The 137,169-nt window shown below is 51.6% G+C and overlaps 4 protein-coding genes across 13 annotated transcripts; 1 reads left to right on the top strand and 3 right to left on the bottom strand.

Moving 5' to 3' along the window:
- The first annotated feature begins 29,922 nt into the window (after positions 1 to 29,922).
- On the top strand, positions 29,923 to 56,594 carry Fmnl1 (formin like 1). 7 transcript variants are annotated; one of them, XM_021631912.2, is made up of 28 exons: positions 29,923 to 30,055; positions 37,917 to 38,000; positions 39,399 to 39,512; positions 40,255 to 40,328; positions 40,623 to 40,706; positions 41,181 to 41,309; positions 41,575 to 41,592; positions 43,931 to 44,039; positions 44,744 to 44,820; positions 44,978 to 45,071; positions 47,983 to 48,057; positions 48,348 to 48,458; positions 49,993 to 50,142; positions 50,683 to 50,784; positions 50,957 to 51,212; positions 51,476 to 51,775; positions 51,865 to 51,989; positions 52,525 to 52,727; positions 53,101 to 53,335; positions 53,490 to 53,558; positions 54,047 to 54,127; positions 54,208 to 54,337; positions 54,481 to 54,644; positions 54,865 to 54,966; positions 55,094 to 55,174; positions 55,447 to 55,567; positions 55,870 to 55,968; positions 56,185 to 56,594. In XM_021631912.2, exons 1-27 carry the CDS (start codon positions 29,927 to 29,929, stop codon positions 55,959 to 55,961), a joined length of 3,309 nt encoding a protein of 1,102 aa, XP_021487587.1. In that variant the 5' UTR covers positions 29,923 to 29,926; the 3' UTR covers positions 55,962 to 55,968; positions 56,185 to 56,594. The 7 variants fall into 7 exon arrangements, with proteins under 7 accessions (XP_021487587.1, XP_021487590.1, XP_021487589.1 ...); XM_021631915.2 differs by lacking the exon at positions 55,870 to 55,968 and having other exon boundaries at positions 39,399 to 39,482; XM_021631914.2 differs by lacking the exon at positions 41,575 to 41,592.
- Positions 56,595 to 56,636: 42 nt separating this feature from the next.
- On the bottom strand, positions 56,637 to 60,090 carry LOC110545632 (spermatogenesis-associated protein 21-like; the record flags this gene model as incomplete). The annotated part of the gene is made up of 8 exons (XM_060388314.1): positions 56,637 to 56,812; positions 57,016 to 57,174; positions 57,467 to 57,534; positions 57,788 to 57,908; positions 58,026 to 58,097; positions 58,477 to 58,620; positions 59,683 to 59,729; positions 59,852 to 60,090. Coding segments are annotated over 8 exons (1,008 nt in total), but the record flags the coding sequence as incomplete, so codon positions are not given.
- Positions 60,091 to 63,624: 3,534 nt separating this feature from the next.
- On the bottom strand, positions 63,625 to 73,047 carry Spata32 (spermatogenesis associated 32). 2 transcript variants are annotated; one of them, XM_060386594.1, is made up of 5 exons: positions 71,757 to 73,047; positions 66,496 to 66,550; positions 65,392 to 65,440; positions 64,261 to 65,114; positions 63,625 to 63,747 (listed from the first exon to the last, which is right to left on the bottom strand). In XM_060386594.1, exons 1-5 carry the CDS (start codon positions 71,767 to 71,769, stop codon positions 63,660 to 63,662), a joined length of 1,059 nt encoding a protein of 352 aa, XP_060242577.1. In that variant the 5' UTR covers positions 71,770 to 73,047; the 3' UTR covers positions 63,625 to 63,659. The 2 variants fall into 2 exon arrangements, with proteins under 2 accessions (XP_060242577.1, XP_060242578.1); XM_060386595.1 differs by lacking the exon at positions 66,496 to 66,550 and having other exon boundaries at positions 71,757 to 73,041.
- Positions 73,048 to 73,105: 58 nt separating this feature from the next.
- On the bottom strand, positions 73,106 to 120,961 carry Map3k14 (mitogen-activated protein kinase kinase kinase 14). Of its 3 annotated transcripts, none has more exons than XM_021631935.2 (16): positions 120,885 to 120,961; positions 97,575 to 97,850; positions 96,556 to 96,625; positions 95,002 to 95,212; positions 94,302 to 94,922; positions 92,572 to 92,709; positions 85,624 to 85,753; positions 85,275 to 85,406; positions 84,650 to 84,754; positions 80,421 to 80,584; positions 79,876 to 80,026; positions 78,063 to 78,395; positions 77,720 to 77,826; positions 77,231 to 77,375; positions 74,799 to 74,899; positions 73,106 to 74,474 (listed from the first exon to the last, which is right to left on the bottom strand). In XM_021631935.2, the coding sequence occupies exons 2-16, from the start codon at positions 97,828 to 97,830 to the stop codon at positions 74,310 to 74,312; spliced, it is 2,829 nt and encodes a 942-aa protein (XP_021487610.1). In that variant the 5' UTR covers positions 97,831 to 97,850; positions 120,885 to 120,961; the 3' UTR covers positions 73,106 to 74,309. The 3 variants fall into 3 exon arrangements, with proteins under 3 accessions (XP_021487610.1, XP_021487611.1, XP_060242576.1); XM_021631936.2 differs by having other exon boundaries at positions 120,853 to 120,946; XM_060386593.1 differs by lacking the exon at positions 120,885 to 120,961 and adding an exon at positions 109,301 to 109,482.
- Between the last annotated feature and the right edge of the window lie 16,208 nt (positions 120,962 to 137,169).

Here is a 137,169-nt window from a genome sequence, read left to right as displayed (position 1 = left end):
TCTGTACTGCCACACCCAGCCCTGGCCAGCACCTTCTACAACAGACTGACGACAGACTGGAGGGAGGGATTAGTTTCAAGGGAAAGCAAAGCCCCAGGCTGAGGGATCTGTCCCCAGAGCCCTGGCCGAAGGTTTTGCCTTCTTTTGTTCCTAGACTGTTGTCAAGAACCCCAGCAGGAATGACTGTCCCCGCTTTGCAGATGGGAAGCCCAAGGTTCAGCGGGGAAGTGACTGTCCAGATTCCAGGATAGCTTGTCAGGGGCCTGTTGTGTATTAACTAGCCTGGGACCCAAGGGCTGCAGCCTCCCAGCTGCCGCATTCCTCAGAACACAGCTAGGAGGGAGCTGAGGGAGGTCCAGGACAGAGTTGTTTACCCAGAGGCAAGGCTCTGCTCCTGAATGTGTAAGAGTGTGTGTGTGTGTGTGTGTCAAGGAGGGAAAGAGAAGATTCCAAAGGGCTGCTGGTGTGTGTGTGTTTATGTGGGAGGTGTGTAGAGGAGGGTGTGGGGGTCCATGTGGAGCATGATTGCAAATTGCTGGGCAAAGGGCAGGCAGGTGAGGAGGCTGGCCCCTCTTGGTTTGAGAGCTGAGGACTGTGAGAAGGAAGGAAAGCACACAAAATGGCTGAAGGGCTCTTGGCCAGGACAGCACAGAGGTGAATGAATTTCCCCAGGGCTGGGGATGTGGGGGAATGACAAACGGACAGGGTGGAGCAAGGAGAAAACAAAGCAAAGGGTGATCTGGGGAAGGGTCAGGCCGGATGGAAGGGAAGGGGCCAGTGAAGAAAGTCATGTAGGCTCTGGCCTCCAGCTGGTCCCCCAATCTCAGGGTCAGCAGTGTCAAGAGAGGAAGTCATCTTGAGAGCTCAGTGCCAGGGAGAGATGAGGGCAGGTGTGAGTCCCTTTCACGGGCCCTCCCACTTTCCTTCTGCTGGTCTCCCTTTGGCAGCCAGGTTCTGAGGTCTGGACTCTTGTGTTCCATCCAGTGTGCGAGAGATGCTGCTTCCTCACAGTCACAGCTGAAGACACTGGCTTTCATAGCAGAGCTGGGTGGCTTACTTTCCTTGGATCTCGAGGCCCAGAAGGCAATTCCTTTGTGGGACTGATGGTGGAAGCTTCCATGCCTGCTTGCCTGCCTGGCCGGATCTCTTTTTTTCCCTCTATCAGGGACTCTCTGATCCCAGGTGGCAATTCTAGTACCCATAAGTAGATAACTTCCTGCAAGTAGGATCAGGTATGAAAAGATGGTGAAATGGGCAGAGGTAATGAGGTCGGCCTAGAGGGAAGCATTGCAGATCCAAGAAAGTAACTCAGTATGGGAAAGAAAGTGCCTGGTTCTGTTGTCCCTCTTGAGAACAGTAAGGTTGGCACTGGCCCTTTAAGTGGGGGTGCCAGCCAGTGCCCTCCCCCAGCCAACCCAATTCATGGGCACACTGAGCATGTGCAAGGTCTGTGCAAGTGAGGGGAGGAGGTTGGGGGTATAGATTCCGGAGGGAGCTTCCCACCCCCTACTTCCTGTAGCTGCCCCCACTCTCCTTCCTGGGTCTGACAAAGGAGCCCATGATGCTCCTTCAGTCCTTCCCCCGCCCACCACCCCAAACTAGAGGGCGCTGCCCTTTGGGTCTGCTGAGCTACCAAGGGTTCTGGGCAGGCCCTCTGTTCTGGAGAAGTGTCCCCAGTGCCTGGAGATGGCGAGTGCCAGCCTGACTTCTCAGGAGCGGGTGGTGGCCAGTCTTCTGGTGTCTAACATGTTGGATTTCATTCCATCAGTGCCAGGGTTTTGAAGAGAACCCTGTGATGTTGCTCTGGAAATGAAACAGAGCAAAGGGTGAGGTCCCTGCCCCCACCCACCAGGAGTTTCCAGTCAGGGCGGGGAAGCAGACACCTGGGGCTCTGCTTAGAGCCTCTTAGCCTGGTTTAGGGGAAGGAACTGGGCTTCCTCTACCTGCAGCATCCAGCTGATCTTCCCCTGCCATGAGGGAAATCTACCCCCAGCCCCCAACCTGTTTGTGGAGCATCCTCTGCTCCTCCTCTGCAGTTGCTATCCCTACCCCTTTCTCTAGTCTTTAGGTACTTTAGGTACCATTATCTTTTTGTCGGATACAAGGGCCATGCTGTGGCTGTGGCTCAGTTGGTAGAATGCTAACTTAGTGTGCACAAAGCCCTGGGTTAGGCCCTCAGCAGCACATAAAACCTGGGATAGTAGCTGATTCTTGCAAGGATTAGAAGGTCAAGGTCATCCATCTCAATGAAACCCTGTCCCCAAAAAGCAAAGATACAGGGATGGAGAGATGATGGCTCAGTGCTTAAGAGGGCTTGCTGCCCTTCTAGACGACAGAGTTCAGATCCTAGCACCCATGTCGAGTGGGTCACAGCTGTTTGTACGTCAGCTCCAGGAGGTAGATCTGACACCCTCTTCTGAGCCCTGTGTTCTCTCTCTCTCTCTCTCTCTCTCTCGCTCTCGCTCTCGCTCTCGCTGTCACACACATACACAGAGCAGAGATACATGGCAAACTTATATAACATGAAATGTGCCCTTCAAATGAGCAATTCAGTGGCATTTCCATTCATAATTTGCATCCCAGCACCCCAGTGCTTTCTAATTCCACAGAAATGAAATGCTGAAGCTATTAAACAGTTATTCTCAGCCCCATCCCCTTCCCTCAGTCAGCCCTGAAAGCCACACACCTACTTTCTGTGCTTCTGGGTACCCTGAGCCTGGACAGATTCGCAAATGGGTCTACAGCCGTAGCCCCCTGATGCCAGTCTCTTCCCCTGTCTGTCTAGGCCAGATACCCATAACCCCTTCCCCAAAGTATAGTCTCCCTGTGGGTGCTATTGAGGGAGGAGCACCCGGCCAGGAGTCCTCAGATCCCCGATTGCTTCCAGTTCTGTTGGCAGGGACTACTTTCCTTATTTGTGAGGTGCAGGTGGGAGTTGCAAGCCAGGTTGCCCTCTAGGCAAGGCTCTGCTTCCTGACTAGAAAAATATATCCCCCATCTTTTATCCTTCTGGGCCCTCACTGCAAGTTCTGGCAGTGCCTATGGCCTCAGGGACCATGTGATTCATACTGTAAGGTCTGGGGTCAGTTCCTTGACATGAGGTGAGGGAGCCTTAGCACAGAGAGGTTGAAAAAGGGGCCCAAGGCCACACCCCCTGGTACAGGGGTAGCTGGGATTGTGGGCAGTTCTTTCTGGTTCTGGTTTGAGCACTTGATCCCCTAGTGTTCCTCCTTCTTTAGGGAGAAAGCGCACGTTGAGGTCTTTAGCCGACTGCCGGCTGTGTGGGTAGTGGTTTAGTGGGAGAGCCCATACATTTTACTACTCTCTGGGCATTGCGTAATCTCGAAGCGCTCCATTCCAAAGTGGTTCTTGGGAGCTCTCTCACTCCCTCAGTCCCTTATCTATTCTAGGTTTCCCCTCTGCCCTCAATGCTAGCCTCTGGAGGAACTGAGAGGCAGGCGCTGCCTGAACTAGAAAGGCCAGGCCTCCCTGCAGGTCAGGGTGGGAAGCACAGGAGATACGTTGTCCTCCCTCCTAATTCCCTGTAGCCCAAAGTCCATCCCCTTACCCCAAACAGAGAGTTCTTTGTCAACCTTGTGGATCTGCTCGGGCTTGCCTGGCAGGGGACAGTCTGAGCAGCTGGTCCGCAGTTGGCAACTGAATCCCAGCTGCCTGTGGTCATATTCCTGAGACCACTGGCCTCTGAGACCCCACCCAGCATGGACACCCCTCATCAGCCCTCAGGGCACTCCCCTCCCCCGTGGGCAAGGAGGATGGGCCCATCTACTGCTCCCTTTTAGCCGCAGGGGCTCCAGGGAGGAAGTTCCTAAAGCGTTTGAGGGGAGGACACAGACCTAAGAGGCCTGCCTCTGCCCCAGCCCCAGCTTTCACAGAAGGAAGGAAAGGAGGCTCTGAACAAATGGCTCCTACTCTTTCCAGGCTCCCTCCCCTGTGTGTGTGTCTCTCTCTGTCTCTGTGACTCCTTTGCCTCAGAGAGAGGAACCAGACAGGTTTCCTCAGGTTGTGTCTGGAGCCCAGCCCTGGAGTTCTGTGGTTGGGCTGGCCAGCTCCGTCACTGGTTGAGGATCATGAAGGCCCCAGACCCTACAAGCAGAGGCCTCCCAAGCTAGGGGAAGCTATTGCTCCCTCTGTGGATTCAGTCCTCTGCTTCTCCACCTCTGAGAAAGAGTCTGTCTTCCCCCGGGTCCCTGGCCCAATGATCCTGACTTGACACTCACACTGACTGGGTCTATAGCCCACGGCCTCACTCAACACACCTCACACAGCCTCCCCTAGAACAACCTAAGCTACCTTGTCCTCCTGGGCAGCGTTCCAGTTCACTGGGTTCCAGATTCTAGAAGACATTTATACAAATACTTTTATTCTTGTTTTCCCAACTGCTTATACATTTGGGGCCCTAACACTGTTGGGGAAAAAAAAAAAGTCTTTTCCTTATTTCCCATTGTTAGTATTTATTTTAAAATGATGCCATGAATACAACGGATATTATATGAAACAAATTTATTGTTGAAGAGATACAGAGGAAAAGGAAAGAGAGAGACATGGTGGCCATCCCCAGGAAAGAAAGCGAGACAGAGAGAAAGAGAAGAGAGTAAGAGAGAAGCAAAGTGTTGGGTTGGTCCTTTTATAGCTTATACATGCACAGCTAAACTGAATCTGCCACACACCTGGTGGGAGACACATGATGACATCATAGGTTACTACGTAACCCGGAAGCAGGCTGCCTATCTACCAACACCTATTATATATGTATTTAAAACTTTTTGTTTGTTTTTGTTTTTCAAGACAGGGTTTCTCTGTGTAGCCTTGGCTGTCCTGGACTCATTTTGTAGACCAGGCTGGCTTCAAACTCACAGAAATCCACCTGCCTCTGCCTCCTGGAGTGCTGGGATTACAGGCATGCGCCACCGTGCCCCATTTTTTTTTTTTTTTTTTATCATTTTACTTTTCCCCCTGAGACAGGGCTTTTTATTATATAGTCCTGGCTATCCTAGAACTCACTGGCTGGCCTTGAACATCAGAGACCTGCCTGCCTCTGCCTCCCGAATTCGGAGATTAAAGACGGGTGCCACTATGCCCAGCTGACGGTGACTTCTGCTTCTTGTGGTCGGTGGCTTCTGGACTGGGCATTCCCCCAGGCCTTCTGCAAGTGGCATCCAGGAAGTAAGTGCTGTGCATGAGCCCACTGGAACTTGCAGAATCAATGCCATCCTTGCTTCCTCTGATAGTATCTTCCATATTCTCCTTGACTCCCACGGGCCAGAGTATGGATGTCTCTTTGGAACCAAGTAGACTTCTCCAGGGATCTAAAATGTAGAGGGTAAGAACACATTGCACTGAACATCACCAAATATTGCGTCATCTGCCCCGTGTTGCCCGTATGTACCCCAGAAGCGAAAGGGCACGTTCTCATGTCCCTGCCTAGACACAAAGCCTGCCATTGAGAAGATGCCCTGTGTCACCAGGAATATAAGCAGCGCCACGTATTTATCCAAAAGGAACACACTGGGTGTGTTTGTGTCCCAAGGTGGCTGCAACAGAGGGCCAGCAACTGGCCAGAACAACAGGAGAGAATCAGTTAATTGTCTCCAAAGCCCGGCCAGAGGTCTGAAATGCTTCCCGTGAAACCTCTACAAAAAGGACAGTGTGTTGGCAACTTGTGGTCTTTCTTAAATTGTAGATGGCTTCCCCCGACCCCACCCCACCCCACACACAATGCCAAGAATGAAACCCAGGGCTTCATGCACACTAGGCAAGCAAAGTATTCCCACTCTGCAGCTGAGCGACATTCCCAGGCCTACCGCTTCCTGTCTTCAGGGGGGCCTCTTCCCTCTGTGTGCATCTGTCTCTGTGTCCAAATCCTCTCTTTTTAGAAGGACACCGGTCCTATTTCATTAGCGCCCTCCCTAATAGCCTTATTTTAACTTGATTACCCCAGCAAAGACCCAATTTCCAAATGAGGCTATATTCCGAGGCACTGGTGGGTGGGTAATGACTTAATCCTTAACAGTGGTGGCTGCTCAATGCCAGGCATGGGGCAGTCTGTTACAGTGAGCTCTGTGGACACACTCACACCCTCACGGAGTTTATAGTGCTAGATTTCGGTTTGGTTTTCATTTGTTTGTTCTTGACAGGGTCTCGTGTAGCCCAGGCTGGCTCTGAACTCTGTGTAGCTGAGGGTGACCCTGAGCTCATCTTTCTCCCCCCCCCCCGTCCCAAGGGCTAGGCATAGACCATCACATCTGGGTTTCTGTCCCTTGTTCCTCCCTTCCCCCTTCCCTTCCTGTCTTAGTCTCTTTCGCTGTGAGGAAACACCAAAAGCAACTCGGGGAGGAAAGTGTTTATTTTGCTTACTTCTCCATATCAGAGCGCATTATCCACGGGAGTCAGGGCAGGACCTGGAGGCAGGAGCTGATCCATAAGGCATGGAGGAGTTGATGCTTACTGGTTTGCTCAGCCTGCTTTCTTGTAGAGCCCAGGACCACATGCCCAGAGCAGTACCACCCACAATGGGCTGTACCCTCCCCCATCAATCATTAATTAAGAAAATGGCTATTGGCTTTGCCTGCCTACTGCCTGATCCTACGCTGGAGTTTGTTTTCAATTGAAGTTCCCTTTTCTCAGGTGACCCTAGCTTGTGTCAAATTGACACAAAATGATCTAAGACACTCGCTCCATCTCTCTCTCTCTCTCTCTCTCTGTGTGTGTGTGTGTGTGTGTGTGTGTGTGTGTGTGTGTGTGGTGTATGTGTTGGGGTGACGGATGTTCACATATATGCACGTGGAGGCTAGAGGTCAATGGGAGTGTCTTCAGTTGCTGTCTTGGTTAGGTTTTTGTTTTTTGTTTTGTTTGTTTTGGTCTATTTGATACAAGCTCGAGTCATCTGGGAGATCTGGGAGGCTGGAACCTCAGCTGGAGAACTGTCTCCATCAGCTTCCTGTGGGCATGTATGTCTGTAGAGTTTTCTTGATTGATAACCACTTAGGACCCAGCCCACTTAGGAGGTTCAACCCCTAGGCACCAGGTGGTCCTGAGTTGTAGAAGAAGCCAAGCTGAGCTGGGCATGGTGGTGCACCTGTAATCCCAGCACTCAGGGAGGCCGAGGCAGAGGCAGGTGGATCGCTGTGAGTTTGAGGCCGGCCTGGCCTACAAAACAAGTCCAGGACAGCTAAGGCTACACAGGGAAACCCTGTCTCGAAAAGCCAAAAATAAATAAATAAATAAATAAAAATAAATAAAAAATAAAAGAAGAAGAAGAAGCCAAGTTGAGCCACCATTGAGTTCTAGGACAGCTAGGACTACACAGAGAAACCCTGCCATGAAAAACCAAAGAAGGAAGAGGAAGAGCAGAAGGAAGAGGAGGAGGACGAGAAGAGCCAAGCTGAACAAACCATGAAGAGCAAGACAGTAAGCAGCATTCCCCTGTGGCTCCTGCCTTTGCTTCTGCTTGAGTTCCAGCTCCTGATGTCCCTCAGAATAAACTCCTTCCTCCCCAAGCTGCTTTTGCTCATGGTGTCTATCATAGCAAGAAAAGCAAGTAGGATATCCATTTTTTTGAGATTGGGTCTTAACACTAAACTTGGACCTCACTAGTTGGCTGGCCAGAGAGTTCCAGAGATCTTCGTGTCTGTGTCAGTCAGTTCTGGGATTATGGGCTTCAGCCACTGTTAGTCTTTTTACATGAGTGCCAGGGACCGGAACTCAGGTCCTTATACTTTTGCAGCAAGAACTTCATTAAGTTGTGCTTCCAGCTACTTCAATAGTCATTTTTTATTGTAGCCTTTTACAGGATTTAAATTTTTATCTTGTGCATATGGGTATTTTGCCTGTGTGTATGTCTGTGCGCCATGGTTATGTATGGTGTACATACATACATACATGTGCACATACATGGTTATCTATGGTGCCTGTGGAGGCCAAAAGAGGGTGTCAGATCTCCTGGAACTGGAGTTAAGAGATGGTTGTGGGCTCGAAATCAAACCCAGGTCCTCTGGAGGAGCAGCCAGTGCCCTTAACCACTAAACCATCTCTTCAGCCTCACTTGTAACCTTTTAAATACCACCTGTCATGATGGGTGGTGTTGGCACACAGAGGCAGGAGGATCTCTGGGTTTGAGGCCAGCCTGTTCTACAGAGTGAGCTCCAGGACAGCCAGGGCCGCACAGAGAGACCTTGCCTTGAAAAACAAAACAAAATAAAAAATTAAAAATAAATACCACCCTTCATGATGGGTGGTGGTGATGCATGACTTTAATCCCAGCCCTCAGGAGGCAGAGGCAGTCAGGTCTCTGAGTTCGAGGCCAGCCTGGTGAGTTCTAGAACTGACAAGGCTACACAGAGAAACTCCTGTCCCAAAACAAAACAAACAACAAACAAGAAAAAAACTAACACCCTTCATTCATGGAGCATTTCAGAAAGTTCATGGTCTTTTTATTCATCTGTGCTTTTTTTTTTTTTTGAGCCTGATCACCAGGTCCCCACGTCACAGATGGGGAGACTGGGTTTCAGAGAACTGGATGGGCTCCAGTAGGGACCCCTGTGAGGAATAAGTTGTAACACAAGCAACGGTATTTAGGCCTTGCTGGGTGCCAGCCAGCACAAGCTGTCTCCCCTTCTTGCCATTTGATCCCCACAGACAGTCCGAGAGGGAAGAGGCTGACGCCACCGTAGCGGCCCTGCCTGTCACCTCAGCACTTTGGAGGTAGACACAGGAAGATAAAGAAGTTAAGGTCAGCCGGGAGCAGCGGTGCACGCCTGTAACCCTAGAACTGGGAGGTAGGTGGGTCTCTGTGAGTTCGAGGCCAGCCTGGGCTACACGACTAAAAGTGGAGGAAGACGCTGAAGCATGAGTAGCCCAAGGCCAAGTGGCTAGGAAGAGACTGCAGCACCACTAGAACCCAGGCAGCCTGGCTCAGCTTCTAGCCCTTCACTGTACGTCTCGGTACAGTGACTCATACCTGATGTGTCTTTCTGGTCCCTTTGTTCATGACCCCAGCAGGGGGTCATGTGTGCCCTGGTTTGGTACCATGGGGCCTTGTGTGGCACCAAGCCCTCATCCCTGTGCAAGAGCAGCGTGAGTTCCTATGCACTCCTACCCACGGAGCCACCTCCGCAGCCCAGCCTGGAGCTTTTGATCCCCCTGCTCCATCTTTCGGGGATGACAGACTCCAGCCGGGCCTAAGTATGTCCTGGACACTCGGTCCACAGTGTGGCAGTGTTGGGAGGTGGGGCCCGGCGACTGAGGATTAGATCTCGGGGCTCAGAGTGAAGGGACCCATCCGAATGGGGCTGCTGAGGGAGCGGGGCCGACCTAAAAACAACCCCCCGTTTCCAGGTGCTGGCTTCTCAGCTGTGAGCCACCTCGCCTGGCCACGTTTGTTTGGGTTTTGTAGGTTACTAAGCCTGTGGTGTTTTATCCTCGGACCATGCTATGCGGGTAAACGAACATCAGCCTACCCGCCTGGTGCCTGGTCAGTATTTCCCTTTGTTATGGCCTGGATCCTGATGGTCTGGGTCCTGACTGAGATGCTGAGGGTGAGAACCGTGGCGTAGTGTGCGGGATTACAGGCGCTTAGCTTACCTTCTGTAATGTATTTATTGTGTTTGCAGGGTGGCACACACATGTCACGGCATGCACACGAGGTCAGACAGAGGACACGACTGGTGATGGTTCTCTTTCTCTACCCTGTAGGGGCTGAGGATCGAGTTCAGCCAGTCTTGGCAGCAAGTGCCTTGACCCTCTGAACCGTCTCCCTGCCCCCCCCCATAGACTTTTGAGAAGAGTTCCCAGGTATCCCAGGCTGGTCTCGAACTTGTAGCAGAGGATGACCTTGAACTCCTGATCCTCCTGCCTCCACCTTGTGAGTACTGGGATGACAGGCATGTACTACCATAGGTGGCTACAAGTTGCCTTATTTTTAATATCAGATTGATGAATGGGTGAATGAGGAACTAATCAATGAACGAAGGAGGAAGCGGTTCACTGATTTCAGCCAGTCTGGTAGGGAGGTTGCCGACGTCTGAAGGAGAAGATGCAGAAGGTCAGCTTGGTGCTCCGGAAGCTCATTGTAGTCACCTACCTTTACACCTCTGCCTTCCTCAGGCTACCCAGTGGGGACTTCATCTTTGCGCCCGTCAGTGAGGGCGAAAGTAGGCTTCCCACAGCCCCTGGCAGTGAGTGGCCTTGTCCCAGCCCTCCAACTACTCACAGTGGTTGAGGTTCAGCAAATCATCAGTTGCCACAGAAGTAAGATTTGTTTCTCCTCTTCTGAGGCCACCCTCGAAGCCTGTGGAACCTTCAGCTTGCCTAGCAGGTGGCTCTCCCTCTCAGCTGTCACTTGCATTCCTCACAGCCCCTCTCAAAGCTAGGCTTGCTTTGGTGGGTTTTGGGTGGTGAGGAGTGCCTTTCTCAGAGGCTGTCTCCCACTTGGCCCAATAGCAGACAAAATGTGCTTATAAACCAGTGGTGTCTCCACTCACAAAGATGCCGCGCTGAAGTCCCTCACTGAGTCTCTGACAGCGTGCAAATCTACACTAAATCCCATTTGTGCCCCCCGAGAGCCTTCATTTCTGTCCCATGAAGAGATTAAAGAGACATATACCTATAGACCCAGCTGTCAGGAGGCTGAAGAGGATCAGAAGTTCAAGGCCATCCTCGGCTACACAGATTGTTCCAGGCCAGCCTGAGACTCATAAGGTAGGCTCTCAAACAAACAAACAAATAAACAAACAAAGCACGGGAGTGGGGCCTGGGAGGACAGCTTGGTCAACAGAGTGTCTACAGTGAAAAAGTTGTCCTTTGTGTGCACATGTGTCCCATACATACTGCTACTATTAAAATATATAGGGAGGAGGTGGCCAGCACTCGGGAGGCAGAGGCAGGCATGGCTCTGTGATTTCAAGGCCAGCCTGGTCTACAGAGTGAGTTCCAGGATGGCCAAGGCTATGCAGAGAAACCCTGTCTCGAAATAAAAATAAAACAGAAACAACAAACCAGGCATGGTAGTTTGTGCTTGTAATCCCAGCACTGGGGAGGCAGAGAAAGGTGAATCCCTGGAGCGTCCTAGTCAGCCAGTCTAACCTTCTGGGGGACTTCCAAGCCAGTGAGAGACCCTGCTTTAAAAAAAACAAGGTGGACAGCACCCTGAGAAGGACACTGCAATTGACCTCTGGCCTCCGAATGGATTGTTTACACAGCACACACAAAGAACAAACTTATGTGCAACATACAGGATTGTTTTTTGAGGGGGAGGGGAGTTTTGATGATTTCTTTTTTTTTTTTTTTTTTTTTTTTTTTTAAAGTGGAACTCCTTGTATAGAGCAGGTTGGCCTCAAACTCACAGGGATTGCCTCTGCCTCTCCACTGTTAGTATTAAACATGTATGCTGCTACACCTAGCAATTTTTGTTGTTTTGAGACAGGATCCCATTATGTGGCCCCAGGCTCTCCTTGAACTCATGAATCCCCTGTGTTGGGCTGGTATTATAGGCACAGAATCTAGCTTTATCAGCTTTATCCCTTTTTCCTTTTTTTTTTTTTAAGATTTATTTATTTATTTATTGTTTATACAGTATTCTGCCTGCATGTACACCTACATGGCAGAAGAGGGCACCAGATCTCATTATAGATGGTTGCTGGGAATTGAACTCAGGACCTCTGGAAAAACAGACAGCGCTCTTAACCACTGAGCCATCTCTCCAGTCCTATCCCTTTTTCTAAATGGTCCTTGCCATTGCATTCATTTTTTTTTTTCTGAATACTTGATATTTGTCTGATCAATATATTTTGTAATTAAAGGAATTTAGCTAGGCATGGTGTTGCAGTCCTGTAACCGAAGCTATTTAGGAGACTGAGGCAGAAGTCCCTCAAGCTCTAGGCTTCTAACAAAAAGAGGGTGTATGCGTGTGTGTGTGTGTCTTGGGAGATGGCTCAGTGGGTCAAGCATTTCCCATGTAAGTATGAAGACTGTAGTCCAGGATTCCCAGAATCCACATAAAACAGCTTTGTGGGTGTGGTAATCTACCTGTAATCCTGGCTAGAGGACTGTAATTCAGCTAGAGCAAGCCTAGCTGAACCAGCGAGCTCCACGCTCAGGGAGAGACCCTGCCTCAATATAGACGGGGGAGTAGAAAATTCATAAATCACCTGAAGAGCTTAATGACTCTTCCAAATATGTACACTTGTGTCACCCACCACACCCAACGAAGAAATAGCGTCAGCATCCAGAACATTCCAAGCCTGCCCTTCATCCCTGGGTCCCAAAGATAACCTGCATTCTGACCCCTGACATGGAATAGTTGACTGTCTTGGAATTTTCTATGAGAGTCAACAAGATATTTCCATCCTCTGTGCTTTTTCTTTCCTTCAGCATTGTTTGTGACATTTCTTCACATCATGAACAACAGCAGTCTATTTATTCATTTTCGTTGCCACATAGCACTCTGTTACGTGAATATGCTAAAATGCATTTGCTTGAGCATGCTAAAGGGCTGAGGGGGTAAAGGCCTGCCAAGCCTGAGTCTGACAGTGACCTGAGTTTGGACCCTGAGAACTACATGGAGGAAGGAGAGAACCAAATGCCACAAGTTGTCCTCTGACCTTCCATACATGTGCTATAGTACACATACACACACATACACATACATACACACACATACACATACATACACACACATACACATACATATACATACATACACACACATACACATACATACACACACTCACACACACACACTGAATACATTAAGAAGGTAAAAAAAAAAACAAAAAAAACAAAAGTCGGTCCTGGTGTTGCACACCTTTAATCCCAGCACTTGGGGATACAGAAACAGTCGGATCTCTGTGAGTTCAAGGTCAGCCTGGTCTACAAAGTGAGCCCAGGACAGCCAGGGCTCAGTTACACAGAGAAAAACAAACAAACAAAACATATGGGCCTGTAGTGGCAGCTCACATCTTTAATCCTAGCTCTTGGGAAGCGGAGGCAGGTAAGTTTCTGTGAGTTCTGTCTGGTATACATAGTGAGTTCCAGACCAGTAAGGCTACATAGAGAGACACTGTCTAAAAAAAAAAAAAAAAAAGCCAAAGGCAGGGACTGGACATGTGAGTTCTTGCTGGTTGGGGTTGTTAGGATGTGCAGCTGTGAAAACTCCTCTTCTCCTGGTTCTCAGGTCTACTCTTCCCTCTTAGGCTTGTACCTAGTATTTTGGGTCACCTTGTCTCTGCATACATATATTCAGCTCTAACAGAAACTACACCACAGTGTCCACCCTCACCAGCTGAGTTTGCTGCTCATCCTATCCAGAACGTGTGCTGTCTGCTGCCTTCCTTCCTTTTTTCCTTTCCTTTTTTTCTTTCTCTTTTTTCTCTTTCTCCTTCCTTCCTTCCTTCCTTCCTTCCTTCCTTCCTTCCTTCCTTCCTTTTCTTTCTAAAAAAAAGATTTAGGCCAGGCAATGGTGGTGCATGCCTTTAATCCCAGCACTTAGGAGGAAGAGACAGGTGGATCTGTATGAGGCTAGCCTGGTCTACAAATCAAGTTCCAGGACAACCAGAGCTGTTACACAGAGAAACTCTGTCTAAAACAAAACAAAAAGTCAATGTTTTTATTTATGTGTACCGTGTATGGAGCCCTCAGAGGCCAGCGAGTGTTAGATCCCCTGGAATTAAAGGCAGTTTTGAGCTGCCTGATATGGGTGCTGGGAACCCAGTGCAGGTCCTCTGGAAGAGCAGGTAAGTGCTCCTAACTGCCGGGCCATCTCTCCGTGTCCACCCAGCCCACAGCAACTTCTGAACGTGGCAACCTTAGCTGGTCTGAGACTCAGATGTCACCTAGACTCTGCCTCTCGAGGGCTGGCACTTCAAGTGTGGACTAAGACACCTGGCCTGGCGACATTTAAATAGTTAATTAATAGGACAGAATCTCTTGTATCTTGGGCTGGCCTGGAACTTGCTATGTAGCTAAGGAAGACTTTAAATTTTTGATCTTCCTCCTCCCACTTTTAACACGCTGGGATTACAAGCATGTAACCCACCATAACGTCGTACCATGTGCTACTATGCTCTGTTTATACAATGCTGTTGACCAAACCCAGGGCTTTACGAACGCTAGGTGAACACTGGACCACTGACTTACACCCCAGCTCTGTGGTAAATACACAAGGAAAACCACCTGAAGGGAAGAATTATTTCTTGTGGCTCACAGTTTCAGAGAGCTCAGTCCATTACTCTTGGCTCTGTCATACTGGGCCGGTGTGAAGCTAAACATTGAGGTGGTGGTTTGTGGTGCTTGGTGTAGGAGGATGCCATTTACTCAAGGTGGGCAGGAAGCCGAAAGCCAAAAGCCAGACAGAAACAGCATTCAGGGGTAACATTCAAAACACACCTCCTGAAGCTGCTACCGATTCCAAAAGCGCCCATCAGGAGGAACCAAGCCTTCCCCTTGGCTGTGTGGACATTTCACCTGCCAGCTACAGCAACGGGAACAGGGAGACGGTGCTTCTTTCCAGCTTGACAACTTGAGTAGATGAAGAGAAGGGAGTCCGTGAAGTTGCCCTCTGGCTTCTGTACCCGGGCATGGCGCCATGCACCCATGTTCACATACATGCCATACACACAGTAAAAATAAGCAAACAAATAATAAAAATCCGGGCACAGCTTTGCACATTTTTTTTATTTCCAGCACTTGGGAAGCTGAGGCAGGGAGATCTCGTTGAGTTCCAGGCCAGCCTGGTCTACGTGGCAGTTCCAGGCCAGCTAGGGCTAGAGTGAGATCCTGTCTCAAAATAAACAACAAACTCAAAACAACAAAAATCCACAATACTTCATTTTCCTATGTAGTCCAGGCTGGCCCTGAACTCTTATCTTCTTGCCTGAGTGTTGAGATTACAGGCACAGGCTGCCACTCCTGGCCTCGTTTCTTGTTTTCCTTTTCTTTCTAAAGTTAAATTTGTTGAAACGTACGTAACGCTGTACACCCATTATCCCAGCACTTCTTAGAGTGGAGGCAGGAGGATCAGGCATGAAGGCCAGCCCCAGCTACATAGTGGCTTGAAGATAGCTTAGACTGGATAAGACCGTGTCTCAAGGAAACCAAACCAAAATCCAACCAACCAAGCAAAAATCCCAAAGTCAAACAAGCAAAAACCAAGTTAAGTGTATTGGCTAAAGCCGGTGTGATGGCTATAATCCTGGCACTCCGGGAGGCAGAGGCAGGTGGGTCTCTGTGAGTTTGAAGCCAGCCTGGTCTACAGAGGCAACTTCAGGACAGCCAGGGCTACACAGAGAAACCCTGTCTGGAAAAACAAGCATTGGCTAAGTGCTTGAGGTCCGTCTTTTATTTTAGTCTGACATCAGCTGCATCAGGAAGGGGTTGCTGATAACCCAGGCTTTTCTTGTTTTGTCAGGGTCTCACTCTGTAGCCCTTGGCTGGCCTGGAATTCACTGCCTAGAGACTAGATCTGACTGTCTGCCTCCTGGGTACTGGGCTTAGAGGCAATGCACGACCGCCAGGACCCACTACGTTTGTGTTAACTGTGTTTCATACACGAGAAATTGACTCTGAAGAAGCCAAAATAAGTCCAACAAAAATAATCTCTCCCTCCCTCCCCCATTCCCCCTTATTCCACCTCCCTTCCTCCCCATCTTCCTCCTCTGCCCAGAAGCCTCTTAAATGACAAGGACAGACACTGCCACCTAAAGAATTTCTTTAAACGCAGGGCGGCGGTGCCACATGCTTTTAATCCCAGCACTGGGGAGGCAGTGGCAAGTGGATCTGTGAGCTCGAGGCCAGCCTGGTCTATAGAGTGGGTTCCAGGACAGTCAGGGCTACACTGAGAAACTCCTGTCTCAAAAAAAACCCAAAGAGAGAGGGAGAGAGAGAGATTATTTCAGGGTTGAAGTGTGGTACCAGGAAGACAAACACGAGCTGGCGAGAGACAAATTCAGTAAGGGAATTTTGTCCCCGGTGTGCTGCTGATCCCCCTCTGTTGGGAAGCGTCACTGAAAAACACGGGGTGGAACTGGATCGAATGGTAACGGCACCTTTGACGGTCCCAGCCAAGATCTGTCGGCCTTGCGTGCACCGGGTCAGCCTCCAGAGGGGAGCTCAGAGGAGGGTGTGGAAGGCGCAGCGCCGGGAGTCCTTCCTGGGAGCAAGGGGCGGATGGGCGCAGCCCCCTCTACCCTGACCGTGGCTGTGCCCCCTGAACGCTGGAGACTGCAGCTGAGGGTACTGCCCGCCCCTCCTCCACCCCAGCACCTAGACCTGCCGGTCAGCCCTTTCCCAAATCTACCCTGCCCCCTGGATCCCTCAGAAGGAACTGGAGGCCAGGATTTACAAATGGGCCCCAGCAGGGCCAGCGTGGGACGGGCCGAAAACATGTTTGTTTTGAAGAGCTAGATAGAGCTGCCCAGGAGGAGGAGAGGGAGGGGGAAGGAGGGAGGAGGGAAGATAGGCGGAGGGAAAGGGAAGATTAATTGGCTACTTAGACTCTAGAGCCAGGAATTGAATGAAGCCTGCCCACGCTACCTCCTGTCCTCCTCCACTTGGCATCTTGAGAAGGGTTGGTGGCCTTGTAAGGACACAGGAAAGCTGAAGGCCCGAGAGCCGGTGGCCAGGTTCGGGCGAGGATGAACGAGGTTACCCACACAGATCCCGGGCCCTGGGTTCTGGGAGGGGGAAAAAAAATCCAGAGGTTGACTGGTTTCCAGGTCCTGGTCAGGCAGGTTCTGCCAATGCTGACTCACAGCGCCACCTGCCGGCCGGGGCCCCCACGGCAGAGCAGGCCTCCCTGTAGGCGAGTCCCTCCTGGCCTGGGTCCCTGGCCACTCCAGCGGTCAGATCAGAAAATGTCGCGGTGGCAGCCAAGGAAGGAATGTTCTGAAGCAGTGGGGACTCTGCCTTTCCGGCCACCTGTGCCCCTCATTCCACCCCGTGCTCTCGGGACACTGCCGGTTCTAGGCTAATTCTGGAGGCGAAAAAACAACAAAATGTTTCCCTGGAAGATTCCTGGTTTGGATGGTAGTTTTGTCTGTTTGTCTGCAGAGCTTGGGGCTGGAGTGGATCGAACTCGGGACCTCGTGCTTGCTAGCCCGTGCCCTACCGCTGAGAACATCCTCAGTCTCCTTAGTCTGGCTGTCCAGGAGCTCACATTGTAGACCAGGCTGGCCTCAAACTCACTGTCTCTGCTTCCTGAGTGCTGAGACCTGTGTCACCATGCCAGGCTGTATTTTCACTTTTGAGATAGGGTCTCCCAAGTTGCTAGGTTGAACTTGATTTGTTTGTTTTGGTTTTGTTGTTGTTTTTTGAGACAGGGTTTCTCTGTGTAGCCTTGGCTGTCCTGGACTCACTTTGTAGATCAGGCTGGCCTCAAACTCACAGAGATCCTCCTGCCTCTGCCTCCCCGGACTGCGGTACCACCTTGTCTGCTGCTAGATTGGACTTGACTTTGTTCCATAGTCCAAGTAAACCTGAGACTTGGAGCAGCCCTGCTCAGCATGTGAGCTAGGTGGGTCTCAGACTTTTGCCGTTTGGGTAGTTTTTGTTGTTGAATTTGTGTGTGTGTGTGTGTGTGTGTGTGTGTGCGTGTGTGTGAAGCAGATTAGTGTGCATGTGTGCAGAAGTCAGAGGACAACTTTTAGGAGTCTCTTTTCTCCTACCATGGGCTCCTGGAACTGGATTCAGGTGATCAAGCTTGTGTCCTAAACACTTTTACTTGCTGAGCCACCTTCCTGTTTTTTTTTGTTTGTTTGTTTGTTTGTTTTTTTGGTTTTTGTGTTTTTTTTTTGAGACAGGGTTTCTTTGTGCAGTCCTGGTTGTGCTGGAACTGGCTCTGTAAACCAGGCAGGCCTTGAACTCAAGAGATCCACTCTGCCTCCTGATTGCTGAGATTAAAGTCAGGTACCACCACTGCAGCCACCACCACCACCACTACTTGGCTACCTTAATCTCTAATTAATTAATTCATTCATTCATCTATTTATTTATTTGGTTTTTTTCAAGACAGGGTTTCACTATGTAGACCAGACTGGCTTCAGACCCAGAGATCTGCCTGCCTCTGCCTCCCAAGTGCTGGGATTAAAGGTGTGTCCTCCATTTCGGGGGCTAATACTGGGCGTTTTTATGTAGTGGGTGTTGGGGTCTGAACTCAGGTCCTTATACTTGGGTGGAAAGTACTTACCTGAGAGTATGCTGACTCTTTTTATGAATCTTTTATTAGGATACACACACATACACACACACACACACACATACATGTATGTATTTTAAGTTTATGGAAGAGTTTTTAAGAAATGATACCCGGATTTTGTTAAAAGTTTGCCCTATTTGTTCTCTTTCATCTGTATTTTATATGTATCAAATTATTTTTGAGAAGGGCCAGAGGGTCCATCAGTAGCACAGTCTGTGCTTAGCATGCGCTAGAGGACTTGAATGTTTAATTCCCAGCAGGGCCTTGAGCACATGACCCTCGACCCGCAAATACTTGAGTGGGCATTTATTTCCTAAGAGCTTTGTCTTGCATCAGCACGGCTGACTTTTCACCCCCAGGAACTGAACACAGTTGGCTTCACCCTTTCATCTAATCCCCTCTCCATATCCAGTGGGACGCTCATTTTTCTCAGATTCTTCTCCCGTCTGTCATCTAGACTGGTTTCACACGTCTACGTAATTGTCACGTTTATCTTCCTCTCTCTATTTGTTATTTTGAGACAGGGACTCAGTGTTACCCTGGGCTGGCCCATAACTCGCTGTCTAGACCAGGCTGGCCTTAAGCACTCAACGATCCACCTGCCTCTGCCTCCGGAGTGCTGGAATTAAAGGCACTCACGTGCGCGCTTCCATTCCTGGCTTTTCCTTATTTTGGGTGTGTGACTGTGAGTGCGTGCGTGTGTGTGTGTGTGTGTGTGTGTGTGTGTGTGTGTGCCTGTGCGTGTGTGTGTGTTTGCATGCATGTCCAGATCAGAGGTCAGCCTTGGGAGTCGTCCCTCAGGAAGCCTGGTTCCTTCACTGGGACTGGGGCCCGCTGATAAGGCTGGCTGGTCAGCGAGCCCAAAGCGGTTTCTGCCTCTCCAGTGCTGGGATTATAAACATGGGTTTAGAACCCTGCCTTCTCCTGGTTGCTCACGTGGGTACTGGGGGTTGTACTGGGGTCCTCATGTTTCAACCGAGTGATTTATTGCCCCCAGCCCGCCTGCTTTCTTTTCTTCATTTTTAATTAATTAATTAGTTAATTGGTTAATAAATTAATTAAACTGCCGGGGATTGAGCCCAGGGCCTCGTTCATGCTACCTCTGACGTGTGCTCAGATTATGTTTCTTTCCTAGAGCAATTTCTTACCCTTCGTCTTCCCCTTTCTCTGTGCTCGTGTGTGTGTGTGTGTGTGTGTGTGTGTGTGTGTGTGTGCTTTTACAACAGCTGGGAGCATGTCCGATACACTAGGTCCCAGACACCCAGAGGTAGACAGCTGTGTATGGCTCAGGAGGGAGGCTGCCTGTCTGGAATCTTCTGCAGGCCCTAGGCTCTCGAATGCAGTGCTCACCCCTTCCTGGGGACCCTCCCGCACCCCAGCTCCTGGCCTTGGATGGGCCTCTGGCTAGTTTGCCGTAACGCCTCCAAGTCAGCACTCAGCCCTCTGTTGTTCCTGAGCCCTGACTCCACCTCCTGCATAGACTCCCTCAGCAGAACCTGTTCAGAACATGTGACTCCGGAAGGGAGGCATCTGTTCCCATCAGTCAGTTCTCCCCTTTCCTCCTTGTCCCTGTGGCTACCCTGCCGGCTCTCCAGTACCTCTCTGGTAACTAGGACTGATTCCCACCTTTCCATAAACAAAAACAAAAACAAACAAATCCATGTGTTCCCTCTCCCAGCCTTGTGCCTCAGCTGTTTCTGACTTGTTTTTTAAAAAGATTCTTCAGGTGCTGGCTGGGGATGTTGGTAGAGTGCTTACTCGTTCCCGGCACTGCATAAACTGGGGGCATGGGGCTGGAGGGATGGCTCAGTGGTTAAGAGCACGGGCTGTGCTTCCAGAAGACCTGGGTTCAATTCCCAGCACACACATGGTAGCTCACAACTGTCTGTAACTGCAATTCCAGGGGATTTCAGTTCCGACACCCTTATGTAGACGTATGTGCAGGCAAAGCACCAGTGCACATGGAATGAAAAGTAATTTATTAAAAAACAAAACAAAACTGGGTGTGTGTTGACAAGCCTGGGTCATACAACTCTGTCTCAAAAAACAAAACAAAGGCTGGAAAGATGGCTCGGAGTAAAGAGCATATATTGCTTTTCTAGAGGACCCAGATTTGTTTCCTAGCCCCTAAGTGCTCGTTCTTTTCTTTCTTTCTTCCTTTCTTCCTTCCTTTCTTCCTTCCTTCCTTCCTTTCTTTCTTTCTTTCTCTCTCTCTCTTTTCTTTCTTTCTTTTGACAGGATTTTTCTGTGTAGCCTTGGCTGTCCTGGACTCACTTGTAGATCAGGCTGGTCGGAAACTCACAGAGATCTGCCTGCCTCAGCCTCCCTGAGTGCCGAGATCACAGGCGTGGTCACCTTGCCTGGTTCTATGCTTGGTTTCTTACATCCTCCGGTAACTTCAGCTCCAGGGGATGCTACACCGTCTTCCGTCCTCTGTTGGCACACTCATGTGGCACACACACATGTATAAATACAAAAAATAATTCTTTTAAAGATTTATTTATTTATTTTTATGTGGATGAGTGCTCTATCTGCATGTACACCTGCATGCTAGAAGAGGGCATCAGATCAAATTATATGTGGTCGCTGGGAATTGAACTCAAGACTCTGGAAAAGCAGAAAGTGCTCTTAACCACTGAACCATCTCTCCAGGCCCCAGAATTCTTTATTTTTTTAAAAATGATTTATTTTCATTTTACATGTATAGCGTTTTGCAGTTGCCTTGCAGACCAGAAGAAGGAATCAGATCCCCTGAAACTGGAGTTACAGACAGTTATGAACCACTGTGTGGGAGAGCTCAAAAGCAAACCTAGAACTTCTGCAAGAATGGCAATTTTTTTTTTTTTTTTAATGTATAATGTGTGAGTGCTCTATCTGCATGTGTGCCTCCATGCCAGAAGAGGGCATCAGATTCCAGTATGGATGGTTGTGAGCCACCATGTGGTTGCTGGGAATTGAACTCAGGATCCCTGGAAGAGCAGCCAGTGTTTTTAACCTCTGAGCCATCTCTCCAGCCCCACCTCAACTGAATAAAGTAATAAATTAACTAATTAAACAAAAACAAATGAAAACAATTTCCACCTGATCTTCAGTATTTCTAGTAGCTCCAGCTCCAGGGGACCTGACATCCTCTTCTGGCTTCCGGGCATGTCCAGAAGTAGCACACACTCATGCACACACACATACATGTAAATAAAACTAATAATTAAAAATATTTCAACGCCCCTCCCCTGTTTTTGTTTTTTGTTTTGTTTTGTTTTTGTTTTTGTTTTGAAGCAGGCTCTCACTATGTAGTTCTGACTGGCCCAGGGTTCTCTAGGTAAGCCAGGCTGGCCTTGAACTCAGAGATCCTCCTGCCTCTGCCTCCCCAGGACCTGTTTCCGAAGCACTGAGACTAAAGGCGTAACCACGGACGGTCCAACTGCTTTGTGAAAAACTGCATCCATCCAGCCAGTAGGGAGGTTCAGCAAGCAAAAGCACTTGCCACCAAATCTGCCAGCCGGCGTGTGACAGCTGAGGTTCTGAGTGAGGAAAGACGATCGCACACTCACGCCCCGCTGGCTGTCCTCGGAATTCCCTACCTGTACTGTGGCACATGTGCCTGGGTGCGCGCGTGGGGGTGGGGCACGTGCCACAGAGTACATGTGGAGGTCAGAGGTCACCTGTAGGGGCGAGTTCTCACCTCTCACGGTGTGGGTCATGAGGACTGTCCTCGGGTCGTCAGACTTGGTGATAACTGCCTGCCTGCTGAGCTCCTTCCTTGCAGTTCTCGCCCTTGCTCCTAACGTGGTGTGCCGACCTGGCTGATCGTGTCCTTCCTGCCACTTCTGGCCCATCAGTCGCCAGGGCTATTCTGTAGCTCTGGTGAGTCGCCTTAGGCCTTCAGGATCAAAGGATCAGGCCTGTGGTTCCATCCAGGCTCAGATTCCCACTCTCCCTCTTCAGCTGTTTGCCTGCCCCTCCCTCTGTTCATAGCAAACGAGGTGCTTCTCCCAGCAGGTCATTGCTGCTGTGTTTTCTCTCTGTGTGTAGCCCTGGCTGTCCTGGAACTCACTATGTAGACCTGGCTGGCCTTGAACTCACAGAGATATTTTGCTTCCTGGGTGCTGCTATTAAAGCCATGCGCCACCATGCCTGGCCCTGGCTCTATTTCTTCCCTCTCTCCTCACTCCCATCTCCGATCGGCCATTTTCCTGACCTTAGGCAAGTTACCCAGTCTCCCTGGGCCCCAGTTTTTCCATCTGAACCTAACAGGGCTGCCTTACTTGTTTCAGCCTACGATAACAGAAACCCCGAGGCTGTGTCCTTTACAAGGAAATGAAGGTTCTATCTTATGGATCTGGGGATTGGTGCTCCAGTAGTGAGGGGATGGCCCCTGGTGACACCGTCTCCCTGTGCTACAACTGTGTGGGGGAAGCCACCGCATGCACAAGGGGGCTGAGCCCACCCTTTTATCAGGGACCCCCTGCTGTGCACTGACTACAGCTTACAGTCCCACCTCCCGAAGCTGTGCCGCTCACACAAAGTTGTGGGGGGCTCAGAGGGTGAGCGTTAGGGTCACCGGCCTTTGTCTATCACCACGAGGGCTGTGTTAATGAGCTGCCTCCGAGGAGAGCCTCATGTCGGTGCTGCAGGCCTTCCCCAGAGGTTTGTCCAGCGCTCATCAAACCTTGACCATTACCAAGCAACCACAAGAGACCCTCAGCCTGCCTTCCCCCCTCGCCTTCCCCCCTCAGCCTGGCAGCAGAGCATCTTCACGTCATCTGCATTTGGGAGGCCACAGCCTCTCTGTCCCACTTTGTGTGGAATTCTAGGTGCTGAAAGGATTAGCCCCATTTTCCTATTCTGACTTCCTTGGCAGAACCGGTTAAGACATCTGGGCAGACGGGTGGTGGCGGCACAAGCCTTTGACCCCAGCACTTGGGAGGCAGAGGCAGGAGGATCTCCGTGAGTTCGAGGCCAGCCTGGTCTACAGAGTGAGTTCCAGGACATCCAGGGCTACACAGGGAAACCCTGTCTTGTGGGGAACTTGTACACTCTGCACTGAGGCAGGAGGATGGCAGGCGTGAGACCTGTCACTGAGAAAGAGGTGACACATGCCTCTGTGGGCTAAGACATTTAATACAGGCTTAGGCTTTGGTGTTAAATGGTGTGCGTTGGCAGCACGCACAAACAATCCGCTTGGAAGGCTGAGGCTGGAGGAGAAAAGCTTGAGAACGGTCTGGGCTAGGCAGCAAGTGAGACCCTGCTTAAAAAAGGAAGGAAGGGAGGGAGAAGGGTGGGAGGGAGAGAGGAAGGGAGTGGATGAGTGGGTGATAGCTCAGTGGTTAGGAGCAATGTCTGCTCTTGCAGATTTGATTCCCAGCACATACATGGTGGCTCACAATCACTCTTAACCCCAGGGGCTCCAACACTTTATGATCTGTGTAGGCACCAGGCTTGTTTGTGATTCTCTCTCTCTCTCTCTCTCACACGCACGCACGCATGCACGCACGCACGCACGCACACACGGAGGCAAAGCACTCACACAAAAAGTTAAAAAGCGGGGGGCCTCAGTGCTAAAGAGCACTGTCTGCTTTTCCAGAGGTCCTGAGTTCAATTCCCAGCAACCACATGGTGGCTCACAACCATCTATGGTGGGGTCTGATGCCCTCTTCTGGCGTGTAGGCGTACATGCAGATAGACTACTCATACACTGAATAAATAAATTTTGCAAGTGCAGTACAATTGGGCATCACCTTTTTTCCCCCAGGGGAAGACTAAAGGCATTCACTATAATAATTCACTATAATACTCGGCTCTCTCCCCTTCCTTCTTGATACAGTCTGAGGCAGGCAAGCTGGGCATCTCCGTCCCAACATCACATCGTTTATCATTATTATTTATTAGCTGCTCCAATTAGCGCTGGCCTAAGCACATAGGTGTAGAGCCGTTCGCTAGGGGTCAGGGGCAACTTACAAGAGGTCACATGCACCCCAAAAGTGACTCCCCCTCTCCCAGCAGCCACCAACTGATAAATAGCTTCTCAGCTAGGGGAGGGCCATGGGGGACACCCCTGCCCCAGGCCTTGAACTTTGCCATTCTCTTGAATAGCTGCGATTATAGTCTGGCTTCGTGTGTGTGTGTGTGTGTGTGTGTGTGTGTGTCCCTTGAGACAGACTCTTGCTTTGTAGCCCTGACTGGGCTTAAGCTTCCCATGTAACCCAGGCTGACCTCACAGTCCTATGTCAGCCACCCAAGTTTTGAGATTACGGACATGTGATACAATGCCTGGGGCCATTTGCTTTGTGTGTGTATGCCTGTATGTGGATGTTTCCCTCTGTGTCCACACGGGTAAGCCAGAGGAGGTCGGGTGTCTGGCTCTATCATTTTCTGTCTTAGTCTTTTGAGACAAGGTCTCTCCGAACCTGGAGCGGAGAGACTGGCTGGCTGGCAAGCCGCTGGACCTTTCCTGTCTGTTCCAGGGCTGAGGCTTGGGTTCCCATGGCCAGCTTTTATTATTATTATTATTATTATTATTATTATTATCATTATTTCACGTTGTGGAGTTGCAAACCCAAGTGCAGCAAGAGCTCTTAGCCACCGAGCCAGCTCCCCAGCGTAGAGCTTGCTTGTACTTTTTGAAAGATTTGTTTTAAAAATCTTAGGTGTGTGGGGGTCTTGCCTGCACGTGTGTATGTGAACCATGTGCTTGTCTTGCTCTCAGAGGCCAGAAGATGGCGCTGGCTGCATGCCCTGGCTTTGGAGTTACCCAAAGCTGTCAGCCAACGTGTGGGTGCTGAGAACTGAGCCTCGGTCTTCTGCAGGAGCTGCAGGTGCTCATAACTGCTGAACCATCTCTTCAGTCGCTACAGATTGCTTTTAATTTAGCTTCTGAATAGGTAAGAAACACAGAGCCGTCAACAATCAAAATTATATAGAAAGAAATTCATTGGGAAGCTTTACTCTCGCCCTGACTTACCCCTTGGTTTTCTCAGCACTCACAGGCCACCACTGTCCCTATTTTCCCTATGCAAATTCAAAGAAATGTAAATCAAAACCAAACAAAAACAAACAAACAAAAAATCAAACAGAAACTTAACACACAGGGAAGATACAAACCCTGCTTTGTAGGGATTGGAGAAATTTACAGTCCAAAGAAAGAGGTAGATCCTGTGACTTCCAGAGTCGTCTCCCCTGGGATCAGAATGCTGGTTAGGAGACTGTGTTTGTGAGGATGCATTCTCGTTGTATTGGTTACTTTTCTCTCACCGCGATAAAACACCATGACCAAGGCAACTTACAGAAGGAAGGGTTTCTTTGGGGCACACAGCTCCAGAGGGACAGAGTCCATCGGTATTGTGGCGGTGGCAGAGGAATAGCCAGGCAGGCATGACGCTGTAGGAGCAGCTGACCTCACACCTGGAGCCACAGACAGGAAGCAGAGGGCAGTCTGGGGGATGGCTGGAGCTCTTGGAGCCCCACAGCCCACCCCACATCTCACATCTACTCCAACAGAGTCAGACCTCTTAATCTTCCCCAGGCAGTTCCAGCAACTGGGGACCAAGGACTCAAACACATGAGCCCATGGAGCCATTTTCATTCCAATCTCCATACTCATCCATTGTTGTGGCTGCAAGCTGGTCAACTGTTTGGGGGAGACAGTTCAGTGAACATTTGTAAAACGTTTCAAAACTGAGGCAGGCAGCTGGGGAAAGGAGAGTCCAAGGACAGTCATGGAAGAAGAGGAGGAGAAAGGGAAGAGGGTGGTGAAGGGAGAGAAAAAAAGAGAAGAAGGAGAGAGCTCAGTATTTATAATAATAACAAAATGAATACCGAGTATTCATCGGGGTGGGGGAGTAGAGGAATGAGTTGCAGGAGCAGGTATGAAAGGTAGGAGTAAGGTGTTGGATACTGTAGAATGTCAGACACACACATCACACACTCTACGTTCTTTCTCTGCCTTTTAAGTTAGGGTATCACCAAGATGGCCTCCAACTCATCCTGCAGTTGATGTAGATCTGAATGAACGGTCTTCAGTGCCTCGACCTCCCTACGGCCACATTATAGGCTTGTGCTGATACACGAGGTGTGTGTGTGTGTGTGTGTGTGTGTGTGTGTGTTTGCATGTGCACAGGTATGCATCCTCATGTGTACACATGGAGGCCAGAGGTCAATGTCCCATGTCCTCCTCTATCACACTCCTTATTTTTAAACTTGTTTTTATTCATCATTATTACTATGTGTATGTGAAGAATCTCCTGTATCAGTGTTGTGTAAACATTGCTTCCCAATCATCTCTGATCGGTTAATAAAACGGCTGAGAGCTGGGCACGGTGGTGCATGCCTGTGATCCCAGCACACATGGAGGCAGAGGCAGGAGGATCTCTGTGAGTTCGAGGACAGCCCGGTCTACAAAGGGAGTCCAGGACAGCCAGGGCTACACAGAGAAACCCTGTCTTGAAAAAAAAATCTTGTTGAGTAAACTAGAGAGGGTAATTAGGAAAAAAACAAACCCAAATTATACCATAATTTTACAGCAGTCCCTCCCTCTTTTTATACAAAATTTACCCTTTGTTTTATGTATGTATGTATGTATGTATGTATGTGTGTGTGTGTATGTATGTGTGTGTGTATGTATGTATGTGTGTATGTATGTATGAATTTTTACAACAGTGTTTCTCACTAAACCTAGAGCTCACTGATTGGCTAGACTGGCTGGAGGGCAGGCCTCCGAGGATCCTCCCATCTTCCTGCCTGGGATTACAGGCACTCAGCGCTATGCCTGGCTTTCTCTTTGTGTGCTAAGGGTCTACACAGCAAAAACTTTATCAGCCGAGCCCTCCATGCAGCCCCTCCCCCTTTTTCATTTATGGGAACAGGGGTTTGCTAGATAGCCCAGGTTTTCTTAATTGAACTTGCTATTCTCTTGCCTCAGCATCCAGAATGCAGAGATCACAGGCACGCCTCCTCACATTTGTTTACCGGGCTCACCTTCTCCTTTCTTTCTTCTCTTGTAGTAGTGAGCCTTGAACCCAGGGCTCGGTGTGTGCTGCCACTTTGCAATCTCCCATGGAGCCAAGGCCATAGCCCACCTTTTTCTTTAAGGAGACATCTAGTGCCTATTGTCACCGGAGTTCTCCGTGTCCCCAGTGGCTGCCCATTCCTTCCATTAGAGGTGACAAAGAGACAGTGGTCTGGAAATGTCACCCTGGCTGTGACAGCATCCATCACCACAGCCTCACTCTGTCTTGGCTGTCATACCACGTGCTCACAGAAGGGGGCGACACAGACTTACCGAAACACTGTTCCCAAACTCGACAACCAAGCTTTTCTGGTAGAATTTTCTCCTTTGTGGTCCATGATTTAGGAAGATGCTTCCTACCAAGCCAAACACAGTTAAATAGGTAATCATTGATTACGTCCCTTTGGTAACTCATGTTCCTTGTCAGCAGAAGAGATGATGTAGGCTCGCCGATATGGTAATTTTCCACACAATAGGCCATTTTTAGTTTAGTTTTAATCCCACCAGGTTTTGGGTGGGAGGTGGTTGGCAATGAGGACACAGGCTGGCAATTACTGCATTAGAGGCCCAGGCTTTGGTCTCTCAGTGTCCCCTGAAGTAGCAGAGGAAGAGAAAGCACGGGCACTGGTCCTACAAGCTCGTCTATGTAGGCGCACTCCCAGGTGTACTAAATCTGTCCTTGCTAGGCTAGGAACAGTCCAAGGTTAGGGACTCCTTAACCATCCCAGAAACCCCAGCGCTAAGCAGACAGCTGGGCACACAGCTGGGCTAAGGAAACATTTGCTGATGAATGGAAAGAGACAGCTACAGAAGAATCAGGAAGCAAAGTCTTTAATAAATAAACAAAAAAAGATCTCCCAGCCACTTATTCCAGGCAAGGCCCAAGGGCGACGCTAAGGAAGAAGGGAGAGATACCTTCCCAGCAGGCTCAGGGGGACCCTGTTTCCACCCACCCTGGAAGTCCCTGCTCAGGACATGAAATAGGGACAGCAGGCCTCACAAAGCAGGACTGCTGGTGACCTTGGCAGGAGGGCTTAAATCAGGTGGAGCCTGGGGAAGGGCCGGTTCCTGTCTGTTTTTCCTCACGATTGGATAATTAATTTCCAGTTCCTGCCAAACCCCTTGTCAATGGCTCTGTGTATAAGGAGGGGAGCTGGGAATGATCTGGAGTGCCCACTTAGGGCCCCTGGGCCGGTGGAGAGGAAATCAGACAGCCCTGGGGGCTCCCCCAGTGTGGGGCATCCCGCCTCGTGACCTGGCAGTGCAGGGAGGGGCCAACTTGAGAGCCTTAGAGATTAAGTGGGACACTAGAGCTGCTCATTCAGGCTGGAGTTTGAGCCTGAGCGCCCTGAAGTTGAACCCCTTCTCCACTAGCTAGATAAGAGGAATGAGACCAAGGCTGTGTAGAATTTGGACATGAGCAATAGAGGCCCGTTTCTCCCCGTTTCTTCCCTTATTAGCTGTGTGGCCTTGGACAAGTCCTTGGACGACACTGCTCCGTGTTTCCTCATCCCTGAAATGAGGACATCCCTGTCTACCTTTGCTGATCACTGTCACAGAAATCTTTCTATAACCATCAGATCCCCAAGACTGTTATTCTTCAGGGAGAGAGGCCAGCCTGGATCCCTGATGGTGACAGCGGCAAGATTTTCCTCCCCTCTGCCGTGCCAGTTCCTCCCCCAGTCTAGCAGCTGGCTTCAATCGTCCTTAATGCCCCACTTCTCCTTGGCACCACCGCAGTGGTCCCCAGGTTCTCCAACCTTGCTTCCCCAGGGGTGCCCCCAGTCTAAAGCTACTGAGGATCCTGGCATAGTCAGAGCTGGTCAAGTCTTCATTGACCCAGGTCCCTCTCCTCCAACCTGTTCGCAGATGGTTCCCTCTGAGTCCTCAGCTCAGGAGAGACAGAGGTGGGGGCCCTGGAAGGGGGTTTCCACCTTTTCAGCTGGGGATCCCAGAGGGGACGCCCCCCCCCCCCCACGCCGGCAGCACTCACACCGCAGCGCCGCCTTAGGTCTCCAAGGCGCTCACGCATTGGTTGGACAATCTTCCCCTCCCCCACCCCGGGACGCCGGGTGTCTGTGTGGGGGTCTGCATCCTCTAGGCCTAGAGACCCCCACGGTCGGGCTCAGGGAGGCCGAGGGCTGCGGTTCTAGGACCCGGAGGCGCCTGGAGAGCGCGACGCCGTGTTCTCGGCCTCGCCTGGGTAGGCTCGGGTCCGGCAGGTGCATCGGCGGCCGCCCCCTCCGCCGCAGGTGCAGAGCCAGGCAGCCCCCGGCCGGCGCGCCATGGCTGCGGAGGACCCCCGGCCCGCGCCCGCCCCCTCCCTGCAGCCCGCCCCCCTGGGGCCGGGTGCGCGGCGGAGAACTGCGGTTTGCGCGCACCGGGAGCGGCAGCAGAAGTTCGAAAATCGCCGAGGGGGGAGCCCGCGCCGCAGCTTCCTGCCCCCGGCCCAGCCCTCTGGCCCCGGCCGCCTGCAGCCCGACTTCCTCCCCGAGCCTCGCTCGCCGCCCGCTCCCTCGGACGGGGCCGCCGCGATGGGACGCCGCGCCCCAGCTCCTGCGCGCCGCTGAGCCGAGAGCCGCCTAGCCCAGCCGCGCCACCCACCGCTGCCCTTCGCTTCCCCCCTCACCCCCGGCTCCCGGAGCCTAGTCCGCGACCCCCTGGGAAAACTGGATTTCCGAGGCTGGAGGCGCCTGGCCGGCTGGGTGGGGACCACCATGGGCAACGCGGCCGGCAGCGCCGAGCAGCCCGCGGGCCCCACCGCGTCGCCCCCGAAGCAGCCGGCCGTCCCCAAGCAACCGATGCCGGCGGCCGGGGAGCTGGAGGAGAGGTTCACGCGGGTCTTGGTGAGTGTGACCCGGTGCGCACCAGAAGCCTGGGGTGACGGGGGCTCCGCACGCGTCCCCGCCTCTTGGGGCTCAGGTGCCGCTTGGAGATCCCTGGTCCACCTGCTGCCCCTCCGGGGGGTGGGAGTGACGGTGTCCTCTTTCGGAGTGACTTAGCACTCCCTCTTCGCCCCCCACAAACTTTCTTCAGCCATCTCCAGTGAGCCTTCTTAAGAGACCCCCCGCCCCCACCCCCCACTCCCACCCCATGCTCCGCTGCCTAAAGGTGTCAGAAATGTCTCTGGTGAGGTTGGGTGGGAGGGGGCATCACTGCACGCAGGCCCAGCTGCTGGGTTCAGGTCTGGAGCGCCCGCCCGCCCGCCCTTCTGTGTCTCAGGGTCAAAGATGGAAGGGGTTATAATTTAACCTCCTGGAAGCCGTAGTGGGATCTTTAGTCCTGGTTTGTTCTGGTGTCTGGCCCAGGAGTTGGACTCTCAGACCCTCAGCTCGTGTTTTTTATCATCCCCTCCCCTTCCCCTACCCGGAATGGTTGCTTTCAGCTTCTCATCATGGACACCCCCTCCTAACCACTGAAGGGAGTAAGCTTCGCAAGGGCGGGGTCAGGGAGGGTTGGTCACTCTGGCTTAGGGTGGAACAAAAGTCGGGAAGGCTCCCCTCCCCCTTGGCTGTCACCTGCTTTGGGAAATTGGGGCAGGGGAGGGTGGGATGGAGGAAAAACTGGAGCCTAGGCCTCTGGGGAGGAGGGAACCATCAACTCAGGTCGAGCCTGGAGCAGTTAAAGTGTTTCTGATAGGGTGGGCGCTCCAGCGCAGTCAGGGGTCCTTAAGAAGTGGGGAGACAGAAGCAGGGAAGGGAAAGGCCACTCTTTTTCACTTCCCCCTCTTTACCCCAGCACTCTTTCCTGCCCTCTTGTAGGTGGTTGCCTTCAGTGGTCTGTCTACTGTTAGCCAGCCCTTGCTGGACACTGGGTGACAGGGGTGAGACTGGGCTGTTTCCTAGAGGCATTTCCCAGTCTCTGCTGCAGGTCTGAGGGTGGGGAGCCCAGGGGAGGCAGCAGTGATGGCCTTCTGTCCCCAGCACCTCCTCCTAGACAGCATTTCCCATCTCTGGCTAGCCACTCATTAGGCCTGACTTGCTAGGTCCTCTCTTCGGTCCCAGTGGGGCAACAGTTCCTGAGAATCCTGGCTCCCGTCCCCTCCAGAAGGACACAGGAGGAGCCTGAAGGCAAAAGTGCTTAATTGGGGAAGGCACAGGGACTCTGAGAGGCATTTCACACCAGGCTAGCCTTGGACTTCTCTCTCTCTCTCTCTCCACCTGCCCCTAACTCCCTTCTCCCCAAATCCTGACCTTGGCCAAGCTGAGCAAGTGGGGGAGGGGGTCACCCGAGGATTCTGATTTAGTGGTGGGTTCATCTTTCACCTCATGTCTATGTCTTGGGATGGGGGTAGTCCTGGGCCCCCATCTGTTTGGTCATGCCCACTAATGGGGAGGAGCCTTGAGGATAATTCAGACCAGTGGGCATTCCAGAAGTCAGGTGGAGATGTTCTGACACAAGTGCGGGCCTTGATCGCCCTGGGTGGACATACAAAGCAGCGGGGAGCCCCAGAGCGAGCAGCAAGGCATGGAGAGAGGCCAGGAGATGGATCTTCCAGAGCATCTTAGTGGCTTAGTGGAAGTCTAGGGGAGCAAAACCCACTGAGTACCTTACAGGACCCCCTCCCCCCCAACCCAGTGTGTCCCTTGTTGTCCTCTGTGAGTGAACCCATCCTCAGGTCACATGGTTAAGAACTGGCTTTTCTCGTTCCCTCATCCTTAGGGTCATGAGCCCCGCCTAGGTGAACAGCCTTGACCTCTGCCTGAGGCTATCCAAGGCTAAAGAATTGGTGGACCCAGGAGTCTCATAGTGGGTGTGGCTTCATGTGACCCCACTTCTGGGGCCAGTCTTTAGGTGACATCTAAATGAACAGAAGTTGAAGGCATGGATTCCTCAGTGCTGTTGGGGGAACAGAGTTCCCCAGTCACATGGCCCCAGGGAACCTCTAGGTTCAGCTTAGCCCCTTTATCTCCCGGCAGGGAGTAGGATTCCCAACTCCCCCGAACTCTTCTCTTTGCTATGACAGTCTTCTTATGGTTTGGGGTACTTCCACCAGCCAGGCAAGGGAAGCAAAGAGATGTTTTCCCACAAAGGGTAGGTGATGGGGTACTACTTTCCCAAGAAGGCTGTGAAGGAGGGGGAACCCTGCCTATGGTGGGGGTGGGGAGAAAGAGCAGGTTGAGCCAGGGTTTTGGCTGCTGCCTTAGCAACCGCGGAGGAGCGATGGCTGCCCCACCACATAGGCCTGCTGTGGTGGTGGGAACACACCAGCCAGCCAGGCTCCGAGCTCTCTCGCCTCTCCTACGCCCAGGCCCAAGGCTGGGTGTCTTCCAGCAACCCCCTGTCTTCTCTGAGAGGCATGCAGAGTGAGAGTTCGGGGTGGCAAGCCACCCTGTCCAGGACTGCTGCTAGCAGGGCTATGGATGCAGCTGGCCACAGGACCCCTGCATCTGCCTACGGCCCTCCGGTAAAGGAATGCCGGAAAGAGCCCGGGGACGGCTGTGTGAAGTGATACTGTACTGAGGCAGGGCTGTGCCATAGGGAGAGGAGTTTGCTGGGTAAGGGTCTAGCTCGCTGAGGGGTCCCTACTCTTATCAAAGACACTTTATCAAGCAGTCAGGACAGTGCCAAGCAGAGTATAGGCCCTTGGAGTTCTCCCTCCCACTGATGGTGATGGTGAACAGAACAGCAGGTTGGGCATGCCATGTCTTTGCTGCTCAGTGCTCCGGGGTGTCACTCTGTGTCTCCCACCTCTGGATTGTCTCCACCATGGGGGAGCTCGTCGGGGCGTGGCCTTGTGGTTAGGTGTTGGGTTGGGCAGAGGCCATGGCTGACATTCCCAGCAGGCTCAGCTAGCACATGCTGACCTCACATGCAGGGATGGGGTGGGCATGATTCACGGTGGCATCTGGGCTCAGATGGCAAAGGGCTGGATGAGACGAGCAGGAGCAGGTGCGTGCCCTTGGGGCCACCTCTGCATTTCTCTTGGGAACACAAGGTTCGCCAAGGTTTGCTTGGTTCTCCCTGCCTTTGAAGGGGCGGGAGTTGAGGGACCGTGCAGTTTGGCGGATGAGTTTCATCCCGGTCGCTTATTTCATGGGTGACCTTGGGCAAGTCCACAACTCCCAGCTCCAGTTTTTCTTACGTGTAAAAAGACGACAATAGGCATATGGCGGCCTCCTAGGGTTGCTGAGGTACAGGGTTCAGTACAGAGCCTGACAAGCGGCGAGTGTCAGTAAATACTCCCTACAGTGAGCAAGGGAGGCTGTCCTGGGCCGCTCCACCCTGAGGCCCCCCGCCCCTCCCCCACCAGGAACATCCCAGGTCGCATTACTGAGTCACCCTTAGCTCTTCAGCGGCCTCCTTGCCATTGCACAGGTTAGAGGCAATGAGGCCTAGACTTGAGAACTGCCTGGTGGCCGGAAACCACCAGAGGGAGGGCCCAGCTCTCCTGCTGGGTGGAGTAGCGGGGTGCTAACGGTGGCGGCAGCAGCGGTGTGCACACGAGGAGGGGGTGGGAGGCCTCCACTTCCCTACACCGATAGTGTGCTGGGGGGGGGTTCCCCCAGTGAGTAACAACCCAGCGTGGGCAACAACAGGAAGTGTAGGGTGCTGGGTGGCAGGAAACTACTCAGGCTGTTCCTGGTTTCGCAGATGGGGGATTGGGGCTAGGGCCGCCTGCAGCCAGGACCCCAGGACCCCCTTACCAGACCCCGAGTTTTTTAAACCACGTTGTCAGCTGGACAAGTGACTTAGTATCTCTCTTTGCCTCAGTTTCCCATCTGGGAGATGGGGTTATGACAGTTTGCTTGTTGATGTTTACATGAACTGATAACAGGTCTGCAATACTTAGAAGGGAAGTGAGGCCAGAGAAGTGGTAGCGGAGAGTTGTTAATGTTGCTGTTATTCTCTCGCTAGCCTGGATTATGTGGGCAGCAAGGTCTGGCGTCCTGGCTCCCACTCTCTTTGACCTTTGTCCCTCCTCTGGGGACTCTGGAAGTTAGATAAGAGAAACTGGTAACTTTGGGAGTTCTCAGCCCCTGATGCAGGGTGGGTGATGGCATAGCCTCCTCCAAGCCTGGGACTGCTTGTAAGAGCCCCTGCAAATCTGTTTCCGGGATTTTAAGTGACGGACACCACTGATTGTTTCTGCATATGTGCAGACAGCTTGAACGCCAAGGTTGAGGCATCACAGAGGCGGGGGGGGGGGGGAGGACAGACGGGCCTGGAGGTAGCCTTGGCATTTAGACTTGTCACGCTGAGCTCTGGGGTTACCTGACCCTGGAATTGGGGGTTCACATTCAGGAGCCTCCTGGACCTCAAGGGGCAGGGCTGTGGGGAAAGCGTGGGGCGGTGGGATGGGGTCTAGATTCTGTGCGAATTGAAAGTGAAACTGTAGGGTGTGGCGGTGTCCAGATGCGGCCAGAGCCTGGTCTCCTGGGACAGTGTCTCAGAAGTCAACAAAGCAGGCAGGGCCAGGAGTGCAGACTCAGAGCATGTGTCTGCAAGAGGCTGGATAAACCGCAGCTGGGGTCTGTCTCTGGAGTCTCGGGAGGTCAGAGAAGGGAGAGAGGGTTGTCCCCACACAGTCTGGTAGGAATATGAATGAAATCAGTTCCATTTAATTATTTGTGTATTTATTTTGGGGGGTTTTCGAGACAGGGTTTTTCTGTACAGCCCTGGCTTTCTTGGAACTCTGTAGACCAGGCTGGCCTGGAACTCAGAATGATCTACCTGCCTCTGCCTCCCAAATGCTGGAATTAAAGGCATGTACCACCATCCTGCTCTTGTTTGTATACATTGTCTCCCTGTGTAGTCCAGTCTGGCCTTAAGCTTGGGGCTATCTTCCTGTCTCTGCCTCCAGACTCCAGAGTGTCGGGATTATAATCGGCCTGTGCCTAATGTCCAGTGTCAGCTCCTTTGGGTGGACACTCCCCATCCAATCAGTTCCATCTGCTTTCTCACCTGAAGCGACAGGACAGTAGTAGGGAAAGGGCCTGTCTGGCCAAACTTTGGAGCCAGCTTTGGGCAATCAAGTTGTTTTCATAACATCTTCTGCCCACTTACCATCCCCCCCCACACCTTGAAGTCTTCTGGGGTCCCTTCCTGTCTCCTGTGCCCAACATTCATGAGATGCTTCTTCCTGGTCATGGGTCAGCAGAGGATATTACACCAAAACATAGCTTCTCAATATTCCCAGGCACTCTGGGAGTACGAGGCACTCCAGCCTGTGCCCATTTTATGGAGGAGGAAGCCGAGGCTGATAGGCCAAGAAGCCGTCAGACTAGGTGGGCACAAAGCCCGGGTCTTTGAACTTAGCTTCTGCATCCCAGCTGCCCTCCTCCATCCTCTCGGGAGGCAGATGTACCACTCACGCTTGTGGGCTGCCTAGCCCTTCCTGTCCTAGCTCCTAGGCGTCATCCGTTCTTTTGTTTACCCTGGCCCCTGCTCACTGTCCTACCTCCTTCCTAAAGACCCCGGCGAGGGCCTTGACTCCCATTTTGAGGGTGGCCCTGCCTCTCACCCTGAGTGAGTGGCATTTGCTGGCCTGTCTCCCGCTCCCTGGATACCCGGCTCCTTGGTGGGCCACAGCCACAGCTGCTAATGAGTGTTCAGCGCTGTCAGAGCTATTTCTGATTTCTGAGCCTAAATTTAGCTCAGCTGGCAGGCTGGCACGTGGGCCCGGGGCCTGAAAAGTCCCAGGTAGGGAAGGGCGAGGGGCACCCTGCCTTCTGCCGTTGCTGAGACAGGAACACGAGGCTGCTCCATGCAGAGGTTGTCAGTGCCTAGCACTAACTCTGGAGTGGCCCCAAGGGGTATGGACCAGGGCTGTGGCTCAAAGCCAGTCAAAGCCCTCTCTTTCTGGCTTCATAAGGTAACCTTGAGCATCTGTTACCTGCATCTGTGAGATGGGCATAATGACAGTGCTAACGATGGTGGTGGTCAGGACAAGAGGTCAGTCTGTGTGCACGAAATGCATGGAGGTGAGGGCGCTTGCTTATTGAAATTAGAAGGGCTTCTGGGCCATTCCAGAGCCAAGCAGGTCTCCAAGGTTAATGAGGACTCAGACATCCCATGACAGACAGGATGCCCCTCTGAGGCTCGGACTTCCAAACTCAGCGTCCTCCTCATCTCCATCTCTAAGCTGGGCCCAGCTCCATCATTCTGGCAGGCTTGGCCTCCTACTTCCTCTTTCCAGGGGCTTTGCTGTACCTAAGCCCCCATCCCCCTCCTAGCTCTGTCTCTGTTGGATGGGGACAGATCAGACAGACAGACAGACAAGAGAGGAAAAGTAGCTGCCTAAGCCCCCTGAAGCAGAGTAGGCCTTATCCCACAGTCTTCAGACCCCTTTTGGAAAGACTGTGATGCTGCAGGAGCCATCCTGGCATAGTGTCCTCAGTCCAGACTTGCTTTCGAAATGGGGACAGAGATGACGTACCTCAGCCCCCAGCTGGCCCTGGAGTATGGTGGGTGGGCAGTTTTCACCTCACAAGTAGGGCCCCAGCCGGAAAGCTTAGGCAATGGGGGCTGATAATACCAACTTCCTGTTTCCGAGGATGAGTCAAGGCAGTGATTTTGGGGTAAGGTCTGGCCAGAGCCCCAGACCTAACCCTGCCCCCCAAGAGAGGAAGCTAGCTGAGGAGTCTTGAGTGGGTGTGGTACCCTGTCTGCTCCAGCTATGGTCTCTTCTTAGAGCCAGGGGTCAGGGAGTGGATAGCCTGAACTACCAGAGTGGGTGTCAGATGACTCCCAAGCTTTGGGTTGGGCTCCGTGGGGACTCCCATATCCACAGCAGAGACCCAGGCTAAACCGGAAACTCTCTGAGGGCAAGAACTGGCTTTGGGGGACTGACATATACTTAGGTCCCCTCATACTTGAAACCTCATACTTGAGGTTTCCTAGATTGGGGTGAACTGGCCTTGTTTTCTGGGTCTGTTAGGCAGGCTTGATAGGCCTTGGGAACACAGAGACCCCTGCTTCCGGCAGCACCTGCTTGAATCCTCAAGCAGGACCCAAGGAGGGTACTGCTGATTTCTCTTAGGTCCTGGGGTGCATGGGAGAGTCCCAGCCTGAGCTACCAGCACCACAGGCCCAGCGTTGTGCCCATTCCGCGGTGGAATTACTTCTGCTGTTCAAATCCTCCCACCTCTGCAGCCATGACACGCCTGCCCAGAACTCCCTGCTGGCTGACACGCTGCCCTAAGTCCCTTCAACCCGCTGGTGACCTGGGCCTAGTGTGTGCACGTGAGGTGTTTGGCGACATGTGGAAATAAGGCCCTAGTGGCAGCTGTCGGCCAGGCTTGTCTGCAGATGGCTTCCCCGTTGGCTCCTCTCTTGGGTAGGGGGTAGCGATCATGTCTTCCTTAGCTCCAGCCAGTAAACTAGAGCCTAGAGGTGTGGGAGGTCCCTGAGGAATGCCACACACTTGCCTCGTGCCGGATGTGCCAGGAGATGATGTGGATGGTGGCAGGGTTCAGTCAGACTTGGATTCAGACCCTGGGACCCTTCTGAGCTCCAGGACCCTGGGACCTTGGGGAAGGCAGCCTACCTTTCTGGGCCTCGGGTTTCTCAGTGGACAGCATTGCTTATCTACCAGGGTGAGAGAACAGCGCATCTTTGAGGGAGCACTGCGGAGTCCCTGAAGATGCCCATTCTGTCCTTGGTTGTGCTGGAGCCCTGGGTTCAGAGGTTTGAAGATGCCCAATCTCTCCTTCTTGGTTGTTCTGGAGGCCTGGGCTCAGGTGTCTCTGTCTTCTGCCTCCCCAGAACTGTATGAACTTGCCTCCAGACAAGGTCCAGCTGCTGAGCCAGTATGACAATGAGAAGAAGTGGGAGCTCATCTGTGACCAGGTGGGTGCCTGAAGGCTCAGCTGCCCTTGCCTTCGGCTCTTGGTGCACCCTGCTCTGAAGGAGCAGGCAGGAGAGGGGCCTGCCTGCTGCGGAGGTGGCTGGGGGCCCCCGTACCTGGCTCTATCCTCCCTGGCAAGACCCGATCAGAAACTTGAGGGGTCATCGGCAGGGCGTGTCCCAGAGAAGTGGAGGTGGCTGCCCTCGCTGGCTGCTCTGGGCTGCTGAGGACTGAACCTGGGGCCTCATACGTGTGAAGCAAGCGGTCGGCCTACCGCTGAGCTGTGTCCATAAAGCTCGGGTTTTTGTTTCTGAAACTGAGTCTTTCTGTACAGCTCAGGCTGCCTTCAAGCTCACGTTCCTTCTGCCTTAGTCTCCGGACCACTGGGATAACATACAGGCGTGGGTCTCCGTGCCCAGTGGCTTGACTCTTTTACCCTGGGCTGAGGAAAAGAGGAACTATCCCTGCATTTAGCCAAGTAGAGGGGGAAAAAGGAGTAGGGTCCCTGCCTTTTTTCTTCTGAGGTCAGGAGACACAGCCAAGCAACTGTCTCCACGAGCAGTCAGAATGCTGTGTCAGAGCTCAGGCCAGGCCCTGGGTTCACTGGGCAGCTCATTCCTCTAGCTGCTGAGGCCAGTGCATGGGTGGAGTAGGATGGAGACTGCCTACTCCAGGACCATCAAGAAGAGGCAGGTGCTGCTTTCAAGCCAAGGCCTGGAAGCTGAAGGTGTAAGGAGTTGGAGAGAGGAGAACTCCTTCCCCCAACCCGCAGACCTAGCAAAGCCTTCTACTAATGGACTGGGTTGGGACATACCTAGCTGGGCATCCATTTTGGTAAGGCCGGGCCAGGGCAGGGCTGGGTGTGCTCTAAAGGTTCTGCAGTCGGCGTCCCTGTTGAAGGGTTCTGCCTGGATTGTCAGAGGGGCTCAGAGACTGGAGAGGAGAAGGTGGGAGAGGGTGTCTGGGCACACCTGAGTGTTTAGGGCTGGGCACATAGGAGCCTTGGGGTGGGGCATGCCTCTTCTGTGGTCCCTGCTTCTGGGTGAGGGACTCGGGTAGTGAAATATAAGGAAAGCACACAGGGACCTATCTAAACAGAGAGACAGCCGTCCTGGAGATGGGGTGTTTACCTGCCAGGGAGCTGCCTGCTGCCTGAACTTTCCACTCTAGCCCAGGGGCAGGACTGGCCAATATCCCACTGGCCCCAGGAAAGGCACAAACCAGGCCTGGGCCTAAGGTCTTCCACCTGTCCGAAGTTTGTGCCTTTGGTACCCCAGAAGCCGTTTAAGACAGCCCGAAACCTCAAGCCAGAGCTGAGAAGAGGGCTGGGGGGGGGGAACTACCCGGTGGTCTTTGGGCAGCTGTGACTGGCTCTCTGTGCATCCCTCTCACCTCCCCAGGAGCGGTTTCAAGTCAAGAATCCCCCTGCAGCCTACATCCAGAAGCTGAAGAGCTACCTGGATACTGGCGGAGTCAGCCGAAAGGTAGCAGCCGATTGGATGCCCAATCTGGGGGTATTTATCTTCCTTTCTATTCTGTCCCTCCCTATTCTGCGAGTGCAAACAGCTGTGTGCAAACAGCTGGAGCCGCTGTGTGTGTCTTTCCTGTCGTCTCGTGTGAGTTCACGTGTAAGCGCTCATGCATAAATTGGTTAGAGGGGGCTGAGCACCCCAGGCAGGCCCTCCCATACACTCATGTGTATACCTTACATTTTGCTTACATGGGCCTTCCTGTGTGTGTTTGTATCGGGTGTGTACATATGTGCGCTCTGTATGTTCAGGCATAGATTTGTGGTATATGGCAGGCGTGTGTGTGTACTTTGGGGTTTGTAGGTATATTTGTTCTCCCATGTATCCCCAAGACCATACATAGGAGAAAGAGAGAGGGGGAGAAAAATGAATGACTATGCGTGTGCCCCATACATAAACAAATGGGTGCATAGGTGGCACCCATGTGTACATATGCGGGGTCTCCTGGGTGGATGTTTGTGTTTGATGTGTATGTGCATACTGTATCTCTGCGTGAAGGTACGTCTGTGCACCCTGTGTCTTCAAACGTGTGGCTATATCGTCCCTGTTGCGGGGGTGGGGGATGCAGCCCAGAGTGTTCATCCCGCTGCGCAGGTGTGTGGAGGTGGTGGGGGAGACCAAACGTGAAAGGCCTTGAATGCGTGGTGGGGGCGGATGCTTCTGGCTGCTGCCCCAGGACTGTGGGAGCCTGGGCCCCGCCCACAGTCTCCTTGTTTCCGGCCCCCAGTTTAAGAGGCGAGTTCAGGAGTCTACACAGGTGCTGCGGGAGCTGGAGACGTCCCTGAGGACAAACCACATTGGGTGAGCTTCGCAAGACTCTACCTCCCGGCAGCCTCTGGGGCTCTCCAGCCCCTCCACCGCAGGCCAGTCCTGTGGACCATTTCCATCTTCTCCTGCTGCTTGTGCTGGGCCTTGCACACAGCGGGCTGTGGGTCCTGCTCTGGCCCACAGCATCCCCTGGTATCGCTGGGTTTCCTGAGGGTGGGGGATGGTGTTATGTTCTAGGGCAAGGGCACTCAAGGGCTTTTGCTTTGCCTACTCATTGCTCGCTTGGGCAGAAGCCTTTCTGCAACTCGGGAACCCCGTGCCTTGCAGGTGGGTGCAGGAGTTCCTCAATGAAGAGAACCGAGGCCTGGATGTCCTGCTCGAGTACCTGGCCTTCGCCCAGTGCTCTGTTGCGTAAGCTCCTGACCCCAGCCCTCATGCTGCCTCTCAGAGTCCTGATCTCAGGTGTTCCTGAGCCTCAGATACTCCTCTGAACAGGAACTGACCTCTTCCCCTGTCCCAGGAAAGTTGGATTTGGCTCTGGGCAGTGGTTCTTTTGGAGACCTGTCTGTGCCCAGGAGGGACGTTCCTTCTCCCTTCACTGTGCCCAGCATAGAGCCATAGATGAGCTGAGGCATGGTGGTACAGATCTCTAATCCCAGCACTTGGGAGGCAGAGACAGGCAGATCTCTGTGAGTCCTGGCCAGTGTGGCCTACAGAGTGAGAACCTGTCTCAAGAAGCAAAAACTGAGAGCCACAAATGAACACAGCCTCTCCCTCCTGAACTAGTCTCTCCTGTAAGCCTCTCTTGCCTTGTATGTCCCTCTGTCCCCTCTCTAAAGTGTCCCCGGTGGTAGAAGCCTCCAAGCTCCTTGCATCAATCTCCAGGTATGACATGGAAAGTACAGAGAGTGTGGCCTCTAGTACAGAGAAGAGCACCAAGCCCCTGGAACAGTCCATGGAAGACCTCAGCAAGGCGCCACCCTCATCTGTGCCCAAAAGTCGCCTGACCATCAAGTACGAGGGGCCCCGGATGGGATGACAGGAGAATGTAGAACAGACCTCCACACACTGCCACATCTAACCGGGACCTCGAGGGTTGGTGGGAGCTGTTGGTCAGCGTGGGGGACCAGAGACTTTCTTGGCTTCTGGACACAAATGTGTTAAATCTTCAGGTGGAGGCTAGCACCTGAGGGGGACTGGAATAAAGAGGGGGCTTTGAGGTTGGCAGGGTCCCTTTTGTAGCCATCTAACACCTTGTTTCTTCACATGCGGCCTCCAGGTGCCCCCCTTCTCCCCGGTACGTAGTCACCTGGGGGCAGGTGCATGCTGGGCTGACTGTGTGGGGTGGCGGGTTGGAAGAGCAGTGAGCTGACGCCCCGGAGTTCAGCTGCTGGGGACTGGTCTCCTCATCCCGACACAGGACATCCTGCCATCTTGTTGGGATACAGGGAAAGGGAAGGAGATGACCCTGGCGCGTCAGCTCCCTGGGTTGAGTCTGAGGGACCAAATTATGCCTATTTGTTTGTGTGTGTATGGGCATGTATGTGTGAGCTTGGAGCCGACCCAGCGAAGCATGGCTTTTACATGGGTGCTGAGGATTTGAACTTGGGTCTTCATGCTTTCACAGCAAGAGACTTACCAACTAGCCATTTCCACAACCCTAAAAAATCTTTATATGTAAATATACGTGTATATATATATTTGTGTGTATCTCATAATATGTTTTTTCCTTATTTATTAATTCACTTAGCAAACATTTTTTAAAGAGATTTAAAAAAAATGGGATTTCTCTGTTTGTAACTCTGGCTATCCTGGAACTCTCTTTGTAGACCAGGCTAGCCTTAAACTCACAGAGCTCCACCTGCCTCTGCCTCCCAAGAGTGCCGGGATCAAAGGCGTGTGTCACCACACCTAGCTAGCAAACATTTTTTTAGACAGTAAATACCTTAGTAGATAGCACATCTTCGTAATAAGTGCCCACAAGACAGATAATTCTATGACAGATAATCACAGAGATGTGATCTGGATCTCTGAAGAGGGAGTCGCCCACTGCTTGGGGGCACTAGGAAGACATCCCAGAAGAGGTGACACTGGGCAGTGACATATGTCCAACTGTGACAGATGGATAGGTGATGGGAACAAGGAGGGGGCCGCAGGAACAAAGACTGAGACATATTTGAGCCATGATAGGAAAGGATGGTGTGGCAAGCATCGGGGAGGACTCAGGTGAAGGGGTGGGGCTGGCTGGTGGGGCTGGAAAAGCTACAGAGCCATCAAGAGGACTGATGTGTGGATATGGTTAGCAGCTCCACAAAAATGAAAACCTCAAATATTTGTGTGTGTGTGTGTGTGTGTGTGTGTGTGTGGCAAGAGTAGTATAGAGCGGGCTCAGTATACTCCTCACTGGTGCCGGGCTGGAGCTTATTACGTAATCCCATCCAGCCTGGGAAGAAGGTGCTGCTGAGGCGGAGGAAATGGCTCAGTCAGCAGAATGCTTGCCTGGCAAGCACGAAGACCTGAGTTCAGTCCTTAGCACCCTCGTAAAACGTTGGGTACAGAGGTGTGTGCTTGCAATCCCAGCACTGGAGAGGCAAAGACGAGAAGAGCCCTGGGGGCTCGGTGGCCGGACCCCGCTGGCCTGATTGTTGAGCACCGGGTCCCAGTGAGAGACCTCGCCTCAGGAGAACAAGGCGGGGGCTGGGGAGACTCCCTGGTGGGTAGTGTTTCTGCGTAATCGCGTACATAAGAAGCACAGGGAGATTAAATATTTCCCTTCTAGGTAAGCTGGCATGTTCTTGACTCTAGGCACTTTGGGTTTAGTCTGTCTGTCTCTCAAGATGGAAGGCCAAATGGTTGTGAGTGCCACCTTGTGGAGACATTACTGGGGTCGAGCTGCTTCCAGGCTTCGTCCATCTTTATCCTTTTTTTTTTTTTTAATTTATTTAACTTTATTCTATGTGCATTAGTGTGAAGGTGTCAGATCCTTTGGAATGGGCATTACAGACAGTTGTGAACTGCCATGTGGGTGCTGGGAATTGAACCCAGGTCTTTTGGAAGAGCAGACAGTGCTCTTAACCACTGAGCCATCTTTCCAGCCCCCATCTTTATCCTTGGTGGGCTTTCCACTCACAGAAAAGCTCTCTTCTCTCCCTCCCGGCTTCCCTCCCTCCTTCCCTCCCTTCCTCTCTCCCTCCCGGCTTTCCCCCCCTCCTTCCCTTCTTCCCTCTCTCCCTTCTTTCTTTTTTGAGACAGGCTCTCATGTAACCTAGGCCTCACAATCTCTATGATATAGCCAAGGCTGGTCTTGAGCTCCAATCCTCTTGCCCTAACGTCCCAGAGGCTGGAATTACAGGCACGTACCACCATGCCTGGCTCACAGTAGCCCCTTGAAAAACCAAGTCTTTGTAAGGGCCCTTGCTTCTTTGACCCTCCCTCATTACCTCCCCCAAAGCATGGCAGACCCTGAGGAGGGCTGTCTTCAGCTTGCCAGTTGGGTCGGGTAGATAGGAAACAGTAGTGGTCTAGATATGTTTTCAGATATGTCCCCCTCGCTCCAAAGGGCACCTTACTAGTGTGGAGAGCAGGAAGCTGGGGACTGGGGGCTCTGACCCTCCTGCCTCTTCCACATCTGCCAGGCTGACCCCCGCCCACAGTAGGAAGACCCTGAGGAATTCCCGAATCGTCAGCCGGAAGGACGATGTCCATGTGTGCATCATGTGCCTGAGAGCCATCATGAACTACCAGGTCAGCTGGTGGCACGGGATGGGGCCTCGGGAGCTGGCTCGTCCCCGTGGGGGCCTGTGCCAGCTGCTGATGTTCTAAGACTGTGTGCCACTCTGCCCTGGAACCTTCCTGGGGAAGCCTGGGGTCTGGGCTTTGGTGGGGGTCCTGAGGCCGGTAAGCTTTGAGGGGAAGCCCTCATGTCAGTTCTGCTGAAACGGCCTTGGCTGTGGCTGGGGAAAAGCATGGGCCTCAGGTGGGGATCAAGGAGGGTTGGATAGTGGGGAATGGGCTTGGCTATGGCATCAGGAGGGCCAGCTGCTCTAGCTCCACTTCTTCGTCAGCCTCTTTGTAAACTTCTTAAAACGTTACGGGATTTTGATGTGTGTGTGCTTTTTTTTTTTTTTTTTTTTAAGTAGCTATTTCATGGTTGTCTGGTGTCTTAGATGACAAGTTTGAATTTGTCCTATATCAAAAGGTTGGGCATGCCTGCATGGCCTCGTCATGTCCAGGGTGTTTGGCACTGGCTTTTGAAAAAGACAAATGAATTTTAAAAGGGGGCTAGGGCCTGGCTTCTTAAAAAGAGGTAATGGCTGGTTCTGAGGAACTTCCTAAGCTTCGGGAAGCTTTGGGCACTGGAGGCCGGAACAGCACAGCGCAGACCACGACGGCCACGTTGGCAGTCTTGGGGACCTGCCTGGAGGTGCCAGCCTCTCTTCTCTCCCCAGTCTGGCTTCAGCCTCGTTATGAACCACCCGGCCTGTGTCAACGAGATTGCTCTGAGCCTTAACAACAAGAACCCCAGGTGAGGGCTCTACCCTAACCGGGTTCCCGCTTCCATCCCTGCAAACTCCATCCCGTCTTGTCAGGTCTTCTGCCCAGGCTCACCACACCCCAGCTCCCCTGTCCTCCAGCCCATGCCCACCGCGCTGTGGGGACTAACCTCCCCCTTCTCTTCCCAGAACCAAGGCTCTGGTGCTGGAGCTGCTGGCCGCCGTGTGCCTCGTGCGGGGCGGACACGACATCATTCTTGCAGCCTTTGATAACTTCAAGGAGGTATCCCCCTCCCAAACTTACTTGCCCTTCTGGTACTGCTTGGAGTGTGGCTGCCAGAAATTGTGACCTCTTAGCGTCTGCAGGCACAGGGTGGGCATTTGGGGAAATACAGAGGAAACTCAGAATAGAAGGTATAGTCAGGCAGGAGTGGTTCTCAACCTTCCGACTGCTGCAGCCCTTTAATATAGCTCCTCGTGTTGTTTCATGGCTATTTCATAACTGTAATCTCGATACTATTATTAATCGTAAATATCTGCTATACAAGCTCTGTGTGGGGGTCTCGACCCACAGGTTGAGAACCAACGATCTAGAGTGCCATGGACAACTGAGGGATCTACTGAGTTTCAGCCTCTCAGCCTTGCCCATCCTGACACCCTAGGGTTGACGGCTCCGGTCCACAAATTTATAGGAAGTTTATGGTAGATAAAACTGGCTACGACAGGCCTGGAAATAGGGCTAGGCAGTTAAGCAGGACTGTGAGGATCTGAGTTCGGATGTGAGCAACCTATGTAATGAGCCGAGTGTCCTGTGCGTGCCTGTAAGCCAAGTCTTAAGGGAGAGGACCCAGGATGCATGCTGATGTTTGCCTGTCTTCAGCCTTGCTGAGGAAATACGAACCCCGGGTGCAAGCAGAGACCTTGTAGAAGGAGGCAGAGTGATAGAGGAGGACCCCCAGCGCCGCCTTCTGGCCTCTGCATGTGCCCACAGGCACATTCAACTTCCTCCCCTGCCACCATGCACACACTCGCAGGCACATACACAGATTCGTCTTAAAACAAAAACAAAAACAAAAACGGCTCTCACTTTGCAGCAAATGGCTAGCCTGGAACTTGCTGTGTAGACCAGGCTGGCCTCGAATGCACAGAGATCCTCCAGTCTCTGCCTCCTGAGTGCTGGGATGAAAGGTGTGTGTGCTTCCCTGCCTTCAGAAAATCAACCAATCTTTAAGATTGGATATGAACTAAGCAGGTTCATACAGGCTGTAATGCCAGCATTTTCAAGGTAGAGCCAGGAGGATTGGGACGTCAAGGTCATCCATGGCTACACAGTGAATTCAAGACCAGCCTAAGCTAGAAAACAAAAAACAAGAGAAGCCAAAACCAAAGCCAATCCCCCAAACAAACAAAAAAACACCACCAAAACAAAGACAAATTTATGCCAAAACAAAATCCAGCCCAGCATAGACTCTGTCTCAGAAAAAAAGGGGAAGGGTCGGTGTCTGGATATGTTCATTCATTCTTTCATGAAAGTTCACTGAGGGCCGACTGTGTCCCAGGCACAGAAGCAGGCTCTTAGGACACATAAATGAGCAAAAGCAATGAAAAGGCGTGGAGGGCTGGATTAATAGTCCTCATCCAATAAAGCACTCGATATACAAGCACTAGGACCTGACTCTCTGAGCCCATATAAAAAAAGCCAGGTTTGCCAGGCACTGTATCATATACCTTCAATCCCAGCACTCAAGGCAGAGGCAGAGGCAGGAGGGCCTTTATGAATATCATGTAGCCATGGCTACATAGTGAGACCACGTTGCAAGACCAACAAAAACAAAAGCAAAAACGATCCAAGGGGCTGTAGAGATGGCTCAGTGGTTAAAGGTACTCATTCTTGCAAAGGACCCTGGATTGATTCCAGTACTCACGTGGCAACTCCATAACTCCAGTTCCAGCGGGATCTGATAGCTTTTTCTGACCTCTGCAGGTACCCGGCCTCTTGCATATGCATGCAAGCAAACACTCGTGTACCTAAAATAAAATAAAGAAATCTTAAATAGAGGCAGATTTGGTGGCATGTGCCTTTAACTCCAGCACTGGGGAGGCAATGGTAGGCAGTTCTCTCTGGAGTGGCAGCCAGCAGAGTCTCTACTCTGTGTGCTCCAGGCCACAGAGACGCTGCAAACCAGGCTGGAGGCGGGGCTCGGTGGCCCAGCACCTACATCAGGAGGCTCAGAGCCACCTAGAACATCAGTTCCAGGGTGGCCATTGTCCTCTGGGCCTCTGCACCCACATGCACATTTTTATCTTTACTTTTCCGGGACAGGGTTTCTCTGTGTAGCCCTGGCTGTCCTAGAACTCGCTGTATAGACCAGGCTAGCCTCGAACTCACAGAGCCCCTGCTGCCGCTGCCTCCCAAGTGCTAGGATTAAAGGTGTGCGCCACCATCACCTGACTCCACAGGTACAATTTACACATTTATTCCTGCAGGCACACACATATGACGAGTAAATATTTAAAAGGCAACAATAACAGAAAAGATGCATTTGCTCCTGAGGAACACCTGAGGTCGATTTTTGGCTTCCACACACATACATGCACACACATGCATACACACATACACATACCTATCATGAAAAGGCAGGAAACAGGTAACAAACGAGCAACTTATGTAGTATTAGGAAATGCTAAATGGCCAGACAGTGGTGGAACACACCACTAGTCCCAGCACTCGGGAAGCAGAAGCAGGAGGATCCCTGTGAGTTCGAGGCCAGCCTGGTCTACAGAGTGAGTTCCAGGACAGCCAGGGCTACGCAGAGAAACCCTGCCTTAAAAAACAAAAACCAAACCAACCAACCAACCAAAGTTAAATGTTTTTTGGGGAAAGGGTTGCCTCAGGGTTGTAGGGAAGGCCTCTTTGAGAAGATGAAACTTGACCGGGCAAAGCTATGAAGAAGCTGGGGAGCTGGGTGTGGTGGTTCTCTTGGCTAGCATACTGGGGGGTTAGCACAGTGCACCCAAAGGCCAGCAGCAGGGTGCGTGAGACCGAGAGGGGGTGGTATTTGAGGCAGAAGACTGACATGGCCAGATTTGGATGAAATTGGAGAGTAGCCTTCAAGGGCACAAGGACAGCAGCCAAAAGATGGCACAGGAGGCATGTGACCCGTTATTTTGTGTCCGCCATTCTCCGTCTCCAGGTGTGCGGGGAGCAGCACAGATTTGAAAAGCTGATGGAATACTTCCGGAATGAAGATGGCAACATTGACTTCATGGTGAGCTTGGAGCTAGCCCTGGGGGCTGAAGGTTGGCTGGGCCCGGTCGCAAGCTTAGGAGCAGCTGAGGACCTGCGTGTCCTGCAGCAAAGCGACCATTGACTGTCAGTGGGGAAGGGTGGATGTCAGAGGAGTGGGGACTAGACCAAGGGGACCCGGATGTTGCAAGACTGGGTTAGTGGAATGCAAACTGTACAGAGGGAGGGAGGCTTGGGGACCAGTGGGAAGCGGCAGATGTCAGCATCCCTGACCTGGAAGTCCTTAGATTTGCTGGTGTTCCCGGCCCCCAGGTGGCTTGCATGCAGTTCATCAACATTGTGGTACACTCGGTGGAAAACATGAACTTCCGGGTCTTTTTGCAATATGAATTCACTCACCTGGGTCTGGACCTGTACTTGGAGGTGAGCCCAGCACACCACCCCTAACCTCCCGACTGAAGTACCTCTACTTTGGGGTATGTAGTTATCAGGTCTTGAGTTCAAATCCTGGCTCTGGGAGCTGGCCTTGGTGACACATACCAGCAATCATATCACATGCGAGGCTAAGGCAGGCGGACCTCTAGTTCAAGTCCAGTCTGAGCATCACTGTCCCTCCCCCCACCCCATGATAAACAACCCCAAAAATAAACAGAATCCTACCTCTGCCACTTGCTAGCTGTGTGACCTGCACACATCTGTTCGTCCCACTGAGCCCGTTTTCCTGTCTGTCACAGAGGTGATAAAGACTCTGAATATGTGGTTCTCAGTGGGTTCCCAGTATACATCTGCCATCGAGGTCTTGACACAGGCTCAGGTGGCTCTGGGCCTGACCCAGGAGCATCAGCTCTGTCAGGTGCTCTGGCTCCAGCTGATGGGAAGGAGCCCAGAGATACTGGGCAGAAGGGAGCTGGCTCCGTCTGGAGGTCTGGGGCTCGGGAAGAGGGAAGAGAGGAGTTTGTGAGCAGAGAAGTCACAGCTTCTCGCCTGGGTCCTCTGGGAGGCTTTCTGCGGGAGTGAGGCCTTTGGGATTGGATTTCCTAAGCCTGGGAAAGCCACTCGGTAGAATATGATGGTTTTGGTACAAGGATGTATAGTCTGACACCAGCTTCAGCATCGCTGAGCCTTGAAAGAAGAGAGGAGCCAGATGCAAGAGTCTGAAGTAAGGGCCAGAAAGATGATGCCATGATTAAGGGCACTTACCGCCTCTGCAGAGGACCCGGGACCCTCGGCAGTTCCCAGCACCCATGTCTGGTGGCTCACAGCCTTCTGTAACTCCAGTTCCAGGGGATCAGATGTCCTCTTCTGGTCTCTGAGGACACCTTAATTCATATAGTGTCCGTAACTCACAGAGGAACACACACACAATACATACACATCAAAATACCCTGATTGTATGACTTTTGAAAATAAGAAATGTTGCCGGGCGATGGTGGCATAAACTTTTAATCCCAGCACTCGGGAGGCAGGGGGCAGGTGGATCTCTGTGAGTTTGAGGCCAGCCTGGTCTACAGAGCTAGTTCTAGGACAGCCAGAGGTACATAGCGAGACCCTGTCTGGAAACAAACAAACAAAACAAAACTAGAAAGCAAATAGAAGAAGAAAAAGGGAGGGAGGGAGGGAGGGAAGGAAGGAAGGAAGGAAGGAAGGAAGGAAGGAAGGAAGGAAGGAGAGAGAGATCCAGAATGACTAAGTCCATAGAAACAGGAAGTAGACTCATGGCTACCATGAGCCGCAGAGGAGATCATGGGAAAGAAACCCTAACTTAGTATCCGGTTTCCCGGCTTCTAGGAAAGAGGTAACACACCTTAAAACGGTGAATTGTGCGGCATGTGAATTATGCCAGTAAAAACAAAAAGCAAACTAGAGCCCAGGTACCTTCCTCTGGGTATTGGCGGTGGTGGTGGTGGTGGTTGTCCCCCACCTCAGACCTCACCGTACCCCTGCTGTCTGGGGACAGAGGCTGCGGCTCACGGAGAGTGACAAGCTGCAGGTGCAGATCCAAGCGTACCTGGACAACGTTTTTGATGTGGGAACACTGTTGGAGGACACTGAGACCAAGAACGCAGTGCTGGAGCACATGGAGGAGCTGCAGGAGCAGGTGACACTGGTGAGGACACAGTCCAGCACCCAGTAGGCCCACAGGAAGGCTGTCCCGGGGCGGGCTCCTCTCATGAAGCAAGCGCTGAATGGAAGACAGGAGTTCTGAGTGTGGACTGGAGGCGGCAGTCTGCCTGGGCTCCGCGTTTGCCCTCAATCCAAATCCGGAGTCCTTTTGGTGTCTTTCTCAATGAGTCTCCAGGGAGCGCCCACGCCGAGTGGGACTTGTGCGCAAGGCAGGCACCTTCTCTCTCTCCCCCCCCCTTCCCCTCCCCGAGCAGATCCTGAACCCTGACTCCAGTGAACTGGGTCCTGTGGTGCCTCTCGGCCCAATCTCCTCCCCAACCACCTTTCTAGCCACTGGTGCCTTGGTTTCCCCTCCAGTTCATTTGGGTTCAGGTGCCGGGCCTGGCCCACCCTTGGCAGGCTGGGCCAGGCGGATGTGGGAGCCTCCCCCGGCCCTCCAGGCAGGCTTGCCTGATGCCGCCCCCTCACCGGCGGTGCCAGTGCCTGGCCGCGAGTGGTGGCTCAGCATGTACTTCTGCCACAGCTGACGGATCGGCTTCGGGACGCGGAGAACGACTCCATGGCCAAGATCGCCGAACTGGAGAAGCAGCTGAGCCAGGCCCGCAAGGAGCTGGAGACCCTGAGGGTGAGCGGGCCGGGCTTGGGGTGTGGGCCGAACCAGGTTCCCCAGGGAGGGAGTCCTCCCCGCTGGACATCTCAGTCCAGCTCAGAGGCGGATGGGGCGGGGTTGCTCTAGGCCAGAGAGCTCGCGGGTGGGCGCTGATCTTCCCCTCCGCACCCCCCCCCCGGGCTCGTAGGAGCGCTACAGCGAGTCGACCCCCATGGGCACTTCTAGACGAGCCCCGGAGCCTGAGAAAGTGCCCGCCCCTACCATGGGGCGGCGACCCTCAGCCCTAGAGCTGAAAGTGGAGGAGCTTGAGGAAAAGGGGTTAATCCGTATCCTGCGGGGGCCGGGGGATGCCGTGTCCATCGAGATCCTCCCCGGCGCCGCGGCGACACCAAGCAGTGACGACGCGCCAGTTCCGACGGTGCCCACTGACTCCTCTAGCCCAGGTACGCGGGAGCTTGAAGCGGGGGTGGGGGGGGTGGGGGGGTGGGGGGGAAACCAGGGCAGGGAAGGGGATCCCGGGGACATACCTGGCTGTGAAATTGGAGGAGGTGTGGATTGTGGGCGTGGCACAGGTACAAGCCGGTGGGCCGAAATGGGTTCTGGATGAATGCGTAGGGCAGGGAGGAGGCGGCACCCCCCAACCATCACGTGCGTCCTCAGCCGAGGGGTTGACGAGCCCCTCCCACGCCCTCTCCTCCACCTGCAGCAGAGTCAGTACCCGGAACAGCATCACCACCGCCGCCGCCGCCGCCGCCGCCGCCGCCCCCACCCCCACTACCCAACCTCCAGTCCGAGCAAGAAGCCCTTCCCTCGGCACCCCCGCCGGCCCCGCCCCTCCCAGGCTGCGCCGAGCCCCCACCTGCACCACCGTTGCCTGGAGACGGGCCGCCCCCACCCCCACCGCCCCCACTTGGTACTGATGGACCAGTGCCGCCGCCACCACCTCCACCACCTCCGGGAGGGCCCCCTGATATCCTGGGAACTCAAGGTCCAGAGATAGGCCCAGGTAAGTGGAGCAGGGGCCCCTTCGTTGTCCTCTGGGGCCCCTCTACCTAGGAGTCCCCTTCTGCCTCTTGCCTGTCTTCTTGCTCCCAGGGGTGAAAACCAAGAAACCCATCCAGACCAAGTTCCGGATGCCCTTGCTGAACTGGGTGGCACTGAAGCCCAGCCAGATCACAGGCACGGTCTTCACCCAGCTCAATGACGAGAAGGTCCTGCAGGTGAGTGCAGAGGGCGCCAGGGTCGGGCTGGCAGAGGGCTGGGTGGTCGTCTCCTTCACCTGGCTTACAGATGAGACTGGGAGAGCCTCGGGCTTGAAGGCACTGGATTGGTGCATCCAGAAGGCAGTCTCTTGACCCCTGCAGGCTGTCCTCTGCCCCAAGTGTGGCCTCTCCTTTCTGCTCAGTTCCCATAACTCAGGCCTGGGGCCTTCTGATAACAGTTTTCCTTTGGAATGGGTTCCCTGTCGTCTGGGCCGTTGCTCACGCTGTTTTCTCTGCCTAGAACGGCCTTTCTCATGCTGCTGGCTGCTCGCTCGGCCCTTCCTTCAGCTTCGGTGGCTGAGAGTCTGGTTCCCATGTGTTACGTTCACTGTCCTACCTTGCTTGTGTCTCCCTGTATCTCCCGTCAAGGCTTGTGGTGGAGCTAGCTCGCTGGTTTTTCTGTCCGGTGGTACTGTCGGGCTACACTGCCAGCCCGGGAGCTTGGGCAGATCTCGGCTTCACCCAGTCTGGCTTTCTCTCCCCGGGCCCTTAGGAGCTAGACATGAGTGACTTTGAGGAGCAGTTCAAGACCAAATCTCAAGGCCCCAGCCTGGACCTCAGCGCTCTGAAGGGGAAGGCAGCCCACAAAGCCCCTAGCAAGGCGACACTCATCGAGGCCAACCGGGCCAAGAATCTGGCCATCACCCTCCGCAAGGGCAACCTAGGGGCCGACAGAATCTGCCAGGCCATCGAGACGTGAGTACCCGTATGACCCTGTCCCCTTGCTAGGCTAGGATCATCAGGCAGGGCATAGGTAAGAACCCCAGCAGCGGGACAGAACCCAGCAAACCTTCACACCAGTTCTGGTCAGGTAACATTGCCCTCAGTTTGAGAGCAAGAAAACTGAGACTGTTTTTGAGTCCATGCCCAGACTGAGACCTCCCGACTCTCTTCCCGTTTCCGCCTGGCATGGCCACCCAGGCCAAAGGATTTATGGCTCTGCACCTGCCAGTTCCCCTTGACTCCTCTTGTTCTCTGTGGCTGTCTGCAGACACTGAAGGTCACCTGTTAAGCCGTGCTCTCTGTAAGGGTGGACTGACGCCTGTCTTCCCTCTGTGTCCTTACGCAGGTATGACCTGCAGACTCTCAGCCTGGACTTCTTGGAGCTGTTGACCCGCTTCCTGCCCACGGAGTACGAGCGCAGCCTCATAGCCCAGTTCGAGAAGGGACAGCGGCCCATGGAGGAGCTGTCGGAGGAAGACCGCTTCATGCTGCACTTCAGCCGCATCCCGAGACTGCCAGAGCGCATGAACACGCTCACCTTCCTGGGCAACTTTCCAGACACAGCCCAGCTGCTCATGCCGGTGTGGGCAGGACGGGCAGGGCGGTGTGGTGGAGCCTGGGCTGGTGGGTAGGGAGGAGGCGGTTCTGAGCCCGGCTTCCAGGAGGGCGGTCGGGAGGACGGGAGCCTCCTGGCAGGGGAGGGTCTAACTTACCTCACCTTCATCCCACCCTCAGCAACTGAACGCCATCATTGCAGCCTCAATGTCCATCAAGTCCTCTGACAAGCTCCGTCAGATCCTGGAGGTGAGGGGCCCGGAAGCAGGGCCTACCCTTGCCCAGGCTTAAGTGGCATAAAAGGGAGGCTCAGGCCCTACCCATCTGGGATATAGCAAAGACGATGTTCGCGTCTCTCACATGCGTGCTCTGATAGACAGGGTGGGAGGCGGGGGTGGGCAACAGTAACAGCAGCCTAGCCCCCAGGGCTCAGTCCCCCCGGGGATTTACTTTGGGAGAGGTACGATAACCTCACCTGCCCGGCAGAGGGACCGAGGAAGGGGTGCGGCAGGCCAATTTGGAGGTGCACTAGTGGATACAATTCGGGTGTACTTGTGGCGTTAGCAGCGTTCATGTATACAGGTTACCATGTGTCATGGAACCGAAGGGCCCGTTCAGGAGGGGCTGAGTGTGAGGGCTGGCTGCTTGCCACCCTTCTTCCTGTCTGAGAAGTGTACGTTCTTCAAGGGTTTTCCCCGCAGCCTGGATCCCACTGAGTCTGTCTCTGCCTCTCGCAGATTGTCCTGGCTTTTGGCAACTACATGAACAGTAGTAAGCGTGGGGCAGCCTATGGTTTCCGACTTCAGAGCCTGGATGCGGTGAGGAGGGGATCCTGGCCTGGGGTCTGGGGTCAGGGGTCTGGTGGGTGGCCCGTGGCTTATAAGAGATCCTTGTCCAGTTGTTGGAGATGAAGTCGACCGACCGAAAACAGACTTTGCTGCACTACTTGGTAAAGGTCATCGCAGAGAAGTACCCGCAGCTCACTGGCTTTCACAGCGACCTGCACTTCTTGGACAAGGCAGGCTCAGGTATGGGGTGCTGGGGTCTTGGGTGTGAGCAGGGACCTCGGTTCTTGGGCCACTGACATGTGGTCAGGAAGAAGCAAGAGGCACTATAGGATGTAACTGTGTGCCTGCTGCCCTATCCCCTGACTCCGTGCTGTCCACTCCAGTGTCCCTGGACAGTGTCCTGGGGGATGTGCGCTCCTTGCAGCGAGGTCTGGAGTTGACACAGCGAGAGTTTGTGCGGCAGGATGACTGCCTGGTGCTCAAGGAGTTCCTGAAGACCAACTCTCCCATCATGGACAAGCTGCTGGCAGACAGCAAGACAGCTCAGGTGTGTGTGTGTGTGTGTGTGTGTGTGTGTGTACAAAGGAGCACCAGCCACTGAAGCCTTGGGGTGGGGGGGAGGTTGTGAAGCAAAGGCCTGGAGGGGTGTGGCCACAGGCAGCACCCTGGGAGGATGGAGGAAGAGCAAGGGACCATCCTGTATGGAAGAATGTGCATGGAGCATCCAGGGATGCTCCAGGGAGCCCAAGTTTGGGTTGTGCTTGCAGGAGGCCTACGAGTCTGTGGTGGAGTACTTTGGAGAAAATCCCAAGACCACGTCCCCCTCCATGTTTTTTTCCCTCTTCAGCCGCTTCACCAAGGCCTACAAGGTACAAGTGTGTGATGGGTGGGGTGCAGGCCCCAGAGCTTCTGGGTAGGAGGAATGGGGGCGCTGTCCCAGGTAGGACAGGGGAGGAGGAAGGGCTGTTCTCCCCAACACCTGCCTTGTGTCCTCAGAAAGCAGAACAAGAGGTGGAACAGTGGAAGAAGGAAGCAGCCGCAGACACCTCAGGCAGGGAAGAGCCTGCAGCGCCCAAGGTAGGCAGCCGTCCCCAAGCCTGGTCCCAGGGTACGGGAATTGGCAGCATCCCTTTCGTCCTCTCCATCTCGCCCCTACACCTTCAGTGTTGAGACAGAGCCTACCTAAGGACGAGGACAATGACAAGGACGGTGGTCCAGAAGCCAGGGGGGGAAGCAGGTTCAGGTTCCTTCTGCCTGAGCTGGCTGTCCTTGCTCTGAGGGACTACACAGATGTTCCAGAGTGGGTGGACTGAGAAGGATCCTAAAGTTAGAGTTGTTCCTCTCCTCAGTCTCCACCCAAGGCCAGGCGACAACAGATGGACCTCATCTCTGAGCTGAAACGGAAGCAGCAGAAAGAGCCACTTATCTATGAGAGCGACCGAGACGGGGCCATTGAAGACATCATCACAGGTGAGGGCTTAGCGTGAGGTCTCCGTCCTTCTTCACACTACCACATCACACTCTTCCGGAATCCCCGCCTCACCCCGAGGGCTCTGCTGCCTCCCCTACCTGCAGTCTCACTGTGCGGCCCTGGCTATCCTGGAACTCGCTGTGTGGACCAGGCTGTCCTCAAATTCTCCCTGCCTCTTCAGTGCCGGGATTAAAGGCGTGGGCCACCGTGCCTGTCTGCCTGTCCTCCAGACCTCTTGCTACCTTTTCTGTTTTTCTCTTCTCTCTCTCTTTCTCTGTACCTTCTGTCCCTAAAACCTCAGTGCTCAAGACAGTGCCCTTCACTGCCCGCACCGGCAAGCGGACATCCAGGCTCCTCTGTGAGGCCAGCCTGGGAGAGGAGATGACCCTCTAGCTCCCAGGTACCTAGCTAACCTGGTCTGTGGTTCCAGGGCTTGGCGGGCCAGGCATGCCTCCCCAACCTTGGCCACTGCATGGCTGAGCTCTTTTAGAGGGTGGTGTTTTCTGGTCGAGGGCCATCAGTGTCCCCCCCCCCTCCCATGCACACAAAATCAAGCCCTTAGAGAGAGGAGCCTGTGCCCTGGAGCCCGGGCCAATGTGTCTCCTTTGGCTGCCAGATCTTCGGAACCAGCCCTACATCCGTGCAGACACAGGACGCCGAAGTGGGCGCCGACGGCCTCCGGGACCCCCCCTGCAGGTCACCGCTGACCTCTCGCTGTAGCCACAGTTTCCGTCGGTGGATTCTCTAGGGCTTTTGGCAGGCTGGAGCCCAAGGAAGGTGGTCCTTAGCTCGGCTGGGTCGGGCATCCGCTCCTGCTGACTACAAGCCTTGAAGCCCCGCCCCGCCCCCCTCCCCCCCAAAAAAAAGCTGCTCGCAGCATCCTCTCCCTCCAATAGCCATACTTAGCCTGAGCGGGAGCCTGGACTGTAACTTATAAAGTGCACCTCGCCGCCGCCCTAGCCCGAAGGACTCTATCCTTGGACCTTATTTTTATACAAGATTAATAATAAAGATATTTGCAAAAGACGCGCGTCGGCTCGCTGCGTGACCCCAACCAGGCGCAGGCAGTTTCGCTCAGCAAGCGCTTTATTTGTACAAGCTCTTCATAGCAGATCTCTGGAAATAGGCTGGCGAAGGGGAGTTGGGGTGCCTCTGCACTAGAGTTGTCGGGGAAGGAGACAGCTTCTGGGGGCGCATTTGCTCCACCGGCTGGCTCACTAGTCCAGCGGGAGGGCGGAGGGGACCTGGGGAAGATGGAGGGGGCAACCGTTAGGGACGCGGGGCGCCATCGGCAACACCCGGGCGCTATCCTGCAGCCCCTGTGGTCCCCACTTCTTCCGGCTCAGTCCTCGCTGTACCCTAGCTCCCGCTGCCGGCCAATCACACCCCATCTGCCGTGCCGCCTCCGCCCCATCTGCCTCGTCCTTAAGAGCCTGCCGATTCTCACCTTTGCCGAGTGGCCACAGGCTGGGAGGGAGTTTCGGGCGGCCTGGCTTTTCGGGCTTGGGGAGGCGGACGTCGGAGCCTAGGGCTCGGTTCGAAATCCTGTGTTCTGGCCTCGGGCGCCCGGTCAGGCTGGGAATCTGAGCGTAGGGGCTGCGCCCACCTGGGGCGGGATCCCAGAGGAGAGAGAGGCGGGGACAGTACTGGGAGGGGCCCCGCGGGAGCAGGCGGCGGCGGCGGCGGCGGCGGGGCTGGGCAGCGGACGACCCCGAGCATCCCCCCCTCCTGCGGGGTCCCGCCCCGCCCCTCGGCCCCCGTCTCCCGCGGGCCGGCTGGGGGCGCACCCGCTCGGTACAGTGTGTGCAGGGAGAGCGCCAGTTGCGAGCTGGAGAGGCCGCCGAGGCGCGCCGCCTGGCAGAAGAAGGTGAGGCCCGTGTGCGCGCGCGCAGGCCTACCCTGGCCGCGAGCCCGGCGATTACCGCACATGCTCAGCCGCAGAGCCCGCTGCTTCTTGAAATAGTAGCTTGGTGGGGGGAGGGAGAAAAGTGGGACAGTGGGCTCAGACGCCGCCGTTCGCTCTCCTCCATCTTACCGGTGGGGAAGAGCCGTGCGGGACCGGAGGCGACTTGTCTTTGGCTAAGGGATAACCTGGGGCCCAGTAAATGGACTCGGAAGTCAGGGCGTTCACTAGGGATGGGGACGTCACGGGACTCCCTCAAGCCTTGAGTTCTGACCTCCGAATCTCGTGCCTGGGAGTTGGGGGTGGTTGTGCCCACCTGATCATCTCTTGCCTTGATCTGAACGGCACAAAGCCCTGACTCAGCAGCTTGAACAGCACCTCGAGGAACAGGGTCTGCAGGCCCTGGGGCTCATAGCTCCGACTGTTCTTCATGTGGACTGAGTACGGCAAACATAGGCAAGAGTGAGGAGCAGCGTCGTCATTCCAGATCCCCTCCCCTCCCCCGATCCCCTTCCCCGCCCCCCCCTTCCCCCACCAACTTAACCGCTGCTCACCCATGCACTGAGCCAGGCGGTGGTTGTCAGTGAGGACACCTAGGAAGTCTTTGAAGCTTACGATTCCATCACCTGGGAAGACAGGAGGCAGTGGGTAGTTGCCCTATTTGGAAGGTTTGTCCTGTAGCTAATACTTTAGGGTTTTAAATACACACGAGAATTATTTGGGATTTCCTCCATCCTCGTAACCTTCCCCTAAACCATTTATCCTATTTAAAAATAGGTTACCCCATAAATTACTGAGATCGCTTAACAACCAAAGGATGCCAGTGTGGAGAGAAACAGCTCTTGCCCTGGGGGTGAGGATTGATAGAGGTGCTAACTTAAGCTAGCTTCCTGGAAGAGGGAACTTAAACAAACAAACAAACAAACAAACAAACAAACTGGAACCAGGCCAAGGGTTTTGTAGATTGAGGTAGCACTCCTGAGGAGAAGACAAGAAGGCACCCACCATCTAAGTCCGCCAGCCGAAGGGCCTCACACATCTCCTGTGGGCCCAGCTGCATCCCCACGTGGCGAAGGGCCATTTTCATGCTGTGCATGTCCACGGTGCCTGTGGGGCTGCAGCTGAACAGTTTGAAGACATCCTGGAAGGCTGAGGGTGGAGAGGGGCCCATCAGCAAGTTGAGAACTGCCCCGTGGCAGCCTTGGGACTTTCCTCCTCCCCGCTGCAGCTGCAGTGGACTGGTGGTTTGGACTAACTCGTTATAACTTCCAAAATAACGGGCAGCAGCGACACAGTGGCTGCGCTTTGGACATTTTTGCACAAAGAAACATTCACAGTCCATGTCTGGAGGCCAGAGAGATGGCCTCCACGGGGAAGTGCTTGCTGCCAAACCTGAAGACCGGAGTTTGATCCACAGGACCCATGTGATCAAGACACCTGATTCCCAGGAGCTGTTCTCTGCCCTTCACGTGAGTGCCAGGATTCATGGTTACATGTGTGCTTGCACAATACACACACACACACACACACACACACACACACACACACGAACACTTAGTCTTTTCGAAGAGAGCTGGAGTGACATGTCCAGTGGCTTACAGTAACTCCAGCTCCAGGGGGATCTGAGGCCCTTGGCTCCTGTGGGCACTGTACTCTCCCCACCCCCCAATTAAAATTAGAAATATTAAAAACCAACCAACCAATCAACCAACCAAACAAACAAAAAAAAACCACATCCAAGATCAAATGTGAGCCTGGCTCTGTGGTGCTTGGGAGCACTCAGAGTTTTGATGTAGAAAAGGTTCTTCTTTGCTGAGTCCCTGTCAACATCAGGGTTCTGGGACAATGAGTCTTCCCACCCCTCAGGCCAGACCCTGAAAAAATTTTTTTCTAATTACCTCTTTTTTCTTTTTATCCCCTCCTATCCATTCAAATACCTCCGTCTAACTATCCATCAATACATTTAGTTTTTTATTCTTATTTCCTTCACAGACAGACACCCACACCCACCCACACACACACAAATACCCATGCCCCCACCCCCATTTTTGGGGGGCACATCAGTGAGCCCTTGAGCTATAGAGAAGATTAGCCTGGCGTGGAGGGGAGATTGCCAGGGTCATACATAAGTTAACCTCAGGGCAGGTAATTGTAATTCTGTCCCAAGCATCCCCTGATTTCCCTCTTTACTCCTGGACCTCAGGTGCTTACCTGCCAGCTGCCGGGATGTCAGGGGTAGCAGGCTGTCATCGGTCACACTGGACCAGTGGAAGAAGTTGGATGTATATAGTACCTGTTGCAAAGATTCCAGGGCCAGGCAGGCCTTGCCCCCAAACCAGTCCCCCTCCCCCCAGACCTGACCACCCTTTTCTACCCTCACCTCTGAGGCCTGGCATCTGGGCCTGACCAGTGTGGATTGGTGGCTCCATCGCCCTTGAATTCTTTTCCCTTCAGTGTGGTCCGGTCCTCCTTTGTGGGCGTGGCTGTTGGGGGCTCTGGCTGGCGCAGCGCCCTCCCTTTGTGCCCCCTGCCAGCCTGCTCCTCATATGAATGTCTTGTGAGGAGATTCCCAGGCTTCTGTGGAGGCCTTGGAGGCAGGGGGAAGGGAGGACAGCCCAGTCAACTGGAGAGCAGAGACTCCAGGAGGCCTTAGGGGACCGGGACTGTGAGGGAGCAGGTCCACCTCCTCCTCCCAGGATCCTCAAGCCAGGCTGAATCCATAGCCCTATAAGAAAGGGCTTCTGTAGTGGGCACAGGGTTTGAACCCGCACTCAAGTGACAAAAAAGGACCCTCCTTCAGTCTAGTGGCCTGTACCTTCTCTGTGTAGATGGGGGTCTCTTGGTCTTCTGGCCTCTGCTGCCTGAAAGGCAGAGTCACAGGCTCTGAGGCTGCCCCCAGGCTGGCCCTGTGGTGGTGTGGTGGTTTTTGGCACAATAGGGGCAAGCCCTCTCTGAAAGGCTGACTGCTTCCTGCTGAGGCACCTGCTGCTTTCTTCTTCCCAAGTCTCTATCTCTCCCTTTAGGCATTTATTGCACTCTGGATGCTGAGTTAGGATGGCAGAGGTCTACAAAGAGGAGCCACAGAATCCCAAAGCCAGGGCTGGGAGGGTGCGGTTGGGGTGGGTGGTCCTGTCCAATATAAACCCACTAACTTCACTTTAAGACATTCTATGAAACCATAATATTAACAAAAAACAAAACAAAAACAAAAACAAACAGTGTCTACTCTCAGGTCACCAATGAGCGAAAGGAGAAACCAGTAATAGATAAGCAGAAGGATCTTTAAATTCTTAGAGATGAAATAATACACCTTTGCCAGGCACAGTGGCACACGCCTGTAGGGCAGGCGGGTCTCTGTGAGTTCGAGGCCAGCCTGGTCTACAGAGTGAGTCCAGGACACAAGGCTATACAGAGAAACCTTGTCTCCAAAACCAAAACCAGACAAAAAACACAAAGAAAGAAAGGATAGACTTTTAAACAACAGGGAGGCAGGTATAGTGATCTATACTCATAATTCCAGACCTCTGGAGACTGGGGCAGGAGGAGTCTGAGTTCAGGGCTATCTGGAGCTACATAATAAGGCCTTGTCAGGAGGAAGAGAAGAGGAAGCACATCATTAAAACAACAAGGTAATGCCAGGCGTGGTGGTGCATGTCAGTAATCCCGGCACTTGGGAAGCAAAAGCAGAAAGGCTCGAGAGAGTTGAAGGTCATCCTCAGCTCTAGAGTGAGTGTGAAACCCGCCTGGGCTGTATGAGAACCGGTCTCGAAACAAAGCATGGATCAAAGAAGCAACCTCAATCTAAACAAAAATGAAAATCAACTAATTCAAAATTGTGGGATAAAAAAGCTGCTTACAGAGACATTTGTAGCATCAGATGCATGTTTTAGAAAAGGAAATATTTAAAACCAATAGACTTTCTACTCCAAGAAACTAGAGAAAGAAGCCCAAATTACATCTCAAGTAAGTAGAACTAAGATAACAAAAATGGGCTCTGAGAACCAGCTCAGTAGCTTAAGGGCATTGACTGCTGGGTTCAAATTCCAGCAGCTGACACCTCCTGAGTGTTGGGGTGATGGCTGTGTGCTAGCACCTCTGGTTAAAAAAACAGAATTTACTTTAAAAAAAAATCCCATCAAAACAGTAAACTCCTAAAAGAGGAATCCTAGGAACTGAATGACCCTTCCAGACAGCCATTTCTGCATCTTCTCTTTGTCCCCGTTCCAGATTCCCGTTCCTTCGCCTTCCGGCCTGCTTCCCTGCTTCCTCATCCCACATCTCTGTCCCTAGCCGCTCCCCTTGTCAGCTTCTTACTAGGGTCTTGATGGGCCTTTTTCTTGGCAGGGAGCCTGAGATCCTGTTCAAGAGGCTGGGTGTGGTGGCATGCATCTCTTACAACCACAGCACTCTGCAGACCAAGGCAGGACCCTTGAGAGTTCAAGGCCAGCCTGAGCTACACAGCTGTGTCCAGTATCAAAAAGAAAAAAGAAGCCAAAGCCAGGTTCGAGGTGGCACATGCCTGTAATCCCAGTAGAGGCAGGAGATCTCTGTGAATTCAAAGCCAGCCTGGTCTACTGAGGGGGTCCAGGGCACTCAAAGCTACACAAAGAAACCCTGTCTCCAGAATACAAAGAGAAAAAGAAAAAAAGAAGCCATGCCATGACGCATGCCTTTAATCCTGGCACTCATTAGGCAAAGGCAAGAGGTAGTCAGGAGACCCTGTCTCAACCGATGACAACAGCAGAAGCTGATGGGGCAGTGTAAGCCTCCACCTGTAATCCCAGCACTCAGGAGGCTGAGGCAAGAGCATCACTGAGTCTGAGGCAGTCTAGCCAGGGCAACATAAAGAAAATCCTACAAAAACAAAAACAAAGAATGCCAGTGTCTGTAACACCAGCGCTTGGGAGGCCAGGGTAGAGAGGTGGCCACAAGCCTGGAAGCTAGCATGGGCTCAGAGCAAGATGTCCCCACCCCCACCTCTCCATGTCACACACACAGTTGGCTGTGGACCAGGCGGGCCCCTCCTCTTTCTTTAGACACAAATTCCCTCCTTCACAGCCTCCTGGCCTTTGCCAAAAGCAGAGCACTCATTTCTCTCTTCTGGGCCTCTGAAGCCTGACCCCAGACAAAGTGGAGGTGTGCCTCTGGGTGACTGTTTTACCCCTGTCATTGGTCCTGAGGTGTGTGTGTGCCCTGCACTTGTGGACTGTGTTTCCTGTCTATGGGCATGGTGTTATGCCAGTGCCAGGCTGGTGTGGGTACAAGGCAGGGTCTCCCTACCTTTGGAGTTACTTCTTGCTGGAGGCTGTGGCCTCCTGAAAGATCAGTCTATCCACCTCAGCTTTTCTTTCCTTCAAGCCTTCAAACAACATTCTTCCCAGGTCTCCCCACTGGCTATAGGAAGGCTTCCCTTTGGGTTTACCTTCTCATCTGCTCAGCCCCACCTCCAGGGAAGCCACATCCTCACAGGATGCCTGTATGTCCCTTTAAGCCTAAGAAACTGAAGATTGGGATGGGGCTTTCACTCATATGGAGTGTTTCAATGTGGCCTAGTGGTCTGGTAGGTGGGAGTAAAGTGGAACCACTCAGAGGGCTGGGAATGATGCTGGAACTTCTGGGGCACAGAAGCTAAAAAAAAAAAATGGAGGTGTCACCCCTAAAAAATTGCTTCCAGGGGGCTCAGAGGTTAAGAGCACTGGTTGCTCTCCCTGAGGTCCTGAGTTCAATTTCCAGCAACCACATGGTAGCTCACAACCATCTATAATGAGATCTGGTGCCCTCTTCTGGCGTGCAGGTGTACATGCAGACAAAGCATTGTATTAATAATAATAATAATAATAATAATAATAATAGTAATAATAAAATCTTAAAAAAATTTGAGAGCAGCCAGGTGTGCTCAGTGGCTAGGAGGCAGTGGTCCCCCCAGGCCTGAGCCAGAGCCCAAGCAGGGTGGTGCGTACTTGTAACGTCAGCACTCAGAAGCCTGAGGTAGGCAGACCAAGGGTTTGAGGCCAGTCTGGGCTAAATGAGACACTATCTCAAAAACCCAAGGGCTGAAGATAGCTCAGTTGTAAAACACTAGCCTAAATATGCCCAGGGCCCTGGCCTTGATCTCAGCACCTAAAACAAAACAAAACAAAACAAAAACTCTACACCGGGGCCAGCACTGGAGGCTTTAATGTTTTTGTCTAGTTATTTCTCTGAGGGTGGGGGGATGACAGCTTAAAATGGATTTTCAGCAATAATGGATTCCCTTTCTTGGTTCTTGGCATCGAGCTGCAACACAAAAGAGACAGTGTCACTAGGGCGTTAGGGTACAGGGACTCTCCCACTGCACCTGCGGGGGCAGCTGGCATTCTGTTCTGTGTCTACATATCACCAGAGGCCAAGGGCTCGCTCATGCTCACGCTCCTTCACGGAGGTGTCTTGTGCCCTAGGAATGTGACCGCCACTCTCTCAGGGGGCAGACGGCGGTGAAGCATGTCTGCCCCCCGAGGCCCTGCCCCTTTTGAACCCAGGTTTCCGTCCTCGCCCTGGGGAGCTCACCCTCCATGATCCCCAGACCTCCTCCGGCCCTGGCTTTGCTGGTGTAGCTCAGGACACCGGAATCTTGTTTGTAGCAGCCTTTGTGAGGTCACTGAGGTTGGGCCCTCAACTAAGCTTGCCTGGGTCCCCTGCCCAGCCCCTCCCCCATCCATGCCACTGTTTGACACCCCACCTGGCTATGTGAGTCCACCCCACATGCTAGTGCAGGCCCCTGTGCAAGGGCAGCAGGGGAACATCACTTACTCTTCTTTGGCTCCCTGAAACGGAGGGGATGTGCTTGATGCCTGGACAAACTTCACTTCCCCTTGGATGGTAGCCTTCTTGAGCCCATTCTTGCTAATATCTAGGTAAGAGACATTCCTGGTCTCCTGAGTCCAAGAGTTGTGACTTGTGTCTTTGGGTGATTTATTTGGTTTCTCCGAGGATATCTGGCTGATCTGGGTAGCCTGGGCAAACTCGATGGCCTGGACAGGCTGGCAAAGCTCTAGAGAGGTATTCTGAGACTTCTCAGAGGTAACTTTGATCATATTCTCTAGGTTGGGTGTCTCCACGTTGCTGGAGGAGGCCACAGCCAGGGAAGACGCAAAATTGATCAGATCTGCCAGGCCCATGGCTGTGGGCAGGCTGGTATAAGACATGTGGGGGCTTGCTGGCCGGGGGGCGCTGTCTGTGAGGGCCTGGGATATGGTCACAGACTTCTTTTCCCGGGAGCTTTTGTGTTTTTCTAAGGCGCGCTGTAGGCTGTGCTCTGAGGCCTGGATGAGCTTGTTTGACCAGAAAAGGTGCTTGGAGGTCTGCACACGGATGGAACGAAACTCGTCCGACACCTGCCCTTCCTCCCTTTTGCTTGAGTTTGTACTAAGGGTCCAGGTCCTGTTTGTGGGTGACCACTCTTTCCGATCTTTCTCATAGGACTTGAGGGGTTCGAGCCTGTAGTTCTGCTGCTCTGGGCTTTCAGTGACGCAGTCCCCTTTGGCCTTAGACGTAGGTGCAGAGGATACCGCTGGCTCCATCTCCTCCAGCTGTGGTACCGGGCCTAGGTCTGGGTCTGGGTGCGCTTTGGGTAGGGGGTCCTGCTTTGGCAATTCTGCTTCCAGCTAAAAGGTTTCAGGTGAAAGTGAGACAACACGAGCTGGACACCCCTCCCTCCCCCAGGCCTCCCCCGACCCTAGGCCTCTGTCCTGCTCCTGTGTGGCACCCTACCCATTCCTTGTCTCCTCACGCTTCTTCTTGGAGACCTGGCCGGGACAGGCAAGGCCATGCAGGCAGGCGTTGAAGGTGCGTATGTGCTCTGGTACTACAGTCCCAGAATGGCCAAACAGAAAGACCCTGCCCTCTTGCCTGCTACCTCTGCAGGAGGTGTGACGCTCTCACCTCTGGTTCTTCCTCCTCTGCTTTTCCATGGGTGTGGTAGTAGTCATTCCTGAGGCAGAAGGAATCCAAATGGGTGACAGATTCATGGGAAGGATTGTCGGGAAGGATCTCTAGGGCCCTCGAAGCTTTGGCCTTGTACGGGGGACTGGCAAGAAGATCTGTAGTCCCCCGTGCCTGTTCTATTAGGAACTCTGGAGTGTGTATTTGTGTGTGTGTGCGCGCACGCACACACACACACACACACACACACACACACACACCAGAGGTTGACCTTAGGTGTCTGCCTTAGTTATTTTCCACCTCACGTTTTAAAGACAGGATCTGTCTCTGAGTGTGGAGTTCACCGATCTGCTAGAGTGCCTGGCCAGTGAGCCCCGGGGGTCTTCCTGCTTCCATCTCCCAGCTCTAGGGTTACAGTGTTAGCACAGTCAGGGTTTCACGTGGGTGCTGGACATCTGATCTCAGGCTCTCGAGCTGTGCCCTAGGAACTGTGCTCCTGAGCTGGTGGCATTCTTAAGATTCCCCGAGTTTCCGGAGGGCTTGTCAACCCGATCTTCAACTCCATTTGGTTGGAGGAGGGACCTGGGAATCTTCATTCTTATTAAGGGCATCATGCCCAGAAAATGGCTCCCTGCCCCGGGAAGGTCCAGATTAAGCCCATTGCTCATCTACCCACTGCCAGATACGAGACACCACGGGAGAAATGCAGGGCCCCTTCACTCCTCATCCCCTACTCTAGTTGCTCCTGTCCCCTCTTCAGGCTCCCGTCATTCCCCACCTCAGACAGCTCTATCTGCCCCCAGCAAGGCCTCCTTGCCTCCATGTGCTCTCCCGTGGCCCTCCGCTAGGGTTGGCCGCTGAAGGCAGGCGGGGGGGGGGCATGTGTGTGTTCGGGGGTGGGTGTATGTGTGTGGGGTGTAGGCATCCCCAGCCGTTTGTCTGGACACTGGCCCTGAGGAGATTTCTGAAAAGGAGCTAAAGAGGAGGAGATCCCAGTTGGGTGGTAGTGCACGGTGTTTGAGGGAGGGGCTGAGAGCCTAGGGCTTTTCGGGGTGGGGGAGGGGGGAGGGGAGAGGCCCTGTGCTGGCGGGAGCCAGTCCTCACGTTCTTTCCACAATGTCCACTGAACTCTTGCCACAGCAGGGGAATGCACTGACATCTGGCGGGGAGAAAAAAAGGAAAGGACAGGGAGCGTTGGGGTGGGAGTAGTCCCTGGGCTGCTGCCACTTTCTTCTGCCCCTCTTCCCCTCCCCTCCAGCCCACCCTCCATCGTCCCTCCCCTTACCCCTCCCCTCTTCATCCCCTTGCCAGGGCCACCAGTCCTGTCTACTACCCTTTGCTTGCCATCTTGGCCTCATTCCCATCTCTTGGACCTATTGCCTCTTCCACAAGCGTGAATGCCCCCAGGACTGCGGACCTCATTGGCAGCACATGCAGTGCTAGAGGCTTTCCACAGCTGGTGGTTGCTAAGTCAAGGACTTGAATTCAGGCTTCAGAATTCCCTTCACCTTCAGCGCTGCCATCCTCCACAGGACCCATCCCACCCCTGAACAACTTCCCCACTCCAACTTCTTCACCCCTGCTGCTTCCTGAGCCCTTTCTGGTCGCCTGCCACGGACCCAGGCCAAGGCCTGTGCTCAGGGCCTCACTTCTGCGTGGTGACCTTGAATCACTCCTTGAAGTCCTAGGAGGTGGAGTTTCTGGGGACATCCTGGAGCAAGGAGAATGCCAGGAGGCTTTCTGTCCTCTCCTACAGAAACTGCCCTTTACCCACTAGAGGTGGGGCACCAGGTTGTCTCAGTCTCTGCTCCCCAGGGAGCGACAAGCATTGATGGTGAGGGATCTTGGCTTTCATGCAGTGTGCAAAGTGGGTTCCCATGAGCCCAGGGCAGAGCAGGAAGTGTTCCTCGATTCTCGGCTGAGAATTGCTCCCCGGATTGTATCAAGCATGAGAGCGTACTGTGGCTTCTCCCTGGGGATGGTAGGGGTGATCCCTGTATGCCTGGTCCTAGGCTAAGGGTTCAGGCACATTTCTACTTTAGCCTGGACTGAGGATCTTAGGTTAGCTGTGCAGTGAGGCTCCGAGAGACATTCCACCGACAGGAAGGCCTGCTCTGCTTCCTAGACCCACAGGCCGTCCCGGCTTTCTTCATCCATCTTCCTTCTCCAGCTTCAGCTCCATTCAATCTGCGCCGGAACCCCCCCCCGCTCCCCGCCCACCCGCTGCCCCCTCTACCTAACCATAGAGCCTTCCTTGGTCACTTGGCAGTTTTCCTGGACATCATCACAACTTCAACCCTTCCCTAAGCTGCAACTGGGTACGGATAGAGTGTGAGTTACGATTTGGTAAGCACAGTGGGGGCTGGAAGGTGACGTCCGACGTTTTTGACTCAGCCTGGGACTTGTGGCTTGACTTGGTGGAAAGTCCAGCAGCCGTCTGTGACGCGTGAGGTGTTTTCAGCGTCCAGTTGCTGTTAAGAGTCTGGTAATGGTAATGGATACCATTTCACCTCCTGCAGCTGTGCTGAAAAACCCATCAGTTGTGACAGCCTTTGCTCGGAGAACCCACTGGATTCACACATAGAAAAGAACGAGTGCGGATCAAGACGAGTTTGCTTCTTCCTTCCATGCCCAGCGTCTTTTGTTTCTTCCCTTTTTTGCCCTGGGAATAATCACCATACTTGTGGATCAAGGGTGGACAGCCTTGCTTCATTACACACACCCACCCACCCCCGTGTTCTTGGAAAATTCACATTCCATCTTTATGATGCTGGAGGTAGTTTATCAGGTTGAAGTTTCCTTTTCTACTTTGCTCAGTTGATTTTTAAAAAATATTATTATTATTCTCATCATTTTAGGACAGGGTCTCACTATTGTAGACCAGGCTGGCCTCAAATTCAGTACAATTTTCTTCCCTTTGCCTGCTGAATGTTGGGATTAAAGGCATTCATCACTATACTTAGCTTCCAATTATTATCGTCGTCATCATCATATTTTTGTATTTTTATATTTAAAGTGTATTTTAAAAGATGTATTTATTATTTATATCACATTCTGCCTGAATGTGTTGCCTGCCTGCGCACCAGATCTCATTATAGATAGTTGTGAGCCACCATGTGGTTGCTGGGAATTGAACCCAGGACCTTTGGAAGAAAAGCCAATGTTCTTAACCTCTGAGCCATCTCTCCAGTCCCTTAAAAGTGTATGGGCAGCATATAGTCTCACCTTTTCAATCTCCCCATCCTGGAGATTGAAGCTAGAGCCTTGCATGTCAGGCAAGCACTCCATCAACCCAGCTCTGTCCCTTGCCCAAGCACCATTTTTCTGTATACTCATATAATCTCTGCTGTTTGGAAGTGACTGGGGTTGGGGGCAGGGAGTGCTGGAGACAGAGCCAGAGCAAGGCTCTTCCCCATGCTAAGCACTTGTTTTAGAAGGGAGCTACGTGACATCTGCCTTTGGTGTTTAAATGGATTGTTCTGTCATTTGCTTACATGTGTCATTTCGATTTTTTTCAAGCCCCCTTTAGGTTATGTATTTGTATGTGTCCGCTAGATTTTCACAGCTGGCTTGCTATTTTCAGTTTCTTTAAGGCAGTGGTTCTCAACCTGTGGATCATGACCCCTTTTGGGGGTCGAATGACCTTTTCACAGGGGTCACCAAAGACCATTGGAAAACACAGGGATTTATATTACACTCACAACAGTAGCAAAATTACAGTTATGAAGTAACGAAAATAATTTTATGGTTGGGGTCACTGCAACATGAGGAGCTGTATTAAAGGGTTGCAGCATTAGGAAGGTTGAGAACCACTGCTTTGAGGCTTTGACCATGCAACTTTAACTTATCATTGTTTAGCTTCAAATGTAATAGGATAACATACCAATCTGCTGATAGTGAGGGAACCCTTAACAGTATGTTGTCATTTCCTCCTTATGACCAGTTATTCAAAATGGAGCTTAGATATAAGACAGGGCTGAGATATTGCTCACTGGTACAGAATCTGCCAAACATTTGGAAGTCTCCCCTGTTTAATCCACAGAGAATGAGAGAGAGAGAGAGAGAGAGAGAGAGAGAGAGAGAGGGGGATATATGAATATTAATTCGTAATGACTAACTAAGCAAGGAGAACAGCACACCGGAGAGCTCTTTTTGCTTCCAGAATGTGGAAGGCACAAGACTGGAGGAATAGTTATCTGATGGAATGGAGGCAGACGCCACGGAGAAAGATCAAAGGCCGCACATGATGCCGAGCCCATCTGTCCAGGCGAGTTCCGTGGGCAGCTCAGCATTGCAAGGTATAAAGGGAGGGCTCAGGGGTTGAGGGTGCTCTTCCCATCCTGGGTAAGGCATCCGAAGAGGCCGACGTTCCCATGGTGCCCCTGGCTCCTATCTTACCACCCTTCAGTGACACTGGCTAGGCAGCGAGACCTAGAGTTGAAGGGATCCCAACGAGCTTCTGAAATGATTTCAGGGGCATCTGAGGGCCACCCGAGATTTGACAAAACTGTCAATATGCAGATGAGAATCGATTCCGGTACACCAAGGGTAACTTGAGAAACAGAAGAATACTACCTAAAAGAGAAGCCAGTCATTTTCAGTGATTCAAGGGCGATACTAAAAATGTATCCTATCGAAAAACCCAAGATGCTATGAAAAAGAGTTATAGAAGGAAGCTTTTGGGCAAATAGCACTGGAAAACAAGAAAGATTGGACCCCGAATACCAAGCCATAGTGAGAGAAGACTCCATAAGGAATCCTCTCTTCTTTCACACACGTGCACGGGTGTGCATGGGGCTAGAGGTCAGCCTTGCGTGTCCTTGCTCAGGGGTCTCCCGCTTGTCTTTTGAGGCAGGGTCTCTCACTGTCTCATCAGGCCAGCTGGGGGTCTCAGGGACCCTCCTGCCTGCCTTCTTGGCATTGAGAGTTTAAGGCCCTACTGCCGTGCCTGTCTTTTTACATGGGTTCTGGGGGCTGAGCTCTTGTTTCTCCTGCTTGCAATGTCCTAACAGCTCTCTCCTCCACCCAGGACATCTACAGAATCTAGAAGGGGAAGTCTAGAAAGAACAAAAGCGGGAGAAGAAACAAGTAAGAATTTCCCTTAGATGGACGGGTGTCACCGGCTCGGAGAGGCTCACCGAATGCTGGCAGATCCCGCTGCTGCGGTCATTGATTCACAAACTCGTTTTATTCTCACTTTTATGCACCCGTCTGCATATGCATGTTTGCACGTGTATGGGTGTCTGTATATGGAGAAGCTGGAGGCTGATGGGAGGAATCCCGGTAACTTATTACGAGGAAGAAATAGTTTGCAAACCCAGTAACTTACAAGAGCAAGAAACTCGTTCTGGCAGCAGTCACTAATGATGGTTGTCTTTAAAATTCCGATTCCTTTTTAACCTAGAACTTTTTTTTTCCTTTTAGTTTTTCCAGACAGGGTTTCTCTGTGTAGCCTTGGCTGTTCTGGAACTCGAGCTGTATAGACCAGGCTGGCCTTGAACCTCAGAGAGATCCGCCTGCTTCCGGAGTGCTCCAGATTAAAGGCATGCACTATTAACTGCTTGGCACTTTTTTCTTTTTTCTTTTTTTTTTTAAAGAAAAGTTAAATTGATAGGTCTGTGGCTGCTCTGAGACATCCTGGTGGGGAGCATTGATTTTTTTTTTTTTTTTTTCATCAGCAAATAAACTCTTCAGTACCCTTGAGTTAGGGGTATTTTTTTTTGCTCTGATAAAGCTGAGAGGGAAATGCTCTCAGTCACTGTATTCAGGGGCTGAGGAGAGAGGGGGACAAGACTCATCCCTGCACCATGACCGCACGTTTTTCCTGGAAGGGACCTTAAATCTCACTATCTTTAAAACCACGCACTGCGCCCTCTTGGCTTCCCACTGTGATGACACCAGGCCTGAACAATCAAGCGAGGCCTTCTAGACCTCACTGCTCTTCCGGAAGCCCCCGACTCACACACCTGAGCACGTGGTCTCCCGCTGACACCACCCTAGACCCTCTGCGGGACGCTTTGGGCCTCTGATCTTCAGAATAACTCACAAGGTGGACTGGGCGACCGCCTTCGCCTTCGCCTTCGCCAAGACATTAAATTCCTAACCTCGCTCTGCCAGGCGTGCGCTCGCGCAGCCTCGAGGGGAGGCCCGTTGCGCTCAGTTCATTAAGACCCCGGACCGATCCAGGCCCAGTTTTTGCCGAGCGCGGGCCTGCAGCAGTAACCAAACGCACCCCGAGGGGGTTCACTGGGGTCAGCGTTCCTTTCCACTCGCCAGGCCAACTCTGGGTCACCGTTCTTTTTCCCTTTCTCGGCCTCCACCTCGCCACCTCTGGCTCCGCCCACCGCTCGCCCGCCGGCTCCTACCTGTCACCCCCATGCTGACGGAGGCTCTGTCCCGGAGGCGGGGAGCGGGCTGGTGGCTGCTGCCCCTCCGCCTCCAGTGCGCTCTTTGGCTAGCCGGGTGGAGGCACGCTGCAGGTGATGGGGGCGCTGGCGCCTGTGATGCTGCGGCTTCTGTGACGTTCCGGCCAGGGATCTGGCAGACAGGAAACTTGAAGGTTCACGCTAAGGATGTGGGTGGGAGCAGCCGAGGCTTGGAGGTCCAGCAGCCAGAGTCCCCCGGATCAAGACCGGGGTGTGTTGGGGGGGGGAGCTGGCTACTCCGAAGCAGGCCAGGTATATGGACAGCAGCCCTCGGTAAGGACAGGCCCTGGCCACAAAGCCGCTGCATCGTGTGTGTGTGTGTGCGCGCCCGCGTCCAATATTCCTTCAAGGATGGTTGAATCGTAATCCAAGCTGTACAAATGTCAGCACGCACAGGCGTGCATAGCTTCCCAGGGTGACCTTACAATTGTTTACAATTACATTTATTATCTGTGTGTGGACATTTGCCTATCATGCCCAGTGTGTGGACGTCACAGGGAAGTGGTCATCGCCTTCCACCGTGTGACTCCTGGGAGGGAATTAAGGTGGTCAGGTCTAGTGTTAGGCCCCTCTACCCAGAATTATTTCAGCTGGCTTCATCCCCCACCCCTTCCCCCTCAGCTGGACATGGTAAATAAACCCTGGACATGGTAAATAAATTCCAGCAATGGGGAGGCAAAACAGGAGGATTTCTGTGAGTTTGAGGCCAGCCTTGTCCACATACTGAGTTTCACGACAGTCAGAGCTACATAGTTGAGACCCTGTCTCAAGGCCCCACCCCCCAATTATTTTTTTCTTTTGAGATGAAGTCCCATGTAGCCAAGGCTGGCCTCACATTCTTCATGTAGCTCAAGGCTGGATTACAAGTGTGCAGCAGTATTCAGCTCTTTTTAGGGCCTGGAGCCGTATCAGACAGTGCACCTCTGTCCTCTGTTCCATGATCAAGGAAGTCATGCTGGGGAAGTCATCACCAACTCATGCCGGTGTTCAAACTGGCACCAGGTAGGTCCTCTGGCTGCCAGGCCTCAGGACAGGCGAGGGTGGATGGCAGCTCTGCGTCATGCAAGCTGCTCCTGTTCTGATGCTGCTGGGCTCCTTTGCGTCTTGGCCTCCTCCTCTCAGCCCAAGACTTTGGCTAGGGATGCCCCAGCTGCTATAGGAGATGGGCAGCCTGCAGAGTGGAAGGTCTGAGTCCTTGAGGCCTTGCCCCCAACAATGGGGAGACTTGAAGGACCCCCCCAACAGTGGAGTACAGCAAGCAGTCAGGTAAAAGAGGAGACACCACAGCCTGCACACACCCGGCATCGTTCCAAACTTTATTGCTTGCAGTGCTCAGCACACCCCAAATGCAGCACCGTGGCCGCAGTTCTTCACAAGGGCCAGGAGCAGCCTAACCCCTTGCCAATAGCTGGGCAGAAGCTATCCTGGCTGGCTGGGGTGGGGGTGGGGGGTGAGTTTCTCCAGAGGAGGGGCTCTCTGTGCCCCTCCCCACAATGATTCACAGTTAACTTAATGCTATATGAGTCCTAAGCAGCTGTTCCCAAGTCCCACCGGGAGAAGCTCTGGCTAGGACAGTGCGGGTAGGGGTGCTCATCTTAACTCCGAAAGAAGCTTGGGGTGGGTCAAGATGGGTCAAGACAGTCCCTTCCCCATCCCCTGGCCTGCTTGTGTCCCCGAAGAGCCAGTGCTCTGCTGGAAGGGAGCCAGGAAAGTGCTTTTGAGGTCGTCAGAGTGCAAAGTGCTGCTGGCAGTATCTTGCCACCACGAAGCTGGCAAGCTGGATTTTGACCGATTGCCCTGGAGGGTAAGTGGCTTTCTTTACCATCTGTGGCTTTCTTTAGCATCTATCGTTCACGGACCGTTCCCATCAGGTGGGTCTCGGGTCATCCTTCATTTTCACAGATGAGGGATTAGAGTGCCAGCTAGCCGGAGGGTAGGCCTCAGTGAGGCCTCACTCTCTGAGGAGGAGCCGTATCCAGCAGCCACAAACTTGAGGTCTGAGAATCACTTCTCAGCTCAACTCGGGAATAACCTGCAAGTGTGGTGCATTCCACCAAGGAGCTAGTGTCCTTCCTGCTCTCTCCATCTCACACTAGTCAATGGCCAGGGAGGCTAGACAACGGGGGGAGGGGGGCCTGCTGCCTTGCCCTTGTCTGAACTGGGCGGGAACCCTTAGACACTCTCCTGCCTTCCTAGGGCTACCTGCTCTTTGTGACTAGAAGCTGCTCCCCAACTGCTGGCAAGTGCTGACTGATCCTGTGGCTCTGGCTCCCTTGCTTGGAGCATCACCACCAGCGCTGGTGCTTTTCCCGGGGGATGAGACCCCTGTCTTCCTCCCGCCAGGGGCCAGCAGCACTCGTGAGGCAAGCCCTGGGCTTGGTGCTGAACCAGGGACTCCCTGAGCGGACTCAGCTGGCATCAGGGCAGCTCCGCATACTGAGATTCAAAGGCAGCCTGCTGTGGCCAGAGAGGAGGTGGTGACGGTGGACGGGGCTAGGGCCGGTTCTCCAGCTGGCCATGCTTGACCCTCCAGCTCCAGGCAAAGCTGCCATCGGGGGCCAGGGTGCACTGCAGGTCGATGCCCGAGTCTGGCACCTCCATGTCATAGCGAACAGGCAGTCCGTCTTTGGTCACCAAGCTGAAGGCGGGGGCTGGGATCTGTGAGTACAGCAAACCAGTGGTGGCATGGGGTAAGAACCCAGCTAGGGTGTCAAGCTGATGGTCCCCAAACATGCTAGGAGACATCTTCTGTCAAACAGGCAGCAGGCAGGGAGCACTGCCTGTCCATTCTAGAGGACCTGGCGAGTCCTTCCTAGCCCAAGTGTGGGTCCAGAGATCCTCAGCACCCGCTCCCTGTCCTGCCCCGAGAGCTGGAGGATGGCTAAGTCTTGGGCCACTCTTCCCCAGGATGCCAGTTCTACTACTAATTTAAAAGTCTTCCTACTGAAGAACTCTGTCCCTAAGGGCCACCTGCTTCCTTACCTGGCCGCTGATGCCAGTTGCAATGTCTCCCACCTTGACCCGATGGAATTCCCGGATGTGCAAGTGCTCGCCATTGAGAGACTGTATTTGGACCCTGACACCTACAAGGCAAAGGCTGACAATGAGGGCGGGGCGGTGGCTGGTTACCCAGAAAGCAGGGACCTGGCAAGGGTGACCTCTGTGATGTCACTCTGCCCTCACAGAGGGGAGTAAAGCAGCAGAGAGGAAATTTAGGTTAAGGAACCCTCGTATGACACAGCTCCCTCTGGCCAGCCACACCTGGAACTTGGCCTGGATGGTGCTAATTTGGCTCCCAGGGCAAAGTAATATTCCACTCTGGATGTATAGCAAAAAATGCACTGAAGACAAAAGACCCCCCGCCACACACACACACACACACACACACACACACACACACACACACACTGAGTTAACTGGTTTATCACCTGTCTGTCCTGTCTTACATTTTACTCTTCATAATCCCTCATCTGCCTTGGTTCCCTCCTCTCCCCTTTTTGAGACAGGGTTTCTCTGTGTAGCCTTGGCTGTCCTAGACTAGCTTTGTAGACCAGGCTGGCCCTGAACTCACAGAGATCCACCTGCTACTCCCTACCGGAGTACAGGTGTCCACAACCACACCTGGCTTTTTTTTATTTTTTTTTTGAGACAGGGTTTCTTTGTGTAACCCTGGCTGTTCTGAGATCTTCCTGCTTCTGCCTCCCAAGAGATGGCATTAAAGGCATGTGCCACGCACTACTGCCTGACTATATCCTCCTCCTCCTCCTCCTCCTTTTTTTTTTTTTTTTTTCAGTCAACTGAGGCAAGTGTGATAACATGTAGCCATCTTAAAGTCTAACTTTATAGACTAACTTCCTCTTTTGGTACAGCACTGTCAGGGCTCAGTGGTGGACCACTGGGCCAGCATGTACAGAGGCTGTGGGTTCAATCCTTAGCACCACAACAAAAAGAGACGATGCATTAATATTAATTTTCCTTAATTGAACCCCTCTGTAAAGCTCTCGATTTTATGAGGGGTAGCAAGTGCTTCTGTCATTTCAAAGTTTATTTTGGAGTTCGGTTAATGCCCGGACTACTCCACGTTTTTGTGTTAAAATGTGTAAACGGTATGATGAATTGTGTGTAATTTTAGTTTCCCAGAATCCACTTTAAAACATCTAAGAAGAGGGATACAGGTATATCATCTATTCATAGAGACAAAAGACTTCCTTTCATTTTTGTTTGTTTGTTTGAGGGTTTCTCTGTGTAGCCCTGGCTGGCCTGGAACTCACTCTGTAGACCAGGCTGTCCTCGGACTTCAAGATCCGTCCTCTGCCTCTCCACTGTTGGGATTAAAGGCATGTGCCACCCCTGCCTGGAATAAAAGAGTTCCAGCCCCCGCTTCTTCTCTGGCAGAGTGTCAAGGATGTCAGCCAGCCACCCTACCACTAAGAACCCTCTAAGCCCTGTGAGTCCCTCATGACAATATTAGGTCCAATCAAATATTTTTAAAATAACAAGCCAATTCCAGAAAATTCAAGATCTAACAGAGACTACTGTTTTTTTAAGTGAGAGAGAAAACTCTAAAGATGTAACAGGCAAGTTAGGCTCCCCATCTTGACTCAGTAAACATTTTACTTAAATAATGCCACCCCAACCCTATACGATGTCATTTCTGATGCATTTTGAGCACTTGTTCCTTTGAGTCATAACATCCCAATTTTAGTCCAGACAGGAAGCAAGCTCATCAGGCTTCCACTCTCTTCAACATTCTTAAATTAGACTGCAGGCAACTTAAGAGTGTCTCTGAGCTCAAGTGGCCACTGGCAAGGCCTTGGGGCCTGACAGTGAGTCACACTGGGCTGAGGGGGGCTGGTACCTAGTAAAATCATAACATAACTACAGCTGAGCTTAAAAACAGGCATTTAGATGCCTCCTCATCTTCCCACTTCAGATCCCAGGGGATGCCAAAAACCTTGTTGCTGAATTTTTTTTTAGATTTATTATGTACAGTGTTCTGCCTGCATGTACACCTGCATGCCAGAAGAGGGCACCAGATCTCATTATAGAAGGTTGTGAGCCACCATGTGGTTGTTGGGAATTGAACTCTGGACCTCTGGAAGAGCAGCCAGTGCTCTTAACTATTAACTTCTGAGCCATCTCTCCAGCCCCCGTTGCTGATTTCGAGTGGCCATTTTCCTCCCCACATTGCTTGCCTTCTGTGACTCTACCGGTAGCCAATGGTTCAGCACTCTTCACCTGGAAAGCCTTGTGGGTGGGTCAGGCTTTCACTCTAAACCCAACTTTTCAGGCAAGGCTGTGAGGTTCTGAGTGGCGGGCACGTTCCTCCCTCAGCCCTCTGTGATGGGGATTCTCTCCACTGCTCCCTGGTCCTGGGCAGGGGTGGGCTGGAGGAGGGACTAAGAAGATCTTACCGTTGAAGTAGCTTGGGGTATCCGTGGGCCGCCCCCGGGCCAGCACCATGCTGCAACTGGAGCTTCTGGCCTCTGCCTGGCTGCTCCACGAGTGCACGCCGGAACTCAGGGTGTCACGTGAGCTCTGAGAGGCCTTGGACGGGTTCTGAACACAAGAATAGGCACAGGCTCAGGCCTGTGCTCAGGAAACCCTCTGGGCTTGGTTCCCTTTGGGACAAAAGGACCTGGGCCTCTCCTAGGGTCAGGACCTGCCTGTCCTAGGCAAAACGGGGAAGGTGCTTTTCTATGGGGACCAAAGCTAACTCCCCCCTTCCTCCCCACTCTTTCTACTACCTACCTGGAGCTTTTCCTGACTCCTAGGAGTATTGAAGGCATACTGTCTCTGTCTGGGGAGAAAGGACTCCTCCAAGAAGGGAGGGGTGACCCCGTTGCCATTCCTCTATCTAAATGCTCACACAGGGCCCATGGCCAGGCAGTTCAGCAGCTCACCTTTTCACTGTCATCTGACAGTGAGAGGCTGTCAATGCTGAGGCATGAGAGAATCTGTTCCTGTTCCTCCAGAGAAAACGGCTGGGACAGGCTGTTGAGAAACAGTTCTGCAGGGGCAGGGGGAGAGAGGAGGACAGTGTGAAGGGCTAGAGGAGTTGCCAGGTTCCCAGGGTTCCTCCTGCACAGCCTGCAGGAGCTGGCCTACCAGAAACGGGTGGGAAGGTGAGGCTGGCAAAAACAACAAAACCTCAGTGTGTGAGTGTGAGTATGTGTGTGTGTGTGTGTGTGTGTGTGTGTGTGTGTGTGGTGGAGGGAGGAGTGTAGCCACAGCCAAGTGCCCTACCTATCTCCAGCTGTTGCAGCTCCAACTCTGGGAAGGTTACCCTCCGGTCTGGGAAGCTGGGGCCCTTGGCAGGGGCTGGGTCCAGGGAGGACAGAGGCAAGGGTTCCCAGGTGCCAGACTCCTCCTTGCTTAGGTTCAAGGCCATCACTCTGTTCTGTTCGGGTGGCTCTGGTGGTAGAGGAGGCTGAGGCTCAGGGGCCCCGGCTGTGTCGGCCTTGGCTGGCGGGTTCTCTCTCGGTGGGGTGTGTAGGGTCTGGTGGCAGGTGGCGTGGTCTGGGGGTGGAGGCCTTGGTTCTTTATATTCTCCTTTCCAAGGGCTTTTCAGACCTCCCACTGTAAGAGAGAAGGCACCTCAGGTGAGGGGACATGTGCAGGCATGCGGGCACCAGCCCGGGCAAGAATGGCCTGTCAATTAAGAAGACATTAAATGATGTGTGTATGTATGGGTTGATTATGTGAGTGCAGGGCCCACAAGGCCAGAAGACAGGGCATCAGATGCCCTGGAGCTGCACTTACAGGTGGTTCTGAGCCACTGGACGTGGGTGCTGGGAACCAAACCCAGGTCTTCTGGAAGAGCAGTATGTGCACTTAACTGCTCGGCCATCTTTTCAGTCCCACCTTTTACTCCCTTAGCTACTGCTGGTCTCCTTCCCACTTGAATTACATTCTATTATGCTCCATACTTGACTTTCTCTCTCTCCCTCTTCTCACAGGGCCTTGCTATATAATCCAGGCTGGCACTCTATCTCAGACTCCTCCTGTCTTTGTCTCTTAAGTGCTAAGATCACAGACTTGCAGCAGCTACACGCTTCAACCCATGTGTTAACTTTAACTGCCTTCTTGTAAAAGAAAAGTATATATAATATATAGTTATTATACACACAGACACACACACATATATATATTATATGTTATATATATATATATACACACACACACATGTATCTACAATTGGCTATGTAGACCAGGCTGGCCTTGAACTTCCAGAGACCTCTGCCTCTCAGGTGCTAATAGAAAGGTGTGTGCCACCACATTCAGTCCCTCTCTGTTTTACTTACTTTTTTTTAGACAGCGTCTCATTCTCTATCTCCTATCTTTGGCCCCAAAGTCCAACAATCCTCGCTGCCTCCACCTCCTCTGTGCTGGGATTCCAGGCATTAGTCATCACCCCAACTTAAAATGAGTGCTGCTTTCATTATTGATTTTTAACTTGTAATAGAGCGCTTACGCTCCTGGCCGTCTCTTAGGGGTTCTTCTTTTTCTTTTCCTTTAGCACTCACTGTCTACAGCTTTCAGATCGGTTCCTGGTACTCTGTGAACACTGAGTGGCTGTAAGTGCTGGGAGCCATCCCACTCTCAATCACCTGCTTTTCCACTCTCCCTTGAGGGATTCTTAAGCACTCTCAACTCTCTCTAGCCAACAGGGCACCAGGAGTGGAGGGCCTGGGTGTGCCTGAGTGCTACCAGGTACCCTGCAGCACGGTTGAAGCCTCGTCTATGCCCTCCCAGTGCCCAGGAGTCCTGCTGCCAGGCCCACCAGCACTTGGTGCTACCAACTTTCTGGTTCTTTACAGCTGAGTGGCTACTGGGCATGTGTGACTCTAATTTACACTGAGTCACCTTTTCATGTCATAGCCTCTCCTCCTCCGTGTCCCAAGCCTGGCATCTGCCTCAGCACACGGACTCGCACCTCAAACTTCCCAGCACTGAGGTAGATGGGAGACTGAGGCTGTTTCTCTCATTCTTGACCATCTCCTGTTCCGACTGTCCCTCTGCCTGGGGCTCTCTGTTGGCCAAGGCAGACAAGGCTTACCTTGCTGTAATGCCTGGCCCACCTTCCCTCGAAGCTCCACAGCAGATGCTCGGTGGACAGGCTCTTTCTGCAGCCCCTCCTTGATGGCCTGGGCTGTGAGGGGTGCGCAGGAAGGTGGAATTTCCCTCACAGGCGGAGGCTCACTGGCAATCTAGAGGCCAAAAGGCAACATGCGGGACCTGTCTCCTCTTTATTCCCTCCACACAGTTATTCTCTCACACGGGTATTCTCTTCACTCTCCACCATCCCCTCCCACACACTAGCTTAGGGATGTACCACAGGAAGGGAGAGGGCTGGGTAGCAGCCAGTGGAGAGAGTCTTCCTAGAAAATGGAAACATGGATCCAAGCAGCACAGGACAGAGCTTGGCAATGGGATGCCATGTTCCCAGGCTTAGTCTAAAGGAGGCAGGTGGAGGTAGCCCAGGGCACAGGCAGGAGAGACCTCCCATTATATCTGTCATAGAAGAACAACCCTCACAAGCCTGTGGCCTGGGCCCATGGCCCTGCTGGCCCCTCTCACAGCTGCTTTGGGGCCATCACTGACCTTGAGACAGAGCGGGCCTCGGAAGTACTGAGTCCAGGGGTGGCAGCCATTCAGCATATGCAGCATCATGCAACAGCTGCTCCAGATGTCCACCTTGGCATCGCAGGGCTTCCCCATCACCACTTCCGGGGCCATGTGGGTCTCTGTGCCAGGAATGTAATCCCCTGAGAGAGCAGGGCCAGAGAGAGACTCATTACCTGAGTTCAGTGCCCACTCTACTTGATTCCTGGCTTGCTCCAGGTGAAGTACTTTAAATGAAAAGCACTTCTATTGTGCGGATGTGTGCGTGTCCATGTGCGCCATGACATGCCTGTGGAGGTCATTTGGAGTTGGTTCTCTCCTTCCATCTTCCGTAGCTTCTGGGGACTAACTCAGATCATCAGATTTGTTGCAAGTGTCTCTACCTGCTAAGCCATCTGACTGAAGCACGGTTTTTGCTTTCCTTTGTTATTGTTGTTTGTTTGTTTTTGAGAGAGGGCATTTGTATGTAGTCCTGGCTGTTCTGGAACTTGCTATGTAGACCAGGCCTTGAACTCATAGAGATCTGTCTGCCTCTGCTTCCCATGTGCTGGGATCTAAGGTGTGCACCACTACAGCTGTGTTTTTGTTTGTTTGTTTTGTTTTTGAAACAGAGTCTCACTCTAGAAGCCAAACTAGTCTTGAACTCACAGCAATCCTTCTGCTTCAGCTTCCCAAGGCCTAGGAGTACAGGCATCAGCCACTATGTCTCCCTTGGGTGCATTTCTTTTTCATATAATTAATGGTTTAGGAATGTCACAGCAACACACACACATATACACAAAATAAGTAAAAAATATAAATAAACCCAAATCAAAATAAACATGCTAAAGAAACAAACACAACCCCAAACCCCTCTATCAGGAAACTCATAAGCACAAAGCATCTAATTATTAAACAGGTAAACGACAGCTAGCATATGTAATTAATTAAGTGAATGTCGACCTTCTTTCCTTCCAATTTTAGGGACTGCATCCCGGCCTTACGCATGTTAGGGGAGCACCTTACCACTGAGCCCATCCCCCTTCCACTCTTTATTTTGAGACAGGGTCTCACTAACTGTCAAAGCTGGCCTTGAACTTCCAATTCTCCTGCCTCAGTCTCCCAAGTGGTTGGGGTTACAGGCTCGGCTAACAATGTTTTATTATTATTACCTCCCCCCAACCCAGAGACAGTGTTTCTCTGTGTAGACCCTGGCTATCCTGGAACTTGCTCTGTAGACCAGGCTGGCCTCGAACTCCCAGAGATCCACTTGCCTCTGCCTCCTGAGTTATGGGATTAAGAGTATGCACATTCACGCCTGACCTGACAGCGTTTGAGCTTTACGTTTTTGCTCAGAATTCTTTAAAAAAAGAGTAGAAAGGATATGATTTTTGTGAAGGACCGTCAAAAGAGTGAGTAGTGCCTCTTTAGGATGCTGTGCCCTCAGCTCACCCACACCACACATCACATTGCCCGTTCTGGACACGGGCTGAGCGAGAGCGTCGTTATCCAAAACAGGATGGCTGAAGTGTTCTGCTTTTCATTTTTCTAATTCTAGGAATATTTCCAATCTACAGTGGGCAGGCAGCCTTAGAGATGGGACCCAAGCCTGTGTGTGAGGTTTATGTGACACAGGCGTGAGTCTGATGGGCACCCCAAAAGCTGCGGCTTCAGGGTAATTCTGGGTAGGGAGGGGATGCTTAGACTTCTGATAGATCAATTTCGCTTTCGTCAAACAGAACCATTTGTGGGCTGGAGAGAAGGTTCAGCAAGGAGCACTGGCTGCTCTTCCAGAGGACCCCGTTCAGTTCTGAGCACCACATCGGGTGCCTCACAACTGCCTGTAACTCCAGCTCCCGGGGACCCCACGCCCTCTTCTGGCCTCCAAAGACACCAGCATACCACACATTAAAAAAAAAAAAAACAACAGAACCTTTTTTTTTTAATGAATCTTTTTTTTTTTTAAAGATTTATTTATTTATATGAGTGTTCTATCGGCATTTACACCTGCCAGAAGAGGGAATCAGTTCACATTATAGATGGTTGTGAGCCACCATGTGGTTGCTGGGAATTGAACTCATGACCTTTGGAAGAGCAGACAGTGCTCTTAACCACTGAGCCATCTCGCCAGCCCCTGAATGAATCATTTTATGTAGAATACTCTTAAGTGGAAAAAGCAGCGTATGCTGTCGATTTGTAGTGGCTTTAAGGAGATGTGGAAAAAAACATAAATTTATGTAAATTATTTGTGATTTTCTCTTTGGGGAAGAGGACTAGGTAAGAATGTATCCTCTTCCTTCTTTTATAGCAAGTACTTTATAATGGGCATGGATTACTTTTACAGCTAGATGCCAGGGTGTGATACACTGAACCATTCCTAATAGCCAAGACACGGAACCAGCCTACATACTTATCGACAGATGAATGGACAAAGAACATGTGATACATATACACAGTAGGGTTTCACAGAGCCAGAAAGAAGGAATTATATCATTGGCAGGAAAATGGATGGAACCAGAGAGTGACATGTGAAGCAAAATAAAGCAGACGCAGGAAGACAAGAATCATATATTTACATGTTTTCATATATGCAGATTCTACATATGTACATATATGGATTATAATACATATGAACTATATATTATATACACATATATATGTTGAGCTACATGAGATCCTGTCTCATGTATGTATACATTATATATGAGACAGGGTCTCATGTAGCTCAAGATTGCCTAGAACTTTACATGGAGCTGAGGATTACTGAACTTTTGACTCCTACCTCCACCTGGGTTTATAGGTGTTCTGGGATTACAGGTGTGTGCTATCACACCCAATTTACAGGATGCTGGAAAGCCAAGATGTCCTGCATGGTAGCTAAGCACTCTACGTTATCTTTCCAGCCTTAAATATAAATAAGTGTGTTTGTGATATGAAAACAGAAGGGACAGTTGAGCTGGGCGTGATGGCACATGCCCTTAATCCCAGCACACGTGGGAGGGAGAGGCAGGAGGATCTCTGAGTTTGAAGCCAACCTGGTTGAAACCTGGCTTGTTTCAAAAACAAACAAAAATGGTGGCCAGAGGAGGAACAACACTAATGAAAGGGGAGGAAAATCCCAGAGGGTGGGAAGAGCGGGGAACGTGGAGGGCAGTGGGGGAAACAGACAAAATGTTACGTTTTCTCTCACATATGGGATCTATATGTATTTTTTTTATAATTTATTTAATTTCATTTTATGTGCATTAGCATGAAGATGTCAGATCTCTTAGAATTGGCAGTACAGACAGTTGTGAGCTGCCATGTGGGTACTGGGAATTGAACCCAGGTCCTTTGGAAGAGCAGACAGTGTTCTTAACCACTGAGCCATCTCTCCAGCCCCTGGGGTCTATATATTTAACCACACATATATACACATATATAAGTGAAGGAAGGGAGAGGGACTGGAGAGATGGCTCAGCAGTTAAAAGGTTCCAAATGACCCAGGTTCAATTCCCAGCACCCATATGGCAGCTCACAACTGTCTGTAATTCCAGTTCCAATGGATCTGATGCCCTCTCTGACCTCCATGGACATCAAGCACACATGTCGTGCACAGACACACATGCAGGCAAAATATTCATGTATGTAACAAAAAAAGAAAGCAGGAGGGGAGCTCAGGGCAGGTAGGGAACTCGTGAGAGGAGGACAGAACGGATAGTGAAAGATTGGAGGTGCAAATAAGAGCAAGGTAAAATCACACACACACACACACATACACACACACATACACACACACATACAAATATACACACATGCACACATGAAAATGACAATCATTTAATACACAAGATGAAGAAATCAAAGCATAGACAGGATTGTGTGTTTGTGGCTAGCCTGGACCACACAGTAAAACCATGCCTTAAAAAAAAAAAAAAAAAAGACACAACAAAACACATACAAAACAAAACAAGCAAACAGAAAAAGACAGCTGTATAGCCATGGCTGTCCTGGATCTCGTTCTGTAGACCAGGCTGGCCTCAAACTCACAGAGATCTGCCCACCTGGATGGGTGGCACTCGGGAGGCAGAGGCAGTCAGATCTCTGTGAATTTGAGGCCAGCCTGGTCTACATATCGAGTTCTGGGTCAGCCAGGACTACAAGGCCTGGACCTTCTGCAGGACCTTTGCCCTTTTGGCCCTTGATGGCTTCTGGTAATTGTGACCATGAGGTGCAGAACGGGGCCTTACCCGTGAGCAAGGCTTTTCCTAGGCCGTCAGGTTGCAGGCACAAGGCATGGCCAAAGTCGCAGAGGGCAGCTCGGCTTCCATCGCTGGACAGGAGCACATTGTCAGCTGCAGGCAGCACCCAGAAAAAGGGGAAAAGGGGAGTAGGTGAGCCAATCCAGGCCCCAGCCTACCCTGGCCTGGCTTGACCTGGCCTCTCATCAGGCAACTTTCTTGGCCAGTCCTGCCAGAAAATGGCAGCTGCTGCTTCTCATTAGTCTTGTTAGTCATGGAAGATGGGGGGGGGGAGGGGTGCGGCTGGTTGTCAGCTGAGGCTAGGCGCTGGAGTGGGGTGTCCTGCTGCGTCACCGCCACTCTCCCAGAGCGGTCTCTCTGCTGCCCCACCCTTTCCCAGAGGCAGGAGTTTAGCCTCCAGTTTTCTTGAACACCAACCCAGGACACTACAATGCTAGACCAACGGCCTGGAGAACATCATTCCCCACCCACTAGACACAGCCCTGTCAGCTGATTCAGGCCTCTGCCCTCCAGACAAGCACGCAGGCCCACAACCGGGAGGAAATCAGTGGAAAGGCATGAGGAAGAGCCCGTTGTGATTGGGACCACGGTGACACGGTGACTAGGACCTTACCTTTGACATCACCATGCAGAATCCTTCGGATATGGAGGTACTCCAGCCCCTCCAGGGCCTGGCCCAGGTAGTACAGGGCTCGGTCTTCTGGCAGACAGCCCTTCTGTTTTATGAGCTGGCCCAGAGAGCCACCTAGGTAAAGAACAGCCAGTCTTTGTGTGGGACTTTCCCAGGCCTCCACGCAAGCCAAGGGCGAGAGCGAAGGGCAGGTGATGTGGGAGAGAAGGGGTAAGAGGCACGATGTGGACTGACTAGAGGCCAAGATCCGAGTGTGGGTTAACTCTTGGCCTCGAATTCTGAGAGAGAGAGAGAAAACAGACAAACAAACAGAAAGGACCTGTCCCCTTACCCTCTAGAAGCTCCATGAAGATGTTGACCCAAGGGCCTTCTCTCACGGCTCCGTAGAGAGGGACGATTCTGGGTGAGGTGAGTCCAGCACAGGCCATGAGTTCTTCTGCCCGAAACACCTCAAGCCGTACCTGAAAGACCCGGAGACCCACTGAGTCAGGATGAGGGGGCAGGATGGGGCTGCAGCTGGACGGGGGGATTGAATGAGGTGGTGCACACCTTTAATCTCTGTACTCGGGAGTCTGAGTTTGAGGCCAGCCTGGTCTACAGAGAGAGTTCCAGGACAGCCAAGGCTGCACAGAGAAACAAACGGTCACATCAGGATGGCTGAGAATCACTTTGCTGGATCCTTAGCATTCCTTGTAGCGACTTTCTCTTTAAAAGTTTACTTAATTGTATGCGTGTGTTGAGGGCATATAGATGTTCTATGTGCATGAGTAGAGCAGAAGAGGGCTCCAGATCCCCTGGAACTGGAGTTACAAGTTGCAAGCGGCCATGGGGATGCTGAGGACTAAACTCAGGTCTTCTGGAAGAGCAGCTGGTGCTCTTAACTGCTTATCTCTCCAGTGCCCCTCGTAGCAATTTTATTATAATCACCTGGCTTTGTTTTTCGTATGCATGTACAGTAAGCGCATGTTTGTGATGGCTGAAGTCGGGTGTCTACCTCTGTGGTTCTCTACTGGGGCGGGGTCTCTGTTGAACCCAGAGCTCGTGCCTACTGGCTAGTCTAACCAGCAGCCTGCCTGGGGAACTCCTGTCTCCGAGTTCTGGGACGGAGACAGGTGGCCACCCTGCTCGCCCGCCTTTTATGTGGGGTCTGGGGAATCTGAACTCAAGTCCTCACGATGCACTTCAGCCACTGGACTATCTCCCCAGCCCCAGTTATTTCCCAAAGAACTAGGTCCATGCAGACAGGCCCGTATTTATATCACCGTTTACTCTGTAGCGATTTCCCCAGCATCTGGGTACACAGAAGGCTTCTGGGGAGGGGTTGGCCAGTGCCTCTCCTAATGTGATCTGAAAGTCTGGGATCCCCCTTTCCTCTCTGGGGTCCAGCAGCTTGGCATGGCAGGAAGCAGTATGGATACAAGCAGCTTGTGTTTAGAATCTGGTTAGGCCATTTACAGAAAGGCTGTTAGCTTCTATCAACTATGTTTCTACGTGAATGGCGGGGACACGGCTCCAGGGTGGTGTGAGGATTCAGAGAGATGGGGTCTCGCTCCATGCTTGGTCACTAGGACACTTGGCCGGAGCTGGCTTCCCACTTCCTCCTGCCAACTCAAAGAGAACTTACTAAACATGCCCCGTATTGACGGAGCTTGCTGGCTGCTGCGGCTCCTCTGGAGTGGCACCGCCAGGGGGCGACAGCAGGAACAGATTAGTCCAACCCAGCTTTTGTTTCCAGACTTGCTGACTAGACAGACAGGAGCTCAGCCATGTGGGGTTTTGGGGCTGTTGCCTATCAGTAGACAATGTCTCTTCTGGTTACTTAACGAATATCAAGATTGGTTAGTCAACCCACATGAACTTTGACTTTTTATTGGTGTTTCCTCTGAAAGGCTGATGACCTTGACTGAAACTCACTCACCTACAGGACTTCCACTTACAATGTCTCTCCTCTAATCGCTCCCAAAATGTGAGGCAAAGCATCCCAGGGGCTCTCCAGGGAACCCAGAAGAGTTCCACAGGACTCTGTGTCGAAGGAAGCAGGACTGCTCAGCGCCTGTGGGCCTACCCTTGTTTGAGACAGCTCCAGCCCTACACTGACCACACTCCTGCTGTGAATCCTTCACAAAGTGAGCGCTTTGGCGTTTGTTATGACATATACTACTCTGGAGGAGAGTGGAATATAGAAAAGGAAATGAAGGTGGAGTTGTCTAGTCTGATTTTGTTTTTTTTGTTTTTGTTTTTCGAGACAGGGTTTCTCTGTGTAGCTGTGGCTGTCCTGGACTCACTTTGTAGACCAGGCTGGCCTCAAAACTCACAAAGATCCTCCTGCCTCTGCCTCCCAAGTGCTGGGATTACGGGCGTGTGTCACTGTACCCAGCTTAATTTTTATGTTTGTGAAGCAAGAAGACCTACTGTCCCAACAGTAAGTTGGATCAAAGCTGCTGTGGGCGCGATGGCTCACAAGCGTGAGGCCAGTCTCAGCTATGTAGTTAAGGTTTAGGCTAGCCTGGGTTACTATGTCTCAACAAACCAAAACCAAACCAAACCAAACAAACAAGCAAAACAAAACATATGTTTTTTGATGAATGATATTTTCTAGGATACCCCTAACTACCTAAGAAATGCAGGCACACCAAATGGACATATCCGTTAGCGGCACATGTCACATGGCGAGAACCTGAAGAGGCCTGGGTACCACGAAGACCTGACTGAGATGCTAAGGACCTCGGAGAAGCGGGCCCGTGAGAGCCCTTAACTCTAGAGCGGTGGTTCTCAACCTTCCCGGGGCTGCGGCTCTTTAATACAGCTCCTCGCGTGGTGCCCTCCAACCATAACTACTGCTTCGTAGCTGTAATTTTGCTACAACTACGAATCATAAATATCTGACATGCAGATATTGGGTGACCCCCATGGAAAGATCGCTTAACCCCCAGAGGGGTTGTGACCCACTGGTTGAGAACCGTGGTTTTAAAGAGTCTCAGCATTTGCTGAATGATTTCCAACACAGACCAAGGCTGGTAGGATGGGGAAATCTCAAAAACAAACAAACAAGCAAACAAACACAAACAGACAAAACCAGGTGATTTTGCAGTCTGGTGAACCTGAGAAGCAAGGTCAAGGGACCATCCTATGGAGTCGGATGGTGAAGGCTCTCCAGCCCCAGTCAGACCCCATCTGAACCACCCCTCCACTCCCAGCGCCAGTGCTCTCAGGCCCAACGAGTGTGCTGGGCTGTGAGTGGGAACTAACATTTACGAACCACTAACAGACGCCTGGCACCACTTGGCATGAAGTCTATTAAGGGTGGGCCATCATTCCCATCTCAGCGATGGGCACGCTGAGGCCGGCACCAAGAACTCACCCACAGTCACTGACGACAGGGTACCACAGCCAGGATTTTGGCTGGGGAGGCCTGACCCTGCGGCTGCCAGCTGCTGTGCTGCTGGGAGAATTGCCCAGGCTCAGCCTTGGCTCCTGGCCATATTCACGCATGTTCAGAGGCAGCATTTCCAGGGAGACACGCAGACAGCCCAGGAGGCGCTGCCCACCACAGAAGCCCCCTCCCTCCACAGCTGTGCCAGGGCGCTTGAGCCTGGCGAGGATGTTTCCCTCCCTGAAACTCCTTGTTTTCTTTAGCGAACTCATCTGTTTCTCGGTAAGCAGGGGCTACAAGCGACTCCGTAAGTTCTGGAGCTCGCAGGAATGTAGATGATGGGAAAGCGTGGGGTGGGACACAAAGATGCCTCAGAAAGCAGGGTCCCCCGTTTCCTCATCCAGACTGACTCTTCCAAACAGCCCCCCTTTGGGCCTTGCTCTTAAGGTTCATGGGGCTCATGGCTGATGCTGTTTCACCAGCACACCTCGGAAAAGCCTGTTGAAAACGCTAGCTCTGGGAGGAGATGGCTCAGCAGGTGAAAATGCCCGCAGAGCGAGCCTGATGATCTGAATTTGATCTGTGAAACCCATGTACAAAGCCAGTGTGGCGCTGCACATCTGTGATCGCAGCGTGTCTACAGGGTGAGGAGAGACCTGGCCGGAAGCTCAGGGCACTGCGAATACAGCTCACCGGAACGCACTTGCCTAGCAAGTGTGAGGCGTGTGAAAGTGCGTGCGCGTGCGCACGCACGCACGCACGCACGCACGCACGCACACACACACACACACACACTCACAGTGCCTTCTGCTTCAACACAAAGTGAGAGAAGAGAACCGACTCCCAGAAGGTTTCTGGCCTCCACAGGAAGCTGTGGTATTCACATACACACAAAAGAAGCTTCGAAACGCTGGTCCCTTTAGACTCTGTATCTTTGCCCCCAGCCCCTGTACAAAGCAGGTGCTCCGCAACAGCTGTTCTGACTTGGCCAATGATACACTCTTCCAGATCAGAGACAGAGCCAAAGGGAGGCTCCCAGAATTCCATGCTTGGGCCAGAGGACTTAAAGCAAACAGCTCTTCACCCTCGTTGAGGGCAGACAGCGATTGTCCTTTGAGAATCTGCTGAGTGATACAATCCCTTTGCCATCAAACTGTGTCCATGCCTATTCATACAACTCACATAAACTTCTAGATCCAATTCCCAGAATTCACGGATCCTATAAGTACATCCTCTGGCAGGGAGAATTTACACACTGGTTGTTTAAAAAGCCTGACCATTCTATGTGAACCAAACAGAAATCCTGCCTAGAAAGTATCCTGAGAAAACACACACACACACACACACACACACACAGTGTAGAGTGCACAGTAATCTCTAGGATTAGATCTAATTTTCACAAAAGAAACAGCCAAATGTATACATAGTCTGAAAAGACAGAAGACGAATGGCATTTCTGAGGTCAGGAGTGCGGAGCGGGGAAACGCTTGTTTGGTGGCATTTGACTTCACAGCGAGCAGGGCTTGACCGGTGATTAACAGATAAAAGGGGCTGGTGAGACGGCTCATCCAGTGAAGGCGCTTGTTTCCAGCCACCCCCAAGTCTGATGCACAGGGTGGAAGGAGAGGACTGACTATCCCCAAGTCCTCTGACTTCCACATCTGCACCATGACGTGTGTCCACACACATATACACAAACATGTCACGAAAGTTCATTAAAAACACACAAAAGATTAAAAATGTAAAAACAAAGCAAAACTTCACACGAAGGCCTAGCTCTGTGGCCAATAAGCATGTGACCGAAGCCCACAGATGTTCTAGAAGGAAGACCGGGGTATTACGTAACTACTCATGTCTGAGCACTAAAAGGGCACAAGCAGCCTGGCCTCTCATTCCCAGACTGCGTCTCCTGTCCGTACTCATCCTCCTTTGCCAGGGAACTCAGGAACTGTATGTAGTATCAGAATTAGAACCCAGGGCCTCATATTTGTTAGGCAAATGCCCTAAAATGAGCTATATTCCCGAGCCCAGGGGACTCTCTCTCATGTAGACTTAGAGCTGAAAACTGCCCAGAACAAACTGCAGTCCTTAACCCTTTCCACCTGGAGACAGGCTGGGCCGTTTGGTCCCACCGCTAGCTAGAGGGAGGAGACAGGAGCTCTGAGGGTGGACAGCCAGAGCCCTGGGAAGTCCAGGCCTTGTGCGCAGAGCTTTTCCAACTTCCCTGGACACAGGACAAGAGACATGTATTAGGGCTGTTTATCTTGTTGCCTGGGACTCAGAAGACCTCAGCGGAGGAACAGCTGAGAGGCCGGTGACTAAGCTCCCAGCACTGCGCATCCATCTCTAGGCCAGTTCACACTCTCACCCGCCTCCCACCGCCTCAGCAGGGACAGCTGGGCCTTCTCTGGGGGACTGGGGAGGGGAACTGTGGCTGAGGAGGTTAGGCACGTGGCCCTGGCATCCAAGCGGAGGATGACCCATGCTGGCAAGGGCTCAGCGTGAGCCCATGTTGCTGAGGAGCAAAGATGGTAATACTTTCTCATTTTACACAGTCTGTGTGGAATCTGAGGGGAAACAGATTCTTCTCTTATCCTACTACTCTGAGGTTCAGATCTGACACCTACCACAGCCTGGCCCAAGTACAAACCCAGGAAATCAGGCTCATTCACATCCCAGCTGGAGTTATTCCCCAAGCCAAGGGCAGCCATGATGGCAGTGGCAGGGTCCACCCTGCATGGTGCCCAGAGCATGCTGGGTATGGGAAGTCTGAGTATTTGGTCTCTTTCCTTTTGGGGGTCGGGTATCTGACATAAGCCAGTTATTTCAACCTGTGGGCATCTTCCCCGCAAAACAACAACAACAACAACAACCCAAACAAAACAAAGTCACAACCCTCCTCAAACAAAACCCTCACAATGATTTACATAAATCCAGACCTTTGGTCTTTCTGGTTAGGGACAAGCTGGCTTCCAATAGAGAGGGGACTTCCAAAGCAGGGTCGGAGGACACAAGCTGAGGGAGCAGGGCTGACGCTACAGAGACCTGTGGACCTGCAGCTGCCTCTTCCCACCCGGGCTGGGCCAGTGTGCCACAGCAGGAGGAAGTCTCAGGCTCTAGGGCTACCTGGGTGGCTGTGGGCAAGCCACAGGGGAGGCGGCTCAAGCTTCCTGAGGCTCATCAAGAACTCAGGACAAAGGTCCTTTCCCTTCCTCTCCTCAGCCTGTGACAAATTTGGGTTTGAACCCTGATTCTGCCACCAGCCCTATTCCTTATGTCTGACTAGGCCATGTTTCTGTACTGTTGTCCTGCTTGTCTCACAGGACCACACTGCACCTGACTGACGGGAGGCAGGTTCAACGTCCCGTGTTCAGCCTTCTCTCAGGAGACACCTGGCAGGTAATGGTTATTATTCTAATCACTTGAGCCAGGCCACACTATGTGGCAGGAGGGTTTTTGTTCGGCACGGACTTCCTGTGAATTGGAGCATCTCCCAGGCCTGGACTTGCCCCTACAGGCCCTGGCCTCCTCAGCGGCCAAGGCTGTTTCCAGACCTGAGCTGCGTGCTGCTGCACTGCCTCTCACAGACACACATACCAAGGGCGGCGACCATGTGACAGACTGCTCCCTTCCAACTCCAGCTGACCCAGGAGCAGCTAGGGTGCCAACCATCAAGGCAGGGTATCCCATGACTGTTGCTGACAGAAAGCTGAGTTGGAGTGCAGCAGCCCTGTGTGGCTTCCTTTTCAGCTCTCTGGAGTTCTAGCTAAGTAAATTATTATTATTATTATTATTTTTCTAGACAGGGTCTCACACCATGGTCCAGGCTGGCCTGGAGTCCATGGCTGGCCTCTTGCCTCAGCCCCACAAGTGCGGGGCAATTTGGGTGTATCACGCCGGCATTACCTTTTTGACAGCACACTGGAAGCCTGTCTGCTTGTCCTTCATTCTGTGGACCTCACCGAAGGAGCCTCTGCCCAAGCGGGGCTGGTGTGTCACCCAGTGGATCTCTTCTCGGTACTCATAATCCACTGGTCTGAGTTTCTGTGGTTGCAAAGGAGGGGGGTCAGCTTCAATGACCAAGGGCAGCAGAGGGATGAAGGGCTACAGTGGGGAGCCTCTCTGGCTAGCAGCTATGGGGCCGGACGGCCACTTCCAAGGACCACCAGCCCTAAGGCTGGGGTTATAGAAAGACAGGCCAAAGGGGCTTGAGAGGAATAAGAAGCAAAAGCAACTTCCATGGGCTGCCCGGGGGCTGGGCAATTCCTGCGATGAAAAGGAGAATCAGCAACAACTTTGATAATGGAAAAACATAGCTCAAGTACAAGGTAGGAGAGAGACGGGGCTAGGACAATCTTAAAAGTGACTAGAGTAAGTCCATCCAGTTGAACAAAATGCTTCAAATCCCAAAGTTATTCAAGCAAGGAAGTAAAGGAAAAGGGGGAATGGGGTGCAGCCCTCTGATATCTTCATTCAACACACTATTCAGCGACAGTTAAGCTACCTGGAAGAACTGAAAATGGAGAGAACTAGGGAGGCTGTGGGAGGGAAGTGAGGCTGGTTGGGGGTTGATCTGATGCTTGTATATTGATGCTAATTACCGGCCATCAAGATCTGGTCACTTCCTGGATACACCGACCCTTGTTGTGTAAACCTGCCTAAGACAGTATAACCTGATTGGTTGATCAAAAGGCCTATACCTGGGCAGGGCAGAATGGGGTAGGCGTGGGGAAGATTCCCAGGCTTCGGGTTCAAGAGAATCATGGGAAATGGACCAGAAGAGGAGGAAGGAGGATGCCATGATCGGTTAGTATGGAGGAGCAGCCACGTGGGCCAGGAGGAAGGGCTCTGAGTATGGCGTGGATGGAGAAAACACCAAGATAAAAATATAAGCAAGTATTTATAAGATTATGAATGGAAGGTAGCCCAGATGAGGATGGTTAAGGTGGATGGCATTGGATGGGGGCTGGGAGGTGAATGGTGAGGTTATTGAGACAGCCAGAGTAGGTAGAAATATCTGCCTGGGCCAAGGTAATAAGGCAAGGATAAAATCTAACAGGTGTCTGTGTCTTAGTGATGGTGGGTTAAATAATATTGTCACAATAATTATATGGCAAATAATAATAAATAACAATATTTGGCCCAGTATCATTTTTATATACTACAACTGTGGCTGTAGGTAGAGGCTGTAGGACTGCAAAGTCAAGGTTTGCTCATCTCCCTGAGACTATTGGGGTTGGGTGGGACCCTTAAGAGCTGTGGCCTAAAGGGAGAAAGTTAGGGGGTATGCCTAACATTGGGGTGTGCCCTTCAAGAGGATGCTGGAGCCACACCCTTCACCTCTCTCTGCTTCCAGATCTGACAGAGTCCGGCAGTCTCTACCAGGCGCTCCCGTAAGGCGCTGGGCCCCAAGCAAACCCTTTTTCAAGTTGATCGTTTAGGGCGTTGTGTCATGGTAACGGAATCCCGATTCGGTCCCCAATGAGCAAACTGATTTGTCACCATGGGCGTGAGGGACTCTGGGACACCCTCCCTCAGTGTCTGCTGACACTCTGCTTCCGGAGCAAACCCCACCTGGACTCCCAGCTGTGGACCCTGTCCGGGAGGTGGTGATGGGAGTTTAGGGGGTGATTTACCTCAGTAAGCAGGACACCCTCGTTGTCCTCGGTCTCAGGGCTGAGCCTCTGCAGCTTGGCACTCCCAGAGGACCACGTCTTAGCCAGGCTGGCCAGACTGTTGGCCTGGCCTGAGCTCACACTGCCTTGTAGTGCGTGGATGAGGTACTCCTCCACAGGGACCTTTTCTTGGGCACCTTGAGCTGGGTAGCTGGACTCCAGGTGGGGGCCACGCAGGGGCTTCTGACTGTCTCCGTAGGCCAGTTTGCTTAAGTGGGGTAGGCCAGACAGGGGTTGCTGGCCTCTAATACCAGCTAGTTTGTCCAGGAAGAGGGATTCCAGCGGATAGGGTCTCCAGGGCTCCAGAGGGTAGAATGGGAAGTGATGGGGCAGTCTGCTGTAGGGGAAAGGGTGAGTGGAATGGGGGAGGGGGCCTACAGCCTGGGGGTGGTGGAGTTTCCACACGTGGTTTAGACATTGCAAGGGGCTGATCAATTTGTGGAGTTCTGGCCGAGGCGTCACTGGTCGCAGGCCTTCGCCTTGTTTCTTAAAGCACAGGTGGCCAAGGCCTGGCCCCTTCAGAGGCTTGGTGAACTGGAAGACATTTCTTGCATAGAGGTTGCCTAGTGGAGACTCATCTTCCTGCGAAAAATACAGGTGTCACAAGGCCTGGTCCAAACAGCCATGAGCCAGGACCAGGGTGCTGGGCAGAGGGTCTCACCTGCACTGGGATGGTGCAGCTCTCTTGCTCAGGGGTTCTGGGCAGGGGCTTGGCTAAGGCCACTCCTGCCTGGGCCAGAGACTTCGACCTCCTCTTCTTACGTTTTTTTCGGGCTTTGCTGTGACGCTTTCCCTTCCGGTACACAGGGGCCATTTTGCCTTCGGTTGCATGGGCCACATTGTTGGGGATTTGATCAAGACTCTCAGACTGGCTGTCAAAAAAGGGGCGGGTGTGCGCATTTTGAGTGCAAGAAAAGAGAGGGAATGGCTCAAGGAACTCTGTGTTGTCACTCTCAGGGCCAATCCCAACTCTGTCATTCCAGTCACTCACGCTTAACAACAGGGGACACACGAGAGAGATGAGATGTATGTTAGCACAGACAGCTGCCCTCGGGTGATAGGAGCCTATGGGAACAACTGTCACATCTGTGGCCCACCGTTGACCAAAATGCCATTATGCGGTCCCTCTGTATTTATGTAGTATGGGCAAGTTCCTAAGCCCCAAGGAATGCCAAGCTTTCTCATTTATGAAAGCAGCGCAGGGTTTTCTACCACGTGGAGTGGAGATGAGGTTTAAACGAGAACAGTTCATAAGCCTTAGTGCCTAACCCCTCAGCAGGTGGCCCCACGGGCTGCTTGTTGCCACGGCTGGGGCCAGCTCTCTCGGGGCAGCCATCTTTGTGCTGACAGGTCAGAGCGGCTTTATTTCTGTCACCTCTACCCGTAGCCTTTGGAGACATCCAGTTGCCACGGGGACAAGAGAAGCTGCCAGGTGGACTCCCATTATGGCTGGTGTGGCTACTAAGTTCTGCCAGGCTCCCAGCCCTGTCGGGTCCTGAAGGAGCTGGTTGAAAGGGCTGCTGTGAAACAGCTGGGGCAGAGACCACAGCCACACTTCCTGGGATGCTGGGAGCCAGCCAAAAGAAAAAGAGTTCACCAGAAACCCCATTCTCTGGGCCAAAAGGTGCCCGAGGCAACATGAGAAATTCGTAGACTCTCAGGAAGACAATCACCCTGACCCCTTCCTATCACTGGCAGTTTCCAAATGTCAATGATCAACCTAGTGGAAAGAGGGACCCCTGTCTGGGATAGACTCTGATCAAAACTCATCTCTGGAGAATAGGCGAGCCTGGAGACAGACAGAGCCTGGTGCTAGCTCCCATCCATGGGCCGGGGCTTGAATAAGACCCCTGGGGCTATCTCCCCTATAGGATGGTAAAAGTGGCCCCTTTGGACTGTGCTGACCCATGGCTATATATACCACTTCGAAGTTGCTGTTCCTGGCAGCCTCCCGGCTGATGGGAAACAGGGGTGTATGAAGGTCTCTGAGGACAGCAAAAATAAAATGTCAAGGTGACGGGAGGCTGGGGCAGCTTTTGAAACGCTGACTGGGCTGAGAGTAGCTGGGCCAGGAAGGCTAGGTGGCTGCCAGGAGCAGAACCCAGGTGCTGAAGCAGGGAGCCAGAGGCCTGGTGGGCGCGGCCTGGCAGGCAGCTGGCAGGTGGGCTTGGTGTCAGACCCGACTCCCCTTCCCAGCTCCAGCTTGCTTCCTTACCTGTACTGCTGTGACCCTGCTATGAAAATGCGCTCTGAAAAGGTGGGGCTGAACTCTTGGCTATTCTCACCTGCAATTCAAGGAAGAGGGGTCAGATTAGTGGGGGAAGAGAACAAAGGCAAGCTCAGCGTTTGGAAGGGAGCCTCTCACAGAGAGGCCCGTGGCCACTCTTCTCCCTGTCATACTCCTCCGCCTGGTGGCTCACCTCCTGGCCGCCACCTTACCCTTCGCTGGGGGCTATCCTGTCCCAGGCTTGCCAGTCAAGAGGGGGGAGCCTGCCTGCCTCACTTACAGCGAAGCTTCCTAGGACATTCCATACACCACAGGGCACACACAGTGGTCCCCTTGATAAACGAGCGGGTATGTATTTATGTTTAGGTGTATAAGTTTATGTGTGCATTCACTTCATTTTAGTTCATTTTTGTTTTCTCATTTCTTCTCAAAAGCCAACCGGAAGGCTCGGGGAGGTGAAGCAGAGGTTGTAGATGTGGAGAAAGGCCATCATGCCAAAGGCTACCAGGTTCTCTGACATCTGTGCTAGAGGGTGGTGCTGATGGAGGAGGGCGGCACTGATGCAGGCTGGGGGCCTGTACCTCGGAGCACCCCGAAGCTCTTGTTTCTCAGGAAGCCATCAACATCTATCATCTTGAGGCAACAGGGGTAGAAATGGAAAGAGCCAGACTTGGCCTCACCTGATGAGGCTGGCTGTACAGATTGGCCCAGGAGGCCTCAAAGCAGGCTGCTTGTTTTTGGGGGTGGGGTGAGGTGGGTGGACCCATTTCTGGTTGAAAGTAGTGAGGGTCTGTGGACCAGAGGAGTTTTCTACGTCCACCATAATCCACCCTAGCACTTTGACAGCCCCCGCTTATATAGCCTGGGCTAGACCCTCATTGTGCCCGGTGAGACCCTGACCTCGCTCTCCCACGGGGACTCCGGGGCTGGCCTCTCATACCCAGCCACGCACCTGCACACCCACTCCCTCACTCGCCCCCGTGTTCAAAGCGACCCTACGTCCTTACATTCCGCCTGGGCGATGATGGAGATGGCGGGTGGCCCCCCCTCAGAACCGTCCTTCGCTGTGCCTTTGGTGATCACATCGTTCAGGATCTCCCACTTCCCGCAGAACACGGGGCTCTTCTCCACGGCCTCAAGCTTGTAGAGGCAGCTCTGCTCCTTCCCTAGTGACTGTGTCTTCTCCTTGGCTTTGGCGAGCTCCTTCTGCTGCCCGACTGCTGAGCCAGGAGCGCCTGGACAGGCCACTTCCATCACTGCCATCTCCCAGGCTCGTGCTCACCCTGAGGGGGACAAACACAGACTTGGTCACTCCAAAGCCCAGGCCACACATTACACATGTTGGAGGGGAAACATGTGTGTGTCGGGGCACGCAAGGGGTTCTTGGCTCTTTATGTCATGTGTACTCATCTTCCAAACACCCTGAGTGGTAATGAAGCCAACCCCGGAACATGCACAAGCATTCCATTTGTGGGAACCCTGGTCTACTGGTACTGCAGTGTAAATGGATTCCCCTCGGGACCGGAGAGATGGCTCAGTGGTTAGGAGCACTGGCTGCGCTTCCAGAGGATCCAGGTTCAATTCCCAGCACCCACACGGCAGCTCCCAACAAACTGTAAGTCCAGTTCTGGAGGATCTGACAACCTCAACCAGACAACATGTGGGCAAAACACCAATGAACATTAAAAAAAAAAATCATTTTAAAAACTGGATTCCTCTGCTGGGTCTTCAGAGGGATGGGAGTCATTTTCTTCAGTGGCAAATTGTGCATGCTCCAGTAAATAAGCCCACACCCACACTCATGCAAATGACCCTGGCTAAACACAGTGTAACATACACATACTAGAACAAGCACTCAAGAATGTTCGGTATATGTGCACACACGTGCACACGCACAGGGACAGGCAAGTAGGAAGGGGAGTGGGAGGGAGATAAGAGGATAATGGGGTGAGCTGAACAGATGGCTCAGCAGTTAGAGCACTTGCTGCTCTTGCTGAGGACATGGATTTGGTTCCGAATGTCCACATGGCAGCTCACAACCATCTGTAACTACAGTTCCTGAAATCCAAAGCCCTCTTCTGGCTTCCATAGGCACTACATATATGTGTTGCACATACATAAACACAAGCAAAACATACTATACACATAAAGTTTTATTTTTTAAGTTATTATCATATGTTTTTGGCTTTTTGAGGCAGGGTTTTTCTCTGTATAGTCCTAGCTGTCCTGGATCTCACTCTGTAGACCAGGCTGGCTTCAAACTCAAAGATCTGCCTGCCTCTGCCTCCCGAGTACCGGGGTGAAAGGTGTGTGCCACCACCACCTGGCCTAAAAAGAAATAATTTTTTTTTTAAAAGGGGGCAATGAGCCAGGCATGTTGCTGCATGCCTCTCATCCTAGCATTTGGGAGGCTGCGGCAGAGGGAGGCAGATCTCTGTGAGTTCAGGGCCAGCCTGGTCTACAGAGTGAGTCCAGGACAGCCAAGGCTATCCAGAGAAGCCCTGTTTAAAAAATAAAACAAAACAAAAGCCAAAGAGGGTATTGGAGTGCACATTATCAAAATACATCATCTACATGGACAAAATCATCGAAGAGCAAATGAAATTATGTTTTAAAGGAGAGTCAGCCTTTCTCCCATAGACAGCAACGAGCTGGAGCCGAACTTTTTTTTCCTGTCCGATGACTAAACCTCTTCCTGTTGTATGGAAAAGTCTCCTCAGGACAGGGAGGTAAATCTCATCCCCCAAAACCGTCACCTCACAGATCCCAGGGACACCTTGCACACAGAGGGCGTGTCTACGCTGTCCATGGTGGCTTTTCTCCGATGGAGAGAAGCAAGGTCTGGTTTTGTTCTTAGCAGGGACAGATGTATGTACAGTCCTGTCATTTAGTGACAGGGTACGTTTTGACAAATGTGTCGCTGGGAGGTTTTGGCGTTGTGTGAGTGTCACAGGGTGCATTATGACATCACCCGGGGTGACAAAGTCTTAGGGGGCCAGATGCGCATGCAGTCCATTGTTGGTTGAAACGCCGTCATGGAATGCATGGCTTTATATGAACATGTGTGCGTGAATGTCGCAAAGCCTACTCTTCAGCCTAAAAGTGGGCCCCACGCTTGGCTCCTTTCCCATGATGCAACTGTGTGTGCCTCTCTAGATGGTTCTGAAAAAAGGCTTCCTCCTTAAATGTCCAAAACTCATTTGCTGAAAACTTCTAGGAAATGTTTTTTCTTTCAAGTAATGTTAGAAGTAGGGTTTACATTGCAGGCCTTAATACTAGCTAGTGTCTGGCCACAGGGTGAAACTCCACCCCTCTCTGGTTCCATGTGGACCGCCCGAGTCTTCCTAAGGGAAAGGAACAGATCGCAGCCATATGCTGCTGTCAACCCTGCCCCCAGCATAGACATTAGAATCACCATCAAACAAACAGTGGTAATCTGCGCTCATCAACATTGGAAGCCTTTTTCTTCTTCTTCTTCTTCTTCTTCTTCTTTTCCAGGACCAGTTTGTGTAGCCCTGTCTGTCCTGGAACTCACTTGGTAGACCAGGCTAGCCTCAATCTCAGAGACCAGCTGCCTTCTGCCTCCCAAGAGCTGGAATGAAAGGTGTGTGTCACCATGCTGACCTGGCTTTGGAATACTTTAATTTTTTTTTTTTTTTTTTTGAGACAAGGTTTCTCTGTGTAGCCCTGGTTGTCCTGGAGCTCACTATGTAGACCAGGCTGGCTTTGAACTCAGAATCTGCTGCTTCCTAAATTCTGGGATTAAAGGTGTCTGCCACCTCCTCCCGGCTATGGCATACTTTTTAGGGACAGGAACGTTTTTTGTTTCTCTGTGATTCGGGGGACTGAGCCCAGAACCTCTAGCATGTCAGATGTGTGCTCTACCACTGAACTACCTCAGTCAGCCTAGACAGGGCTTTAAAAAGCTGTGTGTGGTGTTTTGCCTGAATTGTATGTCTGTGTACCACGTGTGCCTGGTGCCCTCGGAGGCCAGAGAAGGGTATCTGATCCCCTGGAATTGGATTTACAGACAGTTGTGAAGCCTCCATGTGGTGTGGGGACTCGAACCTGGTTCCTCTAGAGACACAACAACTGCACCTAACCACACTAAGCAATCACTCTGACCCAAAGACTGGGACTTCTTAAAGAACAGGGTCTCACTCGCCTCACTCACAGATGTGGGCTTCCCTACTGTGCGCTGTAAACTCAGCCCATGCATACCTGCTCTTGGGACAGAAACGCAGACCACATGAAGCCAACCCTTTACGGCCGCTGGCCTTTCACCCAGCCATGCCTGAAAGTGAGTGAGATAGTGGGGCGCTGAGGGATACCAAGCCCAGGCTTCCTGAGTCTGCCTCACTCGATGTCCTTCTATCCCAATGGCTATGGACGCTTAGTCAGCTCAACCGGGAGGTGGACTGGGCTCTGTTGGTCAGTTCGTGCATCTCTACCTCCTGAGGGCAGGCTAGCTCTGAACTGAGGGTGGCTCCGGCTCCAGCAGGGATGCCTGGCTCTGGAGGCTAGAATGGACAGCCTGTCACTTGGTCACTCTAAGAAGTCTATAGAGAATTCTGACTTCCAAATAGGCAAAGCCTCCAGGTAGGCTACTACTGTAAATTTTTTGTCCATTTTGGGGAGGATTTGAGTCATCCCCAAATCCCACAGCCTGCCAAAAGCTGGCCTTTCTTAGCCTTTTTTTTTTTTTTTAAAACCAGGGAAAATACAATTTAAGGATCAACCAGAAAAATCCCCCAAATCTAACAGAAGAAAATGTATGCTTAAAGGGAACTCAGGGCTTCTTCAATGACCTTATTTTCTTATGAAAAACCTGAAGTCTACCCAAGTGGGTCCCCGCTCAGCCCAAGTGTGGCAGGGCAGGGGCAGGGGCAGGCTGTGGACCCCAGGCTCTTCATGCTGGATGCACTCTCTAGGTTTCCCAGGTCACAGGTGAATGTGAAAGGAAACTCATGGTCCTCTGCTCCTAAGAACAGCGGGGGAGGGGGGCTGTGCATGTGTACAGAGATCAGCAAGACAAAATCAAGAGGGCTCATGCTGGCTGGACAGGGGCACCATGTGACCAAAGGCACACTTCTAGACCTTCCAACAGGGCCCCTGGTTGCACCCTGTTCAAACAGCCTGCCTACCAGCTAGAGCTGGCGGAGGCTGTGGGCCACTCCGCCAGCCCAGGGCCTTTATTTCATCCAGGTGGCTAGCCGGGCAGCAGGCCAAGGAGCCCTGTTGCCCCACCCCCAGGCACACACGACAAACTTGGGCTGCTCTCCCTGGGGAGAAGTTGAGGTTATGGCCTCCTGTGTACTCTGCAGTGACTCATCCCCAGCCTGGCAGGCAGAGGGACAAGGAGGGCTACTGAGAAGCTGACCCAGCAGATGGCAGCTGGACCCGAGCACAGCCCAGGAGACACGGGCTGACCCTCACCCTCCCAGAGGCAGGCAGCTACAGCGTGCATCCACAGCTTCTCCTGCGCCATGACTCAGCCTCCTGGTTCGCTGGCCTGATTGATGGCAGCTCTCCCACAAACACGGGCTTTCTTCCTCTCTCCCTCCCTCTTCTGTGTGGGTCTGGTCCATAAAACTCAGTTCAGTTCCAATCCCGGGACTGTTACTAGGTGCTCTTCCCAGCTCTGGGCTTTGGGTGCTGCCTCCTTCCCACCTCCCAGGCCTGAAGCTTGTCCTTTCTCTCTCTCTCCTGCAGTGTGTAGGGAGTTGGGACTAAATGAGGTCAAGACTCTCCTTCATCCCTCAACCCAACCCCCTCCTCAGCTCTACCTCAGCCTCCAATGCGTGCAGCAGCCTGCTGTCTTCACTGTATGGAAGCCAAGGATGACAGCAAAGGCAAGAGCCACACCCAGGGCCCACACAGAGAAAAGGCAGGGGTTCATGCAGTGCTCTTTCTGGCCTGATGCGGACACCCAGCCTGATTTCCTCTTGCTGGAAATGATTCCGCAGGAGTCTAGGGGTAGAGGTGCGAGGGTGCTGCCCGATCGACTATTAGCTGCATCTCTAAGAGCAGTTCTTGGTTTGGGTGGGCTCAAGGAGGTCTGCGCACCACAGGAGCAAGAAGCACTTTGTATTTTCCGGGGAAGGGGTCATGGTGCTCGCCCCGGTGTCCAAGTGTATGTCATGGCATAGGTGGGTGCTCCAGTCTCCAGGTCAGAGCCAGGGCTCCGTACCTGATTCTGCCTTTGCATCCCCTGCCCCAATGAGCTCTGCAACGCAGGAGTTTCCAACCAGAGTGCTGTCTTCTTCAATCCACTCATCCTAGATATGCTGAACCTAGATACTGACACTGAAGAATATGCTTTTCTTACTGCTGGAGACTCTCACATGTTACATTCTAATACCTCTTCAAGAAAACATTTTTGGGGGCTGCCAAGCCTGAGAACTTGAGTTTGATCCCTGGGACACAGACTGGAGAAAGAGAAGCAACTTTCAGAAGTTATCCTCTGACCTCAACACGTGCACCGTGGCCTGAGTGCGCACACACACTCAATAGAGATGAACGTAAGAAGAGAATCATTTTATTCTGAGACATGGTCGAGGGTCTTGACTCTGCAGTCCTCCTCTCTTCGCCTCCTGAGCAGCAGCTACCACACACCATCCAGGCCTGGTTTAATTTCATCTGCAGGCACGTGGGGGTGCTGTGGAGGTCAGGAGAGGCGGCAGGATGTGCCTCTGGCGTCACCTCAGGTTGTTGTGAGCCACCTGACATGGGAGCTGAGAACCAAAGTCAGGTCCTCCAAAGAACAGCAAACGCCCTCAGCTACTGAGCCACCTCTCCCGTCCCAGGATTTGTACTTCTATTTTAATTTTATATGTATGAGTGTCTTGCCTCCGTGTACGTCTGTGCATCTCTTGGTGCCTGTGGAGGCCTGAAGAGGGCATCAACTTCCCTCAACTGGAGTCACAGATGGTTGTGAGCAGCCATCAAGTCTGTGTTCTCTACAAGAGCGGCTCTTTAACTGCTAAGCCACCTCTCTAGCCTCCTAGGATCCGTATCCTGACAAGGCTTTTGGGGCTAGGTCTGCCATCTGGCCCTCTATACTAATGGTTGCCACCAGGACCACAGGAAATAGTCACAATGAAGTAAATATAAATACAGTTCCTCTGGTGCACTAGCTACCACACAGGAGAGCTGGGTGGAAGTCACTGCTGTCTCCAGGACTCTGGGGCAGAAGTAAGATTTAGGTTAAATGAGTCTTCCATTCGTTGAAAGGCACCACAGTAACATTTTAAATGTTGGCCTTCAGAGAGAATAGCCTTTCTAAAATGTATCGTATTTCACTTCCCTCTTTTAGTAAGTTCATTTACCCTGAGAACACCAGGCTGGGAACCAGAAGCTATGGCTTCTGGCTTTATTTAAAAAAAAAAAAAAAAAAAAAAAAAAGCAGTAGGGCCATTTTTGTCACATGAAATCACACCTCATTACTATATAAAAGCTAGAAGCATGCAACCTCATGTCACTCCTATCAGAAACAGCTGTCCTGGCTAATGGAGGTGGGCAAGAACGCCCCCCCCCCCGCCTTCTTTCCCTCCACCCTAGACCTCTGCAGAACCTCAGGTCGCCAAGAAAACAGTTAGGAAACCAACGGCCTCTGAGGTTCTTCCTCGTTCCCACAACACACCGGTCAGGATTAATTAAGGCCTAGATGACTCCAATTTAGAACAACAGCGGCTAATATTTGCTAAGTACTCAGTATTATTTAACCTCCTTTTCTGTTGTAAAAATAAGGAGTTCCCAGCATGCCTAGGAGAGTACACAGCTAGAGGCGTGGTGGACTTGGTCCCTGCCTCTGGAGCCTGCGTTAACCTTCAGCAGTTGTTCCCACTTATCTCAGGAAGTTAGAGTCCCGGCCTCTTCAGGAATCTTCTGAGCAGAGGGAGGTAGAGAACTGAGAGCCAGCCTGGCCAACTGAAGATGCCACGTGCATGTTGGTCCCTTTGCCCTTTCCTAGGCTGTGACCACTGAGTTACTGGGACCTCTGGGTCTGTTTCACGTGAAAGAGGTGTCCACAGCCTCACCTAAGGCATTCCATACCCACTTCACCCTCCTCAAAAGGGAAATCAAAGCCTCTTTCAGGCCGTCTCAGAAACATCCACCTAAGGGCCAGAGCAAATCTCGCTCAAACGATTTCATCTGGAAATAAGAACTTGTCCTTCTCTGAATGCCCAGAGGGATAAATAGCAGAAGTAGAATGACTCAACTTCCTTAATAAAGATATTGGTTGAAACCAAAGTCCTCCTGATGCTTCCTCTTTTCTGCTTATAGTTGGCCTAGACATCAGGCTGCCCTGGCTAAGCTTCAGCCTAACAGAAAGGAGGGATGGTGAGGCAAGGGAGAACCTGGGGTGAGAGGCAGCTGCCCTCGCAAACAGCTATTTGGCCGGTTGTGCTCCCAGGCCCCCAGGCCTGCTGCATCCTGGCTCCCCTTTCTGCCATTTGCCTCCCCCTGCCCTGCCCTGGCACCTACCCAGCCAGAATGCCCGCTTTACTCTGTGGAGTTGGGTAGCCATGGGCAAACCTGATTCCCTTCTTTCGCTCCCCCTGCCCCCTCTCTGTGGGGCACTACCCAGATCTGCCTTATCCTCTTCTCTGTGGGGGAAGCCATTTTCGCTGGCCTCCTTCAGCAAGCGTCCACTCTGACAGTTACTGCAAGGCTGCTGTCCTTATTCCCATTGGGCAGATGGAGGAGTGAAGGCCGAGGGGTAAGTCAGCTGCTGGAGCCACTGAGGCTCAGCGTAGACAACCAGAAAGCCTGGCATGGGCCTAGGCCTCAAACAGCAACACTCTCAGCCCATTCCTGACGTGTCCGAGGATCACTGCTCTCGTTAAACCCCGGACCTGAGCGGTATCACTAGCCATGGGACCAGCACTATTTCCATTTCTCAGCCCTTGCAGGCAGGAAGCACAAGAATTAAGAACGGTTCCCCCCCCCCCCCCCCGCTCTGGCAGGGACTGCTGAATCAGCAGTAAACAGGTCAGTGCTCTAACCCAGTCACACTGCTCCATGCTGCTGGGTGCTATAATTTTTAAGTTGATGATTTTTAATAAATCCTTTCCTTTTCCTTTTAAAGATGTTTAAAATCAAAGCACAACATGTATGGACATAAACAAGAACTTCAGGTTAACACACCACTGTGTTCACTGAAAGAACCTCAGAAGGACATGCTATGGGAAGAAGAAAAGTAAACCAGAAAAGAGGGACATGGGATGTAAGGAATAACGGTAGTCACAGGAACGGACGTAATTAAGTTGGTCAACTTAATTAACAATCGAGTGTGAAAAAAAAGAAAACCAGTCCAAGGGGCTGTAGAGATGGCTCAGTGGTTAAAAGCACTGTTTACTCTTGCAGAAGACCTGGGTTCAGTTCCCAGCACCCACAAGGTGGTTCGAAACCGTCTGTAACATCACTTCCAAGGGATGTGGTGCCCTCCTCTCATATCCGTGGGCACTAAGGACACGGGTAGTACACAGACAGGCAAATAGCCAAAACACTCAAAGACACAAAGTAAAATAAACCGAAAGTGGAAGAATAATAAAAATCCTATCTTTTGGGGGAAAATTGCATGTGAAAATGTATAAATTTCATTAAAAACACAGTTATGTACGTACATTAAAGTTTAATAACTTCTGTAAGAACAGATATACCAGCCGTGGTGGTGATGGTGCCCACCTTTAGTCCCAGCACTTGGGAGGCACAGGCAGGTGGATCTCTGGAGTTCAAGGTCAGCCTGGTCTACAGAGGGTTCTAGGATAGCCAGGGCCACATAGAGAGACTTGGTGTCCAAAGTCAATCAATCAGCACATACATATAAACAAACCAATCTACACCCCCCCCCTCCAAGACAAAACCAACCAACTAAACAGACAAACACAAAAACTCCCAAATCATGTGGTTCTCATTTCGGCAGATCCAGAGCTCAGAGCACACAGGCAGGGCAGTCCTCACAGGCCCTGATAATGAGTTTGAGAGCCAGAGATTGGAGGCACAGCAGGTTTCTGGTGAATAAGATCTCTGTCCTCTTTTGGAGCCATGAAGGCCTTGGACACACATAGGAAGCTGGCTAAGGCAGGCTCTGCCCTGGGTGCCGAGGTGACACCGAGGAAGACGATGCAGTCTCTGGAGGGGCTCACGGTACGATGGTGCAAGGACAGGCAGTCAGAAAAGGACATACAATATAGCAGTCCAAGGACAGGGACAAGTAGAGGGATGCTGTCGGGTACACAGGGAGAGACAGGGTGGCCGAGGCACTTAGGAGAGGCTTCCTCCAGGTGATGCCTGAGTCTCAAGGTGAAAAAGAAGTGCTCAAGGGAAAGGAGAGATGAGGGGTTGGGGAGGTGTCAGCACAGCCAGCCTGGCCTCATGGCGGGGGGGGGGGGGGGGCTCGTGTCCCAGGGAGAGACACAGAAAATAAAATAAGGAGGGATTGCTGGGATGGCTCAGGAGGTGAAGGTGCTTGCCATTAAGCCAGATGGTAGGGGAGAAATGACTTTACGATGCCCTCCGACCTCCACACCCACTCTGTGGCCTCTCCACACCCACACACATACGAAATAGATGAGTAAATAAAAATATAATAAAATAATAAATGTAGGTGACTCCGGAGGAACAGTACACACACACACACACACACTCACACACACATGCACACACATACGGGTAGCTGGTGGGTAAGCTAAGTCACAGCTGCAGCAGATGAGACGGGAGGAGAAGTTCGTTCGGGATTAGATCATTGGTCGTCCTATAGCCCAGGTCCTATAGCCCAGGGCCTAATTCTCCGGAGAGTGAGGATCAGATAAATCTCGGTTCCCCCTCATTCTTGGGGTTGAGGCCTCTGGGCGGGGGGGGGGGGAGGGGGGCAGATGGGGGGGCAGACAGGAGCCACTGGACATCTACCCATGATACAAGCTACAGGGCTCTGGCAGGCTTGTTGAATCCTTTTCCAAAGTGTTTTCCAAAGGAGATGGTGGGGTGGTGAGGGAGCCGTGAGGGTCAGGTGATGACCGGGGAGGGGCGGGGGTGGTGGGGGTTGTGCTGGTGGTGGTGAGGGGTCAGGTGATGACCGGTGAGGGGCGGGGGTGGGGGTGAAGGGTCAGGTGATGACCGGGGAGGAGGAGGGAGCACGCCTGGGCCCTCTGAGCGAAGCTGAACTGGAAGGAGCGCGAACTGTGTCCTTGGCCAGCTTGAAGCCTGCTCCCTGGAGGGAGATTTCGTTTGTGCATTTCCCATTAATGAGGATATGAAATGTGAAGGTCCATTAATCATTGAAATCTTACAGATTGATTGTCTAAAAAAGAAACCTCACATGCCCACAGCTATTCAGCCTTAGGGCCAAATCCACAAAGTCAATGGCAGGGTTAAGAAAATTTGTGGGATGAAGCTTATGATAGTCCTCCGGTCCCCACCACACATCTGGCAGCCCTGGCTGGCCCAGGGCCTGAGGAAACACCAACACCCTCGAGGGCCCTCAGGATGCTAAGGGTGATCACCCCATATCTATTCCATTAGCCTCTTCCATCCTCTCCCTGACTCCGGCCCATCCCCACTGGGCTGAGCTCACTGTAAAACACCGTGTCCTTTAGACAACCCCAGGCTGGAAGAAAGCTGTTGGCTCTGCAGGGCTCCTGGGTCCTGTCCCACATCTGTGGTCTATAATCTATCTGACCGCCGTTTCCCTAAACACGGGGCGTGGTTCTGGCTGCTCAGACCTCTCCACAGGCGTCCAGCTACTGAGTTCTACAGGTCTCCCAGTGGGCTGCCTTCCTGAGTGGCCCACCGGGCACTTCCTGCTTGTCCAATACACACTAAGCTCGGGCCTTGCACTTCTAGGAAGGCGCTCTGACAACCCACAGCACATCACAGTCCCTTTCCTCTCCTTCATTCTGACCTTTAGTCACACCCTCACTCACTTTTACCCAGGCAATGCAGTAACATAGGTGAGAGAACTCCGGGCGCATTATATAAGACAACAGTCAAGTTTATGCGGATATCACTAGAATTACAGGCTTGGTAGGAAGCAGACAGAAATAGAGAGAGAGATGCACAACTGAAGATGTTCAGAGTGTTTCTATAATAACAAAAACCCAGAAAAAATTAATTATGGGGAAATTAGCTACTAAATTACAGCACATCCATCAAAACATTTACAAAAGTTTTACAATACGAACAAACATTCTTGGAGACAATGTTAAAGAAAAGAAGTACAGAATTATATGTAAACTCTGACCCGAACAGTCTTGTGTGTATCCTTTTTAAAAACTTTCTGTGTGTGTATGCTATTTCTGCATGGGTCTGTCCACCTTGTGCACGCCTGGCACTTGCAAATGTCAGAATAGGGGGTTGGATCCCCTGGAACTGGTGACACAGTTGTGAGTCACCGTGTAGGTGCTGGGAACCAAACCCAGGTCCTCTGCAAAAGTAGCCAGTGCTCTTAACCACCGAGCCACCTCTCCAGCCCTTCCTATAGTATATCAACATTTATAAGAACATAGATGTGGAGATTCCGTCTTAAAACAAAAACAAACAGAAAATCCAGACACTGGCAGATCATTTTTATAATTTTTTCAAATTTTCTTCAAAAGAGTTAATCTTCTCAGTTTCTATAGACAATGATTTCAAGTGGTTACACACACACACATACACACAGAAGGAGGGAGATGGGGAGGGAAGGAGGAAGAGAGGAAGGCAGAGAGAGAGAGAGAGAGAAAGGACATACCATAAGAAAGATGCTTAAGTCCTTCCCACTCCTGCATTCTTCCGAGGGGCTCTCCAGGGTCCATTCCCCCCTTATCCACTCCACAGAGGTTCTCTGGAGTATATTACTTTCATAATAAAAGCAAGCTATAGCCAAGAAAGATCTCTTTGTATGGAACAAGAATTGTCAAGCCATGTGTTCCTGTTTGGGAGTGCGACTTGATAAATTTAGGATGACCCCAAACATGCACAGATACAAAGGCACATAGCAAAACCGCTGGCTGCTCAAAGGGCCAGGAGGCTGGAGCAGAGAGCTCCTCTTTCCTGGTTTTGGTTTCCATTTCACTCTCTTTCATATTTTCCCTGGGGACTGCAAGTTTTATTAGTTGTGACTCACAAAGTAAGAAGGTGATAGACATAAGACACACACACACACACACACACACACACACGCACGCACGCACGCACGCACACTTTGCAATCCCCCGATGAGGAACTTACACTTTGTTAGAGACTATATCCGCCTACTCTTCTATGGATGCACTCTATTTTAAGATTTTCATGTAAAGTAATAGTACAAAAAAGCCTATCCTTGTTCACATTTTCTGTACAGTTGGGAAATAATTCTGAGTGGCAAAATTGGAATTTTGATTGGAATTTCCAGATGAACCTTTGTTAGTGGGCTCTCTCTTTTCTCCTTGTTCAGGGAGTCACAGATGCTAGTTATTCGCTAAATAACCCTAAATTACCCTTGTCCCCAAGGTATTTCTAATCCAGTCAGGGAGAAAACGGGTAGATTGATTATATATCGTTTATTCTGTATTTATTTAAATGATAAATGAGTCCCAAACTGCTCTTAGATTCAGAAAGGCCTTCGGCAGTAATTTACTCCAACATATTACTTACTAATTAACGCTGGAGAAAGGCCATTCACACACAAAAAAAGGATGGACAATCCAAGGGCCAGTCACCAACCCTTCACATTCTGAGGTACAGCCATGGGCAGGTCATTTAATCAGAGACGGGTCCCAGCTGTGAAAGAGGCGCTCTCAAATGACACACAGTGCTTTACTGGATGTTTAACTGCGGGAAACAGTGTCTAGTTTACACAGTGCAGTGCCTGGTATGCAGCGGCCCTCTGCTAACGGGACTTCCAGGAGCTGGAAGCTGTCACAAAATGAATGGCCTTTTCCCTGACTAGAACTGCAAGCTGTTTCAGAGGTGCGGCCTGTGTGGAGCTGATACCCACTTCCTCGGCCTCTGGTCAGCAGCACCAATGTCAGACTGGAAGTCTCAGACACTCTCAAGAAGCGGGGGGGGGGGGAGAGGAGGAAGAGGAGGGGGTCAGAGGGTGTCAGAGGGTCTGAGGGTGGCCCCAAAACAGCGCCCTGCAACCCCGGTCTGGCCTGCCACCACTGGCAGGGGCTCAGCACGGAATGGGCTGATGGAGTGACCTGGTGACACACGGTGACCTCAGCGGAAGGGCGGAAGTTAGCTGTCTTGCCAAACCTTTGGGTGTTCTTAACACCTGTTGTCGTTTGCACACGTATTATTGTGTTCTGGCCCATGCTGACAGAAAGTCGCACTGGCAGCTACTTCTGCTCACTACGGGTCGTGGGATGCATGCATTATCTCCTAAATCCTCACCACTCGGAGCACGATGCTAATAGTCTACCGTTTGTTTGTATTTATTTATTGGTGTGTATATTTGAGGCAGGTCTGGCTATGCATCCTAGTTGGCCTGCTTCTCCAGAGCTGGGTCACGGGTCGGAGCCACCATGCCCGGCTCTACGATGCCCTCCGTGTGGAGGAGGAAACAGGTCATCTGCGCAGTGTGCACCACAGGGCAGGGGCAGCAACAGGCTGCACACGAAGGGCTCTTACACCAAAGCCCTCCCTCAGCCATGACACTGAGCCTCCCATCCAATGATCTGAGCTTTAGAATGCGGGACTGACATAGAGGAGCTGAAATACTGAAATATGATCCAAAGATCAGCTAGTGAGAACCCCAGCTGCCGTGTCATACAAAGGTTGTCTCTCAGACCCCGAAAGGGGCATTTGACAAGCTTTAAAAGGGAAGTGTCACAATGGCATTTTACATCAAACTGGCGAAAACCTGCATTAAAAAGCCAACACCAAACAGAAGGATGGCAGAGGGGGCGCCTCTGATCCACAGACGCCATTATGGAGTTAGAATGTTGGAAACACGGAGGGAAGAGCACTACCGAAGAAAAACCCAACTGCATGTGTACTTCACTCGATGCCCTAAACGGTAAGCATAGTTTTTGTATGTTATGCAAAAGCACTTAAGTGTCCTTTATATATGCATATGAGGACATTTCCTACAGCTAGGAATTCTCATGACATGGGCGTTGAAGTACGCACCATTCAACAGTTTCCAAAGATTATGGTGTTACCCCACTGCCTCGTGCTAAAGCCACAGCCCAACCTCTCCCTCCCTTCCTGGCTCTGTTCTGCTTTGCTTTTTTTGAAAAGGGGTCTTGTTTTGTAGCCCAGGCTGGCCTTGACCTCTTCATCTTCCCGTCTCAGCCTCCTGAGTGCTGGGATTAAAGGTGTGAGTCACCACATTTGTGTCAAATCAGTTGCTTTGATAAATCAAAGTGCAGTTCAGGATCCTGCCAAATCTTGAGGTCATCCTTACAAGTAACAAGTCTGTTGTGAACTGTAAAACAACTCTCTCTCTCTCTCTAACCTTTTGGATGATTCATGGCAAGAAGCTGTTCCCCAGGCTCGGCCAATCCTGCTCCATGACCCTCCTTTCTGGGTTTATATATGTGATTTCCACAGATGGGATGGGCTTCGGGCCAAGCTCAGTCTCCCTGTGAGGGAGGAGGCTTCAAGTTCATTGTAGTTACTGGTGGCTGGTTCTGAAATTGAGGAACTAATTTAAGGAACTTCAGAATAACAAAAACCCCAAACAGCTTGGCTTTCTGCAGAAGACTTCCAAGGTAGGGGGTGGGGCAGTGATAGAAGGAGATGCCTGGTCCGTTCTGTGGAGCCCTGACCATGACCTGGTTTTAGCTGCTGTCAAAGAGTGACAAACTCTCCCTCGTGATCAGCTGAAGAGACGAGAGGCAGAGGTGCATCCACTTACACTGGCCACTTACACTGTCTATACCTTTGCTCTCCCTCTCATATGGGATATGAGAGGTGGGTTCTCAAGAGAACTTCAGCCTGAGTCCTCAGTGAAGGGCGGGAAACTGGAGAGGCCTATGGCTCTCTTGCTCTCTTACCCAGACTCTGACAGGGCCTAACAGGAGTCTAGACTTGCGCCTTGCACTTTCATCTGATGACAAATACCTCCTCTGCCTGGTGGGTACCATCTTTCAAGCGCTGGACTAGCCAGGGGGAATATGATGGAGACAAAGCCAAACAAGAGCGTTCCTTGTTCCTGACCCTGAAAGGCCACCTTGGAATACTGACCCTAGTTGTCGAAAGGCTTGTCACAGGTCAGGTCTTGAAACACCTGCATGTGATTCGGCCCTACATGGCACCAAGCACTGTGTGCTTTCTGACCTGAGCTATGTTAGAGTGTCTTTGTGCTGCATGGATGCTGAAGACTCCAGCATGTCAGCAAGCTCCTGCTTCAAGGTGGCAAGCAGAGCAAGGCTTGAGGAAGAGAGATGCTGAGGTATTCCCACTTAAGACAGCAGCAGGATGAGGTGGGGGTAGGAGAGCTCCTCCTGTGAGGGAGGCTCTCTGCGGTGGGGAAGGGGCTCCTCCTGTGAGAGAGGCTCTCTGGGGAGGATATGGGTGGGAGGCAGAGGCAGGAGGAACACTGCAAGTTTGAGGCCAGCCTGGTCTATACGGGCTAGCCAGGGTTACAGGTTACAGAATTACAGGCTAGCCAGGGCCACACAGTGAGATCTTGTCTAAAAAACAAAGCCAAAAAGGGCCAGCATGACGGTTCAGGAGGTGAAGGCCCTGGCCATTTAAAATCTGGTGATGCGAGTTTGATCCTAAAATCCAGGTAATGGAAAGACAGAACCAACCTCACAACGCTGTCCTCCAACTTCCACGTGTGAACTGTGGCACACATACTCCCACCCCTCATACATACATATACAGACACATAGATAAACATGACTAACTAGATGAGGGCCATAGTCTCTGAGAGCTTGCCTGGATTGGTATACATGTGCTCACACTGCCTGATCACGTGGCAAGCTCAAGGGGGATGGTGCGGAAGGAGACCACGTCAGTGATTATATTTCTGACGGCATCCCAAGAAGAAGGTCTGAAAGCTAGATGCTGAAACCGTCATCAACATCTTCCCTAAATACTGACCTGGGCACCCATTTATTTCTGACTGAGTGAGAAGATGAGCCTTCTGGGCCTCTGGTCCACACACGATCCACCTGGCCTGACCTGTGTATATGTCCTACACTGGAGATAGATAGTGCAGACACTTTTCTATTTCCGTCTACGAAGCTATTCCTGCCTCTCAAACCACAGCGTTCAACATGTAAGGCTGGTGAATGCTCAGTGCTCATTCCATTAACTCCCCTAGGCAAAACATTTAACCAGTGGTCACCCCCCCCACACCCCAGTAAACTCCTTTTTTCTTCTAAGCCTCCCGGCCATTCCTAACACAAACCAGAAGAGTAATTCTGGTCAGTACAGTAAAGGGAAAGGCCAGGGTCACCAGAAGGCTCAGCTCTAACAGCTCTTTGCATGTGCACGGGGCCATTATCCAGAGATGACATCATGCTTTGCCCTCCGAGGCCTCTCATGGAGAGGAGCCAAACAGGTCTGGCTGGGATGACACCGGCTACTCAGGCCCTTCTGGCCACCTGTAAGCCATGGGCAACATGCCATGTCTTCGGAGACGAAAGATGTAAATGCTTCTTGGTGCCCAGTGGATTTGAAACTTCAAAAATCAACCACTGATAGTCACTAAAGGCCCACGTTAGGTAAAACACCACTTGGGGACATAAGAAAGGGCCTTAAAGGTGGACACAACCGATGAGACTTCCGGGTAACCCTGCCTAGACTGTATTTTCTTATCAACTTTGGCCTCCTTATGACCACATCAACCTTATGGTAGAGGAGAGAGTCAAACAGCTTTCTGTTTACTTTTTCTCAGAAGCCACAGAGGTTCCACCCCTCCCAGGCCTTGCAGGGCTTGCAGGAAGCCTGAGAGTGATGGAGTTTGTGTGAGGAAACAGACAGAAGAGCTGTTTAGTAAGATAAAAGTCCTTTGCTGGGGGTAGCTTCTGGGCCCAGTGGCAACAAGACAACAGTGCAAAGAGCTCAATGCCACCACATTGCTGGATGGCAATCTTTTGCAGAGGATGGTGCAAAAACTAAAAAATGAGTATCTTCCCCTTTCCCTCCTGCCTCCATGTATATCCATGTGTGTACATATGTGCAGTTTCCTCAATGGCTCTTTTTTTTTTTTTCTTTCATTAAAACTGGAGCTCACTGATTGGCTAAACTGGCTGTCCAGCAAGCTCCCAGAGGCCCCCAGGATCTTTGCTGTCCAGCCCCAGCACTGGGATTACAGGCACACAATGCTGCCAGTGGCTTTTTATGTGTTTGCTCAACAGGCACATTAGCCACTGTGCCATCTCCCCAGCCCTCCTCTTCCTTTCTTTCTTCTTTGAAACAGAGTCTCACTACTTAGCCCTGGCTCCCCAGGAACTCAATATGTAGACCAGTCTGGCCTTGAACTCACAGAGATACATCTGCCTCTTCTTCCTGGGTGCTGAGATTAAAGTCTGGTGCTACCATGCCTGGCCAGTCTATATATTTCTCTCTCTCGCTCTGTCTTTTTGCCTTTCCGAGACAGGGTTTCTCTGTGTAGCCTTGGTGTTCTGGACTCACCCTGTAGACCATGCTGGCCTTGAATTCACAGATCCACATGCCTCTGCCTCCCGAGTGCTGGGATCAAAGGTGTGCGCCTCCACTGCCCGACTGCCATTCTATATTTCTAGTAATTTTTTTCTTGACAGAGTAGTTAAGGCCTACGATTTTTTTTTTAAGGCCACGCCAGTCCAAAGAAAGCTGAAGGGATGGCTAGTTACCTCAGACAGCCAGAACACTTGCAAGGGATTATCAGTTCTACTGAGACCCTGAACATTCATGCCCATCCTGTGGATGGTCCTGGACAGACAGACTGACACTAAGTGTACTAGTCAAGGGCACACTGTGAAAGACCCTCTGTCTGCGGACACTGATCAGGGATGGCTCTCTGGAAGGTGAGTCGGCAGAAGCTGAGGCCGCTGGAAAAATGGGGCTAGGGTGGCTCAGGCCTTCCCCCCCCCGCCCCATGCTTCTTCCTGGGTCCAGACGCTGACCCTGGAAAGTGGAGACAACTAAGGTAACAAGTTCACAGTTCCTCGAGCTCCCTAAAACCCAGAAAGTGATAGAACTTCCTTTTCCACCCCTGGTACCCTGCTGAGCCTCCAATTCAGGTAGCTAAAAGGAAAGCAGGGGTGAAAAGGGTTCTCCCCAAATCTCTCATCTCTAAGTACAGTTTGTATCTCTCTAACTCTCTGCCAAGGGATTTCCCAGTTCCCCAGGGCCAACGCTCCACTCCTGCCGCTCTGCTGATTGTCGCTGGACGTGAGCCATTTTCCACCCTCAAGGTGGACTCAGGAGTGGTGACACTGCTGACCTGGGCTCTGTGCCCTGCCCGCATGATCCGCCAGGGGATGGGTCTGTCAGTCAGCAAGCTCCAGGAGCCTCCCATCGGCTTCCTGCTCCCTAGTCCTCGCCCTTGAGCTGGAATGAGGGTGATCTTTGGCAGAGGGCTTTTCAACAAGGTCTGCTCAGGACTTCCTCTGCAACGGGGCTGGGGAACAAATGGCCTGTTACCTACACCCCTGCCTGAGTGACTCACCTTCCAGAGAAAGTACTCCCCTCACCTAAACAACGCTTGAAAAAAATGACTAAGGCGCCTATCAAACGCAGGCTGTGGAGTTGGCCAGTGACTGAGCACGGTCCAGACGCTCTGCCTTCACCTCTAGCCTTGAAGTCAAGTGCCACCCGGGGCCTGCTGCTTTCATTTTCATCTGAGCAGGCTCCTCACGAGGCTTGACATCCGGTGATTTATTTTTTCTAAAAACTAGGTTCGCTTTAGAAATGACTCTTCGCCTATCAAGACAGCTTCCCCAAGAGAAAACAAATGCTATTTAGAAAGAAAGTCAGTATGGTGGGAGCCAGTATTTATGCTCTGTATTAAGGGGCAGAAAGGAATTTACCCCCCCCAGCCCCAGCCCCTTGATACCTGAAGCAGAACCCACAAGTCCCTGACTGCAGACCCGGGCCTCTCAGACCTGGTTATGGAGGTGCGACAGCTTAAAGGAGAAAGGGAGAAGAGGTGGGGTGCCATGTGCTGATGGAAACCATACCCCCAAAGAACCAAATGTTACCTCCTTTACCCCCAAGCAAAGAACAAGACCTTGGTGGGTTATATTCTATGAGAAATCTCTTTCTCTCCCCAGGTTAATGCTGGGACCCGCTTAACTACATGGAGGACGTAGGGAGGTCCGAGACAGGTCCTATTGGTTGTGTTTGGATCAGCCCTGGGAGGTCCTACAGGTAACCCCTATGTAGGGCTGCAAATTCTGACTAGACAGAGCCTAGGTCTTCTTAGGCTTAGCTGAAGTGCAGTGGGGGCAGGATGTAGAGCAAGCCTGGGGGAACCAGGGGCTAGAGAGACGGCTTAGTGAGAAGACCTGAGTTTGCTCTCTGGAACCCACAGGGTGGAAGAGACTCTTCACATGTGTGCTGGGATACACATGTGTGCACACACAATGAATAAACACTGGAAAAACTTGACAGCTAACCCCTCCAAGGCGAGGGAAGCAGTCCTTGGAGGGCCTGCTGAAAACAACAACAACAAAAACAACAACAACAACAAAACAAAACAAAAAAACCGACTGACCTGTCAGGCACTCCAACTGACACAACTGACACTACCTTACAGAAGACAGGTCTAGCTACAATGCAGTAATCGGCCTCGCGGCCACCGCTGCTGCTACTGCCAGAACTACAAGGCAGAAAAACAGTTTCAGCCACTGTGCTTGGCCCAGCATACAGATCCCCTCATTTCTTCTACTTGAAACAGTCCCACAAAACATTCCTGACCCCATCTGCAGACAAGGCACTCCGTGTTCACAGAAGTGATTTGCTTGAGGGCACACAGACAGCCTCAGGCAAACCAGGCTGTAACCCAGGTCTGTCTGACAACACAAACGGCCATAGTGGGTGTGGTGGCACTACCTGACCCTTCCGCTTTAGTTTCTACACCGGGAAAAGGAGCACAGGCACGCTGGTTCAGATGGTAGGCTTTTAATAACAACCAGAACCGACAATCGCTAAGCAGAGACATGGATTAAGAATCGTTATGATAAGTGGATAGTTAAAGCTGCTTCCCTGGTTTAGTTGGAGTCAAAACTGACTTTGGTGGGGAGAGCGCCTTAGCATTCTTGAGCAAGTGAGAGTGCTATAAAACAATGAAGCAAATGTCAATAAAAGTCAGTGCAGATTCTAAGCATGACACCAAATTCCTAGGGATTACTGTCTGTCTTATTTGGTCCTCATTTTAAAGATCTTTGCCTCTCTATACCATAAGAAATTAGAAAAGCTGCCTACAAAATTATTCCCTACGCCCATAATTCCAAAGGATTTCTGCCAGGGAACTCAAGAGGAAATACTATAACACAGCAAGAGGGAAAGGGGGACGTCAATTTAAATGTAAATACAAGAGCACAGGGGCCTTGGGGGGAGCTTCCTTCACGCTGTCACTCAGGCAGGGAGAGAAGCTCAGGGCTCAGGACCCTGCTCAGAAATGCAGAAATCCTCTCCTCCACGGGCCGGCCTTCCACCTGGTCCTCTCCTGCCCTCAGCCTTGCAGCCAGTGTCACCAAGTAAACAGAGTGTTCACACTTGAAACTCTCGCCCTCCCCGAGAGGACGCCCAGCCCGTTCCTTTCCCTTATTCGGGATCCTGGTGTGCAGAGAGAGGAGGCCTGACTTATCCTTACAGCTCCCCAAGTCCACTCTCCAAACCGCCCCACCGGCTCCGTGCTGGTACCTCCTGACGTGCCCAGAGTGCTCAGATGCCTCCAGTTTAACTGAAATACTAAAATGGGGCAAACAGGAAGCATCAGACGCAACTGCGGTAGTGACTTATTAATCACGAAAGCAGAATTTTACTTGCATTTTAACCTTTTGCCAGGAAAAAAAAAAAAAAAAGCATCGAGCTGATGGGAGCCATCGGTGGAAAGGCCTCCTGCATGTGCAGCAAGCTGACCTTTTTTTGCTTGGGCTGAATTTGGTTTTCAGTTTTCTTCTTTCTCCTCACAAAAACAAAACAAAACAAAACAAAACATCTGTCAAGCCAGCCAGGATGAACCTGTGAGTTCGGGCAGAAGCACCTGTGAGAAGTCTGTGTGCTGTCCACTGAGACAGGAAAAAAAAAAAAAAAGAAAAGAAAAGAAAATTAAAAGTGACCTTCACAGGCCAAAGTGATAACACAAAACTCTCAAGAGGGGGAAAACTAGCCTACACAAACAAACCTGGATTTAAGCTTTTATCTCCTCGACACCCTCCAATCTCCTACCAGCCCCTAGTTAAGGGTGAACCCTGTCTACTCACAACAGCTGCCAAGGGCTGGACAACCAATCAGGGTGAGCCCTGTCCTCTCACACACAAACACTCCAAGCAGATCACAAAGGAATCAGTGTTCACCAGGAGAAGCAAAATGAGGAACCACACTTCTGTCTGCCAAGGCTGAACGGCAAAACCAGGCGTTTTTGCTTAACAGAGGAAGGTTCATCTGGCACGGTCTCTTTCTGTGGTGCCACTCCCACAAACGCTGACAGACACCAGAGGAAATAGATAAATAACAAAAAATAAAAACTAAAAATAAAAATTTAAAAACCTTCAGAACTGCTCCTTCTACCCAGAAACAATCAGAATGACCTAAAGCCTGATCACTTAGTACCATTTGATTTCACAAACTACTGGTATATGTTTCTGGGTATGTACAGTTGGGTACTTATTTCTAAAATTAAAGTCAGACATATTATTATGAGATATTCTGAGAAATTTATCACACTCTTCCAAATAAATCAGGATGTCTTCTTCTTTCTTTTCTTTCTTTCTTTTTTTTTTTTTCCCCTTTCCGGTGTTCTGAGACAGGATCTTGCTATGAAGCCCCAACTGGTTTCAAAGTCACAGCAATCTCTTATCTTAGCCTCCCAAGTGATGGGATTACAGGTATGTGCCTACCAGGTCTAGTTTTCAAGATGTTTTAAAAGGCGTTTGAAAAACTCAGAAGCTGGCGTCGATCCAAAGGAATTGCCTCTGACATCACTTTAAATACGAGAGGAAATCCACATGTACCACTAAGCAAGTCAGGAACCTTCAAAGCACCCTTTCACATTAAGAGCAAAAATAGTATCACCACAAACCTTCCCCCTCCCTTATCACAGTTACCTTAATACAGTCCTAATTCAGATTTCTGGAGAACTTACCCTCACTCATGGCTCGGAGGCCTCAGACAAGATGTCACCCCCACACACCTGGTTCAGGTACTTCACCTATCAACTGGACAGCATTCTGTCCATCTTACCACAGCTATCACTAACCAGGAACATCACTACGAAAAAACCTGCATCACCAATGTTAGGACACTATAATCTTTCCGGAGGACTTAAGTTTCTAGCTACAGTGCCAGTGTTCCAAAGTTCACTGGTCTTGGCGCCACCCTCATCACTAGTTTCATTCACTTTTAGGGCCTGTAATCCTGTCACTAGTGTCCATTGTCTCCAATCAACAACAACAAAAAATTGTCATTAATACACTGATTTTTGAAACTCATCCTCTTCTTTACATCCCATGCACACACACCCCCATCCATCCTTATACCTGAGAGCCATCTTTTAACCTCAATTTAGGAAAGAAAAAAAAAAAAAAGGACTTTGTCTGAAATTAATAAACACGATGAGGCTCCAAAGCAGGTGGAAATCTCTGCCTCGGACAAACGTTTCATTTTACTTGGTGACAGGTGGCTGCAAGTTGCCAGCGCCGGGATGAGCTTCCAAGATGGGACTGGCACACATAAACAGACACCAAGAGTCCCGAGTAGAACTCGGAATTACACACCAGGGTCAAGATCATCGAGGAGGGAGGATGACTTTCAGCGACTAGCACCGTCCTGCTGAGTGCCAAGGCCAGTCTCCGCTCCGGTCTCTCAGAACAAGTGACCTCCGAAGCACTTGGCAGGGAAAAGCGGCGCGTTTCACCGCTGGGGCGGTCGGGCAGGGGGGAGGCTGGTCGATGGCAGCACGGATGCTGGGGAAGGGACAGTAGGGAGTACCCGCGCGCGTTCGGGGCAAGCGTGTGACCCGCGGGTGCGCGGCCTGGAGGCTCCGGAGGAGCAAGGCGTTGCAAGCGTGGCGCTGGTGGCGCGGCGCGTGCGAGCGAGCTAGACCGCAGACACCCGGCCGTCCATCCCAGCCAGCCCTCACGGACGGCCAGGCTGCAGGCTGGCCCCGGCCTGGGAGGCGCCCCTCTCCCGCCCGCTCCCTCAGCGCCCCACCTGAGGTATCGAGGTTCTGCCCATTCACCTACCGGCGGAGCGCCGCTGTCCTCTACCGAGCGAGTGTGGCGCTTCGCTGGCCAGCGATCGCTCGGGGCCCCAACTGCCCCTCCCTGACCACGCCCCCTGCCGAGCCCCGCCCCGGACCACGCCTCCCCCCGTGGCTGCGACTTTGCGAGCTTCCCCGCCTCCTTTCTTTGGCCGCCCCGCGACCCTTGATCCCGCCCATTCCTGCTAATTAGCCAATAAGATGTCTAGTCCCGGCCGGCCTGCCGTCGCTTCCCAGCAGCGATTGGATAGCGAGACCTCCCAAAATGGCCACTGCTTCCGGCCAGGGTTTCTAGAGGCGACTGCTGGGTGGATGGGCGGGCGGTAGGCGGAGGAGACGAGGGTGTTGGTGGAACCACACATGCGCTCTCAACTTCTGGCAAAACCTTTTTACGGGTTGCATTCTTTTTGAGGTTACGGGAAGGAAGGGCGGCTGTACGCATGCGTGGGCATTCCCAGCTTCGGCTGTGGTTACCGTGGACACGGCGAGGCTTTCTCTCTCTCTCTCTCTCTCTCTCTCTCTCTCCTTTCTGCTTGAGGGCGTGGCTGCTTCGTGGGAGCCTAGTGGGGCGAGAAACACTTTTATGGAGCACACTTATTGTGTGCCTCGTGCTGTAAAGTCTGTGAGGATGAGGTTACAGTGCCTGCCCTCGAGATGCGTGGGGAGCCAAAGGCTTACATAGGACAGGCCGGGTGTTGTTGAAACGCCAGTCTTAGGGAGCGTGCAGATGGCGTGGTCCAACCCTCTTCCACCCCTGGAGAAGCTACCCCTGGTGTGAGTGTGTGTGTGTGTGTGTGTGTGTGTGTGTGTGTGTGTGCCGCGCACAGTCCACCCTAAACTGCAGAGCCAGGAAGACCTGATCTTTGAAGATGTGATGTGCACAGTGCCCTTTTTATGGGGGGGGAGGGAGTGTAGAGAAAGTACGGATTTTTTAGGCTTTCTACTGTGCCACAAGCTTTACTGGTAACAAGAACTTACAAGTATATACATTCTTGAAGGTTTCCAGGATGAAAGACACGGTGACGGTAGGGACTTCGCTAGGAATCCTAACTGTCAGTGCAGGGACTGGCTGTATTAGGGGGAGTAGGTAGTCGTCTCCTTGACTGGGCTGAGAAGTAAGCATCCTGTCTGGAAAGGTTTGAACCAGGGCCAGGCCACTGTCTGCTTGTGACCACTCTGCAGACCTAGCTTCCTACTGGAGACTTGTTTGAGCAGACATCTGTTGCTGGACACCAAGAAAGGCCATTCATTTAGACAACGAGGAAATCCCACAACCTGGCGCGCACTCAGGAGGTTGAGGCAGGAGGATGACAAGTTTGAGGCTGGTCTGGGCTGCATAGCCAGACTTCTGTGTGAAAACAAAACAAAATAGCCTGCAACAGAGAAGCTCACCCACTCCCCTGGGCCAGAAATATGTTAGAGCGAAGCCCGTGGTTGCTCATAGCTCTAGTTCATGTCATCTTAATGTCAACCACGTCAAGTGTTAGCCCCAGGAGTATTTCTGGCTGTGACTCTCACAGAGCCTATACTTAAGAGTCAGTCTCTGGGATATATCTTGGCTCTGCCAGTGGCTAGTTGAGAGATGGTAAAGCAAGAAAAAAAAAATGGCCTGGGGGCTTCTGAAAAGCTCCTTCCATTCCTGGGGTTTGGTGTTTCAGTGACTCAGAGAAAGGCAGAGTTGGGCCAGATGTACAGGTTGGTATCAGGTCCTGGGTGTCTGTCTTTTCCCTCCCACCACCTGCTTGCCTCTGGGCAAAGCACTTCTCAGGAAAGACGTGGGCAACAGGCCCAGATTCTGCAGATTCTCCCTGCAGGGCTGGCTCATTTTTGCCGTCTTCCTCTCCCCCTTCCTTTTCTTTCTTTCTTTCTTTCTTTTTTTTTTTAGGACAACCTGCGTTTCTGTGCTTACTAGCTTTCCTGATAGCATCTCTGGTCCTTGTTCCCTTATGTGTATTGCCTATTCCGCCAATGTGGAATAGGCCTTTAAGCCTACACGCAATAGGGCATATTAGTGAGAAGTAAACTCTGTATTGACTCAGAGCTCTGCAGAAGGTCCACTGCAGGTGCGTGCGTGCATGTGTGTGTAACAGCCACCAGACTCATTAGCAAGGAAAGCATCAGAGAAAAGCAGGGCTACTTTTCTCCTCTCTGATTCCAGAGGGTGTGAGGTGAGGAGCAAACACCCCTCCCCTCTCCCCCAGGTAGGACTGGGTGTCTCTGAATCTTGAAATACCCACCCTGTAGGAGAGCTTCAGGGCCGAATTAACTTCCTCCTGGTCTAAGTCATGACAGTCTGGGCAGGCTTCTAGCCCTGAGTCACTTGTGCAACTTCAGCTCAGCCTTAAATAAAATAATTGACATTTACAGGGTGACTCATCCCTCGGGCAGTGCTGGGCTCCCAGGGTTGGCTCTCAGGGGGGTTTCACATCCCGTCTGTTTCAGGTTTGGAAACAGGAGGGGAAGGCTTCGCCAATCTGAAAGAACGGCAGGGTCTGTTTTGTTTTGTAGAGCTGAAGATCCAAATCCAGGGCTTTGCATATCATAGGGAGATACTTGGCCATGTATTCCTGGTCCTCTCTCTCTCTCTCTCTCTCTCTCTCTCTCTCTCTCTCAGGTCTCTGTGGACTATAGTTCCCTATTTAGCCCAGGCTGGGTTCAAACTTCTTCGTGCTTTCACCTCTCCAGTCCTGGGATTACAGCCACGTACTGTTCCCAGCCCAGCCTCTGTTTTATTTTTGTTGTTGTTTTGCTTACATGTCTCTTTTTAAAGATTAATTCTCAAAGTTATCATGCAAAGGCATGGATAACATCCAAGCATCTTCCGGGCATGTGCCATTATCCTCTGCTCCCATTCTTCTGGCTTTTAAGAGATTAAGAACATAAACCAGCTAGATACAGTGACACAGGGCTGTAATCCCAGCACTGGAGAGGCAGAAGTAGGAGGATCAGGTGTTCAATGCCATCTTCACCTACAGAGCGAGTTTGAGGCCAGCCTGGCTGTCTCCAACCAACCAACAAACAAAAGAATGTGAGCGAGACGCTAAGTGTTGTGTGCATAGCCTCAGTCTTGACCTTTTGTGTTGGATAGTTCACCGTCACCGATTGGGCAGCCCTGGCACTGTAGGATGTTGAAGAGCACTCCTGACAGAGTCTGCTAGGTTAGGAAAACATCCTCCTATACCCTGCATAACGACACACACACACACACACACACACACAAAAAAAAAAAAAAAAAGCCTCTGGGGTATTGCAGAACATTCCCAGGAGAGGCAGCTGCCCTTGCCCGAGAACCCCTGTAGTGTTGCTGTCCTCAGCAAACCGAAGCCTGGAAAAGAGGTGACTTTCCCAGAGTCACTTTACAGAAGTTACTGTACAAGAAGACCCAGGATTCAAAGAACACAGCACCTCACACCCCCTGCCGGCAGGGCTCCACAGAGACTTCAGGGTTCAAGGATCCAGGTACCCCCGTCAGTCCTGTGGAGCTGGGTGCAGTGGTGAGACAATGCTGTCTTGGGTCATTTGTCCTCTTCTGCTTGCCCTGGAGAACGGAAGTTGTCTTCTGGCCTTAGCACATGTGCAGTACGAGGTCATGTCTAGTAAGAGGGTGTTGGGTGAACCAGGTGAGTGCCTGTGGATCTTGAGGCCACATTCCTGTGCCATCTTGAGTTCAGGCAAGGGCTGGTGTGAGAAAGGACCTAGGCCTAGGGGCAGACATTCCTGGAGGTATGCTTCCTCCCGCTAGGGGCCTATGTGAGCTGCAGCCATGATGTTATAGCTGGTCCCCAGTTCGGACCTGCCCCAGACATCTGGGTGGGGGATGGAGGAGCTGTAGCAGAAAGCCACCTGCAGTGGTCTTTTAAAAAATTCTATTTTATTTGGGGTGTTTAGGCCTCTACTTCCCTTCCACCAACCCCCCAACCTTAAGTAGGAGAGAGAAAAAGTTAGTGGGGAGGGGGGGCCCAGACACTTTATTTCTCTTGGCTACTTAGGGTCAAGGGGTATTTTTAGGGCTCTATACCAATCTCCATCAACTGCAGGCTCCTCCACACTGCTGTGCCCCCCTCCAAACCACCACACTATCTCTGGTCTCTGGCCTCTGGTCTCTCCAAACTGCTCCATGCCACGTGCCAACACCGAACGCCCCATGGTCTCTTTCTCTGTTCTCATATTTCTATTCTCATAGTCCGAGACCATGCCCCTCTCCGTGCCACACTTGGGATTCCACACTTGGGATTAAAACAAAAGCATATTTATATAACATACAAAGAAACCAAAACTTCCATTGCAGGAAACAGTAGAAGAAACATACATAGATACAGGGATGGCTGTGACCTCTTGTTGGCAGCTTGAAGTGGGACTATTTGCACCACAGAAATTGGCAAATAGCATAAACCCGAGTAGCCCCCATCCAATCTATTTGTTAAACATTTCCCAGGACACTGCTGCATGCTGCTGCTGACCTCTGTTTGCTGGACCATCTTATCACATACTGTAGTTGATGTTGTACAGAACTGGCAAGGGAGAGAGGGTTAGGATGAGAGGGAGAAGAGCTGCGAGTCTTGGCAAAGGGTGGAGCTGTCTAAATGGAAGTCTCCAACAGGCATTGGACAAAGATAGCCTTACCAGGAACAGGCCTGGACATACCTGTCTGAGACCCCCTCCCTGACTTTGGTGCCATCAGAGGAAGCCATAGTTTGACTTCTATTCTTCTCTTGATTGGGTTCCCCCTTCTAGCTCACCTCCCTACCTCCAGTTTCCATAGCATCTGAAGATGTGACTCAGTTGGTAGAATGCTTGCCTTTTTGTTGTTGCATGAAGCCCTGTGCCCAGAATGATGGCATGACCTGCAGTCCCAGCACTCAGAAAGTAGAGGCAAGAAGATCAAAGGTCAAGATCATCCTTGGCTATATGGGAAGGCCAGCCTGGGCTACATGCAATGCTGTCTCAAAAAAATAAAAACCATCCCTGACCCTTCTGACGGCTTTAATCCTCATGCGAGGCCACTTATGTCATCTTTTTCTACACCCAGTGCATCAGCTTCTCTTGCCATAAAACATTTTGCTCCTTTAGCATCTTCCTTTCAGCCCATGAATGCGACCAAGCTCCCAGCCGAAAAATAACCAACCAACTCAGCAACACCTTCCCCATTGGCTTTCCTGTATGCTGTTTCCCAGTGTCTTCCATTTGTGTGCACTCCTTGCTCGCAGTGTGACTTTGCCTACCTCCCCTGTGAACACCTACTAACTTGGATCCTGTTAAATGCCTGTGTTTCAGTTCCTGCCTCTCTGTACTGCACAGTGTGAGTTGCTGAGCACATAGGGGTCAGTCGCTGAGCGCTAGACCAGTCCCTGCCCCCAGGGAGCTTTTATTCTAGTGAGGGGCCGAATCTAAGTCACTTCAGGTGAGGACTTGAGTCAGCCTGGGTATTGGGGGTGTGATGACAGAGGGATGGAGTATGTTGTGTCAGGAAGGTTCCGGCCAGGCAAGCAGACCCATTCTAAGTTCAGACAGTATTTCATGGAAGAAAAAGTTACACAGGAGATGGAAGAATGGGGAAGACCAACAGAAGACAACTGTGAGCAGGAAGCCACGCCTGCCCCCTGGCGGGAAGGCCAGACAGGGCAAGGGCAGTCAGAGGCGGGGAGCCAGGGTCCCTGGGGAAGAGCTGGAACCACACAGCAGACACACCCACTTCCACAGCTCCCACTCAAGATAAAGATGGGGGAAGGGGAAGCCTGCATTTTCTGTATCTTCTGGCTTCCAGTTTTCCCTGGAGCCTCTAGTCTGGCCTGTGAGCTTTCAGGGCTCAATGAGCTGCAAAGAAAGTGAGGGCTGGACGGCAGAGCGCATAGCCTAGGTGTGGGGGAAGTAGGGACTAACTCTTGGAGGGGTCTCAGGGAGACTATCCTAGAGGACCAAGAGACTTGAAAGAGGGAGTTAAAGGGGACATATTGCTGAAAACCAATGACATTTGGGGCCAGTCCTTTTGTGTTTTCTGTCTCTTCCTCCTCCCTCTCTTGAGATAGCCCCATTACGTAGACAAGGCTGGCCTCCAACTCACAGAGATCTATCTGCCTCTACCTCTTAGGTACTGGGATTTAAGATATGTGCCACCATAACCAGCTCATTCCTATTCTTTTTTTTAAAGACAGGCTCTCAGAAGCCAAGGTTGAAGATGCTCTTGAACTTCTGATTTTCTGCTGGGGATTGGGCTCAGGACTTCATGAATGCTACACAAGCATTCTAACAACCGAGCACATGCCAAATTTTAGTTCCGAGCCCCTAGCTCTTCTGCATTCTTTCCCTTGGAATTCTCATTAGTTCCTGGCTTCACTGAGTCATTCGGCAAACATCAACTGAGCACATAGCATGCAAGCTGGCCCATGCTGAAGTCCTTGGTGATATCGATGAATGAGGCAAGAGGCCTGTCATTCATAGGGGGATCAGCAATACAGTGTAAAAGGCAAAGGAGCTACTGGGTGAAGGAATGCCACATAAGACAGCTTCCTGGGAGAGGTACCCCTCATCCTGACTGCTGCCAGGTCTGGGAGATAAGCAGCACGGGAGCAGGAGTGACGTGTGAAGGCATGGAGATGAAGATGAAGGACATTCAACCCGTTTGGGGAACCAGATGTCAGCTGTAAGGGACAGGGACGTAGCTGACTCTGAAATCTATGACTTGGACTGCAGAAGGCATTCATAAGTAGCAGACAGGGCTGGGGGAAAGACAGATTAAATCTCTAGAATGAAATCTTAGTTCAAATTCCCCTTCCAAAATGTGTAGCGGGGCGGCAGTTACAGAGCAGGTCAGCTGCAGAGCTTGGCAGTAAGTCGGGTTAGATGGGATGGGGCTGGACCAGGGCAGTGGCGGAAGGTGGAGATTTGGGACAGATTAGCCACATGGAGAGATCCAGTACCAAGAAGCTATGGAGGATGGAATGTGACCAGGGATGGAGGGGTACATCTAGGATGCTGGGGCCATGAGCTTTTATGATTATTTAAGAGAGAGGATCCTGTTGGCTTTGGATGGGGCATTTCCATTTCTCTGTCCCTTTCCTTGTCTTCTCCTAGCTGTTGACTCCTAAACTGACACCTTCCGTTGTGACCTTCATCCCGAGCTCCAGTCTAGAATTGCCATTGGCCCAGAGGATGTGTCTACTCTCTAGCTACCTGGCTTCCCCATCTCTGCTTTGCTGTCTCTGCGTTAATGATGTCACTGCCAGGCCCCGCGCCTCGGAATCTCAAGTCACACCGACTTACCCTTCCAGCAGTTCCCTTGGTGTTTGGAACCGCCCTTTGTCTCTCCTCCCATCTTTTTCTCCTACTTTCTTTTCTGTGTCAATCCTTTCTTTTCTCCCCCCCGCCCCCCCCCCCCCCCGAAACTCTGGCTGTTCTGAAACTCACTATGTAGAACCAGACCTGGCCTCAAATGCCCAGAGATCCACCTCCCTCTGCCTTCCTAGTGCTGGGATTAAAGGGGTGCGCCACCATGTTCATCTACGTGCCAATCATTTTTACATCGTTACTCTCACACTCATAAATGTTAATGGCTTCTGATTGCCTGATGATTCAGTTCCAGTGTAGGTGTACTTTTTTATCTATTTTAATGGGGTTCTTTTTATCTCTACCTCCCTTCCAACCCTTATCCTTCCTAATATCTCCCAGCCCTCCAACACTAGGTAGGAGAGAAAGAAGGCTAGAAGGCAAAGGGGCAGAGCATGTTTCTTTACTGCTTCCTGCTGGTTAGGGACGTAGTTCCTTGGGGGCAAGCCCAATCTTTGTTTCACGATGATCTCCAACGTCTTCTAGTCAAACTGCATCAACAGCAAACAGGAGCAGCAGCAACCTTCTTCTTTTTCAGAGAACCCCTCCCCATCTCTTTCCTGGCTCTGGCATCTGTTCCCTCTCCAGAGTCCTCAGAATTAAACTGTCTGCAGCTGACATAGGTCACGCCCTCTCTGAGCCCGCCTGAGGCACATAGTCTGCTGCTGTGACAGTCTGGAGCAGCCCCACATCCCACACCTGGGATTAAAACAAAAGCATGTTTACATAACATAACTGAATTTTTAAAGACACCAAAACTTCCACTCCATTCCAGCTTAATATAGGGTTAGCTTGAAGTGTCCTTTGCTTGCGGGGTTTCCACTCTCTCCTTTATGTATGATCAGAACTCTCATTTAGTTATAGTGGTGAACTATTTAGTATGTTTCCTTGGCTCCCTTGCAGCCAGAATGACTGTTACCCAATCCTGTCCAGGGAGATGGATAGACCTAGCTAGCACGTACCCTTCTGTCTTTTGCCCTTTGCCCTACTCCCTTTTTTCTTTCTAGGGTGTAGACTCGGAGTCTGGTGGCATGGAAGCATAGGAATGAAAGTCAGCTCAAGGGTAAAGTCCTTCATCGGAGGGTTGGATTCAATCCCCAGCACAGCATGGATTAGATGTGATGGTATGTGGCAGTGACCTTTGAACGGGGGGGGGGGGGAGTCAGTATGATCAGAAGTTTAAGGTCATCCTTGGTCATATAGCTAGTTCAAGGCCAGCATCAGCTACATAAGACTCTGTTAAAAAACAAAAGAAAAAAAAAGTGACACAGTGGCTGGAGAAATGGTGTGGCTAAGAGCATTTCCTACTCTTCCGGAGGATTCAGTCCACAGCACCCATGTGAGGTGGCTTACAACCACCCGAGATCCAGATCCAGGGGAACAAACACCCTCTGTCGGCCCCCATGGGCCACATACACATGCGTGTGTGTGTGTGTGTGTGTGTGTGTGTGTGTGTGTGTGTGTATGCCCTCACATAGACATGCATATAAACCTGATTCCAAATAAGGGTAAAATAGCACAACAGGGGACCGGGCGGATGACTCAGCTGGTTAAATGCCCGCCCACAAGCATGAAAACCTGAGTCCAGGTTCCCAGTATCCACACGAAAAGCTGGGCACGGTGGGGCATGTCTGAAATCCTGGCGCTGGGGAGGCAGAGACAGGTGGAGCCCAGGCGCTTGCTGGCCAGACAGACTAACTAAGTCAGTGAGCTCCAGGTTCAACGAGAGATCGTATCTCAAAAAATGAGGTGGCGAGCAATAGAAAAAGACACCCCGGGATGATATAATACTGAGCAAAGACCTTAAAATATCCTTAAGTATGTGCTCCTTAGGATTAAGAAACACACAGAGACGAAAACAGCCAGGTCTACAGCCAGGGTGCGCTGACAGTGCCACTCCTGTTTCCTGAGAGAGGCCCCCCCACCCCCGGGAAAGCTGTGGAAAGGGGTGGGTGACTTGTAATGGGCTGAAGTGCCTACCGGGGCTGTCAATCAAAGATTTCCTGACTACAAATGGGTCGATTGGGAACAAGATAGGTTTTACTCAGGTGAGATAAAGAATGCTCAAACTGGATGGAGGGGAAATTCAGGTGCCAGGTTCCAGAGACTAGTGCAGACTCCAGTTGGGACAGGAGTGTTCCCAATAATCGGTGACGTATTGATAGGGCTTTTCCGTAAGGGGGTACAGGGTTCTCCCTGTGGTACACTAGACGGTGTGTGGCAGGCCACAGATCTAAGTCACACGGAGCTCATGCAAAGCTGATTCTTTTTCCAATTCTTGCAGCTTTTTTCTTTGCTTTTCAGTATCATTTGTTTTTGTTTTTGTTTTTTTTTCTTGCTTATTGAGCAGTTGGTGTAGGTGATGGTGCACACTGCCAAAGATCAAATATGTTTACGCCCTGGTGTCCTCTGTTGAATAAACCATTTTCACCTGCTTCTTTATATTTTCTCAATATATCTTATGTATCTACCAACATACAGCATGCATGCATTCATAAGGCCCCCTTTATTTAGTGTGTGTGTGTGACATAGCACAGAACAAACTTCTGAGAGTTTGTTCTCTCCTTGGGGATCAAACTCATGTCTTCAGGCTTGTATACAAGCACACATACTCACTCAGCCATTTTGTCAGACCTTTGAGACAAACGCTGTCTCAAAAAAAACAAATAAAAAATACAAATAAAATTTAATGGAGGCAGGACTGGCAAGATGGATTGGTGGCTAAAACCTCCTAGCCTCAAGCCTGACCACCTGAGCTCAATTCCTGGGACCCACATGGTGGAAGGAGAAAACTGACTCCCAAAAGTTGCCGTCTGACAGCCACACCCACGCCCAAGAGCAATACACAGACCCAAATTAATAAAATGTCAAAATATAAGATAACGGAAGCACACTATGCACTGCTCTATGCCTTGCCTCTCTATACCTTGCTCATTTCCCTAACATCAGTGAGTTCCACATACACCCAGAGCTGTCTGATTCTGCAAACTCTCCCACTGCACGCCTGGGATAGGATTTATTTGGTTTCCTCTTCATAGACTTGCCCATGCTCAAGCATTTCCTAGTGTAAGGACTATTTCAGTGAACCTGGGCCTCTTTCGCTTTGCATGTTAATTAATCCATGCAGTCAACAGATACTGAGTACCTGCAGTGCATCACGTGGGCTCTGGGCACGAGGATAGAGCCAGGAAATGTAGTGCTTGGTCTTGGAGCTATGCTCACAGGTAAGAGTGGCCCTGATATGTTCCCTGAAGGTGGTTCATGCTTTGAACCCTTAAGTCAAGAAGCAAGGCTCTCTTTGGTGTCACACCATCTTCCCAGTCTCTTGCTCAGAGCTGGCTAACCTTCTTCTTTTGGTGGTATGTAGTGAGATTTTTGGTTTCTTTAAAAACCCAGTTATGTTTTGTGAATATGCTTTCATTTTAATCCCAGGTGTGGGATATGGGGCTGCTTCAGACTGTCCGTAGCAGCTAACTCTGATTTACCCCATGCGCTGGCCTGCCAGTGTGTGATTCTGCCAACTGAAGATAGTTTACATTTGAAATTCTGGGGACTCTTGAGAGGGTATAAAATTGCCAGAGCCCCAAGAGAAATAGCTCTGGCTGCTGCTGGTGGTCCCTGCTGCTGGTTGGATTGCTCATTGCTGGTTGGAGATATTCTGCTGACAAAGACTGAACTTGCAGCAAAGAATTTGAAGCCCCAATCAGCAGGAGATTGTCTAAAGAGATCTAAGCCCCCTTTCCCCTCTATCCTTTTTTCTCTCCTACCTAGTGTTAGGGGGTGGGAAGGGATAGGGGTGGTGCAGGAAGACAACACCAATAACAATAAAGTAGCCAAAAGCGTGTCTACAGTGGTGGTACTAAAGTTTGAACCTGGGCCTTTGCACTAAGCCCTACCTAGCCTTTACTGTTGTGTTTGTTATTTGGGATAAAAATCCCATGTAGCCCAGACTGCCTCTGAACTTCTGAACTTTTGATCTCTGTCTCCACTCCTGATGTTGGGATTACAGGCATGTGCCACTATGCCCTACTTCCCTGGCTTCTTTTTACTTTTAAAATATTTGTTTTTACTTTACTATTTTATGTATATGAGTGTTTGCCTGATCCTATGTATACATGCCATGTGCATGCCCGATGCCTATGGAGGCCGGAAGAGAGCAGAGGATCCCTGGAACTCGAGTTGCAGGTGGTCGTGAGCCACCGTGTGGGTCCTGGAAACGGAACCCAGGTCCTCTCTGAGAGCAGCTGGTGTTCCTAACTGCTGAACCATCTCTCCCTCCCTCCTCCCTTTTGCTTCTTATTTAGAGTCTAACGTGACCTGGCTGGTCTTGAACTTGCAACTTGCAATCCTTCTGCCACAGCCTCCTGCGCAGCTGGGATGGCAGGCCCATATAACAGGCCCAGCCAACAAACTTTTTTAACACGGTACTGGTGTCAGTAGCTGAGTTACAGAGCCTAGCTAGAGTTTAGTAATAGTATTTGGTTGTTGTTGGGATTAGTTATTAGCAAAGAGTACTAAATTTCTACCTCCAAAGTTTGAACGTTCCTATCAAAAACAGCTTAAAATTTTTCAAAAGGTGAGACAGTTCAGAGAAAACATTAAGTAAACAGCACAAGTGGGAACTGGATGTGGTTTCACACAACCAAGGTTAGGAAATCACTGAGTTAAATAAAACAAAAGAGGATGGAGAGATGGCTTAGGAGGAAGAACACTGGCTGCTCTTCCGGAGGACCTGGGTTTGATTCCCAGCACCCCCATGGCAGCTCACAGCCTTCTGTAACTCCAGATTCAGGGGATCTAATGTTTTTTTTCCTGGCCTCTTGTGGGCCCCAGGCACACACATGGTGCACAGATATATATGCAGACAAAGCACCCATGCACGTTAAATAAATATGTTAAAAATAAACATTTAAAAAGCAAGGGGAAGATTACACTGTATTGGTTTTTGTGCTTTTGCTTTACTGGTGCCAGGGACCAATTCCAGGACCTTGTACATTCTAGGCAAGTGCTCAATCACTCAGCTACATCTTTAGCCAAATGCTTGTTTTTATCCTTGTTCATCTTTGAGGTTCAGACAGCCTCACCTCCATATATTTTTCATCAACAGCTTATTTGAATTTTTTTTTTTTTTTTTTTTTTTTTTTTTTTTTTTTTTACTATTTGTATTTGTTTGTAATTCTTAGAGTTTCTGGTCATGGAAGATTTTTTTGATTTAATAAACTGTCACAAATGGGCATTCTTTCAGAATCTCTCTCTAGCTCCATCCCACAGATGTCCTATCTCTGTCATTCCTGGCTCTGAAGACATTTGGAGGCGGTTTTGCCCCAGGGCATTTATGCTGCATCCTTAGTCAGATGAGCCCCATCCGGCTCAGGCTTGCCCAGCAGTAATTCCCTTAAAATAAAACATGATGAAATAAGTGAACCCAAATAAGCCTTCAAGGAGCTCTCCAAGCCAGAACCCTTAGAACAATGCCCACAGTCACCCGAGTGCCTGTCATCACCCACAGCTTGTTAGCTAAAGACACAAACAAATAGCTTGATGGATGGAAGTGTAAACAAAGGCTCTCTAGGCCCAGCAGGTGGTACCTGGGTCCTGAAAGTGGCTACTGGCTTTCTCTGGGGGCACAAGTGTAGAAAAAGGTAAGTGATGCCTGAAGTTGCAAGGGCAGTGAGGCTGCGGGTGAAAGGAGAGGCCAGGGCTGATAGAAAGCAGGGAACAAGCAGAGATCCAGGCAACGGAGGAAGTATCTGGGTGTGTAGAAGATAGGAAACAACACAAGGTCAGTGCTGGAAGGTTAGAGCTTTAATTAATCTATTGTTGTTTTTTTTTTTTTTTTAATTATTGGTTTTGAGACAAGGTCTTACGCAGCGTCAGTCTGGCCTGGAAAAATCCTGTGTTGCCAGAGTTGGCCTTGCACCCCTGACCCTCCTGCCTCCATCTTCCAAGTGCAGGGATTACTGGCATGCATCACCGTGACCAGCAAAGCTAAGTCTTTTCGCATGCAAATCTGATGACTGACAGCCCACAGTGACCAAGGACCCCCAGGAATCCGGCACTGATGTAAACATCTCATAAGGGCTGAGTCATAAACTTGCTAGTTTGCTGCAAAAATTGGTTGAAGACCCCGAAGAACTTTTGTTTATATAGATTTTATCTGGTGTTAGGAAAATAAGTATTTACTAATTGGTTCTCCAGAAAAAAGCCTTCGTTTTGGTGACAGGATCTCGTCTTGGGCTGGCCTTGATTTTGCTATGTACCGGAGCCTTGACTTTCTCACCCTCCTGCCGCTAGGATCACAGGCGAGTTCCACCATACAGCCTTTATAAGTAACATCTCTTTTTCCATAGATTTATTTATTTATTTATTTATTTATTTATTTTTATGTGAATGAGCCTTGCCTCCATGGATGTCTGTTCAGCAAGTGTGTAAGTACCCGAGGAGTCCAGAAAAGGACATGGGATCCCCTGGAACTGGAGTTGCAGATGGTTGAGAGCTGCCATATGGGTGCTGGGAATTGTGCCTGGGTCCTCTGGAAGAGCAGCCAGTGCTCTTCACTGCTGAGCCATCTCTCCAGCCCGTTTAGTTTTATTTTATGAGACTGAAAAAAAAAATAGTGAAAAGAATGACACATTTTACATTTTCCTAAATCCGTTTCCTAAGCATACTCAAAGACAGCTAGATTGATACTCGAGTTTGATTTTTATGATGTCACACATTTGTGGTTTCTGGAAAACTCCGTTAGAGAGCAACCAAACGCCGTCTCAGTATCTCCCACGGACGGTTTTGACTTCATGGAGCCTTTGAAAGCGTTCAGAGGTTCCCACGGCCATACATCAAGAACTGTTTTGCTCGTACATATAAGAGGCGCAGTCAGGTTTCCTATACTCCATTTTACAAAGGAGGGAACAGGGAAAGAGAACAATTCGGCATCCTACCCGGGGCATTGAACCAGAAGGTGGCAGAGGCAGAGTTGAAACCCCACTCGTTTATACAGGCGCGGAGTTGAAGGGGGGGCTACCACTTGCCACCGCTCTGAGGCAGGGGTGTCCTTCAGTTCACTTGCTATCGTCCCAGTTTCAGTTGGCTTTGACCTCCTCCGTGAGCTGGGGTCTCTCACCCGCGTCCTTGTGTTCGTCTTGCTTCCTGCCCACGTGGCACTACTTCATTCCCACCCTGCCGTGACATCGCTTCACTGTATCCGCTGGATCACACCCTTCATGGGGAGAGAGGGCAGAGAGGCCACAACTCTCTTGAGGATGGTTGCACCAGGTGGGCTGACAAGGGTGCTCCAGAATCCTCGCTAAAGAAAGAAGGAAACGAATAAAAGAAGAGACATGAGTAACAAAGTAGAGGGACGCTTTACAAGAAGGCAGACACGGTTCATCTGCCTATGCACGGCTTTTCGCTATCAGCCCCAGGAGGAGAGAGGAAGGAAGATGGGGCAGGATGGCCAATGTGATCCCGGCTGCATTTACACGTATGTCTGCACCATTGTGCCTACAGGGAAAACCACACGCTAAGATGATCCTCCTGAATCTCTTCACGAGGTTCCCTCTGCTCAGTCTCCATCACTTTGCACTCAGACGCTTAGTTCGGCACTTTCCAGATAAACCTTCATCTTTCTAGAAAATTCTGCAGCCCCCTAGCCTGATGGAGGTGGGATGGGAAACGCTCTGCTTTTCACCCTCCTATCCTGGGCGTCATCACTTACCAGCAATGCCTGCCCCCTCCCGTCAGCTCCCAGCAAACCTTTTGTAGGACAGCTAAACCTTTTTATTTCATCACCTGTTGGGTCAGGGGAGGGAAGAGTGTCCAAAGCATTTGATACATAAATGATGGAGGCCCTTCTAGAAGCTGGGTCCTGGCGGGTGGCAACAGTGAGGTGGGCCACCGTTTCTCAGTTTCCTTTTTTGCTGTCAACACGGCCCTTTGACCAGTGACCTTCTAGGATTCTCAGAAGGCCCAAGAAGAGAGAAGTGAACTTATAGGGGGAGGGAAAAGCCACACAGATAGTGTGGTCGGGATCCTGCCCGGAAGGTCATAGGACTCTGGCTCAGGGACCTTTAAGAAGTAAAAAGGAATTGAGATCTGGGCTGTGGTGGCCCATGCCTTTAATCCCAGCACTCAAGAGGTGGAGGCAGGCAGATATCTAAGTTTGAAGCCAGACTGGTCTACAGCTTGAATTCCAGGACAGCCAGGGCTACAGTACAGAGAAACCCTGTCTCAAAAAAAAAAAAAAACCAAAAACAAACAAAAAAACAAAAACAATAAAACAAACACACAAACAAAGGAATTGAGAACACTGTCAGAAATCTGCCTAGTTTGGACTTCCTGGAAGCCGGCTCCTCAGTGAACAGTGAGCTGCCCTGAGCTGTCAGAGCTGTGTCTGAATAAGAGGAGATGGAACTGGGAAGCAAAGAGGGCAGACAGAGAAGGAGGCTTGGCCTGGCTCACTGGATTGGCTCCAGTTTTTTTGCTTTGTTTTGTTTTTGTTTTCAGGAGCTGAGTTAGAACTCCTGGGTAGGTGACCGCCAGCCTGCCATGCCCGGCTAAGTCTACAAGTCATGTTTCCCCATCTGTACCCAGCTTTCCACCAGCTGTTCCGGAGTAGACAAGCAAACCAACACTGTTGCCTCTCAAAGGACATCGTTAAAATGTGGTCAGGGCCAGAAATGTAGGATAACTTAGCGTTAGTGTGTCCATCCAGCATGCCTAAGGCCCTGGGTTCTGTCCCCAGCTTCACAAGTCAAAACAAAGAATGCTCTTTACCAAGGAAGGACCATGTAGCTATACAACAGTTTATATGGTTAGGCTTCTCATCTTGAAAGGTACTATGAAGCCGGGCACAGTGGCACACACCTGTCATCCCAGCACTCAGGGAGGCAGAGGCAGGTGGATCTCTGTGAGTTTGAGACCAGCCTGGTGTACAAAGTGAATCCAGA

Source organism: Meriones unguiculatus, chromosome 7, assembly GCF_030254825.1.
Source record: "Meriones unguiculatus strain TT.TT164.6M chromosome 7, Bangor_MerUng_6.1, whole genome shotgun sequence".
In the NCBI taxonomy this organism is placed as follows: Eukaryota; Metazoa; Chordata; class Mammalia; order Rodentia; family Muridae; genus Meriones; species Meriones unguiculatus.
This window is presented reverse-complemented; position numbering and strand designations above follow the sequence as displayed.

What these genes read in the sequence shown, in the direction of transcription:
- Spata32 (XM_060386594.1), bottom strand. An exon ending in GTGGACATTGTGGAAAGAAC is followed by an intron (nt 65,441 to 66,495) that starts GTGAGGACTGGC and finishes CTTCTGCCTCAG; the next exon opens with GAATGACTACTACCACACCC. An exon ending in TTTCAGGGAGCCAAAGAAGA is followed by an intron (nt 63,748 to 64,260) that starts GTAAGTGATGTT and finishes TTTGTGTTGCAG; the next exon opens with CTCGATGCCAAGAACCAAGA.
- Fmnl1 (XM_021631911.2), top strand. Translation starts at nt 29,927, where the DNA reads ATGGGCAACGCGGCCGGCAGCGCCGAGCAGCCCGCGGGCCCCACCGCG. An exon ending in AGGTCCAGAGATAGGCCCAG is followed by an intron (nt 51,776 to 51,864) that starts GTAAGTGGAGCA and finishes TCTTGCTCCCAG; the next exon opens with GGGTGAAAACCAAGAAACCC. An exon ending in CAGCCCAGCTGCTCATGCCG is followed by an intron (nt 53,336 to 53,489) that starts GTGTGGGCAGGA and finishes TCCCACCCTCAG; the next exon opens with CAACTGAACGCCATCATTGC.
- Map3k14 (XM_021631935.2), bottom strand. Translation starts at nt 97,830, where the DNA reads ATGGCAGTGATGGAAGTGGCCTGTCCAGGCGCTCCTGGCTCAGCAGTC. An exon ending in GCAGGGTCACAGCAGTACAG is followed by an intron (nt 95,213 to 96,555) that starts GTAAGGAAGCAA and finishes CTTTTTTGACAG; the next exon opens with CCAGTCTGAGAGTCTTGATC. An exon ending in TCTGCATGGTGATGTCAAAG is followed by an intron (nt 84,755 to 85,274) that starts GTAAGGTCCTAG and finishes TGCTGCCTGCAG; the next exon opens with CTGACAATGTGCTCCTGTCC.